Below are 121,896 nucleotides of genomic sequence, written 5' to 3'. Positions count from 1 at the left end.
GGCTGGGGATATGGCTCAGTGCATAAAACCTCCTGGGTTCAATTCTCACTACCAAAAAGAAAAAAAAAAACACTGAAGAAACAAGAGATAGAAGGAAACTACCTCAACATCATAAAGACTATCTATGGCAAACCCAAAGCCAATATCATACTAAATGGGGAGAAAAATTAGAGAATTTCCTAAAAAATTGGAACAAGACAAACATGTCCGGGCTGGGGGTGTGGCTCAAGCAGTAGCGCGCTCGCCTGGCATGCGTGCAGCCCAGGTTCGATCCTCAGCACCACATACAAAGAAAGATGTTGTGTCTGCCGGAACTAAAAATAAATAAATAAATATTTTTTTAAAAAGACAAATATGTCCACTCTCACCACTCCTATTCAATATAGTACTTAAAATTTTAGCCAGAACAATTAGGCAAGAGAAGGAAATAGAATAAAAACAGGAAAAGAAGACATCAAATTATCTATTTGCAGGTGATCTGATCCTATACATACATAAAAGACTCAAATTTTTAAAGAAAACTCCTCCAGAGAGGGAAGTGGAAGGCCGGTGGGGCCAGGCTAACCTAGAAAGGTGCGTTTTGGGGACTGAAACTAGGTGCATCTGGCTTTGGATTGTGGTAGGAGGGAGAGCGTCCGACCCATTTGAGGCAATGTCTTGCTAAATTCTTGAGGCTGGACTCCAACTTGCAGCCCTCCTGCCTTGGCCTCTGGAGTCACTGGGGTTGCAGAAAGATGGATACCACCAGGCTGAATTTGCGGAATCTGTTTGAGCAGCCTGTGCGCCTGGTGGAGATTCTCCGTGAAGGAAATGAACTTCAATTCATCCAGTTGGCAAAAGGACTTTGAGGATTTCCGGAAGAAATGGCAGAGAACAGACCATGAGCTGGGGAAATACAAGGATCTTTTGATGAAAGCAGAGACTGAACATAGTGCTCTGGATGTTAAGCTAAAGCATGCACGAAATCAAGTGGATGTAGAGATTAAACGGAGACAGTGAGCTGAGGCTGACTGTGGAAAACTGGAAGGACAGATTCAGCTGATTCGAGAGATGCTCATGTGTGACACATCCGGCAGCATTCAACTAAGCGAGGAGCAAAAATCAGCTTTGGCTTTTCTCAACAGAGGCCAACCATCCAGTGGCAATGCTGGGAACAAAAGGCTGTCAACCATTGATGAATCTGGTTCCATTTTATCAGATATCAGCTTTGGTAAGACTGATGAATCCCTGGATTGGGATTTCTTCTTTGGTGAAGAATTTCAAATTGAAGAAGAGAGAAAAGAGGCGCTCCAATAGCCGACAGTTTGTTGATGGACCGCCCCCCCCGCCCCCCCCCCTCCTATTAAGAAAACTCGTTCCATTGGCTCCACAGTAGACCAGGGAAATGAATCCATAGTTGCAAAGACCACAGTAACTGATCCCAATGATGGTGGGCCCATTGAAGCTGTGTCCACTATTGAAACTGTGCCACATTTGAAAAGGAGCCGAAGGAAAACAGGTATTTTACAACCTTGGAACAGTGACGCCACCCTGAGCAGTAGACCTCTGGAGCCAAGAACCGAGAATGAGATTTCAGGCACACCACAGAGTAACGGAGGGATGCGCCTGCGTGACTTTGTCTCTGAGACGGTTATTAAACCTGAATCCTGTGTTCCGTGTGGGAAACAGATAAAATGTGGCAAGCCGTCTCCGAAGTGTCAAGATTGTCGTGTGGTTTCTCATCCAGAATGTCGGGACCGCTGTCCCCTTCCCTGCATTCCTACTCTGACAGGAACACCTGTCAAGGTTGGAGAGCGAATGCTGGCTGATTTGGTGTCCCAAACTTCTCCAATGATTCCCTTTATTGTTGTCCACTGTGTAAATGAAATGGAGCAGAGAGGGCTGAGACCGGCTTGCATAGGATCTCAGGCTGTGATGGGACAGTAAAAGAGCTGAAAGAGAAATTCCTCAGAGTGAAAACCGTACCCCTTCTCAGCAAATTGGATGATGTCCATGCCATCTGTAGCCTTCTAAAAGACTTCCTTCGAAACCTCAAAGAACCCCTTCTAACCTTTAGGCTAAACAAAGCCTTTATGGAAGCAGCAGAAATCACAGATGAAGATAACGGCTTAGCTGCCACATACCAGGATATTGGTGAACTACAGCAGGCCAACAGGGACACATTAGCCTTCCTCATGATTCTCTTGCAGAGAGTGGCTCAGAGTCCAAACACTAAAGTGGATATTGCCAATCTGGCTAAAGTCCTTGTTCCTACAATTGTTGCCCATGCTGTGCCCAGTCCAGACCCAGTGACCATGTTACAGGACATCAAGCGTCAACCCAAGGTGGTAGAACGCCTGCTTTCACTGCCCCTGGAATAGTGGAGTCAGTTCATGATGGTGGAGCAAGAGAACATTGATCCCCTGCATGTTATTGAAAACTCAAATGCCTTTTCAACACCACAGACACCAGATATTAAAGTGAGCTTACTGGGGCCCATGACTACTCCTGAGCACCAGCTTCTCAAGACTCCTCCATCTAGCTCCCTATCCCAAAGAGTCCGCTCTACCCTCACCAAGAACAGATTTGGGAGCAAAAGCAAGTCTGCCACCAACCTAGGACGACAAGGCAACTTTTTTGCTTCTCCAATGCTCAAGTGAAGTCACATCTGCCTGTTACTTCCCAGCATTTACCAACTGCAAGAAATGGCACACCTGTACTCTCTGCTCTGCAGCCTCCTGTACTACTTTTAGCATTCTCCAGGCTTTTAATCAAGTTTAATTGTGCATGAGGGTTTTATTAAAAATATATATATATCCTCCAGAAGACTTCTAGAGCTGATAAACAAATTTAGCAAAGTAGCAGGATACAAAATCAACATACAAAAATCAATAGCTTTTCCATACACCAATAATGAACCTAATGTAAAAGAAATCAGGAAAACAATTCTATTCACAATAGCCTCAAAAAAAAAACCTGGGAACAGTATACTACAGTAATACAACCACTTCAATGTTCATAGCAGCTCAATTTACAATAGCTAAACTGCGGAACCAACCTAGATGTCCTTCAATAGATAAATGGATAAAGAAACTATGGTACATATACACAGTCAAATATTGATCAGCATTGGGAAAAAAATTATGGCATTTGCAGGTAAATGGATGGAGTTGGAGAATATCATGCTAAGTGAAGTAAGTCAATCCCAAAAAAACAAAGGCCAGATGTTCTCTCTGATAAGTGGATGCTGATCCATAATGGGGGAGGCATGGAAAAAAAATGAAGGAACTTTGATTGGTTTAAGGGGAGGGAGAGGAAGGTAGGGAACATGGGGGCAGGAAAGATGGTGGAATGGGATGGACCTCATTACCCTAGGTACATGTATGACTGCACATATGGGGCAACTCTACATCGTGTACAACCAGAGAAATGAAAAGTTGTGCTCCATTTGTGTACAAGGAATCAAAATGCATTCTGCTATCATGTATAACTAATGAGAACAAATAAATAAATAAATAATATTTGGGGATAAATTTAACCAAGAAAATTAAAGACCTCTACATATAAAAATCATGGAGCACTAAAGAAAGAATTTAAAGAAGACACTAGAAGATGGAAGGACAGCTCATATTCTTAGATCAGTAGAATTTATAGTGTTAAAATGGCTATATTTCCAAAAGTGACCTGCAGTTGCAATGCAATCACCATAAAAATACCAATGACATTCTTCGCAGAACAAGAAAAAACAGCCCTAAAATTCATATGGAAGAGCTCAGTGCTTGAGCACTTGCCTCGAATGCATGAGGCACTGGGTTTGATCCTCAGCACCACATAAACAAATGAATAAATAAAATGAAGATATTGTGTCCATCTACAACTGAAAAAAAATATTTTTAAAAAATTTATATGGAAGAATAAAAGACCCAAAATAGCCAAAGCAATTCTGATCAATAAGAATAAGCTTAGAGACATCACAATACCGAATCTCAAACCATACTACAAAGCTGTAGGAAAAAAAAAAAAAACAGCATGGTATTGGCATAAAAACAGACATGAAGACAAATGGAATAGACCACGTAGTCTTCTGATTCTTGACAAAGGTGCCAAATACACTCACTGGAGAAAAGACAGTCTTTTTAACAATTGGTGCTAAGAGATAGGGATCCATACATAAAGGAATGAAACTAGATCCCTATCTTCACGCTAAACAAAAATCAAATCTAAATGGACCAAAGACCTAGATGTAACACCAGAAACTTAGAAAAAAACATAGGGGAAACACTTCAACATATAGGCACAGAGAATGACTTCCTGATAGGACTCCTACAGCTCAGGAAATAATAGCAGAAATCAATAATGGGATGGCATCAAATTACAAATCTTCCACATAGAAAAGGAAACAATTAACAGGGTGAAGAAAGCCTATGACATGGGAGAAAAATCTTTGCAGCTACTCTTCCAACAGATGATTAATATCCAGACTATAAAAAGATCTCCAAAAACTCAATCCCAAACAAATAATTCATTCAATAAATAGGCAAATGAACTGAACAGATGTTTCTCAAAAGAAATACAAATGGCTGACAATTATAAATGAAAAACTGCTCAACATCTTTAGCCATGAAAATACAAATCAAAACTACATTGAAATTCCATCACCTATCAGAATGGCAATCATCAGAAATAAAAATAATAATTGCTTGGCAAGGATTTCGGGAAAAAGAAACTCTTATACACTGTTGGTGGAAATGTGAATTGCTATTAGCCCCTGTGAAAATCAGTAAGGAGTTTCCTCAAACTAAAATAATAATAATAATAATAATACCATGTGATTCAGCTATACCACTCCTAGGCATTTATCCAAAAGAATTAAAGTCAGCATACTTTAGAGATACATGAATAACCATGTTTATCATAGCACAATCAACAATCATAGCCAACTTATGGAACCAGGTTATGTGTCCAACAACAGAAGAATGGATAAAGAAAATGTGATATATATATATATATATATATATATATATACACACAAAATGGAGTTTTATTTCATTCATAAAGAAGAACAAAACTGTATCATTTGAAGAAATATTGATGGAACTAGAGATCATGGTAAGCAAAATAAGTCAGACGTGTTTACACAAGTATTGTATGTTTTCTCTCATATGTGGAAGTTATGGGGTGGCAGTGGGGGGTAGGGGAGGCATCTTGAAAGTAGAAGGGAGACCATTAGGGTAGAGGAAGGTGATTAGAAAAGGGGGAAGGGGATAATGAGGGGAGGTCTGGGGAGTGAATTTGATCAAGTTATGTAATAGGCATGTACAAATATGCCACAATGAAACCCAATAATCTGTATCATTAATATCCACCAATTAAAAAGTCTCAGCTATTTATTGTCTATAAAAAACTCACTTTCCATCCACACAGATTAAAAATAATCTGGTGACCAATCGTGCTCCTTGATATGTACCCAAATAAGTTTAAAACTTATGTCTACATAAAAAAACCTGTGAATAGTTTTTTTTTTTTTTTTGGTACTGTGGATTGAACCCAGGGATGCTTTACCACTGAGCCACAACCCTAGCCCTTTTTATTTTTTGAGACAGGGTCTCGCTAAATTCCTAAGTTGCTGAGGCTGGCTTTGAACTCATGATCCTCCTGCCTCAGCCTCCAAAACTGCTGTTATTATAGGCATGCATCACCACACCCGTTGTATATAGATATTTTATGCAGCTTTAATCATAATTGAAAATTTAGAAATAACCAAGATATTCGTCAGTAGGTGAATAACTAAACAGTGGTACAAACAGACAATGGAATATTAAGTGCTCCAAAGAAATGAATTATCAAGTTATGACAAGACGTGAAGGATTGTGAAATGCATATTACACAGCGAAAGAAGCCAATCTACAGGGCTTAGTCCACTTTCTGCTGCTATTTAAAAAGAAATCCTGAGGTTTATTTATGTCACAGCTGTGAAGGTTGAAATTCTGAGATTGGGAGGTCCCATCTATTCAGTCTCTGGTGAAGGCCTCTTGGCGATGACATCACAATGGCAGGCACATGTGTAGAACAGATTACGTGGGGAAGCACAACCTCAGTGGGACTCAGAAGCTAGGCTTGCTCTTTTTTTTTTTTTTAACAACTTACTCCTGTGGAGAGGGATCCTGAGAGACTTCAATAAACCCTTTGAGGGTGGCATTTCTTAAACTAGGTTCCTCCCCTTAATGGGCCTATCACCCCCCAACACCATCACTCTGAGAAGTCAAGCTTCCAGCACATGGATTTGGGGGGAACACATTCAAACTATATCCAAATAATAACAGCTAAATATCATGATTCCAACTATATGACATCCCATAAAAGGCAAAACTGTGGTTGTTAGGAGAAGGATGAGTAGGCAAAGAAGAGATGATGTTAGGGCAGGAATAATAATACTTCTTATGATAATAAGATGATAGAAGCATATTATAAAAACACATAGGAAGTACAACACCAAGAATGAACCTAATGTAAAGTATGCATTTGGAGGGATTATTGTGCACTATTTTAGCTTCATCAGTTGTAACAAATGCATCACTTGGTAGGAGATATTAATAATGATGGAGGCTATTTTTGTATGGGATATAATGTGAGAAATCTCCATATTTCCCTCTCAACTTTACTGTCATTCTAAAATTACTTTAAAAAAGAAATGATAATATGAAAACAAAATTCAGTAAATGGGTAAAAAAAAAAAAATCTTGAACTCCAACCATTCTTTCCCTATCCTGAATCCAACGTGAATCTAAAACCACATGATGACTCATGTAACTCTAGCCAGTTCCCTCGGGTACTGGTTAATTCACGTCAAGTGATTTTTATTTCATGATTTTCCTTAGAAAAGTACATTCTTACATAACTTGGAGCAGGGATGGCGGGGGAAGCATTCATGAAAAAATGACATCCTATCCCTCTAGTTAGAAATGTCCTTACGGGTATAGGACATGCTTGTATTTCATCAAGACGTGCTCCTAACGTTGCAAGATAAAAACTGCCATCTTACATATGTCCACCAGAGAAGACGTCTTTCAGACAGGAAACCAACACTGAGTAGGGACTCCCAAGGTGGCTTGCAGGGGAGGCCTGAATTTTGACTATGCAGAGTCAGGGTCAAAGAAGAGGTTTCTTAGTGGTAGATTTTGGATAACACCTACCAGATGAAGGGGACTTGAGAGTCAGTTTCCATGCTTCTGGCCTCCGTTTCTGGTGGTTTAGTTAGAAAGATGAGATCAAAGAACTGTCAGGAAGGTTGATCATGATTTTTAGAGAGAAATTTTGTCCAAAAAAAAATCGAAACTGACCCACCAAGATGAACTGAATTGAAGATAGAAATATGGGACTTAGTCAGTACTTGCACCTCTGGGTCCAGAAGCCCACTGTACCCATTTCTTAAAAGGGACGGTTGAACCAATGGTTTCTTATTGCCTTAACTATTTTGAGCTTCACTTCTGTCACTTACATCCAAAAGAATCTTGACTAGCAAATGGCATGGAAGATTTTTCTACACTTGAAGTAGATATGTAAAGAAGGGATTTTGAACCCCAAGAGTCCAGTAGGGTCCTGTTTGGTTTCAGGTTCCAGAAAACTTGATAAATAATGGTTCAATCTAACAAGGACTGTGTCTTAGAAGACACGCTGTCTATGCCAGGCCTGGTCCAAGGTAGTAGGTTTAAGGCCTACACCATCAAGAATTTAGCGTCTTTCCATGTTTCTGCCATTCTTGGTAAGGCTTCTACATCTCCAGCCTCATGTACACATTCTAGGAGAAGAGAAGGAGGAAGCAAAAATACAACACCCACAGGTTCCCACTTACTTTCCATTTGTCCTAAACTCAGTCACAGGGCCTCCCTAGCAAGAGTGGAGTCAAAAAAAATTAGCTTTCAGATCTCCAGACTTCATAATGGGGAGTGAGTGTTGGAATGGTTGAAATCCAAACAAAAAAAAATATGGTGGTGGCAATGAATACGTGAGGCAGCCAGAAAGGAAGGAAAAACCCAAGGGATAGAAACTGTCCGCCAGCTCTCCTCTTCGCTGGAAGATGCTCCTTCCCTAGCCAACTGAGAATTCCTGGAAGAGGGTGTGAATTAAAGGCAGCTCTTGTGGTTAAAGGAAGGGATGGTTGTAATATTATTTGTGTGATTTTCACTTTTTTAAGACAGGGGAAAAGACAAAACTCAGAAGCCATGAGTGATCGATATAGAGATTTGATAAATTTAAAATATGTACATATACATACATACACACATATATAAAGTAATAGTAGTATATATGTTCTATATATCATGAATTATAACACATACATGTTAAGCCAGTCTAAAGACTAGTGATAAATTGTGAAAAAATATGCTACACATGACAAATAGCTTTCTTTATTTGCAAAGAGATCCCAAAATCAGTAAAAAAAAAAAAAATATATCAACTCAGAAAAAAAAATTTGATGTAAAGGATATAAATGGGCAGTTTACAGAAAAAGAAACCAAAATATCCCCCCTCCAAAAAAAATCTAATTAGACAAATCATCTTACTCATACTCAAAGAACAATAATTTCCTCTTTTCTCTTTACATTCAGTTACTTGGGAATCTTATCCAACCTCACAGCTTTAAACTGTATTTGTATCATTTTTTAAATTTATATATGATAGCAGAATGTATTACAATTCTTATTACACACATAGAGCACAATTTTTCATCTCTGGTTGTATACACAATCTATTCACACCAATTCGTGTCTTCATACAGGTACTTTGGATAATAATTAACAACCCCATGCCCTCTCCCTTCCTCTCCAACCCCTCTGTGCTATCTAGAGTTCGTCGATTCCTCCCATGCTTCCACTCCCTATTCCACTATGAATCAACCTCCTTATCAGCATTTGGTTTTTTGGGATTGGCTAACTTCACTTAGCATTATCTTCTCTAACTCCACACATTTACCTGCAAATGCCATGTGAGTTTGGAATTTAGTGGAAAACCACATATTTTAAGTCATTAAAATGATACAAATACGTTTTTAGGTGTATTTGTATTATTTTAATAACTTAAAATATCTACTCTTCCACTAAATTCCAGACTTATATATCCAACGGCTTATCTGACATCTCCAGTTGCATGTCCCATAGATGCCTCAAACTCAACATTTCTTCAACAAACCCCTAGACCTGCTTCACTCACAGCTGATTATATGAAAATGCTTGGAGCCGCCCTTGGCTTCTTTTTGTTTTACCCCCATATCCAATCTCTCAGTAAATCAGTACCTTTAGAATCTGATCCCTCTCATCCTCCGCCTGACCACCACAGCTACCACCTTACCTTTTAATTCATCTCCATGCTCCAACCCTTGCAAACCTACACTCTATTCACAACCCAGAAGCAGAGTAATATAGCCACCATAAAAATCCTGCAAGAGGTCACTAATTCCTTCAGAGTAAAAACCAAATTACTTTATAAATGATGGCGGTTTAAAGAAAGATATCTGCAAATTTCTAGACTCTCCTCCCACAACAAAATGAGGTCTAACCTTCGTCAGCTTGCTCGAGGAAGCCCAGACTGCGGGCAAAGTGCACAGGAAGACGATCTGGCCTTGGACTCTGTGAAGGTTTCAGCCAACATCAACCTCCAGCACACGAGGGAGTCATAGAGACCACGCTGGCCCTGGCCTTCACACCACACCAGCCATGCTGAGTGCAGAGTCTTCACCTAGCTCTGCCCAAACTGCAGATCAGTGAACAAAATAAATGATTTCACTGACTTAGGATGTTAGTTGTGGAATAATTTATTACATGGCAATAGGCAAACAAAGTTCCTTAAGAAAACAAACACAGTGGGAACCCACCCTCTCCTCTCGGACCTCATTTCTTCTACCCACCTCCTTGTTCACACCACTTCTTACATATTGGCAGCAAGTATGTTTCCATCTTAAGGCCTTCGTGCCAGCTGTCACCTCTATCTGGAATGACTTTGTCCTACATATCTGCACAGCCATCTTCCTTACCTCCTTCAAAAATTTTTTCTTTTGGAAATGGAATGATCAAAACACTTCTCTGAACAGTACATATTATATCTGTGCTGGTTCAGAGAGGAAGAAGGAAAAGATAAAGGGCTTTATACCAGTGTATTTTCTGTGAAGTAGAATTGACCATTGTCCCTTATATTTGTGGGTTTTGTTTTATTATTCTGTGTAAATAGTGTATATAAAGGACAAATGAGTCCTAATTTACATCTAGTCTATCTAGATGCTAAAGAGGTTGCCAGTGTATGACAAAAGTAGAGTTAGTAAACTAACATACCGAGTACATGTTGTTAAATTCATAGGAAAGACTAATTAAAACCACTTAGAAAGTGAAATTTGTTAAAAGTCATCTCTAAGCATTACAGATGCATATACTGACCTATTGGTTGATAAGACTAGAAGGGGAAGGGTTCTAGGCCAGAATGTTAACTGTTTGGAAGACACTTTCAAATTCTAGCCTTTAAAAAAAGGGGTGTGGGGGGGGGAGTTTTGCTTCAAAGTATAGCCTTTGTTAAGTAAGTGTTGCAGTTTATTCAGTGCTACTGTATGTATAGTTGGAAACTTAAGTCCTTGTTGGGAACATCTAGTGTTTCTAGATGTTGAAAAGTGCACAACACATGGGAAAAGTAGAGAGCTAAAGTAATGCCCTTTAAGTATGTTTTGTTACTACTTAGGAATGGTTGCCATTTAGGGGAATGGAATTGTTGAACTTGATGTCTTGGAGGGTAGGTTGAAGGTTCACTGGGTCTGGGGTAGGGGAAGGAGAAAGTATGCATAGAGAAGCAATGGGTGCCCTTTAGATTAGTTCAGATTGTCTAGCCATTGTTATATGTGCATTTTAGTTAATCTTGCTGGGTATTAAAGGATAAGTCCTAATGCCCAAAGTTTGTTAACAATAGCAAAATAATCCCTATATAAATGTCCTTTTGTTAGCTTTTAGAAAGAACCGTCTTCTGAGAGTGACCCTTGTTAATCCAGCTCTTGGAGCTAGGGATAGACCTGAATTTAGTCACTGGAGTGGTGAAGAGGAAGGGGGAGGGGAAGTGCTCTTTGTTAAAGTCTCCATATTTGGAAGACAGGTTTAGATTATAACCATATATCTATATGTACGTTTTTGGTAAATTGTGTTTTTGTGCACAAAGTTCATACTTCATTTCACAATATTTAAGCTTTCTAGATGCTTGAGGTGACAGTCATAAAAAGTAGTGCTAGTGAATTAGCCAACTTGTAAATATCTTTTTGTTATAATTAATAGAAAAGATACATCTTGGACATGGAATTGTTTTATCTCTGGGCATTGTGTATCAGGACTTGTTCATTAGGCTGGCAGCAGAGGGGCACAGGGAGACACACAGAAAGATGGAAGCAAGTGCTCAAAAAATTTACATTTTGATGTGAGCCACTGGTGTGTGTGCATCTTCTGGCTGTACTATAGGAATATTTTAATTCACTGGGAACATGCATTCTTGCTAATATTTTAGTAGTAGAAATCTGTTAATGATTAACAAGCTTGGTGTATTCTGTTGCTGTTTCATTTTACATTGAGCATTAAGGGAATGAATTGTTTTAGTTGTAACTCTGCCAATATGTCTATCTAGAGGCCTGTTGCCATTTCTGTCTTCAGTGAAATTTTTGTCCCCAAGAAAGGATAACAGATTGAGTTGGTGTATTCTTGGTTATCAAAAAATACTCATGTAGCTTCAGGATTTTGAATTGGTGAATATTCATAATGTGTGGAAAAGCATAATACACACCACAATCTCAATCACACAAAATGGGATATTGTGTATATATGCACACAACCTAGAGGGACACGTCCAACTAAGCTTCTTGTGACTGGATGACTTTGTTCTTTGCTTGTGTTTTTTTTTCCCCCCTGTAATGTACAATTTACTTTTAAAAATAAAAATTATTTTAAAAACCTGTAAAAAAAAAAAAAAAAAAAAAAAAAAAAAAAAAAATTCCCCCGGCATTGGCATGCCCTGGCCACCTTTTCAATCCTGCAGCACTTCCCCTTCCCCTAGTTACTCTTACCCGGCTGCACTTTCCTTTTATTCTGTAGCTCTTTTACCTGCTAATTTACTAGGATAATTTACTATGTCCCATTTCTGGGATCCCCCTCCCTGGTGTTCCTATGTGTATTCCACAGGGCAAGGAAATTTTTTCCTTTATTCTTCACTGATAGATTCATCCCAAGCCACTGGGATATATATATATATATATATATATATATATATATATATATATATATAGAGAGAGAGAGAGAGAGAGAGAGAGAGAGAGAGAGAAACATGTTTATCTAAAGAATAAATACATATTACTTCTGCTAGCTACCCTTATAAGTTTGTCTCTAAGCCTCTTTCCAAGAGCTATTCTCCAAGCTATTTCCACAGGATCCTGAGATTAAAATGTGACCAAATATTCTGACATCACTCTTTAGTTTTCCCAGAGGAAACTGATTAAGAAGTGAAGACTTGGAACCAATCTGGGATGTTCTTTTCCTAAGAGAAGCAATTGTGATACAAATACTATGTTGTCATGAATGAAAATAGTATGCTTTTAGAGTGTGTCCACTCCGATGCGTAATGAAGAGTCAGCCCCCTGACACTTCCAAAGAATGCGATTCACTTATCCAACAAAGAATATGTTTCGTTTTCCTAAATCAAGCATCAGATGAAGATGATATCAGCTCGTTTGTCCTGGATTTGTGTTTCTGAGGAATTTCTGGATTACTATGATGCATAAAACATAAATACATATCTTAATGTGTATGTACAAAGTGAGTACCTATGCATATATGACTCTGGTAGAAGAACAGAGCATTATCAACATTCATATTCCCCTTTCTAGTTCTAGAATTCCTTCTACAAAAGGATTACAGACTGGAGTCCCCAGGAAGTTAATATGGAGACCATTTATAAAATATTGCCTGAAGGTCAATATTTGTGGACTAGGAGGAAAGAAAGGAGAATTAGGCAGAAAGAATCGAATTGTGCTGCCAGTGAAGGTCTCCACCAAACCCAGAGGCAGCTCTGGAACTAGATGCCCTGCAGAGTTACCCCAAGTTGTGGGGTTGGGCATAATTAACTCAGTATTGATCAGCAACTGGGTGCATCTGCCCCTGGAAGGATGTGAATTTCTCGTCAGCTGAGGCAATCCCCACTGAGGGCTAATCTCTGAAGGTCACCTTCCAACAGCATTCACAACACCCAAAGGAACAACTTCTTCATTCCAGAAGGAACATCACAGCCTCCACCACATGGCTATCCTGACTTCCATGTTAATCACATCTTTGGGGTTATTTTGTCTAGTTTTATCTCACATAATGGATAACAATATAATTTAATTTTGCCTGGTTTTGAAGCTTAGATAACCATTTAGAAGCAGAAGAATTGGAAAGGAAGAAGTAATATAATCTGTATTTGTAGATGATATAAAAATATACCTAGAGAAGTAAAAAAAAAATTAGGAAAACAGCAAAGTTACTATAGAACCTGCTCCATCAGCCCTGAGCTGATGAGAAAGGGCTAAGAAACTTTTGTTGCTGCGAGACTCTCAATAAATACTGTATATATCCTTCTTTGCCTTTCTCTTTCTCTTAAAAATATATCTTTTAAGATTCAGTCACATAACAAGGAATGGTGGTGCATACCTATCATCCCAGTTACTCAGGAGGCTGAAGCAAGAGGTTCACAAATTCAAGGCCAGCCTCTGGAACTTAGTGAGACTCTGTCTCAAAATAAAAAATAGAAAGGGCTGCAAATGAAACTTAGTGGTAAAGTACCCCTGAGATTAATTCCTAGTACCACTAAAATAAATAAATAAAGCTTCAGCTGTGCAGCTGATTCTTAATTCAGTTTCATTCATTCATGCTTGTTATTGTACACCTTGTTTTAATACACACAGTGTATTTGCTTACTTTCATTCTTAATGGACATCTGTCTTGTTGACAACCTAAGAATTTTTTTTTAATTGCCACTGTGAACACTGCACAGGAATGTATGTGTGCCTTTGCAATCAATCAAGTTTATTTAGGGTATGTGCTTGGGAGTGGAATTGCTGGTTCAGGATATTTAAATTTTCAATTTTACTAGAAAACACCAAAATGTTTTCTAATTTTCACAGCCATATTTGGGATTCCTATTGCCCTCTATTTGCATCACTGGGGACAGGTTTGGTAATGCTGAGTGACAGCCCCCTAATTTGCTGTCCATTACAGCCAGCTGTTGCATGATCACTGTAGGCTCAGGGCTGATGGAACATGTTCTACCTGTCACATTGCTGTTCTCCTAGGGTTTTTTACTTCTCCAGATAGACACTCATATAATCTAAAAATACAAACTGTATGACTTCTTTCTTTCCAAGGTACAGATAAATATATACTTTTTATTTATTTATCACTGGGAAGTGACCCTGGGCTGGCCAAGTGGCCATGTGAGTTGTATTAGCCAAAATTCATGCCAAATAATAATCAGCCCCAAACTTAGTGTTTTAAATAGCCATTTATTTACCACATTGTTCTGGGGGTTTATAATTTGGGATTGAGTTCAGCTGGATGGTTCTTTTGTCCTCAGCTGAACTTGCTACTTTTATCTTCCTGAAAGATGGGCTACAGAAAGAACTATTCTATTTGCATGCAGAACTTAGAATATAAATGGGCAAGAAAGATTTCTCTCATCTCCAGGCACCTACACCAGAAAAAATACAAAAGCCAGAAAAAATGGAGTATCTTATGTGAAGTCCCAGGGAGGGAACTAATGCTGAAGGAGGTGCCCCAGTCTTAGAATGTGCCATAATATAACCCAAGTAGCGGATCCACAGCAAGGATTAAAAGTATACCTTTGTAGCTGAGCACGGTGGCGCATGCCTGTAATCCCAGAAGCTCTGGAGGCTGAGGCAGGAGGATCATGAGTTCAAAGCCAGCCTCAGCAAGAGTGAGGCACTAATAGCTCAGTGAGACCCTATCTCTAAATAAAATACAAACTAGGCTGGGGATGTGGCTCAGTGATTGCATGCCACTGAGTTTTAAAAAAAAAAGTATACATTTGAGGTCATTAAAAAAATGAAAAGGAATGATCTACCACAAGAGATCCCAAAATGGCAAAAAAAAATAAGAAAATAAGAAAAATATCCTGAATAGTACCTAGTCAGCAAGACCTCCACTCAAGGGAGTACAAGAAAAATCCTCAGATTTATTTCTACACTTTGATACATAGCTAGAACCAAGTTCTGAGCCTAGTAGCCCTGCTAGGATCAATGAAATCTACTACATGTTCAAAAGTGCCAAGTGGTCAGTTCACATAATGAATAAAACCCTTAAACTTTGCAGAGTAAACCAAACAGGCAGCTAGAATTGGCCTGCATTGCAATTCAGGCCAATTTGGCGCCAACCGATGCCAAATCTGCTCAAAACACATTTTACTTCAAATTTTAGACTACCGACTGATTCACTGCATGAGACTCAATGTCACTTGACCTTTCTGGGTCTTAATACCTCCATCAGAAAAAATTAATATCCCCAAAGCAATGCAAGGTGGTAACGAGGTAACAGATCTGAAGGAGACTTTTCAAACACATGAAACTCTTTCCACTTGGCTGATGGGAAATAGATGCCTTGAATTAACCCTGGGATGGCTAATCTATTTCCCTGATGGGAGATAGATGCCTTGATGTCTGAAATAAATGCAGAATAAAAACAAATCCATAATCTAGGTCGGTTGGCTGTTGCTTTGGGAGCTCATGCTGAGGAAGCTGCTCACCTCTCAGGAGCTGGGAGGCAATATTCCCTTCAAGGACACACCCCCAGGGACCAACTTCCTTCCAGTGGACCCCACCTCCTAAATGTTCGGCCACCTCCCGACAGTGCCACAGGTTGGTGACCAAGCCTTTAAACACACAGGCCTTTGGGGGCATTCCAAACCCAAACTATAGGACTGAAAGAGAAGCAAATCAGAACTAAAAGGACAGGCATCGGGCCCCGTACTGGGCAGGGGGATTCTCAGGTGAAAAGGCTCATGGTCTAATGTGGAGACTAATGGGGACATGGTGTGAATGGTAGGGAAAGAGCAAAAGAGAGGAGTGTGCAAAACAGCCTGTAGGAGGCTTGGGGACACTTTCACAGAGACAATGAGACAATGAGAACAGAGCTGGGTTTTGACACAGATTGTGGACCAATATAGCAGGTACCTATTAAGTATATTTAAATAAATGAAATAAAGATATTTCCCACAGGTGTGTCAACAGCACAGATGGATGGAATATGGCATTTCCAGAAAACTATGAATGATTTATTTGGTACTGCTCAGTTAGAGGGACAGAGCAGTTGTCACCATTGGTAAGGCTAGAGATGAATACAAAGACCAGATTGGGTTTTTTGTTTGTTTGCTTGCTTGTGGTATCCAGGAGTGCTTTACCACGGAGCCACATCCCCAGCCCTTTTTTATATTTTATTTAGAGAAAGGGTCTCACTAAATTGGTGATGCTGGCTTTGAACTCACAATCCTCCTGCCTCAGCCTCTTGAGCTGCTGGGACAAAAACAGATCTCTGAGACCTTGAAAGCCACACAAACTTTTTGAGTATGTCCTGTTGGGTTTTGGAAGCTGAGGAGACTTGAAAACAGCATGCAAAAGGACATGGATGGACTGTCATGGACGCAGTGTGTGCCACCCAGACCCACCTTCAAGCAGGACCTGTTTGTTGCCCTAGCTGCAAGAGCTAGGAGAGCTCTTGACAGAGACCCTGCATCCAGGCCCCATTCAAGTCTGCCACAGTTGCAGAGCTGCCTCGTCCACCAGTATACCCTGCCCTGGGTTCCCACATCCAGCAGCTAATGGAGGCAGGGGATACTGGCCCAGCCATTTCAGCCCACCCTGGAGCAACTCCAAAAAGCCCTTTTGGTTCCAGAGCTCCCTGTGGGGTCAGTTCAGGCAGTTAGGATTGGCCTGCATTGCAATTCAACTTCTCTTCAGTCCATTCCTGCTTTTTTCCGGTGAAAAGAGCGAGGCTGCCTGCAAGGTCAAAAGGTCAAGCCTTTCTCCCTTCCCAACCTCCAACATCTTGGGCATCTACAGTTCTAGCCTTCAAAATTCTCAGGTGGTGGCTCCATGGTTCCCTTTGTGGAGTACCACGAAGGGAGTTTGGTCTCCAGATCCAAAGGATCTCAAAACCAGTTTCTGTTTCAGGAGCAGGTCACGTCTCTGAGAGAGTTTCCTCATTCCAGAAATAAGAACAAGGCAGACATCTGGGATTTAGTGGTGGGAGTGGGCAAATATATAAGATAACGTGGGAAAGTGCTTCATAAATTGTGTTTTCGAGTGGGGATGAAGAGTGTCTAAAAGGATAGATAATTGCTTCTGCCTCTTGGTTCCAGTATCTGGGTACCTCGGGATTTATGGAGTAGTTTTTGCTGGGAGTCAGAGGAGCTGCATGGAAGGGTTATACCACCACCTAGGAAAGGCTGGGAGAACTGCAGTGGGACTCACAAATGTTCCAATGATGGAATAACCAACACACTTGAATACCTCCTCCCGATGGTCCTCTAGTTATGGAAACTCTGCCTTGGTGTTCTGAACTCCTGGGCAAGGGAAGGGCAGATAAGAGAGTCAGAAGTGGAAAATAATCACAACTCGAATCAAATCCATCCTCTGGATAACCAGTGTGGCCCCCTTATGCCCAGGTAGTTGGAATTCTGCCTTAAATAATGGTCACACACACTCACACCATGAGCAGCTCTGTCAAGCAAGATGGAAGAGTTGCCATTTCATTCCCAAAATGCTGTCTCCAAAATCAGTACTTTATGGAAGAAAAAAATAGATAGTATATCCAGGCATTAAAAAAAAATGGTTACCTTCAGATGAAGATTATAGGTGATCTTTATTTATGATTTTTTAAATATTTTAGTCATAGATGGACACAATACTTTTATTTTATTTTTATGTGATGCTGAGGATTGAACCCAGTGCCTTCCACATGTGAGGCAAGCACTCTACCACTGAGCTGCAACAGCCCTGATCTGTATTTCTTTCATGTGTGTTTCTGTGTTGTACAGACTGGCTACAATGAACACATAGTCATTCTTTTGTGATCAGATGAAAATAATTGTCACAAAAATAGAATAAATATTTTAACATTTCTTTGAACATTCAGTATAAAACTGGTTCCCATCTCCTCTGCACTGTCATCTGTGTGAAGGAACAAAGAGTATTCTAGAAATCAGTCACCGAACTTGCCAGAGAGCAACTCCACTCTGCATCCCTAGAGACAACCACCAGCTGCTTGGGATCTTTTATGAAAGTGACTATCTTTGAATATAGGGCCTTTAGATTAGATAAGGGTGGGGCTCTAATATAATGGGATCGGTATGCTCCCAAGAAGAGATACCAGTTTGTTCTCTCTCTCTCTCCCTCTTCTTCCATCTCCCTCGCTTCCTCCCAACATGAGCATGTACCAAGGAAAGGCCATGTGCGACACAGCAAGAAGGTAACCACCAGCAAGCCAGGAAGGAACTACCTTAGCAGGAACAAAATAGGCTAACACGCTGATCTTGAATTTCTAGCATCCAAGACTGTGAGAAATAAATGTCTGTTGTTTAAGGCACCCAGGCTGTGATAATTTGTTAAGGAAGCCCAAGCCGATTAATTCATTTTACAGCAATGAATTAATTACCAATACCCAGCAGCCCCCTTCCACCTCGTCACCAAATCTGAAACTGAGTAAAACTTCAGAGGCCAGAAGAATCGAGTTGCCAGGCCAAAGAAGATCTTGCAAAACACACACACACACACACACACACACACTCTCTCTCTCTCTCTCTCTCTCTCTCTCTCTCTCTCTCTCTCTCTCTCTCTCATCCTCACTTCTTACATTGCAAAATTACATTGTCCATTATGAATCAAAACCTTTCATTTCATCTTTGCATGGACAATGTCAGTTGTGATTGTTGAGTCACTATGTTTCCAAGGACAGAGGTCACCATATTTTAGGCCAATTGATGCCAAAGGACTGGTCCCATGGAAAAGTCATTGCTGTCTCCACTCTATCAACTGCTATGTATATCACAGGTTGCAGTCAACAGGAATCACATGCAGTCTCACCCCCAAAGATTTCATAAAGAATGCCTTTATTTATTTATATTAGGTAGTGATGATGAACTTCACATTAGACATCCCCCTCTTTGATTTCTCTATTCTCTAGTAGTCAAAAGACAAAACAATTTTCAACTCCTTTCTGAATTAGGTTTTGCTCACTACTTCCATTGATATCTATTTTGCTATGTAGCCCCTCCAAACTTCAAAATAATTTTAGAGGTTAAGTTCAAGTTTCTCTTTCATGTGGTTCTAATTCATTTAAATGACTTTCAGAAAAGTTTCAATTATTCTTTTTAACTCTTAGAATTCAGCCCTTCTCAAGTCACAAATCATCTGACCCCAAGACCTCACTGGCAAGAAAAAAAAATTCAGGGAGCAAGAAATGTGATGTCTGTGGCCATAAAGTGGTCTTTGTCACTTAAAAGTGTCATGACACTGGCTCAGTAAGGGTAGAGAAGCAATAGCCATAGACTCTGCCTAACTGGAGAGACACCAAGCTTCACATTCTTCCTTGGTTTCAAACCATCTAGCATTGCTTCTGCAGCTGCCATACCAGAACTATTGGCAAGCCTCCTGCTTCTCACTGTAGTACCATTTCCGGATGTAATCCTGGCACTCAACTTCCATCTGATCCATGGAACGAGGACCTGAAACAAAATAAACATAGAGTTGGATTTCCTGCTTCAGCATGTCAGGAAAAGAACAATGGTGTCAGATCCAGAAATGGATCCTAGCCTTACTGCCAACTGGCTATGTGACCTTGGATCTCTGAGACTTGCTTTCCTCAACCATAAAAGTAATATTTATTTAAAAACACATCACAAGTATGTTGTTATCACATAACATGTGAAAGATATACTAAAGTTATAGATATTGTTTTGCATAGTACCTGGTATATGGCAGATATACCACAGACAATGTATAAATGAGTGAGTGAAAGTTTTCTAATACTAAGAACTCCTCACTTGCTTCTTTTTCTCATTTTTCAACCATGTCAGTTCCTTGCCTAATCCCAAATCTGTCTGACCTTCAAATGACCTACACAAATCCAGCTTATTTATTATTTATAGTGTTCTAACTCTTACCCAGAAGTTAAGATATTAAAAGAAAAACATGATGGTAGTGGAAAATGAAAAACATGATTGGGAATTAACAAATCACAAGAAGCAAGATCTGATATTCTCTGAATTTTAAATCAGGCACTGATTTTTCCAAGTATGTATCCCCTGCCTTCTAGGGAAAAGATATTTCTTTGGGTACACTTTATATCATATAGAAATTTACTTGTCCCAACTTAACACCCCCCAAAAATCCAATCAATAAATGGGCTAAGGAGCTGAACAGACACTTCTCAAAAGAAGACATACAACAGACCAACAAATACATGGTAATTAGATAAATGCAAATCAAAACTACTCTAAGATTTCATCTCACTCTAGTCAGAATGGCAGTTATCAAGAATACAAACAACAATAAATGTTGGTGAGGATGTGGGGGAAAAGGCACACTCATACACTGCTAGTGGGACTGCAAATCCGTGCAACCAATCTAGAAAGCAGTATAGAGATTCCTTTGAAAAACTGGAATGGAACCACCATTTGATCCAGCTATCCCACTCCTTGATCTATACCAAAAAGAATTAAAATCAGCGGCAAAATTAAGCTTCAGGATAGAAGATGAAATTAAAACCTTCCACGGTAAACAAAAGTTAAAAGAATTCGCAGCTAGAAAACCATCTCTTCAAAAAATCCTTGGCAAAACATTACAGGAAGAGGAAATGGAAAATAACATTGAAAACCAACAATGGGAGGTAGGACAGTAAAGGGGGGAAAGTAGTCAAAGAGGATAAAAAATCAGGTTTAGTAACATCAATAAACAAATATGGCTAGAAGAACAAACCATATCTCAATAATAACCCTAAATGTTAATGGCTTAAACTCACCAATCAAGAGACACAGGCTAGTAGAATGGATCACAAAACAAGACCCAACAATATGCTGCCTACAGGAGACGCATCTGATAGGAAAAGATATTCATAGACTGAAGGTGAAAGGTTGGGAAAAATCATACCACTCATATGGACTGCGGAAACAAGCAGGAGTGTCCATACTCATATCTAATAAAATAGATTTCAAGCCAAAGTTAATCAAAAGGGATAAAGAAGGACACGTCATACTGCTCAAGGGAACCATACACCAACAAGACATAACAATCATAAATATATATGCCCCAAATAATGGTGCAGCTGTGTTCATCAAGCAAACTCTTCTCAAGTTCAAGAGTCTAATAGACCACCATACAATAATCATAGGAGACTTCAACACACCTCTCTCACCACTGGACAGATCTTCCAAACAAAAGTTAAATAAGGAAACTATAGAACTCAATAACACAATTAACAACCTAGACTTAATTGACATATATAGACTATACCACCCAACATCAAGTAGTTACACTTTTTTCTCAGCAGCACATGGAACCTTCTCAAAAATAGACCATATATTATGTCACAGGGCAACTCTTAGACAATATAAAGGGGTAGAGATAATACCATGCATCTTATCTGATCACAATGGAATGAAACTGAAAATCAATGATAAAAGTAGGAAGGAAAAATCAAGCATCACTTGGAGAATGAACAATAGGTTGCTGAATGATCAATGGGTTTTAGAAGACATCAAGGAGGAAATTAAAAACTTCCTAGAGTTAAATGAAAACACAGACACAACATATCGGAATCTATGGGACACATTGAAAGCAGTTCTAAGAGGAAAATTCATTGCTTGGAGTTCATTCCTCAAAAAAAGAAAAAACCAACAAATAAATGATCTCATACTTCATCTCAAAATCCTAGAAAAAGAAGAGCAAAACAACAGCAAAAGAAGTAGAAGGCAAGAAATAATTAAAATCAGAGCTGAAATTAATGAAATTGAAACAAAAGAAACAATAGAAAAAATTGACAAAACTAAAAGTTGGTTCTTTGAAAAAATAAATAAAATTGACAGACCCTTAGCCATGCTAACGAAGAGAAGAAGAGAGAGAACCCAAATTACTAGCATACGGGATGAAAAAGGCAATATCACAACAGACACTTCAGAAATACAGAAGATAATCAGAAATTATTTTGAATCCTTATACACCAATAAAATAGAAGATAGTGAAGGCATAGATAAATTCCTTAAGTCTTATGATCTGCCCAGATTGAGTCAGGAGGATATAGACAACCTAAACAGACCAATAACAATAGAGGAAATAGAAGAAACCATCAAAAGATTACCAACTAAGAAAAGCCCAGGACCGGATGGGTATACAGCAGAGTTTTACAAAACCTTTAAAGAGGAACTAACACCAATACTTTTCAAGCTATTTCAGGAAATAGAAAGAGAGGGAGAACTTCCAAATTCATTCTACGAGGCCAACATCACCCTGATTCCGAAACCAGACAAAGACACTTCAAAGAAAGAAAACTACAGACCAATATCTCTAATGAACCTTGACGCAAAAATCCTCAATAAAATTCTGGCGAATCGGATTCAAATACATATCAAAAAAATTGTACACCATGATCAAGTAGGATTCATCCCTGGGATGCAAGGCTGGTTCAATATACGGAAATCAATAAATGTTATTCACCACATCAATAGACTTAAAAATAAGAACCATATGATCATCTCGATAGATGCAGAGAAAGCATTCGACAAAGTACAGCATCCCTTTATGTTCAAAACTCTAGAAAAATTAGGGATAACTGGATCATACCTCAACATTGTAAAAGCAATCTATGATAAGCCACAGGCCAGCATCATTCTGAATGGAGAAAAATTGAAGGCATTCCCTCTAAGATCTGGTACAAGACAGGGATGCCCTCTCTCACCACTTCTGTTCAACATAGTCCTCAAAACACTGGCCAGAGCAATTAGGCAGACGAAAGAAATTAAAGGCATAAAAATAGGAAAAGAAGAACTTAAATTATCACTATTTGCAGATGATATGATTCTATACCTAGCAGACCCAAAAGGGTCTACAAAGAAGCTATTAGAGCTAATAAATGAATTCAGCAAAGTGGCAGGATATAAGATCAACACGCATAAATCAAAGGCATTCCTGTATATCAGCGACAAATCCTCTGAAACGGAAATGAGGACAACTACTCCATTCACAATATCCCCCCAAAAAATAAAATACTTGGGAATCAACCTAACAAAAGAGGTGAAAGATTTATACAATGAAAATTACAGAACCCTAAAGAAAGATATAGAAGAAGACCTTAGAAGATGGAAAAATATACCCTGCTCATGGATAGGCAGAACTAACATCATCAAAATGGCGATATTACCAAAAGTTCTCTATAAGTTCAATGCAATGCCAATCAAAATCCCAACAGCATATCTTGTAGAAATAGATAAAAGAATCATGAAATTCATATGGAATAATAAAAGACCCAGAATAGCAAAAACAATGCTAAGCAGGAAGTGTGAATCAGGCGGTATAGCGATACCAGACTTCAAACTATACTACAGAGCAATAGTACAAAAACAGCATGGTACTGGTACCAAAACAGGCGGGTGGACCAATGGTACAGAATAGAGGACACAGTAACCAATCCACAAAACTACAACTATCTTATATTTGATAAAGGGGCTAAAAGCATGCAATGGAGGAAGGATAGCATCTTCAACAAATGGTGCTGGGAAAACTGGAAATCCATTTGCATCAAAATGAATCTGAATCCCTATCTCTCGCCATGCACAAAAGTTAACTCAAAATGGATCAAGGAGCTTGATATTAAATCAGAGACACGGCATCTGATAGAAGAAAAAGTTGGTTATGATCTACACGCTGTGGGATCGGGCTCCAAATTCCTCAATAGGACACCCATAGCACAAGAATTAACAACTAGAATCAACAAATGGGACTTACTCAAACTAAAAATTTTTTTCTCAGCAAAAGAAACAATAAGAGAGATAAACAGGGAGCCTACATCCTGGGAACAAATCTTTACTCCACACACTTCAGATAGAGCCCTAATAACCAGAATATACAAAGAACTCAAAAAATTAGACAATAAGATAACAAACAACCCAATCAATAAATGGGCCAAGGACCTGAACAGACACTTCTCAGAGGAGGACATACAATCAATCAATAAGTACATGAAAAAATGCTCACCATCGCTAGCAGTCAGAGAAATGCAAATCAAAACTACCCTAAGATACCATCTCACTCCAGTAAGATTGGGAGCCATTAGGAAGTCAAACAACAATAAGTGCTGGAGAGGATGCGGGGAAAAGGGCACTCTTGTTCATTGCTGGTGGGACTGCAAATTGGTGCAGCCAATTTGGAAAGCAGTATGGAGATTTCTTGGAAAGCTGGGAATGGAACCACCATTTGACCCAGCTATTCCCCTTCTCGGTCTATTCCCTAAAGACCTAATAAGAGCATGCTACAGGGACACTGCTACATCGATGTTCATAGCAGCTCAATTCACGATAGCAAGACTGTGGAATCAGCCTAGATGCCCTTCAATAGATGAATGGATAAAAAAAATGTGGCATTTATACACTATGGAGTATTACTCTGCATTTAAAAATGACAAAATCATAGAATTTGGAGGGAAATGGATGGCATTAGAGCAGATTATGCTAAGTGAAGCTAGTCAATCTTTAAAAAACAAATACCAAATGACTCCTTTGATATAAGGGGAGTAAACAAGGACAGGGTAGGGACGAAGAGCTTGAGAAGAAGATTTACATTAAACAGGGATTAGAGGTGGGAGGGAAAGGGAGGGAGAAGGGAAATCGCAGGGAAATGGAAGGCGATCCTCAGGGTTATACAAAATGACATATAAGAGGAAAGGAGGGGTAAGACGAGACAATACAAATGGAAGAAATGATTTACAGTAGAAGGGGTAGAGAGAGAAAAGGGGAGGGGAGGGGAGGGGAGGGGGGATAGTAGAGAATAGGACAGACAGCAGAATACATCAGACACTAGAAAGGCAATATGTCAATCAATGGAAGGGTAACTGATGTGATACAGCAATCTGTATACTGGGTAAAAGTGGGAGTTCATAACCCACTTGAATCAAACCGTGTAATATGATGTATTAAGAACTATGTAATGTTTTGAACGACCAATAAAAAAAAGAATTAAAATCAGCATAATATAGTGACACAGCACATCAATGTTTATAGCAGCTCAATTCACAATAGCTGAACTGTAGAACCAACCTAGATGCCCTTCAATAGATGAATGGATAAAGAAACTGTGGTGTATATACACAATGAAATATTACTCAGGATTAAAAGAGAAAGAATTATGGCATTTTCAGGTAAATGGATGGAGTTGGAGAATATCATGCTAAGTGAAGTAAGCCAATCTCCAAAAACCAAAGGTCAAATGTTCTCTCTGATAAGTAGATGCTGATCCATAATTGTGGGGTGGCGGGGCATGGGAAAAATGGAGGAACTATGACTGAGAAAATGGGAGGGAGGAGGGAGGGGGCATGGGAGCAGGAAAGATGGTGGAATGAAGATGGACATCATTACCCTAGGTACATGTATGACTGCACATATGGTGCAATGCTACATCATGTACAACCAGAAAAATGAAAAGTTGTGTTGCAGTTGTGTCCAATGAATCAAAATGCATTTTGCTATCATATACCTAATTAGAATAAATAAATATATAAATTTTAAAAAAGAAATGTTCTTATCCTAGATCAACTAAAGCACAGAATGCTGGCATCCTACAAAAACTTCTTGCTAGGTCTTTCAAATATCCCTGAAAAAAGAAGACACTGTCTTCAGGAAGCAGGAGTTAAAATGCACAGGCTGTATTCCTGGAACATACCCACTAACCTCCCATTAGTATGGTCAGTACTGATTAGCCTTCTAGGAAGAACAACGAGATCTGCTGGACTCATAGGGATGAGACACACTCTTAGAGTCTGAGGAATTGATCACAGAACCATCCTATGCCAACAAGCACACTTGAATTTGCCACTGCAGGACCCTGACTCTAGAGGGTAAAAAATATCAAGCTGTGAGGACCCAGGAGAAAGAAGAGCATATACCTCTCCAAAAACTTTTTGAAATAAACTGAAAAACACAGCAGTGGTGAACTATGGCCTGTGCTCTTTCCACCATCTTATAGACAGCTGACCAAACAAATCAAGAACTCATTGCAACAGATCAGTCCCTTTTCCAATGAGGCTCTGTACTCTTTTTATTTAAAAGACTCACTCATCTTTTTGGCATTGGAAACTACTGGATAGGGACTGCTTTTCCTAGATTAAACATCTGGAGCAACACTGCCCAACCTTCTACAGTGATGAAAATTTTGGAAATGATGGGAAACCTGTCCTGTTCAATACATTAGCCACCAGAACTCTCCCATGTGGATGTGGCTACGGAGTCTTTGAAATGTGGCTAATGCAACCAAGGAATTGAAATTTTATTTAATTTCAAATTATTCAAATTTAAGCAATCACTATGGCCAGTGGTCATCATATTGGTCAGCACAATTAGAAATGAGTCCTCAATCCTTCACACTAATTATTTCTAAGTTATTCTTTAAAGCTTCACTCTTAGTATTTCTTAGAGTTTTAAGTTTTGTTTTACTGATATGGTATGGCATTGGGGGGCCAATAAGCTTTGCCTTAAGCAATTATTGTTGGCCTCTAATTTTATAATTGACATTATTTCTTACCACAAACATTAACTTTTGCCTTCTTGAATCATGCAGCAGTGGTCACAATTTTATTCAAATATATTGGTGGAATCGAGGAATAAGGGAAAGAAAAAGTGGAGGAAGAGAATTGGGCAGGTATGAATGAAACTAGTTTTGCCTGGGCTTATTCTGTCCCAGTACATATTTCTTACAATATAGCCCTACTCAAAAGGGAAAACCAAGAAATAGATGTGTGTATTTTGAAGATAACACTGAAATTGAAAACACACAATCGAGATCATTCTGACTTCTGTGAGGAGAGATAACACTGGTTAATTCTCCACAAGTAGGTGCAGGTGCTATGGCAGAATTTGGCTTAAGATACAGGAGCACAAAGGTGGCTAAGAAAACTTAACACTACTTGGGAGTTCAGAAAGGATTCTCAGGAGAGGTATAACTTGAGCCTGGTAGTACGAGGTGAGTAGGTGTGATCCAAGTGGACATTGTGGAGGGGATACAATCAGGCAGGTGAGGGTGAGCAGCAATCGAGGCTTAGAACAAAACAGAGAGCACAGGGGTAATAGGGAGTCATGCAAAGTCTAAAGTGGCATCCAGTAAGGCCCAAAGGGCCAGAGCAGAGTCTAGTCTTGGAGGCCTGTGTGTCTTATCCAGGCACCTGAACTTCGTGCCAAAGACAATGGGGAACCATAGAAGAGGAATGGCATGCCCAGATTTTCCTTGGAAAATTTAATCAGGTATTGAGAATGGAGTTGAAAGGAGGAAAATGGGAAGAAACAAGACTGTTTAGAGAACCAGAGGTGTGAGCAAAAGGAATGAAGTCGGGTTGTGGCTTTCCATTCCTGGTCCAAGGATGGTGCATTGCAATGAACACAAAGGAGTTTACCTTTGTCTACAGCAAAATGATGATATTGTCCACAAAGCCAAGAGGGAAGAAGGTTTAAAGAGGAAGAAGGTAGTGGTCAACAGTGGCCAAGTCCCAAGCTGCTCAAGGCAATGAGGTCTGAAAGAGCCCCGGGGGTCCTTCTTGACAGTTCAGACTCGACAAGGGCGAGCTCATTTCTTCAACTGAGGGCAGGAAGGGAGAGTGTACAGAAGGGTGTACAGGAAGCTGCAGGAGGTTGCATTTGGCTCCCTTTTTTCTTTTGAAAAGAAAAGAAAAAGGCAACTGTTGAAGGAAGAGGTGTGGAAGAAGGAGCTTGGGGAGGTGATGAAGGCTTAGGATGGCCTTAGAGTACTGGAGGGGGGGGCGGGGAGGGGGGCAAAACTGCCCAGAGCCCAGTGAGGCAGTGGCTGAGATGTACTGGGGACCTTCAAAGCTGTGAATGGGACTGGATTCAGTGGTCATTAACCTCTCCTCCATCTCTTTGACCTTTATTTTGTGGTAAAGAGTTCCTTAGAACAGTGGTTCTCAGTCTCAATTGCTCAGTGGAATCACTGTTAAGTACCACACCCCACCAAAGACTCTGATTGGATCGGTTGGGGTGACTTTTTGAAGATTCACACGTGATTCTGTTACGGGCCAGGCTAGATGGACAATGACCGAACAGACTCCATTTTACCCTGAGACTCCATAAGCCCCACCTCTGTACCCATTAATAGTTACCTAGCATAACATACTTGGCAACACAAAATAGCAATTCTTATACAATGTAAAATTGTTCTCTTTGCTTTCCATTTTTCTTGGGCAAAGTACCTTATCAGAGATTGACTGTCTAGACGTTAGTAACCGTCCTCTAACTTGTACTCAAGTAGGGTCACTTTGACCCACTTCCCTTCTGCTTGCTTGCTGCTATGCCAATCTGGAAAGTCCTGTGGGAAATACCAATGTACCCATTGCATTGTCTCGGTAACTGCCCAATTCAGCTTCTGTACCTGCTTGCTTACAGCTACGTCAAACCCAAGTGTAGTTTTTGCCTTTAAAAACCCTAAAATGCTCAGGCTTGGGGCTGTTCCTTGCAGAAACACTGTGGGTCCTGTGGGAAGCAGTTGCCAGCTGGCCAGCTAAATAAAGACTAATTGGGACTTGGTGTGTTTTCTGAGCGACCTGCCCCACAACAATTCTACTGTATAGTCAAGGCTGGAAAGCATTGCTGTTATAAAAATCAACTGAGGATATTCTGTACTGAAAACATGATAATCAACAAGTTGCCCTATGCTTAATTTTTAGCCTAAGGAAGGGAATGTTACTGTACCTTCCAAGAGGGCCTATGGTTTTGTTATTTCCTTTGGATGTGTATTTGCTCTTTGCTTTGTTTTGGTATCTGGAATTGACCTAGAGGTGCTTAATTACTAAGCCACATTTCCAGTCCTATATTTTTATAATGAGACAAGGTTTGCTAAGTTGCTTAGGACCTCGCTAAGTTGCTAAGGCTGGTCTTGAACTTGCAATCCTCCACCTCAGTCTCCTGAGTCATTAGGATTACAGGCATGCGCCACTGCACCCAGCTGCTTTAGATTCTAAGCGGTAGTATATATCATGGGCATCTTAATAGCTAACTTGTATACTTACTATCTGGCAAACACAGATTATCAAGTTTTACTCTCAAAACAACTCTAGGACATAGATACTCCTATAATTCCTGCTTTACAGAACAGAAAACTGAGCCACAGTGAAATTAAATAGTTCCCATAGCCACCCAGCCAAAAGCCCTCAGATGGGGAATCATGTGGGCACATTCAAAACCTCTAAGGAAAGTATTTTTACTTTATCTAAGCAGGACCAACCACACCACTCACTAATAAACTCTTTCAGCTGTCTTAGATGACATTCAAAAACATCACAGTCAAGTTCCCCAGTATCTTGTTGATCACATATAAGAAAGAACTTATTATCTGCATAACTACAGACTGCAATTCAAAACTGATGCTGCATCTGTTTTAGATGGATCCAAAATGTTCCTTAAGCTTGGTCAGAACACATGGGACATCTGGTCACTCACAAAGCAGCCTGTCTATAAGCAGTAGTTATTCTTCACTTCTCACTTCTGCAATAGATATTTGCATCTCTGCCACGCAGGGCAGACACTTACTTGGTGGGAGTGCCTCCATTACATGCGCTGAAATGGCTTTCTTTCAACTCCAGCTCTACAGCTCAGTGAAATTTAGCCTTTTTCTGTTTACTTAAAGTAATCCCTTTAGCCTGCATACATGAATTTTTGCATTTGTAAGGAAGATGTTATAAAAAGTCAACACTTGCATGCTAACATAATACACAGGGATGTTTTAAGAAATAAAGATTGAAAAAAGTGAAGCCAATTCAGGGAGCAAGAAGGTAGCTTGTTTTTTACTGTAGGCAGTGCCTGAATTTATTTCTTTTCTAGTTTCTGGTTGTACTGGTGTTTCTTGTTCATTTTCTTCAGTGTCAAATTTGTTATTTTCACAATTTTCAAGAGCCTCTAGCTGAGTTATAGATGAGATCATGCCTTTTCTCTTTTCTTCTAGGAAAAAAAAAAGTCTGTTGCTTCAAGTGCTTCTAAATCATAAGCAAAGCCAGACATGCCAAAGTGGCACTTGGACCCCCTGTACAGAAACAATCCTTGTCAAATTGCACAGCCAGCCACAAGAACTGAGAGGTTCTTGTGTAGCAAATGATGTGGCCACACTCAACAAACTTTAGGTTTGGGCATTTCTTGAGCAATTTCATTATTGTATTCACTGTTTTCTTAGGTTTATAGACATGTTTGGACAAGCATCAAAATGATGTGTCTAGCATTTTTAATTTCACCTCTGAGACATGGAATTAGATGATGCGATGATATGGTGGAACAGAGTTTTTTTTTTTTTGCTTCCCAACACTCATGTGCTCTTTGAATTTTTTTATGTTGGTCCTCAATCAGTCTTATGACTGAAAGACTGAACATCAGAAAAGAAAAACTAAACTGTATCAGGGCTGTCAAGCCCAGGAGCATCCCAATGTCAGTGGTTTGGGTCAAATCAAGGACTGACTGGTATTGCCTATGACCTTTCTCTAGGCTAGAGACAGTCTCCTGGTGCAGATGCAGGGGACAACCATAGCTTGGCCTTAAGCCTATCTCTTTTTTTTTTTTTTTTTTTGTACCAGGAATTGAACTCAGGGGCGCTTAACCATTGAGCCACATCTCCAGCCCTTTTTATACTTTATTTTGAGACAGAGTCTCACTAAGTTGCTTAGGGCTTCTCTATGTTGCCAACACTAGTTTGAAGCCATGATCTTTCTGCCTCAACCTCCCAAACCACTGCGATGATAGGCATGCGTCACCTTGCCCAGCACTGACCTACCTCTTGACAGGCCTGACTGCATACAGCAGAGTGTCCCCACGGTTTGGGCCCCTGCATTCTTCAGTGAGCTCTGGGGGTGGATACTGGTTTGTTCCACCTGAAAGTAAAATTTAAAAAAAATAATAAAAATAAAACATAGAATTATATAAACATAAAAAAGAAAATAAATATAAAAAATTCTCTATCAAAACACAAAATTCCAAAGATAAAATCAAATGAAACATAAAATAAAGTAAAATATAAAGTGGAACAAAATAAAATAGGTATAAAAACAAAAGCAAATAGAACATTTAGAACAAAATAAAATCCATGAAGACATAAAGTCAAAAAGATGTAAGAGGGATGCAAATGAAGCATGAGACAAATATAAAAGTAAACAGAAATAAAACAATAAAAATAAAATACATAGCAAACAAAATAAAAGCATAGAATGCCTCCAATCTCATAAATAATATAAGATCACAACATAAAAGAATACAATCTAATATAATAAAACATAAAAAATAAGATAAAACGAAATTAAAACAAGATGAGAAAAATGATTCTTTCAGCCTGCTTCTCCCTCAAAGAATCACTAAACCATAAGCCAACTATTAACATTCTCTCCACCACTCCCTGCAAAGATAAGGAATCTAAGGTGCAGACAGCAGAGTGGTTCATTGACTTTTCTAGGATCACAGAACTCAACTAATAGCAGAGCTAGGACTAGAACTAATTCATTGATTTTTTTTTTTTTGCACCTCTCAAATTGGAGAGGCACAAATGCCATGTCTGTACTTCTAAAATGTCCATCAAACTCCCTTTATTCCTTCAGTGATGAAGGAGCTGATGTCCCTTACAGCCCCCAGTGAGACGTCACACTTGCTTATAAACTGAGAAACTCACGTCTCCCAGGAAGTGGGGCAAGAGGTCCTCACATTTTACAATGAAGCACCTGCACATGAGTTGTTTTGAATCATGCACTGGAAGACCAAGAACAAAAAACACCTGGAAATATGACCAGGACTGCCGGGCTGCACATAAACCTATCAGGAAGGTGCCATGGGCATCTACCTGCCCAAATGCCAGGTTTTATAAGTACCTCTCCCGCACCCACCTAATATATCCAGGATTCAGGGAATGCTCACTTTTTAGGAGGTTCAGGAAGGCCCGTGTGAATCCCCTGGCGTAGGCTACCTCTGGTTCTGAAACTCCCTCCAAGCGCAGCAGGTGCTGCTCAGAGGGGGCGCTGGCCACATGGGACAGCTCCACCAGCTCATGAGCCCCCACACCAGGGCCCAAGGCCAACACAAACAGGGTGATGCCCATGCACTTGGCTTCTTGGGACAAAGTCCTTAGCTTCTCCCTGTCCCAGTTGCTTGTCTCGCTGGCCACGATGGTGAAGAGGACGCGCACCCTCCGCGGCAGCGGGGCCACCAGGAGCACTTTCTCCAGCGTCCATTCTAGAGCGTGGCCCAAGGCAGGGAGTCCCTGCAGCAAGCGGCCCGCGGCCTCCTGGACCTGTCTCTGCATCTGTGTCCGGTGGCCATAGGAGGTCAGGTTGAAGCCCTCAAGCACAGGGGATCGACCCATGCCAGGCCTGAAGCCTGGAGTAGTGTGTGTCACTAGAGCCACACGCGCCCCCTGAAGGGACACGCTCGGCTGAGCAGCCACCTCCAGATCTTCAAGCACAGCGTCCACGAGATGCAAAGCCCCACGGTATATGTCAATTTCCACATCTTGGGAGCTGTCCACCACGAACACCAAGTCCATTTCCACTGCCTGGGGCCCAGGCCCTCCTGGCCCACATTCTGGGTCTGGCTGGCACTTGTCTGGAAAGGAAGTGCAGGGAAAGGCTGAGGTTAAACCATGCATCCTTTTCTTTTCCAATGCATACCTTGTTGTACCCTTAACAAGGACATCTGCTGCTGAGCTATTAGCCCCACATTGGACTGACATGGCAACCGTATGACCCATTATTCAGAAGAAAGAATGGAGGCTGGTTGCATATTTAGTGTGTTCAACCAGTAGGCCCTCTTGCTTCTTAATCTCTGGGCTCACAGATATCATTCCCCTTTTCCCCTATATAAAAAAGAATTATAGGTGAATTGTTTATTGACTTAATCAGCAGTAATGCTGTTTGAGAAACTACCTGCAAAACACTGATTACTAGAGCTGGGAGTAGCCTGAACAGCTCTATGAGATTGCCATTTTTACATGTTAAAAAAAAATCAAATATAGGCAATTTTAAATGACATGATCATAGTTCTCAAGCTGGTTCAGCATCATAATAGTACATAGAATTTTTTTTCTTTTTTAATATAGATTCTGAGATTCTATCCCCACCAAGATTCTGGTTTGGTAGGGCTGGGATGAAGCTCAGAATAGGTAACTGATATTACCTCAGGTACTCTGATGAACAATGTTGTTAGAGACCCACCGATGGGGTAAACTCTTTCATTTAGATCTAGTATGCAGCAGGCATTCTTAACCTGGGGGCTACGGTCTCCCAAGGGGTCTGTAAACCAGGATGGGGAAAAAATACATCTGTATTTGACTACCTCTATTGAAACGAAATTTAGCATTCCCTTTCATTATTCATAAAGGTAGCATAGTGCTATAATACTAGGAATTTGGACACCAATAGAAACCACTGATATTCCCACACCATATGTTGGAAAAGTTCAATATTATATAAACTCATCACTACCTTGAAAGAATAGTTATTAGAACTTCTGCTAGGTCTTGCCACCTAATATGCTAATAAAGAAACACATTAAAAATATACTTAAAATGTAATATTCTAATAGAATACTATTCATCCATTTTTAAAAAATGGAAATTCTGTTATTTGTGACAACATGGATGAATTTAGAGGACATTACTCTAAGTGAAATAAGCCAGACACAGAAACAAATACCACCAGATCTCACTTATATGCAGATTCTAAAAATGAACCAGACTGTCTGGTTCAATCTGGGTCTAACCCCGCATGTGACCTTGGGCAAATTACTTAGTTTCCCCAGAAGCCTGTTTTCTTATCTGTCAAATACAAATAATGATGATAACATTGCCTATTTTATGAGGCTGTTTGTGAGGTTCAAATGAAAAATTGAGTCGATATATATGTATGTGCTCAGAACAAGCCATAGTAAGAGCTCAATCAACCCCATCTAGGTTGATGTTTCTACAAGAGAGGGAACTGAAACCCAGAGAGGTGATTTGTCAATGAAATGATGGATGTGAGAGCAGTTCATTAACTGTGCCATACTCTACAAATGGCAGTTACTGCATTTAAGTTAACCAACTTATCAGAGCCAAATCTCTCATGGCAGTGCTAGGTCTTCCCGTGGATCAGGTAGAAGGAGCAATGAAATCACCTACTCTGCCCCTGGGCACAGTGGATAGGATTGGAGCTCTGTACTTGTAGGCATACATGAGTTTCAACAAAACATTCTCTCTATCACAAGCGAAGGTGTAAGATGCAGTGACAGAGGCTGGGAAGCAACAGAGAATTAATGACTAGCCATCAAAAGGAGTCAAGCACAACTCAGCCCTGATGCCTGTGACCACACAGGAATGCAGTGTTTGTGCCTCTTAAGACAATTCTGACTTCCTAAGAAAAACTGAAAATCCAAACATCAGAAGAAATTCCCAGATTTTAGGATGCTGAGAATGCTGAGTAAATACACATCTGCACAGCAGATCTGGCCTGTGGCCACCAGTTAATTCCCTCTGTTCTAAATACATCAGTTGGATCAGAAGGCTGCCCTGGCTTACCATAGCAGAGAGTACAGTGGGCCATGTGCTCCACATCCTGCTGGTGCTCAGTCTCCCACACAAACAAATGAAATCTGCTGGCTCCATCCATCTAATGCAAACACACATATACACGTTTATGATTAGCTGGATTAAATTTCAGACCATGTTCTTCATGGTGTTTTCCACCATTCAAATGACATTTTAAAAGAATATATAGTCATATAAATATATACACATAATTGGGCATTATATATTATAGCTACTTATAGTGTTTAATGTTATATACCATAATTCTAATATTTAATATTACATGTTAAAATATACAATGTTTATATATTACAGCTAGTTAGGTACTAAAATAATACCCTAGTTCTAACCTGGAGATTTGACTATCAGTGTAAGTATATATGAACTATGAGTCTTCAGACTGCCCGTATGCATAAAGCTCAGCCCAATGTCATGTCATGTCAGAACATGAGGGTTCAATCATTTAAAAATTCCATCAATCTTTGTTAACTGTTCACAGTATGTAGGATGCAGTGTGGTAGGAGCTATTGAAAAAGAGGTAGTCATATACCATTAGAATAGAAAGAGGTTGATACTGTGAGAGAGACCCCTCTAGAATATTCCTGGTCTTCAGAGATAGAGTATTCCTGGTGTTCAGAGTTAGAAGAAATCAAGGAAGGCTTTGTAGAGATGGCAAATTTGTTTTTCTCTTTTACTTTGCCTTTCCAGTTATGAGTAATTTAATAACCAATAACAAGACTTAAAAACAAAATATAATAATAACAATAATAAACTCAACAAGGTCCATGTGATAACAATTCTTTTTTCTTCCTTGGGCCACAATCAGACTACATTTCCCAGCCTCCTTTGCAAATTGGCTGCATTCTAGCTAATGGAATGTAGGTGGAAGTGATGTATGTTATTTGCGAGGCACGATAGTCCATTGCTCCCTGTACCCTCATCTGCCAGGCAGACAGAGGATCCATAAAAAGATTTCGAGGCCGTAGGCTATAATGAGACCACTGATTGAAAGATCTCAGATCCTTAGACAAAGCTACAAGCTGCAAAACAGCTCTCTGCCATGACACCCATACATTCATTCATTCATATCTGCTTGTAAAGATGGCAGAAAAAAATCTTTTATGGTGCTAAGACTAGGAGATTAAGGTAAGACTTTCACCTCATGACAAAGTAGAAATGCTTTCAGATTCTTTCTGTTAGGACCTGAGGTGTGGATTGCAAAGAGGTAACCGTCTACACTTAGCCGTGTCCATCTTTTAATCTACTCCCTATCAAAGCACATAGGATGGTGCCCCACTGAAGGTCTGCTCCTCCTCCTCCTTCATCCTTGGTCAAGAACAAGCAGGTTCTGGGCCCTCCTCTGGGTAGCAAGGTGTGGAGGAGGTGAAGATGTTGCCTCAGGCCTCAAGGAGATTAACAGTCAAGAGTTACTTTAGAAAAGAATATTCTGTAATATATACTCATTACAGAGCGCTTCCCTCTCTGTGTTCATGGCTGCAGCATATCCCAAACATTGTCTTTCAGAGTGAGCTTACTTGAAGGAAATGTCCTAGTAGGGAAAGAAACAAGAAGAGCTGAATGTGTATTTATCTAATGGAACACCAAAATCCATGGGATCATTGCTAGTTTCCCAAGAAAAAAGGCAAAAGTAAACTTAAATTCTGCTTTTTCCCTGACTTAGACATTGAAATCAACCAAACAGCTAGGACATAAAAGTCCTAACAAGCTGCAGAGAGATACGACAGTGACGTGACCACACATTCGAAGGGCTTAAACCCTAAGGGAAAGGCACACAAAGGACTTTCAAGAAGAAAAAAGTTCCAAGAATATGTTTTAAGAAAACAGAAAGAAGAAATTCATTTTAAGGCCAGGGCTAGAGGAGACCCTATTACTTTTAATGAGGATAATGGCATCTTGGACTTTTGAGAGCATGAGTAGGATACTGAGCTGAAAAAAGAAGCAGGAAAAAGCATTCCAGTGTGAAGGAATGGCATGTACAAAGACTCAGAAGGAGACAGTGGTTATCTCTCCAGTTCTGCTCAGTGCCTCCACTTCTCACATATTACAGAACATCCTCTTCCAATGTGCATCTGCAGAGCACATTTGAAACCTGAAAGTCATGGATACAAGGAGGAAGCTGGCAGAAAGAGGGAGTGCACAGGTGCCAACATTCAATAATCAGATCTATTCCACATGATCATCAGATCCAAGTATGGACTAAACCAAATAGACTTAATTAATTACCCAAGGACTAAACATTGTCCACAGGGTTATGACATTTGCTAGCTTTACTGGAAATCACAGGAAGCAATTTGGAAGGCTTCTGAAATCAGGATCTATGGCAATGTGCCAGGAGAAATGAGGAGGCTCAGATCACCCTAGGAGCTTCAATTTTTTCCCAGAAGTTGTGGAAAAATGCTGAATTCACACCAAAAAAAATAAATAAATAAATAACCCAATCAATAAACGAGCTAAGGAACTGAGCAGACACTTCACAGAAGAAGAAATACAACAGATCAACAAATATATGAAAAAATGTTCAACATCACTAGCAATTAGAGAAATGCAAATCCAAACTAAGATTTCATCTCACACCAGTCAGAATGACAATTGTCAAGAATACAAGCAACAGGGGCTGGGGTTGTAGCTCATTGGTAGAGTGCTTGTCTATCATGAGTGAGCAACTGGGTTCAATGGTCAGCACCACATAAAAATAAATAAAAATAAAGGCATTGTGTCCACCTACAACTAAAAAAATATTTTTTAAAAAAATACAAGCAACAGTAAGTGTTGGTGAGGACGTAGGTGAAAAGATCCATTGCTTTGGGACTGTAACCACTCTGGAAAGCTATAAGTATAGAGATTCCTTAGAAAACTTGGGATAGAACCACCATTTGACCCAGCTATTCCACTCCTTGGTCTATACCTAAATGTCTTAAAATCAGCATACTACAGTGATATAGCCACATCAATGTTTATAGAGCTCAACTCACAATAGCTAAACTGTGGAACAACCTAGATGCTCTTCAACAGATGAATGGATAAAGAAACTGTGGTATATATACACAGTGGAATATTACTCAGCCTTAAAGAAGAATGAAATTATGACATTTGCAGGTGAATGAATAGAGTTGGAGAATATCATGCAAAGTGAAATAAGCCATTCCCAAAAAAAATCAAAGGCCAAATGTTTTCTCTGATATGTGGATGTGATCCATAATGGCAGGGGAGAGCAAGGGAAGAATGAAGGAACTTTGGGCAGAGGGGAGTGAGGGGAGGTAAGGGGGCATGGGGTGGGAAAGATGGTGGAATGAGACCAACATTATTACCCTATGTACATGTATGATTGCACAAATGGTGTGACTCTGCATTGTGTACAACCAGAGAAATGAAAATTCAAACATGCCTTCCTAGTCTGTACAAATTCATACTTCTCTTTCTTTGAGGAAATTCATGGGAGAAGTTATTGGCAGCACTAATGGATTAGATATCAGGAATTTGAGTCTTAGTCCTTATGTGCCATGTTTGACCTTGGAGAAGCTTCTGGCTTCAGTTTTCTCGTGACAGAGTTTTAGGGTAGGAGTCAATGCCACTGAGTTCTCTTCCTGCCCCCACACAGGCTGGTCCTCAGTTACTGTTTCTGTATTGGCCTCTTCTTCAGGACAGAGCATCACCTTTTCTATTCTGAGCAACTCAGAGCACATAACCTTTCTGTTGCTCTGCTTGCTGGAAAACTGCTAAATTAAACTGAATTTGAATAGATAGAGAACTTTATTTTTTTCAGTACTGGGGATCGAACCCAGGGGTGCCTAACTGAGCCAATTCCCTAGCTCTTTTTATTTTTTATTTTGAAACAGAGTCTTGCTAAGTTGCTTAGGGCCTCACTAAGTTGCCGAGGCTGGCTTTGAACTCATGATCCTCCTCCTGCCTTGCCTCAGCCTCCCAAGCCTCTGGGATTACAGGCATGGATCACCACACCTGGAAGAACTTTCATTTTTTAACTTTTCTTAGGAACATTAATTTTATAATCATGATTAACATTTTGAACTGTTCTTGCAAAAGAATTGTGGGCATGACTACACAAAAGCCCAATGGAAATCCACAAGGAAACTGATTCAGTAATAGATGCATCTGTACCAAGTTGTCATTTATAACCATATAATTACTCAGACTTTGGACTTGCCAACACAGTCTGTCACTAATAATTTAGACAAGATACTTCCTGAGAAAGCTCAAGCAAAGAAATAGTGTGGAAAGGAATTCCAGTATGAGGAGAGGAGAAAACTGGCCCTGTGATTCCTACTTCAAACTCACATCAGCATCAGAGAAGGAAATCTCGAAAATAGAGTACCTAAAACACAATCCAAGAGATCTGCTTGAAGCTCAAAGCTTTACTATCATTTAACCAGCACCATGGTAATTCCCACAACCAAGTTCATTCCTAAATGTCTGACTGTGGCTTGTTGGGACCAGTTGTATCTTGAGTGATGAGGATAGGGCACAGGGGTTTGCATTAACAAACACTTTGTTTAATAGACATTTTCTCAAAGGATACAAGGACAATCCTCCAACCTCAACCCCCAAGATTAAAGAACTCCCTATGAGCCCTGACCTAGAGAGACCCAGGGCTTGTTAGCTCCATGCTTCAGCTGCTATACTAAGCTGCCAGAGACCATTCCTGGGACTGAGTTGGGCGAAGCTCTTGGCTTGGAAAGATGGAAATAAAGAGGAGGAAGAAAATGCTAGGGAGGAGTATTTGCCTTGGACAGAGGATAAACTAGCCAGACCCTAAGGAGTTAGAACTAACATGAAATTGAAGTAAGGGCTTGGAAAACAAGGAGAGAACCTGGAAAAAGTAAGGAGAAGGAAACAGACACAGAGAGAAAAGAACATAGCCACATAACTTGTGCCTGACCCAAGGAGAATGAGTACAACAGTTTTGGCTCCTGCCAGTTGGCATGGTGCCACCAAAGACTACCACGAAGAAGCCAACTCTTCCTGGACTCCCCAGCAAGTATTAGGATCAGCACTGGGTTGAGGGTGTTGGGTGGAAAAGTGGGGCTTAGGAATAAGCCATAGTAGAATGCAAATTCCAGAACTGCATAGCTTAGAACAAGTCACTTGCCCCCTGACCTTCACTTACCTCATCTGGGAAGTGCAAATTATCATTATTAACTTGCAGGACAATTATAAGTGTGTTAGACCAACAACAGTCCTCAAGTCTTAATATTCATGCAAATCCTCTAAGGATCTCGATATAAATGCAGATTGTGATTGATGAGATTGTAGGCAAAGCTTGAAACTTAACATTTCTCACATGGGTGATGCTACTGTTACTGGTCCACAGACCACAGTTTGAGTAGTGAGGGGCTCAGACGACAAGGCATGGAAATCAAGAAGCAAGTAGCACAGTAGCTGGAAATTCAAAGGTGCTCGTCAAACGGAAGCTATTTGATTTAATAAATCCTGAGCAAAGGGCACTCTTAAGGACCTCAACATGGTAATATAATGACCTACGTTGAGCATATACACAGGAAGTGTCAGGTGCCCCTATAGCAATAACTCTCATAATCCTTACAACAAATCTATGAGTTTATGCCTATTTTACAGGGGAATAAATTGAGGTTCTGGGGCCAAATAACATGCTCAGGTTTCAGAAGGGAAAAAGCTAGGGTTTGAAGTCTCATTGCCTATTTCCTTCCCCATGTCACTGATCCAGGCTTTAGGGTATTAAGAATCTAATGGAGAATGTAGCAGCCATAGGTAAGTGTCAACTTTTCTAAATTCTGAAATTTATACCAAAATTTTAAATATTAAACCCAAATTTTTCTTTGGCGTTCCTTTTAATGTTTTCATCTTTTAGCTTTCATTTTCAAACTTTAAAACTTTTTTTTAAGTCTCCTATGATAGCTAGCATCCCACTCCTTGGATTTGTTAAGAGAAATACACAGGAATAATAATAGGGCCAGTTCATAGCTCATAGTGTTATTGTAAAGATAACATGCATTAACATGGCAAAAGAACTTAGAACATGTAAAGTCTCTTTTTTCTCCTATTTTTGAATTTTGAATTCAAAAATCTCATTGCTAAAGGAAATTCCAGACTTTGAACAACTATTTAACTGCTCTGTGTCCCTGTTTTGTTCTCTGAAAAATAGGCTCATAATACCACTTATCTCATTGGGTTGTTGTGAGGATTAAATAAACCAAGTAAAAGCCTGGATATTTATCCGAAAGAACTAAAATCAGCCTACTCTAGGGACAAGTGCACACCAATGTTTATAACAGCACCATCCACAATAGTCAAGTTATGGAACCAGTGTAAGAGCCCATCAGCAGATGAATGGATAAAGAAAATACGGTGTATACACACACAATGAAGTTCTATTCATCCATAAAGAAGAATGAAATTATGTCATTTATTGGCAAATGGGTGCTAAGGGAAATAAATTGGACTCACAAAGTCAAAGGTTGATTGTTTTCTCTCATTTGCAGAACATAGAAAAAAGGAGAGCTTGTGACTATATCACAATGCCTTCCAATATTATATATAACCAATTTTAAAAAAAATAAAGAAATAGAAGACCAACTGAGTAGAGAAAGGAAATCAGGGGAAGGGCTATAACAAGAGAGCTATCACAGTGAACAAGAAACTCACTCTGATTTTAACTTTGTTTCTCAATCCAAGATATTTCATCCATCCTTCCTGGCAGTTTGCAAGCTGTCACAAGTTTATCTATTGATTCTTAGAAGCATATTCACAGCTGTGTCAACAAAATCTCTCACCTATCACTTTTGCTGCACACACTCCATCTTAAGAGAAAATTAAATGGTCTGGCACAGCTGAATTCATTAGCTCTGAAGTTGAACCATATGACATTTCCATTTTCTCAGGTTGAAAACGGTCAAATATTGGCAATGTCGCCTGGTTTAAAGCAGCCTGAAATCTCTTAAGAAGACAAACACCCTTCATTTTGATAAATCATCCCAGATATTCCAGAAGAATATACGGCAATAGGGTCCCTACTAAGACCGCCTCCTCCCTGCATACACAGCAATCTCTGGGGAATTCACGTTAGAAAAGGTAAATTTTAGAGACTAGATAAATGAGTAAGTTGTGGAACATACATATGTAGAAATACTGCGCAGGAATAACAAAGGACAAATTACCCATATACACAGCATGGATGAACAAGGAAAACAGACATTATGTTTACTGGAAGAAGTCAGGCACAAAAGAGAATGTGCTGCACATTTCAATTTATATGTAGGTCTAGAACAGGTTAAAAACAACTATCTGACTGTGATAGAAATCAGAAGAGTAGTTATCCTGGAGTGTGTGAGTGTCCTCTATCTGATACCACATCTTGGTAACAGGAGAATAAACATATAAAAATCCATCTCTGTGTGTGTGCGTAAAATCACTGCACCTTTTCTACTTTTTTAATAAAATACATATGTTATATCCTAGTTGTTATGCTTTACATGTGAGGTATCCCCCAAAAGCTCATACGTGAGACAATGAAGGAAGGCTTAAAGGTGAAATTATTGGGTTATAAGAGCCTTAACCTAATTAGTGTGTTAATCCACTGATATGGATTAATGGAGTGGTGACTATAGGCTGGTAATATATGGCTGGAGGAGGTGGGTCATCAGAGGGTGTGCCTTTGGGATATATATTTGGAAAGGTGACCATATTCTCTCTCTCTCTCTCTCTCTCTCTCTCTCTCTCTCTCTCCTTCCTGGTAATGTCCTGAGCTGCTTTCCTTCCATTATGATGTTCTGCCACACCTCAAGCCCCAAGGAATGGAGTCGGCCATCTGCAGACTGAGACCCCTGAAACTATGAGCCCCAAAATAAACTTTTCCTTCTCTATGTTGTTCTTGTCAGGTCTTTTGGTCCCAGCAGGAAAAAGCTGATTAAAACACCAATTTAAGAAAAAAAAGGAAGAAAGTTACAGTCTGTGACCCCAATGATACAATTTAGCATAGTGGTTAAGAACACCTCTGAAAGTAGATAATATCCGTCCTTCCGCTAGCTAGATATCTGACCATCGATGATATACTGAACCTCTCTAAGCCTCAGACTTATTATCCCCAACATGGAGATAAATAATAACACTTACCTCTAGAGCTTTTGGGGTCACTGAGTAAGATAATATCTATGAGACCCATAGCACAGAACAGGTGCTCAGGAACTGCCAGTTAGTGCTAAGAGTAGCCCTGGCAATAGGGTCTATACTGAGACCCCTCACTCCTTGCCTCCACAGCATTCTCTTGGAAATTCTTCCCCTGAACAACTCTCATTCCTCAAGTGATCCTTGTTGGAGGGGTAAGAACCAGGTGCCAACTCCATGAACCCTACCCATCACCAATCCCCCACCCACTTACCAGTAGAGCATCTGGAAGGTTGTGCTCCTCTGTGAAGGTGATGATCACAGGTGTGACGTCCACGGCACTGAGCTCCAGCATGGCTGTGCTGACGGCAACTGTGTCATAGGCCCTGCCCGCCTGGAAGAACACAGCCACCTTCCTCACCAGGAGGCCACGGCGCACACGTTTGAATACATGTCTTGCCACAAACCTCATGGCAGCCCCAAGGTTCCTGTGGCCAGATGACTGTATCAGAGGGATTTTCCTAACAGCCTGCAGAAGGGCAGGCTTCCCCTTGTAGTCTGAGAATCGAACCAGATAATCTGTTCTGTCATTGTAGGAAACAATGGCCACTCGGGCACCCATTGGGCAGTGACTCTCACTTATTTCCAACTTCATCAACAAAGATAATAAAATGTCTCTCATCCTCTCAAAATCCAGCTGGGAGGTATCATTTGACATGTCCAAGGCAAAGGCCACTTCAGTCAGGAACACTGGGCATTTATGAACACCTTGACACAAGGGAGACACAGATTTAAGATTTTGTATAACACCTCCAAACAGGTGAGGATTTAAGTGAATAAAGAGTATAATTTACCTGTTGAGCAAGCTGGAAGGCAATTAATTTTGGAAAGACAAGAAGATTATTAGTTTATACAGACAGTGGCATCTTTTCCATGTGTTTCAATATGAAAAACCTCCCCTCCCAGCAATGCAAGCAGTACCTTCTAGACTCCTGCTGAGTATATTTCCCAGCATGTACTCTCCCTTTTCTCTAAGGTAACAGAACCCCACTTTCTGACTGGGCATATGGCTGCCTGGAATAAAGACCACATTTTCCAGTGGGGTAGCCCTCTTATTAAATTCTGCATAACAGAGTAAGAAAATTAGTATGTACCAAGTATCCTGCTCCTTTCCCTTCCTTTCCCACTGATTGAAATATAAGTATGATGGCTAGAGCCTCACAAACTGCTTGGACCATGAGGTGGTTTGGAGGATAAGGTGTAAATACACACACACACACACACACACACACACACACAACACATAATAACAGAATAAGAAAATATAAGGGGTCAGACATGGGGGTGCATGCTGATAATCCCAGAGATTCAAGAGACTGAGGCAGGAGGATTGCAAGTTGGATGCCAACCTCAACTGGCAATTTAACAAGACTCTGTCTCAAAATAAAAAAAAAAAAAATGGGCTGGAGATGTATACTGGGGTGATCAGTATAGAGCACCCCTGGGTTCAATCCCTCTGAAAGGGCGGGGAAACAGCTCAATGAGCATCTCCAATGAGCATCACCACAGAGGAGCCAATCAGCTAGATGTTGCTGGGGCCGCTGTGAGCCAATCATCAGCCGGCAGCTGGAAGTTTGCTGGCAGCAGGAAGTTTGCTGGGGCCCCTTGGGCTGTGGCTCTCAACAAATCCCCAGTTTAAGAAAGAAAGAGGAGAGAGCAAGGTGGGAAGAGGAATACAAAAACTATATCCAGCAATACTGTGGGGATCCAAAGGCAACCCACACTGACAACTTCCGAGCTTTGATTTGAGAAATACATTCGTCTAGTGTTACTGAGGATAACAATAGTCTCATTCAAGTGAAATTAAATCTCATACGTTGAGCCATTCTGAAACTACATATATGTATATATATACATATGTATATGACATATAATTTATATGTAAAATATAAACTCCACATATTATATATACCAAGGTATATTTACAAGTAATATATTCTCATGGAAAATTTTTAAATTATCCTTAATCCATCATACATGTAAATATGCGTGTGTATGTATGTGTATAAATGACAATGTATAAATAATTATTTTATTTTATTTCCTAAAACTTGGAGCTTAGTATATGTTCCATTCTGAATCATCTTTCACTTAGTACATGATGATTTTTTCATCACTACACTTAGAGCCATATCATCTATTCTACTATAGAGCTGCCCCATAAATTCTTCGGCCAATAGCTCCTTCTTAGTTGAATCAGTATGCCTTTCAAACCACTTCACTTCTGAGATCATGCTGGAAAAGATTATTTACCCAAAGGGGGACTGAACCCAAAGTGTTAATTTGTAAGAACTTTTCATGATAGAAAAGCCATCTTCCAAGCCTCAGTCAAATCCTCAGGGGACATTAGCCCCCAATCCTTGACCTATTCCCACTTCAACATACTGGTTCCTTTTGAGTGTTTTCCAAATAACTTACGGCAGTTTTCTCGAATGAAATCAACAATTTCACAAGGCTGTTAGAAAGATGGAGAGAGACAGGGAAAGGAAATAAGAATTTAATTTGAAAACATATCTTTCTTCACTCCTGTGACTTAGAAATGTCATGTGGATGTTATCAGAGCATACCTGAAGCTCTTTAATCTACAACAGAAAACTCAAAAATTATTAGAGCCAATGAAACTACCCAACAATTCTAGTTCTGGATCCAGTAGATAATTTAAAACATTTAAAAGATTTTATATACAATATAACGAGATAGATAGATAAGCTATGCTATGTTTTTTTAAAAAAAAATCCACATCACAAACAACGGAATCAAACCTGATTTTGAAGTTGAAATTCAGAAATCTCAGCGGAGATTGAAGAGACATGCTTTCAGTGCTTGGATCTCTCTATTAGCAATTCCTGTGATACTTCTCTAGAATGACTGACAAGATAAGCACCCCACTATCTCTCCTAGTAATTCTGCTTCTTCCTTTGAACTCTTGTTCTTTGCCCTGTTCTACCCTCAACCCCAGATCCCATCACTTCCTGTCCTCAGTTGTCTCCACAGCCCCACTCCCTACCTATTAGTTTTTGTGTACTTGGGAGATGAAAAATCATAACTTTTGAGATTGTTTGAAGTGTACCAGGAGGCACAACAGCCTGTACCATACTGTGTGTTAACTTACAAACAATTGGTAAGCAATGTTTGAGCTTCATAGAAAGGCATACTTGCACAAAGGTAGTAGCCTCAGAGTTTTTCCTTTCACATCAACTGATGTTACTCAAAAAACATCTAGACTCCTTGCTGAATTTAAATATTATTCTTTTTTTTACTCAGTTATAACTTTGCAAAGTCTATAAACAAACTACTAGCAGAATTTGTAAAAAAAATAATCTAAAGAATCTTTAAGATTAATTGATTGCCATTTGGGGAAACTAGAAATCTTTATGTTCTGAAAAAATTAAAGTTTATAATGAAAAATCTTCACCTACCACCATGTTCACCAAACCTTTGGGTCCCTTGATGCCCTGAAAAGAACAGACACTTGGATTTAAAACAAAAATTCTGATATCTAACACATTCTTCTCCAGAACTGACAAAATATCAGCTATTATATTTTTAAAATATAAAAATATTTTACTATGAAAGCTCACCACCATACATAGATAGCCATTCACTCCTAGCCCTAGGATTCTGGTCTGACTCCTTAAAGAAGGCCGGAGTGCCTAAGAAGTATGTCCCAGACTTCAGAGTATGGGAAGTCCACACAGATGGCACATAAAGACTCTTAGCATTTTGCAACCAAGCTGTAGCTCAGGATCAAATTCAGGAAAAGTAAATGTCTTCTTTGATATAAAAAGAGCCACTAAGAACAGAACAGGAAGGAAGAGCATGAGGAAAAGACTAACAGTAAACAAAGACGAGTGGGGGGAGAGAAAGGGAGAGAGAAGGGAAAGCTTATGGAAATGGTAGGAGACCTTCAATGTTACACAAAATTATAAGAGGTTATGAGGGTCAAGGGGGAGGGGAAAAAAGGGAGAGAATTGAACAACAGCAGATGGGGTAGAGAGGGAAGATGGGAGGGGAGGGGAGGGGAGGGGGGATAGTAGGGGATAGAAAAGGTAGCAGAATACAACAGTCACTAATATGCCATTATGTAAAAATGTGAGTATGTAACAGATGTGATTCTGCAATCTGTATTTGGGGTAAAAATGGGAGTTCAAAACCCAATTGAGTCAAATGTATGAAAGATGATATATCATGAGCTCTGTAATGTTTTGGACAATCAATAAAAAAAATTCAGGAAAAGTTCATTCAACATCCCAGGTCTGTTCATACACTTTTCTAAATTAAATCCAAGTCCCTCCCCTATCCCTTCTCTCCATCCACCCATCACTACCCTGTCTTTTCCCTAGTACATGTTTGGTGCTAGGGAAATCCTGGAGAGTGAGACTATCAATGCAAACAAGATGAGCCAAATATTTATGCAGATTGTAGCTGCAGCCTGGCTCCAAGCACTCTGGGAGTCTAGAGATCTTTGTTTTTCATGCTGCACAAATTAGCCATTTGTAACCTTGGGCAGGTCACCACAATCTTCTCAGTCTCTGTTTCTTACTTGTACTATGATGTGAATAGTCCTCTATCTATATGACTTTTGCTTCTCTAGCTTTGTCTCACCTCTCCAGTAAACCCTAAACCTCAGTGAAACCACCAGGTTTAATGCCCAGCTGACTTTAGGTGCCATTCCATGCCCTAGGAGGAGGTAGGGGGCAGAATCATAGCTTTGAAGTCTTTCCTTTCAAACCAAATGACTTTTTACAGAATTTTAAAAGATATTTATAGACTTAGAACACTATTAATTCAGTTAGGATTATAAAAATTATTATTTTGTTAGTATTTCCTTCTGGTTCCTGCATACACATCATTGCTCATCTTGTTTGCATTGATAAACTCACTCTCCAGTGAGTTTTATTCATTATCTTATGTATTTAGGCAGATTCATAAATCTCTAGCCACTCCACTATATTCCCCATGCTCAAGAAAAAATATATATGTATGTGTGTATATATATGTATTTATTTTTTTTAATAAGTACACACACTGAGTAATGATTTGAAGCTAATGTTCTCTGAAGCAAATTTGGCTTATTCCCTAGATTCTTTTGTCTGTCTCAAATGTTCACTTCCTCTTTATAGACACCTTTTATCAAATCTTTATGCATTTTTATACAAAGGTTGAAAATAAAAGAAAGGAACAGACACATGTTACCATTTTGCCTGGCGGGCCTTGGTCACCTGGAGCTCCAATAAATCCAGGAAAGCCGGCATTACCCTAAAAATGACCAAAGCAAAGAATAAGCTTCCCCACTGATTACAACTAACAGAGACCCGCTATGAGATATCAAGTTGTCACTATACATAAGGCCAATGGGTCTGCTATTGTCCAGTTGGTTTATGAACAGTAAATCCATGAGGAGAGAAATGGAGACTAGAAAGAGAAGGGGTACCTTTTCATTAACCATCCAGCCCTCCTGCCCCATATACCTAACTCCAGACTTGCCCATGTGTGATACACACACACTTCCAGACAAGCCTTCAAAGAGTTGAGTCTCAAGGTCATATAGCAAAAAGGAATACATGAAGTCTATGTTGAAGTCCTGACATCAAGGAAAAGAAAAAATTCCCACACCACCATCAGGTTCTCAGTGTCTCAGAAAAGGCACATGATTTTTCATAGGCTCACTGCTTGTATTCCAGGTGTTTGAAATGACACAGCATTATTTGGATTTCACTGATGCTTTCACCCTTTTTTATTTGAAACTAGAGAGATAAGTTAGCTGATTAGGGTAACCATAGCCAGCAGTAAGCCAAGTTAAGCATAGATCAAATTTTTCTTTAAGTCATTGCCATTGGGTGAAGATTCCAATGACTGAATGCATGGAAAATACAAATTATCAGCCAGGTGTTGGGGCACATACTTATAATCCCACTACTTGGGAGGCTGAGGCAGAAATATTGCAAGTTCCATGCCAGCCCCAGAAACTTAGCAAGACCCTGTCTCAAAAAAAAAATAATAAAATGTGATGATGGGGGTATAGCTTGGTGGTAAGGAACCCCTGGGTTCAATCCCCAGTACCAAAAAAAGAAAACATATATTCTCTTTTCTTTCCTCTTTTTCTGCACTTTCTGTCCTTTCCCTGGCTAGCCTTGGCACTTTGATATCTATCAGCTAAACACTACCACTGTGTTAATATCCACAGGATTAAACTTTTCAAAAAAGAGTTGCCAGTGATTGTGGCTCTTCAAGACTGAATCTTCAGAACCTGAAGGAATCGATTTTTTAATGGGAGACTCCATGAAGCACAATGGACTGAAATTTCACCAAGATAGAATTCCTGAGAAATAATTAATAAATAAATAAATAAATAAATAGCTAAAAGAAAGTTAAGGCTTGGAAGAATCCCAAAGAAACAAGCAATGATTGATCTACAACTAAAACTCATCCAGACTTACCAAAGACAGAGATGGCCCCAGCATGTTTTCAAAAGGTTGATCTTGTATAACTAAAACTCTAACTTGTATTTTCTGTTGTTATGGTTTGGTAAACTGCATTGCATTCAGAAGATAAATGAGGGGGGATTAAGTGGAGAGTGTGGTAGATGAGAGAAAGGGTGGAAAGTGCTTTAAGAAGGAATGGGCTTCCTGCCACGAAGTCCATTAATGCAATGGAAGTGTGGGAGAGGGTTCTTAGGGCTTACCCTCTTCCCTCTGATTCCCTTTGCTCCCTTCTCTCCTTGGTGGCCAGGGTCACCATCTTCTCCCTTAATAAAATCAAAAGCAGAACAGTGAATGTAAAGAAAAATAAATACAAACGAATGACACATGCTGCCTACCAGTTTCCAGGCCAGAAAGACATCTTCTTACTTGTTCACCAGGATAGCCAGGGAATCCAGGTTCACCCTAGTGTTGGAAATGAGATAAGGTCATGTTTAATGTGATGTGATGAAGTATTTCCTTGACATTCCTCACTTAAAGAAGACATTGTAATTTTGAGGAAAGAGATTCAAAACCGGTGCCAGGAAAAACAACTATATAAATTGTTATTATCTTGAGCTGCTCTCAAGGGGCCCTACTCCATTTCTCTAATTCAACATGAAACAACTTGTAAACGATTTTTACAAATTTTTCTCCTTGGCATACTATATAATGATACTTCCTTCTTAAGCATTTTTCTCTCTCCTTTTAAATAACCCTACGTTTGACCCAATGGAAACCAAGGGGGGAGCACCAAATTGAATGTTAGGAAGCAAGCATTCATTGTCAGAACCAAAGGCATGCTGCAAAGCAATCTTTCTTTCAACAAGTATTTATTTAGCATCTACCATGTGCCAAGCACTTCTCTAGGCCCTGGGAACTCAGCGGTGAACAGAACAAAGACCCCATAGAATTTAAATGCCAGTGAGGAAGCAAGCAAACAAACAAACACATAGGAAAAGAGAAATGCTATTCCCGGAAAGGGATCAAGAAGTAAAATATTATAATTGTCCTTCAGTATTCATGGAAGAATACTGTTCTAGTATTCTTGGAAGAATTAGTTCTAGCATCCTGTAGAGACAAAACATCTGTGGGTGTTCAAGTCTCTTGGGTAAAATGGTTCAGGATAGTATTTGCACATAACCTATGCATATCCTCCCATAGGCTTTAAGTCATATATAGATTACTTATAATACCTAATGCAATGCAAATGCTATGTAAACAGTTGCTATACTGTATTGTTTAGGGAACAATAACATTAAAAAAAAGCTGATACATGCTCAGTACAGGCACAATTTTTTTCAAACATCTTCTATCTGCAGCTGATTAGATTTGTGCATGTGAATATGTGTTCTTGGGTGGGATAGAGGGCTATTTTATATAAGGTGACCAGGCAAAGCCTATTTGTAAAGGTGGCATTTGGGCAAAGACCAACATGAATTGAGGAAACAAGCCAAACAGATATCTGGGACAAGAGTGTTCCAGGCAGGAGAAACCCCAAGGCAAGAGAATGAAAGTGTGCTGCCATGTTTAAGGAACACTGAAGCCAATGGAGGGCAGGAAGAGGGCAGGAGGAGATGAGGCTGAAGAATTCACAGGAGGCCACGATAACATATTCTGAGTGACACAGGGAGTCACAGCAGGGCTTTTTTTTTTTTAAGAATGGCTCTGGCTGCTTCCTATAGAATGCTCTGAGGACAGAGCTGAAAGCAGAGAGACCAGGAATGAGACTACTGCAATAATCCAGGTAGAAAACCATGTTGGCGTGGCTCAGAGAGGAAATGTAGTCCTGAGAAATTGTCAAATGCTGGATGGATATATCTGGAAGACAGACTCACCATTATTCATTGATGGATTAAATATAGGGAGTGAGAGGAAGAAACATCATTTATCCTGAGCACTTGGAGAAACTCCATACCCTGGGATGAGGAAGGCTCAGGTGAGGGGCAGGTTATCAAGGGAATCAGTTTGACCAGTGGGGTATTTGATAATATTAAAAGATTACTGCAAATTCTTTGATGTTCATATTTTTAAACAACCTTTTAAAAATGCAACCTGAATTATTTGTATATGAACTATGAGATGTTTGGGGTTTTCTTTAAAATAATTGGCAGGAAGGGGATATAAGTAAGTGGGAATATAAATAAAACAAAATTGGCCAGGGGTTTCTCATTGTTTGAACTAGGTGATAAGTACATGAGGAGGGATCCTTACTAATCTTAGTAACTAAACTAAGTCAAACTGATCTCTTCATATACGTTTAAATGTTTCTATAATAAAAAGAATAAAAGATCAATTTAAAAAGAAGAAACTTGTTTGGGAACATGCCAATTTTAAGATGCCTATTAGATGACCAAAGCAAAGCATTTCCGAAGTTAGGATATTGCTCCAAACTTGAGACGTAAACTGGAGCTCATGGGAGAGATGGTGCTTGAGTCCAGGAAACTGGATTTTGCTGAGGACAGTCTCCCAAGGGGTGAGTGATGGGGAGATAATTATGAAAATAGAGCTCTGAGTCTTCCAATACTTAAAATCAAGAATATTCTGAAGATCCAGCAACAAGGGTTGAGAAACAGCATGTAGGAAAAAAAAAAACAAGTGGGATGTACTGGAAGCTAAGTGAGGAAAAGTGTCAAGAAGAAGCCCATGGTCACCTTTGTCAAAGCTGCTGAAAGATGGAATGTGACAGGGCAGAGTGCAGACCACTGGATTTAGTAACATGAGGTTCACTCTATCTAAAGCAGACCAAGTCAGGGAGTAAAGGCTCAACTATCATCAGTTAGAAAGTGGAACTTCTCACCCTTGCACTATGCATATTTTAGATCTGGTAGTCCTTTGCTGTAAGGGCTGTTCTGTGTGATGCAAATGTTAAATCAGCACCTCTGGTCTCTACACAATAGATGCCAGTAGTATCCCCTTCCCTCTCCCATTGTGACAACCAGAACATCTCCAGATGTTGCTAAACATCCCCTAGAAGATAATATCATCCCTGGTTCTCAACTAGATATAGATGACTCCTTCAATGAGTGTTGCTAAAAATAAGTGAGGCAATGGGAGTAGTGTATATCCAAGTAAGGAATTTGGGGTACTTGTTTTTCTTAAGATGAGAAATATTCGTATTTTTGTACACAAATGGAAATAACTGACACTGGACGATGCAAAAGATCAAAGTGGCAAATTCAGAGGACAGAGCTCTGAGTAAACAAAAGGAGTAGAGTTCAGTCTAGGAGATGAGGAACTAATGTTGGACAGAAACATGAATGTTCATCCAGAGCAGAAGACGGAGGCAGGATATTTGGGTCCAGAGGTAAGTGGATAGGCCCACTTGGCGGTGGACATATGCAGACGTTCTCATCATCTCATTGCTTCTGTTAATGAAGTCGGAAGTTGGATCGTCTGCTTTAAGTGTAGAAGAGAAAGCAAAATAGAAAGAGCCTTGGAGGTTTGAGGAGAGTGGAGAGGGTATGAAATAGTTACCTCAATGAGGAGGATAGTGATTAGACTAGGAAAAGATAGTGAACTGACAAGCAGCAATAAAGCCCATTTAAAGTGAGACCACTAGACCTTGCCAAGGAAAATTCACACAAACGTTGACTGAATCTATGTGTTGCATCATGTTAACAACACACATTGCTTAGCTGTGAGCTGAGCACATACTACCCAGAATGTTCTTCACATGCAAACACTTCCCTAGAGAAGAAAGACTTAGTTTGCTGGATGGGGCTCCAGGAGTCTAGCTTCTACACTTTGCTCTGCCTCTGACTAGCCATATGACCACAGGCAACTTACTTCACTTCTCTGAGCCTCCGTTTTCTCAACTGTAACTCAACGAGGCTGAACTAGATGGTCACGAAGGCTCTTTCTATCTCTGTCATTCCATGGATATTCACTAGGAACTTATTGTGTTGGACATTTTTTTTTCCTCAACAACATGGCCACAGTGTCATCTTGTAGCCACAGAGGAAGCATAAGAACTGCAGAGAAGCCAACCCAGAGTCCTGACATCATGAAGTATCTGAGCATCACTAAACATCCCAGTGATTTCTTACTTTGTGAGGCAATAAATGATGGTGATAGAGATAGTAATTTGGAGACTAAATCATTCACAATACGAGTTTGTTCAACAAACTTCATGTGACCTCCATGTTTCAAAACCCATCAGTGTGACCCATGAACTATGTGGAAAATACCAGCTTCTGATGGTAGTGGCACTCTTTAATTAATACTTATTTATTAAGCACCTTCCCTGTGCCAGGCTCCGTTTCAGCAATGCAAAGATGAATAAGGGGCAATCAGGTTGCCAGTTCATAGACTAGGTGGGTAGACATAAATACAGAGAAATTATAATACGACCTACCTGGAAAGGTGCTACTGCAGAAACACACACAATGTGCTTTAGGAACACAGAGCATAGGACAACAAATTCTGTCTGGAGAAGTTAAAAAGGTTTCCACCAGGAGAATTTGATATTTGAGTTGGTTTTAGAAAATGAGTGAAAATCATCCAAGGGAGGGAGATGGAGAAGGGCATATTAAATAGAGACAAGGTTGTTTACAAGGCATGAAGTGTTTATAAGGTGGCAGGTGAGGTAAGAAGTTTGATTTTTAAATAAGAATGGGACAAAATCTACTTTTACTTTTTAGGAAGGAACTCTGCCAGCTACAGCACATCATAAGCAGCATGTAAAAATCAATTTTGGCACACCACTTAGAAAATTATCTTAGTCTACTAAAATAAAATTACATATATATATATACACACACACACACACACACACACACACAAACATACATACTACATACCTACCTATTGAGAAAAAGGAAAAGGAAGGTTTGTTGCTTTGCTAGCAAAAGAGAAACACAGGAGAGGCTGTGATTCTGCCCATCAGCAGGAACAGGGGGCTGTGAAAGCAATATTTTTGAAGTCAGGATACCCTGTAAGTTAACCCTCACCTTTGTTCCTTTTCTTCCTGGACGTCCATATCCATCTGGACCAAGAAGACCCTAAGAAAATGACACAAGATCCATTGTCCTCCAGATCAACACATGGTTGATGACAACATCTGAACCTTGAATAATTCAACAATGCAATGGGGTGGGGAAGAGGGAGGGCCTAGGAGGGGATAAAGGTTTATAACTTAAAAAGACCATGACAGAAGGAAGTTTGGAGGTTTGGGTTTAGTTGTTATTTTGTTTTTGGTACTGGAGATTAAACCCAGGAGTAATTAACCTCTGAGACACCTCCCCAGCCCCTTTTTGTATTTTATTTAGAGACAGGGTCTCTCTGAGTTGCTTAGGGCATCGCTAAATTGCTGAGGCTGGCTTTGAACTTGCAATCCTCTTGCCCCAGGCTTCCGAGCTGCTGGGATACAGGCATGCACCACCACACCTGGCAGGAAGTTTGGCAGTTGTTTTAGGTATCATCTTGCTGATTTGTAAAAGCTTCAACAAGGTGCAACATCAGCAAGATGATGGCACAGTTGTAGAAGCCATGTCACTGAGCCATTGGACTAAACTCGCTTTCCTTGCAGGGCAAGAAAAACAAAGAAAGAAGCTCCAGAACTGATAAACTTCCAGGGATAAAGACATACTTTAGAGAATAATATTGGAAATAGAGGCAATGTAATGGTTACTTGCACAGGCTTATCACCCAGACAGGCCTAAATATTTTTTTATTTGTTCTAATCAATTATACATGGCAGCAGAATGCTCTTCGATTCATTGTACACAAAGGGAGCACAATTTTTCAGTTCTCTGGTACACGAAGTAGGAGCACACCATTCATGCAATCATACATGTATCTAGGGTAATAATGGGCTAAGGAACTGAACAGACACTTCTCAGAAGAAGGTATACAATCGATCAACAAATATACGAAAAATATTCAACATCTCTAGTAATTAGAGAAATGCAGATCAAAACTACTCTGACATTTCATCTCACTCCTATCAGAATGGCAGCTATCAAGAATACAAAAACAAAAAGTGTTGGTGAGGATGTGGGGGAAAAGGCACACTCATACATTGCTGATGGAACTGCAAATTGGTGCAAACAATCTGCAAAGTAGTATGGAGATTCCTTTTAAAAAAATGGAATGGAACCACCATTAGATAGATAGCTATCTATCCCAGCTATCCCATTCCTTGGACCCAAAGGACTTAAAAACAGCATACTACAGTGACACAGCCACAGCAATGTTTACAGCATCTCAATTCACAGTAGCCAAACTGTGGAACTAACCTAGACATCCTTCAATAGATGAATGGATAAAGAATCTGTGGTATATATACACAATGGAATATTACTCAGCAATAAAAGAGAATAAAATTATGGCATTTGCAGGTAAATGGATGGAGTTAGAGAATATCATGCTAAGTGAAGTAAGCCAATCCCAAAAAACCAAAGGCCGAATGTCCTCTCTGATAAGTGGATGCTAATCCATAATGGGGGTTGGGGGATAGGATGAGTGGAGGAACTTTGGATTGGACAAAGGTGAGGGAAAGGAAGGGAAGGAGGATGGGGGTAGAAAAGATGGTAGAATGAGACCTAAATTTTATTCCTGGTGCTAGGAATGGAACCCAGAGCCTTATGTGTGCCAGGCACATGCTCCACCACTGAGCCACATTCCCAGCCCCAGACCTGAATGTTTATTTCAGTGACCCTGGGGAAGTTGCCCAACCTCTCTAAATTTTAGTTTCCTCATCTGTAAAATATAGATAATAATATCATCTCCATGGTATGGTTATTGGGAAGACTAAGAATATGCATGGAAAATCCCTAGCACGATGCTAGTACCTTCTCTGTAGAAAGTACTTAATGAATGGTAAATATGTTGTTGTTGTTATTGTTGCTACTGCCACTGTTGCTGCTGCTGTGGGTGGCAGCAGTAGAGATGGTGGCACAAGCTTTGGGCTACTTTTAACCAGGAAATTTTAATGAAGTCAAACAAAATGTTAGTTTCACCAGCTTAATTTTCAGAGTATAGAAGCTGACCATTATTTACCTCATATTTCACTTGACAGTGATCCTATTCTGTTCTTCCCCTTTTCACATTTAAGTTTAAGTCTCCTGGGCCTGTTTTTTTGCTTCCTTTCCATGCTACTATTTCAGTGTAAAGAAAGGAAGGGGGGAGGGGGGGTGATTAAAAATAAAAAGGGGGCTGGGGATGTGGCTCAAGCGGTAGCGCGCTCGCCTGGCATGCGTGCGGCCCGGGTTCAATCCTCAGCACCACATACAAACAAAGATGTTGTGTCCGCCAAATACTAAAAAATAAATATTAAAATTCTCCCTCTCTCTCATTCTCTCTCACTCTTAAAAAAAAAAAGAAAAAAAAAGACATAAAGACCCTTCCTAGCCACTGGTGAAAGAAATCTCAGAAATATGAGCTGGAAGGTAGCATTACTCTTTATGATAAAAGCTGATTTCCATCAGGTGGTGAATTGAAAATAGCCACAAAATAACCACCCTATTTCACTGCCTAATCATTGCCACCACATTAATGTATCTTCAGGAGTATTCCATGCATCCTAACCTTGGGCTCAAACCAGTTTAATAATAAAAGATTCTTAAGGACTACCACCAGCACAATTTAAAAAAAAAAAACTCCACATAATAGTTTCACCCCATGTTTTTGCAAGAAAATTTGACATAAAATCTGCAATGACATGTACAAATATGTAACAACGAATCCTACCATTATGTATAATTATAATGCACCATTTAAAAAAACATGGGAAAAGTCTGCAACAATTATGCAGTGAAATATGATAATTTATTCTTATGTTCAGAGTAAGAACTGAGGTAAAAATACATAGACCTGCCTTGCCAGTGTTATTTGTAGAACTAAGTCTTTTATGATCTTTGGTCTGCAAACATTATTTCTATACTCTGGATGTTCGAAGACATTCTCTTAAATGTTCACAACTCTGATTGGCTGTCTTGTTTGCTGCCCTGGAAAAATGTTTCACTGGGCATCTCTGCATTCCCAAAAGACTCAGATACTTATAAAACATCTTTGTCCAACAGAAGAGGTTCATTGACACTTCCCTCTTCAACAACATGTAAGGAGGCAAAATAAATCCCAGGGCATCTTTGAATTCTTTATTTTTACAGGAGTTTGAGAATCTTTGACTATTACAATTCTCAGCAGCTATAGTGATCATGTCATATTTGTAACCCAAGTTCAATATATCAAGAACATTAGATTTTTATGTGAAACAAGAACAAATACCAAACAAGAAATTCAATCAAGAGTTCAAAACAGAGAAACTAAACTCACAGGCTGCCCTCTTGGTCCTTGTTGACCCCGTGAGCCTTTTTCTCCTGCATCACCAAGCTCTCCCTTTTATAACAAAGAGAAAAGATGAGATTAATTTTCTCCCACGAGTTTATGTAATTTTGTACTATTTTCCTCAGAAATTATTGTTACTCTTTTCAAGTCCTTTTAGCATCGCAATACAGTCTAAAGGCTTTGTTAAAGGTTTTCTCTGGCTTTGTTAAATACAGATACTTCCAAATATAGCAATGACCCTGCTACTGCATATTAACAAAACCAATTTATACATAGCATAAATTGCAGAATTTTTTTACTCCTTTGTCTTTTTCTAGACATAGGTGTGTGAACCTGTGTTTGCAGTAAATATGTATTTCTCTCTGTTAATGTCTGTTTGCTGATGAACGTGACACACACACCCTTCCTATTTGTCTATATGTCTTTCCCTTTTATCCAGCTATCCAGCTATAAGGTAAAGATCAATCAATAGCTTCACCAACCACATCAGAGACATATGCTGAAAATGATCATGTAAGATTAGTATTTAAAAAAAAAAACAGGGGCTTCCCCAAGTTGCAATCAAGAAGAGTGTTCTCTGACATTTACCTTCATTCCTCTTGGCCCAGCTTTTCCTTTGGAACCATTTGGCCCTGGAGGCCCAGGATTCCCCTGCAACAACACCATGGCCAATATCACCACTAAGGACAGATGTTCCATGATTTAATAATTTTTTTAATTTATAATGGTGCATTCATTAAAATCTATACTTCTAATTTCGAATTTTTAACTATTCCAGGTCCAGTGATGTGTGATACAATACTGTCTTGTGATGCTGAAGAGCAGCAGGGAGCCACGGCTTCCAGTCAGTCATGTAATCGTGAAGGTTAACAATTGATCCTCTACAGTGTGCTGTGTCGCCAAGCTATGGTGCTTGGCAGGTTAGGTCTATTAAATGCATTTTTCACTTAATGATATTTTTACCTTCCAATGGGTTCATGGGGACGTGTAAGTCAAGGAACATCTGTTTTATTGAAATGGTCTGGAACTGACAACGTGCTCTTAAACCATCATGTAGCTTAGCCTTCAATATTCAGTACAATTAGTCAATTTTATCTTCCAACATACAAAATATACAATATAAACATTTAAGCTCTGGGCTGGGGGTTTGGGAGACAGGAGTAAGGTATACACATCTACCACATAATTAAGAATTGGAAAGGCTGGGAATATAAGCTCAGTTGGTAGAGTGCTTGCCTTGCATGCACAAGGCCCTGGGTTCAATCCCCAGCACCACAAAAAAAAATTGGAGGAAGTATCTGTATACTAGAGATGCCTTATGGTTTGAATATGAAGTGTCTCCACCAAAACTCCTGTTAGTGCAGGAGTTGAGGTGAAATGATTTAGAGGTGAAATTTAGAGGTGAAATGACTGGATTATGAAAGATGTAACCTAAATCAGCCCATCCTAGTTTGAATGGACCAACTGGGTGGTAACAGAAGACAGGTGAGGCATAGCTAGAGAAGGTGGGTCACTATCTTGTTAAGTATTTTGGTCCCAACAACAAAAAGCTATCTGAACCAAAGGGGAAACATGATTCAATTAAAAGATCAGGATGAAAAAAACCTAGACTTAAACCTGATCCAAAAATAAAATACTTTCAAATGACATTTAAAATAAGACAAAAAGTTACAGGGCTAGATTTTTCCTGACAAGAGTGTTGTGATTTGGATATTCGGTGTCTCCCAAAGCTCATGTGTGAGAGAATGCAAGAAAATTTAGAGGTGAAATGATTGAGTTCTGAGAGCTTTAATCTAGTCAATGTGTTAGTCCACTGATAGGAATTAACTGGGGGATACCTGCAGGCAGGTAGGGTGTGAGTGGAGGAGGTGGGTCCCTGGGGATGTGCCTTTGGGGTTTCTATTTTGTCCCTGGTGAGGAACTCTCTCTCTGCTTCGTGGTGCCATGTCCTGAGCTGCTTTCCTCCACTACATTCTTCCACCAGAATGTTCTGCCTCGCTTCAGGCCCAGAGTGACGAAACTGTCAATGGAGACCTCTGAAACCCTGAGCACCAAATAAATGTTTCCTCTCCTAAAACTGTTCTTGTCTGGTATTTTGTTCTCAGCAGCAAAAAAAAAAAAAAAAAAAAAGCTGACTAAAACACCAAGGGAGAGAACAAGGACAGAACCATGGCTTGGACCATCCTGGAGCTGCTATTTTGAGTCTCCAATTAGAGGCTCTCATTCCTGACTCCAATCCTGCTGCTCAGGTTTCTAGGCAATCTCAAATGCTCTCTTCCTCGGGGAGCCGCTTTGATTATCCGTCTCAGTCTGCCTGACCTTTCCATGAACCATTAGGAAACAAGGTGGGAAGCAGAACAGGCACTAGAAAGACTCAGTTCAGACTCAGAAGGCAGTTCAGCCACCCAGGGTCTGGATAGCAAGTCATTTCATCTCCCTGGGACTCAGTTTTCTTATCTATAAAAGTGAATGCTTCCTTATGTATTTATAAGGAGTAGATCAGTTATTTATACCTCTCTTATGGTATTATTATTTTTGTCTTACCCTATAGATAAATACCAGCTTGTGTCAGATACCTTTAAAGTACCCATGCCTTATGGGTTACTACATTCCCACAATATATCCATAATAGAAGAGGGTACATAGCTGATGATCAATACCCACCCCATCAAATTGGCTTTTCTAGAAATTCCTGATAGCCACAGACCCCAGAACACATAGTATAGTTCCTGGTCATCCAGGAACCCTCAAGGGTATAAATCAATCATTGTTAATTGGCAGTTGTATTGTAATTATTCAGTTTTCAAACCTACCTGGGCACCGGGTAACCCTTTTTGACCAAAAGTTCCTGGGGGTCCTTGTCTTCCTCTTGGCCCCTGAACCAAAGGTGATATTAAAATTCAACCAATTTTACAGAAACATTTATATTCTGCAAAGCCAAAAAATCACCTCGGATACCTATGGAAGCACAAATCTGGGTGCCCTCACCCATCACCATCTCATTCATCAAACTTGAAGCGGGTGGTGTCTGTAAACTGCAGCACCCACAGCACATTCACTCCCAGCCCACTCAGTGTGCAATACAGGATGTGAGTCCTCAGCATCTACGTTTTTAGCAATCTCTCCTGAATCCATTGAGTGCTACAGTTTGAAACACTGCTTTCATATTTTAATTCACCCAACTAACTTTAAATCCTAAAAGGGGATTAGGGGAGCAGATAGGATATTGATTCCTTTGAAAAAAATAACCTTTTCTTGATATACACAAGGTCTAAAAATGACAGATTTTTTTTAATTTTATCAAGAACCAAAGGCACACATAAGTGGCTTAATCTCATTGCCTACATCACTGAGGAGTTGCTCATTTTTTTCTCCCGTCTATTTTACTTTACTGATTTTTGACACTTGAGTTTTTCTCCAGTTTTTGTGAGAACTACTTTCTCAACAGAAGCATTGATCATGGCTTCCTTTCTCTGAAGTGAGGTATTGACCATCATCTATTTAAATAGACCATCATAGCCACATGCTAGTGGGAAGGTGAGAATTAAGGAGAGGTTTTATCGATTTTCTTGCTCATAGCTCCCAGCATGACGTGCATCCCTTTCACCCAGAAACACAATCAAGTGGATATAGAGGAGAAAGCAAGGAAGCAACCGTGGCAGGGGGTCCAAATAGGAATTGATCCAGTGATCAAAAAGAAAATGAAAATATATATATATATATATATATATATATATATATATATATATATATTAGTTGTTTCCCTCTGTATTTCAGATACTATTTTTCGATCATAAAGTAAACACAATCTCTAATTGTACTTTGATTACCCATTTCATTCCTTAGTTCTTTTGTCAAGTTTAAAATTAGCAGAAACTTCTAAAATGATCATTTGACACTGAAAGGATTTGTACTTATGGAGAGTGAGTCAAGATAAATGAAACTGGTTTGTTTTAAACTCCTTCCATTGAGGATACTTGGAAATAATCTGGCTTTTAAAAGAAAGATATACAAAGTGTTCCAGAAGGATCTACAGATGATAGATTTAGTTTATGATTAGAGGATTCAAAGGAACTAGTTGGAAGTTCAAATTTCCACTTATCACTGGATAGTTTACAGTCTCCCAGTAGATTGAAGTCTTTGAGGGCAAGACTTTTTGCCTTGATGGTCTAAATGTCCCATTTTCTGTCTATTGGCAGAGTACTGTGTGCATGACAGACACTCAATTAACTCTGTTGATTTTTCCTGCCAAATTGAGTACAGTTTAAATGAATATTACTATTACTTGAGTTAATAGTGAAAATTAAATGAGTTAAAAATTAAATATTATTTGAGTAATCAGAATGCACAGTGTCAAAGGCAGTCATTAAGAACATCAATTTTATAACCAGATTGTCTGAGTTTGAATCCCAACTTTATAACTTATTAGCTGTGCAGCTTGGCCAGTTGACCTAACTTCCCCACCCCCTTTTCCACTTCTTCCCTATAAAACAGGGATAATAAGAAACCTGCCTAACCCCCAGTGAAGGATCAAGTGAGGTAAATTCAAGAGCTTATTGCAGCACCCAGAACATAGAGGTCCATAAATATTAGCTATCGTGGTTTAACCTTCTCATAAGAGGGGCTTTGGGAGGCCTTCAAAGGATGGTGTTCAAGGCCATTCTGATTTAATTTCCTATCAAACAATGAAATTAACATTTCATACCAAGTCCTTTAGCATTAAAACCAAGTTAAATATGGCTATACAGAGATATACAGTTGTCACAACAAAACTCAACATTTTGTACAATAACTATGTGATAATAATCACAATTTTTTTTTAAAGTTCTCCGATTTAACCTGTGAACCTGGATTTCCAAGCTCTCCTTGGTAGCCCTGTTCACCAGATTCTCCACGCACACCCTGTCAAAAAATAAAAATAAAAAAGGCATCATCAGTGCTCCTGTTGAAGGCAGCCTTCCTAAAAGATGTCACTTGAGAGCCTCAAGGGAAAGACTCAAAAAAATATTAGACGGGTGGTGATCAATCCTCCTCGAGGATAGAGATGGAGAGGACACATAAAGGGTTTCCATTCATGCTGAAAAAATGCAAGACCACACTCTCACTGCCTTTCCTGGTCTTTGCACGTCTCTTTTCAAAATTTCAGCTAGTAATAGAAGCAAAAATACTTTCTTTAAATTACCCAAATTCCTGTTTTGTATAAAAATTGGTTCCTAAAAGCCCAGCCCTCTCTTTAAGGCATCTGGACTAAATGTGCACTGGTGTCAAGGACACTTATTCCATGCAAAGAAGTAGAATGTTGATCAAGCATGACACTCTGGGACAAAGGCACACAAAACACATGGTAAAATAATAGAATATTGGCTTGAAAACTCTATGAGCCCTTGGAGCATTTAGCTAGCTCCCAAGGCCAAGGGTGAATTGCTAAAATGATTCATTTGATAACTCCCCTAAGTTATTCCCCAAATTATTATTTTTTCATTTCCACAGAAAAGATATTTTTCCAAGATTAGGAATAATTCCAATTTTGTGAATTATTCTGCCTTCTTTTTCATGCTACTCACAGAAAGACTGGCTCACTGACAGATGAACAAAGGAGCCCAAAACCTCAAACCCAGAATTCATCAATATGTGGATCAAATTACTTGCACTTCTTAAGTTTTTAAAAACTATCTGGCACTTCTATTCATCATTATTGTTATACTGTTCAGCTTTTCAAGAGCAGATTTCTAGATTTATAAGTATAAAGCAAGTTTTAAAAGGAAGATAGCTAGAAAGTTTGAACCAGGCTGCAATCTAATTTGCATGTCACATTAGTAACTTTCTTTTTTTTTTTATTGGTTGTTCAAAACCTTACAAAGCTCTTGACATAACATATTTCAAACATTAGTTTCAAGTGAGTTATGAACTCCCATTTTTACCCCAAATACAGATTGCAGAATCACATCGGTTACACATTCACATTTTTACATAATGCCCATACTAGTAACTGTTGTATTCTGCTACCTTTCCTATCCTCTACTATCCCCCTTCCCCCCCCTTCTTCTCTTTCTATCCCATCTACTGTAATTCATTTCTCTCCTTGTTTTTTCTTCCAATTCCCCTCACAACCTCTTTTATGTAGTTTTTTATAACAATGAGGGTCTCTTTCCATTTCCATGCAATTCCCCTTTTCTCTCTCTTTCCCTCCCATCTCGTGTCTCTGTTTAATGTCAATCTTTTCTTCCTGCTCTTCCTCCCTGCTCTATTCTTAGTTGCTCTCATTATATCAAAGAAGACATTTGGTATTTGTTTTTTAGGGATTGGCTGGCTCACATTAGTAACTTTCATAGTGTCATGTTGGTGAAAATAACATGGCTCAGTATGGTACAGTTCAGATTCATTATAATAATTCCACTCATATATTTATATTAAGGGAATAATTGCAGCAAATCAAAACCAAAATCAAAACAAAAAAACTTATAGTTTTTATTATATTACTGACCATGATAGCTAACAAAATAGAAATTACCTAAATGCCCAAAATAGGAATAGTTTAGCAATAAACTGTGCTACTTCAGTAGAATAAAATGTAATGTATTAGGAATGTTTTTCAAATATCTGGATGTTAATTCACAGTAAGGCAGGGGTTAGGAACACTAGAGAAGAATAGTGTTACCTTAGATTAGGTAGAAAAAAATGAAGGAAAGGGATGTGGGGATAGGAAAGATAGTAGAATGAAACAGACATTGGCACTCATTACTTTATGTATATATGGGACTGCATCACCAATATGATTCTACAATAGATACACTAAGAACAATAAGAAGTTATATCCCGTATACAAATTGCTGTATCACATCAGTTACCCTTCCATTGATTGACATATTGCCTTTCTAGTGTCTGATGTATTCTGCTGTCTGTCCTATTCTCTAATGTATTAAGAACTATGTAATGTTATGAACGACCAATAAAAAAAAAAAAAAAAAAGAAGTTATATCCCATCTATGTATGATATATCAAAGTGCATAAGTGCATTCTGCTATCATGTATAACTAATTAAAACAAATAAAAAATTAATTTAGAAAAGTGAAATTAGGAAAATTCAGAAACATGGAAAATCAGAATATAAAATAGTATAGACATTATGATAACCCTTTATTATTTATACAAGTAAAGGGAACACACAAACATAAAAATAATTGCTGAAGGGTAGTGGGTTTGTACATGTTTTTAAAAATTAATGATATTCTTAATTGTATCATAACAACAAATGTAAAGTTTTGTTTTATTGTCAAAAGAAATCTATGCATCAATTTATTTGCCATAAACATAATCTTTTCCATAAATAAAATTTCATTTAAAATTCTATTTTATTATGCATCTGGTGAAAACCAGATCTAATTTTATAGATAGTAATGAGCCATATTTTCCTATATATTATAGAGTACTATTATTTGGAATTCAGAACCTCTGTAAGCTAAGTCTTCTGTGAGACTGGCTGGTCTTTAGCAAATTACATCAGAGGAACATAAATGAGTCTATAAGACCAGTGCTCCAACATCGGGCCAACTAGTAAGCCACTGACATCCTAAACCCAGTTCACCCTGAAGCCTGAAAATAGTTATATTTCTATCTCTTATTTAAAAATAAAAAATTTGAATAGGAATAAAAGCAAACCACTACAAGAACACATAAAGATTATAATGTATGAAGCTAGGCATGTAGTACATGCTATAATTTGAGGCTGAGGCAGGAGGATTGCAAATTTGAGGCTAGACTCAGCAACTTAGTGAGACCCTGTCTCAAAATAAACAAAAAGGGGTGACGGGGGGGGGGGGTGCGGTAGGGATATGACTCAGTTGTTAAATGCCTCTGGGTTCAATTTATAGCACCAAAAAAAAAAGATTACAAGATACGAAAGTATAAAGCTGTAAATCATGTTCACCTAATTATCATGTGAACAATAAATTGATTTAATGAAGAATGGAGAAAAAGAAATGTATTGCAAGGATGGTGAGGGTGTGCAGAGAAGGAGTTGGATAGAGTAAGAAAATTAAATCTTCACACTTCATGGTGAGAAACCAAAATAAAAGTGATACGAGTCAATATCATTTCTTCTCCATCCCTAAATCACGAGAATACTGGAAAAATACAAGCAGAGCATCATCAGATTATGTCAGAGAGATGTCTACATAAAATAACTTCTTTTGTACAGAAGTTTCATCATGGTCTTTGGGATTAGATATTAGATTTGAATCCTATCTCCAACAATTATTAGCTGTGGTGCCTCTGATAAAGTTACTTTTCTTTGCTAATCCTGTATTCCCTCTCTTACCCATGAAAACTCCTGGAAAGGTTTACATGAGATAATATAAATAATATTCTAATGTACACCAGGTACTAGATAAATGCTTAGTAAAGTAGGTTTCTCGCAGGGATATTCTCTATTCCACCATCAAACCACACCATCTGGCCTTTGGAAATGGCAAGAGCTCAACCCTTCTCCATCATCTAGACACAGTCGATCGGCTGTTTGCACCCATGGAAAAAAACCATCATATCAGAATTGAAAGTCCTTCTCTAAGGTATTGGCTTCTTCTCAATCTAAATAAAGTAGAGCAAGTTGAGGAGGAGGCAGAGAACCATATAAACTTCCCTTCTTCATGAAAAAGATCTCTGTGGTCATCTCCCAGGAATTCCCATGCAACCTCCCAGCCCAATGGCATTCCCCTAGAGCTCAGAGAGAACTATTAAAGCTGCAATGTACATGGAACAAGGAGCATCTCTCTCCAGAAAGCACTGACCTTCAACCCTGGCAGACCTCGTCTTCCTCGTGACCCCTAAGAAAAGAAGGAAAGCAGAGACCTCAGAGAAAGAAATACACCATTTCTCACCCAGACACACCTTCCTCTTCCACAAAGGCAGGAGAAATATACTACACCTACCTGAGGGCCAACACTTCCAGTTTTCCCCTGAGGTCCATTGAAACTGGACAGACCCTAGAAAGTAAAAGATAAAGGGAAGATCAGTTAAAATGCCACACACTTCTGGTTTTCTTCTCTATATCTGTACCATCCAATACAGAAGCCCCTAGCTGTAGGCAGCTATTCAAATTAAGTGAACAAAAATGAAATTTAAAAAAAAAAATTAGCTTCTCATTCAACACTGGCCACATTCCAAGTGCTCAGTAATTTCATGTAGCCAGGCTACCATATTGGATCACACAGATAGAGAATATTTCCATGATCTCAGAAAGTTCCATTGACCATCACTCCTCAAGAAGCCAATGACATTATGTTCTCATGTTTCAAACATCAATGTTGTGGACAAATTCCCCACAGATTTAGTAGTCTTTCTCCACAGACTCTTCCTTTAATGACTCCTCATGGTTCACCATGCTGGGACAGCAGTCATACACATTCTTCAACATGCTTAGTATAGGAAAATACTGGCCCATCCCTTTCTTTTTTTTTTTTAAAGAGAGAGTGAGAGAGGGGAGAGAGAGAGAGAGAGAGAGAGAGAGAGAGAGAGAGAGAGAATTTTTTTAATATTTATTTTTTAGTTCTCGGCAGACACAACATCTTTGTTGGTATGTGGTGCTGAGGATTGAACCCGGGCCGCACGCATGCCAGGCGAGCGCGCTACCGCTTGAGCCACATCCCTAGCCCTGGCCCATCCCTTTCTACCCAGGTCTTATCGGGCATGTCTTGAGTGGCAGATAGAAGCAGAAGATAGAAGGATATGTCTCTGCGCATGGAGAGATCAGTGTATAGGCGATGAAAGAAAGCAAGGTTTCACAACCACGATGAGGAAACCTCTTTGGAGTAGAAGTCGGGAATGAGTAGTATCCAGAAGGAATGATCCCTCTTTCAGGAGAAATGGAAACCCCATGGGATCCCAAGAAGGGATATTTCAGATAATTATTCAGTGAGGCTACATGCTAAGTCAAGTGGAATACATAAGTGGAGAAAGAATATGAAGTTTCAAAAATAAAAAATGTCTTGTGAAAATTTGTTCATTCCAACTGTCATTTATAGCACATTAATTCTGAGATAATTTAAATATTCCCCAATATGAGGGAAATGCTAATCAAGTCATGACAGAAACACTTTTCACCTGAAGTTTATAAAGAATATATATATATATATATATATATATATATATATATATATATATATACACACACACACACACACAATATAAACACAAAGGGAAAAGGGGGGAAATTCAACATGGAGGCTGCCTCTGATAAGAATCAGAGGGTATATCTGAGTAGACCAGTTATATAGGTCAAATTTTACTTAAACTCAGTGATGGGTTGATAAAAGCTTGTGTTTATGATAGTATTCACTACATCGTTTCCAGTGTCTTGGATATTTCATGATATATTTTTTAAGATTTTAAAAAAGTATTGATTTTAGTTTAAGATGACGTGCTGATATGCACATTACAAGGGTTTCCAAAAGTTCAGATTGTAGCATCGTGAAGAGGAAAACATCTGAATGATTAACCACAGTGCTCACTTGTCTACTCAGCCATATTATGGGCTTTGGGTTGCAGGATTTATCTGTATAGCTCTTCTATTCAGAGTCGCATTTCTAAGACAGCTGACTTCTTGTCGTTGTACTTGTTAGAGTTCTAATGTTTATCTTGAAATACTGTGTTTGTCGAAAAAAATTAAATATGTCATGATAAAAAATGCACAAGGCATGCAAATGAAAAAGCACAAAATTAAAAAGCAAATCTTCCTTCTCCCAAGGCAGCCTGAGAAGAGAATGCTTCTCATAAAATCCAAAAAAAAAAAAAATCTGTGCTTACAAGTAGACATAAATATACTGTTTTGTAAACTCAAGCAGGAGCATACTATAAACACTGTCATACATTTTTATTTTTTACTCAGTTTTTTTTCTTGAAGATCTTTAAGATCAGCAGAAATAGGTGTATCTGACTTTTTTTAAAAAGTGTATAAAGTAAAAAAAAAGTATATAAAGTAGAAAGTTTGTACTATGATGTTGTTCTTCTAAAATTTGCAAAGTTATGTGAGAGAATAATTTGTCCCAAATATATAAAAAGAAAAAAATGATAAGTCCCCATTTTTAAAAATATTACACTAGGGGCTGGGTATGTGGCTCAAGCGGTAGCGTGCTCGCCTGGCATGCGTGCAGCCCAGGTTCGATCCTCAGCACCACATACAAACAAAGATGTTGTGTCCGCCAAAAACTAAAAAATAAATATTAAAAAATTCTCTCTCTCTCTTTAAAAAAAAATATTACACAAGAACATTTTGTAACAAGCCCATGGGACACTTTTCTGACTTTCTCTAGAAGAGAGATTGCTATCGTATGTTAGAAAAGTTCAATAAAATAATGGTCTCCTTGGCTACTGGAACTATGGATCATTTTTCCTCTACATTTTACTTTATATTCCCAAATTTCTGTAGTAAATGTTACTTTTATGGGTTTTTTTTTCCAAAGTAGGAGGTAGACGAGAGGAGGCTATAAATAAAGCCTTCTCACAATAGATCTAGATGTAATAAAGATTCTTTCTTAAAAGATTAATCATTCTCTCACTTCAGTAGTAAATAGCATTTTGTAGCCAACACAGTAAAAGAATTATCTGGGCAGATGCTGGAGCCATTGGGTAAAAGATTGTTGGGAAATAGGAAATTTATAGTCTCAGAGTTATCATTCCCATTCGAAGAAAGGAAAAGCACACTTGCCATGGAGAAATCTGGTGAACATAATCCAGTGTTCGAACTTAATGTCACCAATATGACCCAAATCAACACAGTATCCCTGCCCATCATTAATAAATGTACAGCAGCACTAAGTCTCTGCCAAAAATGCTTAGCCTGACTGTAGTTATGGAGAAACCATCAGATGAATCCTAACTGAGATAAATTTAGCCAAATAACTAGTCTGGAATGTCAATGTCACAAATAACTGGGCCACTGATGTGATTGAAAGATACCAAAGAGGCAAGACACCTGAAACAACTGCTTAATCCTCAGCTACACACTGGAACAACAAAAAAAAAAAAAAAAAAAAAACAGGCATAAAGAACATCATTGGGTGTTATGGATCAAGTATTTATGACTCTTCTCAAAAAAACTCATTCTGAAATCTTGACCCCCAAAGTGAAGACAGTAGGAAAGGTATGTCAGTCGGTCATAAGGGTGGAGCCCTCCTGAATGGGATTAGTGCCCTTACAAAAGAGGCCTGAAGGAGCACCCTGTCTTTCCTCCATGTGAGACCATAGCCAAAATACTTATTTAAGAACCAGGAAATGGGCCTTCACCAGATACCAAATCTTCAGTGCTTTGGTCTTAGAATTCCCAACCTCCAGAACTGTGAAAAATGCATGCTATTTAGGGTACCCAGACTACTGCATTCTGTTATAGTGACCCAAACTAAGACATGGGACAAGTATAGAAATTTGATTACAGACTGTGTATAGAAAACAATGTTGTACAAATATTGTTTCTCGAGAGTGATAATTATATTGTACTAATATAGAATGATGTCCTTTTTCTAAGAATACACTTGAGCATATAGATATACACATACATGCATTTGTATAAAGAGATATAAAGCAAATATAGTAACAATGGGGTTCATTCTTGCAACTAAAATTTATTTTTCATAGATTTGAAATTTTTCAAAATTAGAAGTTAGGGTAAAAAGAAATGCATAATTTCTAATGATATGGAAGTTTTCTACAAATTTGAACTCACATTGAATAGTGTTTTATAAATCTACCGTTTTTATTTAATGTTGCAACATGGTGTTTTCCATGTCAAGAAATAGTGTTCTACATTATTTTTCACTGCCTAGAAATATTCCATTGTGCAGAAGCACCAGGATGCATATAAGCATATTATTAGACATTTGAATATTTTCAATTTTTTACTATTTTAAAAATCACCGCAGTGATCACCCTTGCTTGCTAAATCTGTTTTGGTTCATGATTAGCTTCTAGGTAAAGTGCTAGGCCTAGAAAGGCTAGAAATTAAGCTGTGGCAGACACAGTGGGGCCTACACAATAGCCTCTCCCTTTTCCCTCCTTAATATGAAAATCTGTTGTGTTTGGAACAACAATATACCCAACTCCGAGGCTGTAGATACAGTTCAGTAGTAAAGCACTTACCTACCATGCATGAGGCCCTGAGTTCAATCCTCAGGACAAAAAAAAAAAAAAATCTCCAATGGGTGAGAATAGATCTAAGTGAGAATAGATCTAAGCCAATCATGGTGATCACATTTCCTTTATTCAGAGATTTGCTTTCTCTGAATCCCTTGAAATTGGGCAGTTATGGCTAATGAGCTTATTAAAAAATATTGCTGAAAACACCCAGATGAAAGGAAAGTCCCTTTCCTCCTGACATTTTATATAAAAGTAAAGACAAAATGCTCAAAGCTGCCAGGCCTACAGACATATGCTGACATACTGAGGAGGGAGAGTGGAAAGAAAGGGACTGTATCCCTGACAAATCACTGAGTCTCAATGGTATCATTGAGATGGTGTGTCAAATCTGAAATCACCTAAACTTGGGTTTCAAACATATTTACTACTTAATACTACTAGACAAATTTTCTAAGAGACATATATATAATAAATAAATAAATATATGTCTTATATATGCATATATAATATGTATTATACATATATATGTATATTTTTTTAAACAGCAATGCTAACTGATTTATTTGCCTATTGCCTTTCCAAAAGGTTAAGCTGGTTTTCATTCTCCCCAGAAGTGTTTATTTCACACTCCTGACTGACATGACTGATTCCCTGATACTAAATATATAATAAAGTTTCTCCTTGTTGGAATGACTGCTTTACCCATCCAAATTGTAACATTGAATCTGTTCTTAGGTTCATCTCAGAAATAATTCCAAGGGAAGACTGCCCCCTAGAGGTCCATCTTCTGATAGTACTTAGGCTAGAATGTCAGTATCCACAGCTGCAGGCTTATGTAACTGGTGGGAGTTACTTCTGTTATCCAAGTCTATTCAAAGGAGTTAGTTAGCACCCTTCTTTGAGCACAGCATGGGAGCAGAAGCCATGAGATACAAACTCAATATGGCATTGCCTCAGAGGATTACAATTTCCCTGTACACACACAATTCAGGGCTGACATTCAAAGTTAATCCTTGTCTAAAATCAGGAAGGGAGGCATCTGAAAGCTGTGAGCATGTGTATCGATAGTACTGTGGCAGGCAGAGCACTGGACAGTTTGTCTATAGGCCTGGGTTTCTCCCCAGCAGTAAATCTTGAGCCAACCATAGAACAAGCTCATCTTATGCTCAGATCACAATCTTTCTTCCCATGACCACCTCTAACTCATGGAAATCAATCTCCATTCTTCCCATCTTACAGATGGGCACCAGATGGGTTGCTTCCCTACTGTCTCCTTAGCCCAATCCTGTCGATAATTGAGTGTCCCTTCACAGAGCTCTCTGGTCACAACACCAAAGGGAACATTCTCAATAGGGTCTGTTCAAAACAACTGTAAATAATGACAGGATGAAATATTCTTATAGCCAACTCCCGGTGGTTTTCTCACATAGCTCCGTAATAATGACCTTGTTACAAACTGAATTTAATTTAGGATCTGGACATATATAACATGGATGCAATCTAGCCACAATCTAGGAAGGAGAGTCAATGTCCTACAGTTTTGTTAAAGGATGCAGAACTGGGGTTGGAACAAAATAGAGGTTCCTAGGCTCTTTTCTAGTTGCAAATATTGTGCTATGCAGACCTCATTCCTGGAAATTAGGAATGGTGAAATGTGAGGACTGAAGCACTTGGATTTATTTTAGTCATTCTTCAGAATCATGCATTTTAATGTCTGGGACATAAAAATCTAAAATTGGCTTCCAAGAAATTAGCATCTGTCAAGTTAACAAGTCTTTTTTCTTCTGTGATGTCTTCTATCACAGTGCTTCTAGTCTTTAGAGCTAGACAAAGATCTCCTCTTTTAAAAAATGGCTAGTACCCAATACACATCAATCAGCTCTGACTACAAAGAAAAGCAAGCCAGTGACATGATAATTGCAAGCATCTTTTAAATTTTATAATTGGAAAATTTTTAAAGTGGAAGAATCCTAGGCATCCTTGAGTCAGATGCTTTCATTTGCTAATGAGGAAACCAAGAACAAAAAAGGTAAAATAACTTGTAAAGTATTACTAATGTTGTGGGAGATAGTTTTTTTTTTCTCCCCTGTACAAATTCTAAGACAAGAACGCAAGGACAAGATGTAAGCAGAGATAACCAGTCAGGACTCCTGTGTCCATGGACGATGGAATCCCACAGGTTTGTTCCCTGGCTTGCTCAGTAGAATGCCCAGATTTCTACACCAGAAGAATCTGTTCCCATGCATACCAGTCCCCCAAAATAAACAGAGGTCATCTTACCTGATGCCCACGCCTTCCTTTTTCCCCCTTAGGTCCTTGAATGTGACTATCAGTTCCAGGATCCCCCTGAGAAAATAAAATGTCGCTTATTCAAATGGACAACAACCAAATTTTTAAAAAAAAAAAATATTATAGGAAAATTTCCTTTAAAAGACAACAAAACACACACACACACATACACACACCAACCAAAGTGGATTCTTTTTATTGTCCAGACCCATCCAGTGATCCCAGATACCTGGTACAATTAAAATTCCAACCTATTTATGAACCCAAATGTTCTGTGAGACGGGTTTTACTCTCAAATCTCTCGTTTGTTGCAGTGCAGTAAAGACAGACTGAACAGATGCCTCATTAATGAATAATAATGTGGCTCTTCACCTTGTGCCACAAGCAAACATTTCTCAAGTCCCTGGAATTAAAGCAGAAGAAATCCCCCAATCTTTACTCACAGGATCTCCTCTTAACCCAGGCTCTCCACGCTCTCCAGGTTGTCCTGGTAGTCCTGTCAAGCCCTTAAATCACAAAGAAAAAAAAAATGTATCACTTTTCAAAATCTCTTGTTGCCTAAAAAGAAAGGAACTCTAAGAGGAAAAAAGAAAAATCAAGCTCAAAGAGCAACTTGGTACTTGAACTTGAAAGCATTCACTGTGGAAAAGGCAAGGTCAAGAAGTAGGAAAAGTGTTTTGTTGGAACCCTTCCATATGATCAGCCTTAGGTGTGCTTCACCTCACTTCTTAGGAATTAACCCACTTGCATATGAGGGACTTGAGGCTCTGGGAAGCTGGACTCATAACTCCCTAATATCAAATTTCTTGATTTTTTTTACTAATTCCTGATTCTCTCTGCAGAAACACACATAAAAAAGGGGGAAGGGGGAGTTTTCTCCATCATGGATGCAGGCAGGATTAATAGAGTAAGACCTCATGGGGAAAAAAATAAATAAAAGGAGAAAGAGAATGATGTTTTCAGAGTGGGCATACAAAAGGAACATTGGGGGGGAGGAGTAATACAATCTGACTTAATTGGGATTAGAGAAGAGAGTGGTTGAACAGCCTTGGATGTAAGGCTAAATCATCAGTGACAGGGAGCCATGAAAAACTTGTGAGCTAGACAGTGACACAATTATGGCTCTAAAGCACAAAAAGTGAAGTCCCTGGATTTAGATTCCCCTTTTCACTATCAGCAGAGTCAGGTCCTAAGTAAACATTCCAAACAGTCATCTAACATTCATTGTCCTTTAACCCTCCATCTAGTCACTAAACCACTAAATGATTCTTTCCCACAGCTTAAAAATAAATTGTTGATGTCAGTTTACCCAGTAGAAATGAGAACAGAATGCCCTCATACATTACCCAATTTCCCCTGTTTCCTTTTTCTCCAGATGATCCTGGGACTCCATGATCACCCTAGGAAAAGAAAAAGAAATATATAAAGAATCTTGGGGGCTGGGGATGTGGCTCAAGGGGTAGCGCGCTCGCCTGGCATGCGTGCGGCCCGGGTTTGATCCTCAGCACCACATACCAACAAAGATGTTGTGTCCGCCAAGAACTATAAAATAAATATTAAAAATTCTCTCTCTCTCTCTCTCTCTCTCTCTCTCTCCTCTCTCACTCTCTCTTAAAAAAAAAAAAAAAAGAATCTTGGGCTGGGGATGTGGCTCAAGAGGTAGCATGATGGCCTGGCATGCGCGGGGCGCTGGGTTCAATCCTCAGCACCACATAAAAATAAAATAAAGATGTTGAGTCCACCGAAAACTAAAAATATTTTTAAAAAAAGAATCTGTATTCTATTAGTCATTCCAGAAAATTCTTTCGGGTAGTCTCACATTTTTAACCAAGAACAGGAAATTACTTTATCACAACAGAGTGACAGACTAGATCCTTTGAACAACCTTCCCCAAAAAAACAACCGCAAATTCCAGATAAATTAAAAGATATTTTAGATACATTAATAAGACAATAAAGAAAAAAGAGAAATCCTTTGTTCAGAATAAAGACAAAGCAGGATCCAGAGAGAGAAAAGCTCTTGGTTAAGAACTTATTGTGATGTGCGTGTGTGTGTGTGTGTGTGTGTGTGTGTGTTTTCAAGAGAGAAAGAGACAGAGAGGAGAAAGACCTCAGGCTGACAATTTATGTTACTGGCCCCGGAACTAGTGCCACTAGGAATGTGGCTGAAGCAAACAACATCAACTCAGGTTTTAATGACTTCTTAAAGATAAAGTTCCATCAAAACTGGGTGTTAATCAAAAGTCACAACACACAGGAGGGACACACCATGACGGAGAAGCCAGCAGAAACAACACATAATAGAATCAGACCCACATTGACTACAGATATTGGAATTATCATATACAGAATATAAAATAAGTGTATTCAAACTTCCAATTAGACTGTTAGGTCGGTGGCGGCGACTTGGTGACGACTTAGTGGCAACTTAGAACAAAGCAGCCCGCGCCGAAAAAGAACATCAATCAGATGCCAGTGGAAACGCCTGTCAATCACCCAGATCTCCTGACTAACGCCTGTCAATCAGCAGGACCCCCTGGTCAATCCTGGAGTTCAGCCAACTCCCCTGACCAACTTCAAGGGGGCAAGGGACCCTAGAAACACCTTTTCCTGTCCCAAGCCCTTCCCTTCCTGCTGTAAGCCCCATAGAAGTCCAGTCCGGTCGAGCTTCCACGCTGTTTCTCCTCAGACCCTTCTCCTGTCCCCTCTGTGGGTCTGATAGAGTTCCTCCCGGGAGTGATATCTCAATAAAGCCTGTTCAGCGGCCCTTTTAAATCTGCCTCCTTTGGCCATTGCCTGCCCCGACTGATCTGACATAGACTTCTATAAAAAAGATAATAGAGAAAATAGGTGCTCTACTTTGGATGTTGAATGTCCCCTGAAAGACCCACATGTTTAGGTTTGGTGCCAGAGTGGCAGTGTTGTGAAAAGCTATGGACCTTTAAGAGGTGGAGCCTAGTGGGAGGCTGTTAGGTCACTGAATGAAATTGTGGGATCCTGGATCTTTCCTCTTCTTCTTTTCCTTTGGCTTCCCGGCCATGCGTCCACCACATGCTCCCCACCATTACTTTCCAGCACCCCCAGCAGGGGCCTAAAATTAAGGGGTCCTCCCAATCATAGACTGAACCTCTAGAGCCATAAGCCAAAATTAACCTTTAATCTTTATAAATTAATTATCTCAGATATTTTTATAATGATGAAAAGTTGGCTAACACAATAAGAAAGATAAAGATTTCCATATGATGATCTTCTAAGGATTTTCCAAGACATAAATACTCAGATTCAACAGCCAAACAAGTCCCAAGCAGAATAAATAAAAGGAAATCCACACCTAGACACATCATACTGAAACTGTCAAAAAGGAAAAACAAAGTGAAATTTTTAAAGCAGCCTGATACGTATTTTTATACACTGCTTACAAAGGAATAATTACTTTGAAATATAACTTCTTAACAGCAATAATGGAAGATACAAGACAATAAAAGCCAGGAGTCTAGAAAGTTATATTTTCAAAGGGCTGAAAGAAGGTAACTATGAACAGTGAATTATTTATCCAATGAGCTATCTTTCAAGAAAAAGAGTAAAATAAAAATATTTCCAGGAAAAATAAAAACCAAGGGAGTTTACAATGAATCACCCTTCATTAAAGGAAATTCTAGGAGTTCTACCTTAGGCAAAAGAATCATGGTGTTTTCATGTTCTTTTGAAGGCATCAACATACTGACAGAAAGGCTTTGATGATACTAGTAAATATGAGGATAAAGCTAGATAAGTACTGGCTATATAGAATAATAATAATAACAATGTCTAATCGACAGGATCTAACAAAAATAAGATGTGATGATCTTCTAAGGATTTTCTGACATACTCAGAAATAAAATACCAAATAATTTAAGAAATAAAATACCAAATAATTAATATGTGATATCAGAGGAGGGTAAAGTTAGGTTTTTGGATCCTTGTATATTGGAGATAAGAATAAATAACATGTGAACTTAACCACTGTTGAGTATACACATCAAAATCTCTAGACAATCAGGAAAAGCTATGCTCACTATACGAGTATAAATGCCAGACTAGTCAAGGGGAAAACAAACTGAAATACTTCCATACCTGTTCTCCATCCAAGCCATGAACACCTTCCTCACCAGCGTCACCCTGTGGAGCAAAGGAAGATCAGAGTTAGACACAAGAGAAACAGGGGTACGTGGATATTTCTTTGATGTTAACTTCCTTACTAACTTATTTTCCAGTTGATAGAAGAATCTAGACCTTCTGAAACAACAGTTACATAGGCATGCAATATTTAAAGGTGATTTTGGGCTGAGGTTGTGGCTCAGTGGTAGAGCACTTGCCTCACATACGTGAGGCACTGGGTTCAATCCTCAGTACTGCATATAAATAAATAAATTAAATAAAGGTCCATCAACAACAACAAAAAATAGCAAGGCTTGAACACAATAATATGTCATTGCCTCAAAACTGAAATACTTGTCTTACAAACAGTCAATAGTCACTTATTAGCATGGTGGTTCAGATATTAATAAGATCTGGCCCCATTCTCTTGTCTAAAATTTAAAAGCCTCACCCCAACAAGCAAAGGAAAAGGGCTTGGAATCAGTATTGTGTTTCCCAAAGAGACTGCTATCCAGTTTTAGAAGAGTAGAGACGGTTACCTACCTTCTCTCCTGAAAATCCTCTTGCTCCCTAAAATTAAGAAGAAATAAGAATAATTGAGCTGAAGAAATAAGAATAAATTTCCTTTGGAGATACGTGTGTGTGTGTGTGTGTGTGTGTGTGCATGTGTGTCTCCAAAGGAAATTAAATCAGCATGCCAAAGAAATACCTGCATGCCCATGTTTATTGCAGCATTATTCAAATAGCTAAGATATGGAATCAACCTAGGTGCCCATCAATTGATAAAGAAAATGTGGTGAATATATACAATGCAATATTATTCAGCCATAAAGAAGAAAGAAATCCTGTCATTTGCAGCAAAGTGAATGGAACGGGAGGGCATTAAGTAAAATAAGCCAGACACAGAAAGGCAAGTACCATATGTTTTCTCTTATATGTGGATGTTTAGAAAAAAAAAATGACCTGAATGTAGAATAGTGATTACTAGAGGTTGGGTGCCGCAGTTCGGCTGCAGCAAAATAACCAGGGGGTGATGAGCAACTTGTGTACATTAATACAGCAGGAGTGGGAGCCATTTATTGTAGGACAGGAGGGGTATTTATACATTCCACACAGCTTATCTAATTAACATAAACTAGATACAGCAGTCAACCAATAAGGAATCTCCACACTTAATGGCTCGCTGGCGCCACCTCATAAACCACTCCCCCTGGCAAAATGTCAGGCGCCAGACTCTAACAGTTGGGAAGGCTGCAGGGCTGGGGAAATGGAAAATGGAAAATGGGGGAGGCTGGATTCGATTAGTGCACAGAGTATGTACATATGGAAAAATCACACTGAACCCCACTAACAGATACATTTAATACATGTTAATCAAAAATCAAATAGGGCTGAGGACATAACTCAGTGGCAGAGAGCTGGTCAATCCCCTGTACTGCAAAATAAAATAAAAAGAATTTGGCTTGATGTGGCTGGGGATATAGCTCAGTTGGTAGAAGAATTTGGCTTGAATGAGATTTTTGAAACTTTGTTTCATTTAGGAAGCCATGTTGCCTGATTTGAAGAAAATATATGTATTAGATCAAAATGAAGATTAGATCAAAATGACAAGGCTTTCCTTGTCCAGCAAATGTGATGGGTTTCACAGCTCTCTGATTACTACAACCCTCCTTTTCCTGTGACCTGGAGAAAACCACCTTGCCACTCCTCACAGAGTAGGCAAAATAGCAGCAACCTGCCACTTATTTTTGTAAAGATTTTTTTTTTTCAAATGAAAGTGAGAATACACTGATTAGCAAGAGTGGGAAGACTTCAAGGAACAACAGGGCAAAGTAACTGGAAAGGTAACTTGTTAGAATATACAGGACATGGTCATTGTGATCAAGAAAACCCTAAGACTTTTATGTTGAATACATTCTACTGTCGTGTATAAGCAAAAAAAGAACAAATAAAATTTTTCAAAAGACTTTACGTTGTAGAAATTTTTTTTTCTTACCTTATCAAAAGAGATTCTCCAATAATGAAAGATTGAGGCACCTGGAATGCAATCACTCAAAATGGTGCCCCACCTGTATCCCCTTAGCCTTTAAAATCTCAGTATTCTTGAACCTGCCTTCCAATTACAAGCATTCTTGGCTCTTTTGCTGAGGTTTTTTTTCCTGGGACTTAAAACCTGCTTTGCCTACATGCAGGACAGGCCAAAGAGCTGGGGGAATTAAGGCCTCCTAGCATCAGCCCTCGATAATGCCTGATAGGATGTGGTTTACAAAAACCCAGCGACTTCACCCTACAAATGGGAAAACATCGAGGTGCATGTTCAACACTGGCTGCCAGAGTCCCTAGGAAGGAGTGATCTGCATCTGCCCACAGCAGTGATCTGCTAATACATCGTTTGGGGTCACATTCACCCTCCATATCTTATTCACTTCCTTACTCCTCTGCTACTGTTTGCTAGGATCATCTCCCAGTAAGCTGTGTGCAGTTGATTCCTTTTCTGAGGCTTTACTTCTCGGAAGCCTTCAGTCTAAAGAGAAGCTAAGCCTTCATAATTATACTGAAGAATGAAGATTTTTCTTGAACTCAAAGGTTGAAACAAAGAAAGGGAAAGAATCCTGCAGCTTGAGGTCACACTCACCTTAGGTCCCCTCACACCCATGCATCCTTCCTCACCTCGAGGTCCAGGAAGACCCCGGGGGCCTCTTTCTCCCTGTGAAGACAGATACATGTGGAGACCATCAAGAAACTGCCTCTGTGACCACCCAGCCAGTTCAAACCAGTTCAAACCACAGTGTCCTTAACAATCTGTCTGCCTTGCAGGCAATCTGATCAGGTCTCTGAAGCACTTATGACAATGCTCCAGATAACACGGATTCTAATTCAACTTAGCACTTATGACAGTGGGGGTTTTGTGGGGTTTGTTGTTGTTGTTGTTGTTGTTATTGTTGTTGTTTGTCTTTTATGTATTAGAATCTCCTGCCATGTTGTGAGCTTCACAGTGTCTCATTTATTGATCGCTCAGTTCCCTGCCCCAAACCTCTTGCCTGACATTCAGCAGACATCAATCAGAATTTGGAGAATGACTCACTGAATTATATTAGCGAATAGAAGCTTTTCATCTAAGCATTGAATAAGGAGGGAAATCATGCCTTTTGCCAAATTGATTAAATATGAATTAGAAAGTCTCACACAACCCATGAGCTTCAATCAAAAGAAAATCTACATTTGTAACATCTAATTTAGACTTAATAAGGTCAGAAAATACAGAAGCTGCTTGGGACTATAAATAGGCACATGATAAAGTGAGAAGCACTCTGGATCCTTTTATTAAGAACCTGAATTCAGGTCTGAGTTCTGCTTCCAACTTGTTTGGTGATCTTGGACTGTTACAAGATTGCATGAATCACAATTGTCCCCATTTATGAATGTGGCTCCAGATAACACTGATTCTAATGATCTCACAGGATTGCTACATTGACTGCAGGAGATACCATATAGGAAATACTTCACAAACCATGTGACTGGACAAATGAGGTGCTCTATATTTAAAGGTAGCAGGCAGGCAGGGTGGTGCACACCTGTAATCCCAGTGGATTGGGAGGCTGAGGTGGAGGATCACAAATTCAAAGCCAGCCTCAGCAATTTAGCAAGGACCTAAGCTACTCTGTGAGGGCTGGGAATGTGGCTCAGTGGTTAAGCACCCCTAGGTTCAATCCCCGGTACAAAATAATAATAATAATAATAATAATAATAAAGGTAGCAAGAGATTATTTAAAAACACAGGTATTGGCATCAACAGGTTTGGACACATCTACAACATTCTTTATGTGATCTTAGCAGGTAACTCTCTGCACATTCCTACCTCTCCAACTATAAAATGAAGCTGTTAATATATACATGAGGGTTGTGACAAAAATAAAATATAATAACATATACAAAATGCCTAAAGCAAGGCTTGGTACTAAATATTGTCTGTTCTCTTCCCTTCTCCCTAGTTTACTTGCATTTCTAAGTTAAGTGGATGGTGTTTAAGTTTCATCTGGAGAATTTAATCTTAATGTTGCTACTATACTAAGCCACTCACTCAACATTGATAAATTTTTTAAATTTATAGAATTCGTGAGTCTGGCACATTGTATTTTCCAAAGCTGGACATCAGTATCTCCCATCCCAGACTCTGTGACCTGCCACTCCTCCATCTAAGAGGAGTCTGATTCCCTCCCCTTGAATATGGTCTGGACTCAGTGATTGGCTTCCAACCAGCAGAATGAGAGAGACATTGTGAGGCTACTTTCTGAGACTCTGTCAGCAGCCTCGTGGTTTCAGCCTTGGTCTCTGGGAATGGTCACTCACAGGGGGACCTTCCCTGTAGGGATGCTCCCTCTCACACCCAGCAGCCCTGAGGTTCATGCTCAGCCTGTCCTTCCACCATCCTAGCTAAGGGTCCAGACAAGTGATAGAAGATGCCACCTTGGCATTGGGTCCTCTGGTCCCAGCTTCTACAGCCCAAGAATTTCTTATCAACCCAGCTGAGACCCCAGATACAGAGAAAAGAGCCATCCTACTTCTGTTCCCTTTTTGGCTTCCCCACCCACAGATTCCATGAACATAATAAAATTATTACTTTATGCCACAAAGTTGGAAGGAGTTTCAGGAGAAAGGAAATCCGTTAGTAAGAGATAACCAGAACAATGAGCTATTTGCACTTATAAGTCTTCAACTTGATCCTACAAATGGGATTTCAGAGCCCCATTCTGAAACCATTCCATCTGCACAGAGAGGTCTCTGCCTGCCACTGCTCAGGCCAGTGTGACCTGTTCGGGAGAAAAAGACAGTAAGAGCCATTCAGAGGAAAATGCCTGGCAACGTCACCTTCTGTTTAGAGAATGGCATTAAAAAGAAAATGAAACTGGCTGGAACTGCTCTGTCAGATACAGCAGCCACAGCAAGAGTGTCCACTGAGCTTTCAAAATGTGTCTAGTCTAAAGTGGGATGTGCTGCAAGTGTACCGTACCAGATCTTGAAGACCAACTTAAATTTTAAGATATCTCATTAATTTTATATTAATTACATGTTGAAATGATATTTTAGATATGATGGGCTTAACAAAACGAATTATTAAAATCAACTCTTGTTTCCTTTTACTTTAAAGAGGCTACTGTAAAATTTAAAATTATATATGTCCCTTGCATATATCTTGGTTTTACAATGTTATAACAGCAGAGAAAGGGAACAAAAATCATATCCTCTGGATGACAAGATTTTGTCTGTCCTGTTTTGTCTGAAATCGGAGTCACTGGTCCAGTGGGCTGGACAGACTTTAAGTAATTTCTTCCAACTTGAGTCAAGCTCATTGAATTACCAGCCCAGCAGAAAAAAATAAAGGAACACTTAAAGGATATTTTAAGTCATCATAAAAGTGAGAATGAATATTTTCACCACTTCAAAATGAAATAGCAAAAAAATGACACCTTCCATTCCTGTCTGTATTTCTTTTTTTTTTAACATTTAAGATTTTTTTTTAAAGAGAGAGAGAGAGAGAGAATTTTAATATTTATTTTTTAGTTATCAGCAGACACAACATCTTTGTCTGTATGTGGTGCTGAGGATCGAACCCAGGCCGCACGCATGCCAGGCGAGTGCGCTACCGCTTGAGCCAATTCCCCAGCCCCCTGTCTGTATTTCTAACGTCTAAGGCTCTGCTTACTGAGGAAACAGAGAAAAGCTGAGCAATTATCCCATAAACATAGTTTAAGAAGAGGATCAGGGGCTGGGGCTGGGGCTCAGTGGTAGTTCAGAATGCCCAAACATTCAGAATAATAAAAACAATGTGCTAATCCATGTGGAGCAAAGAAACTGTGAGTGTACATGTCTCAGGGGCTCATAAAAGTGTGCTGAGAATTCCTTCTATCCCCAGAACCCACTTACCAGGGTCCAAAGTTTAAATTATTTTCTTAACAACACTCAAGTGTTATTTTCTTTTCTTTTTTTTTTTTTTACTCTTACTCTTCCCCAAGTGTATGGCAGGGTTTTAAGAAGCCACACAGCAAGTGACATCACAGCAGACCGAACACAGAAACCAACATGCAAATCCAGCCTTCTTCTAATCAGCTAAATACATCAAACGATGTCACTCTTCTCACTAATTTTTTTGTCAAACATGGTTATTTTTCACAAAGGAAAGTGACCATTATACTAACATGCTTTTGCCATTTTGAAATAAGATAATAAGTAAATAATTCAAGAGTTTTCTCAGTTTTAATTTCTATCAATAGATAGAAACCATAAGAACAAAAATTCTTCAAGATCCTCAATAATTTTTAAGTATAAGGATCAAGGCACAGGGATGTGCAGAGATGTTGGTCAGACAGAATAGACTTTCAGTCACAAGTAAGTTCTGAGGAGCTAATATACAGCATGGTGACTTTACACGTACCAAATTCCAAGAATTATATATGGCATTTAAGTATTATAAACTTGGAATTTGGTAAGAGGGTATATCCTAAATATTCTCACCGTAGGAAACAAAGGTAACCATGTGAGGTGATGGATGTGTTAACTAACTTGATTCTGGTAATCCCTTCACAATACATAGTACATCAAATCATCCCATTACACACTGAGTTGTACAACTTCACTTGTCAATTATATTTCAATAAATCTGCATAGGAAATAAGTGCAAAGATATTTTGAAACCAAAAGTGTGAGAACCCATGGTATACATACAAAATTAAAATAGGCACCTGTGGCAAACTAGTTCTCCATTATTGAAAATTAAGTGAAAACCATGGGTTTTTTAATGCTTACTCCTCCTCAAATGTATGGCAGGGTTTTTAAGAAGCCACCCAGCAAGTGACATCACAGCCTCCTATGATATTTATATGATGGAATAAAAATCATCCCTACTACATTCCAGTCTCCTAGCTCAGAATTTTCCCTATAACATACTTTTTTTCCCTCCACCAGTGATCACATGATAGATAACTTGACTTGTCCAAAATGTTCCCAGTGGTGTATCCATGCCAACCATCAGTGATCAGCTGTAATTCCACCACCTTCTTGGCTACCCAGGAAGGCATCAGAATTGACCTTGCCATAGAATGGGCTTGGGGACTGGGTTTGCAGCTCAATGGTAGAGCACTTGCCTTGCATATGTGAGGCTCTGGGTTGGATCCTCAGCAGCACATAAGAATAAATAAATAAAAATACAGGTATTGTGTCCATCTACAACTTAAAAAAATTTTTTTTCAATCCTTAAAAAAAAAGAATGGGCTTGGATTTTCTTCAATTTTTTTTTGTTTAACCACTTACATATGTAGCTCAATAATAATAACAAATTATCTGCAATTTAGATCATTGATAGCAACTGCTCTTATATGCATTTCAGACCACATTCTCAGATCAAATTCCCTGAACGAAAAACAAAATGGCCACCATTCATCATTAAACACCTTCCAGAGACTACATCTTTAAAAACTTGTAAGCATGATATTGGTTGTAATAAATGGTAATTTTAGATATTTTAAACCCACTTAAATGACAGATGAGAAAAACTTTCATGACTTAAGTGCCAGCTAAGTGTTGCTAATATTTGACCCATTTTGCCATATTCTTTGAAAGGAAAGAAATAAGATGCATGGTACATAAAAGGAGGCTGGATTTGATTAGTGCACATCATATGCATGTATTGAACTATCACACTGATCCCCATTAATATGTACAATTAAAACATGTTAATCAAAAATAAAATGAAATAAAAATAGTCTAACCTATAAAAAAAAGAAAGAAAGAAAATTTAGTACTTACATATTCACCTTCTTTACCAGGATGACCAGGAAACCCAGCAAAACCCTTCTCTCCCTGAAAAAAAAAAGATTTAAAAATTAAAATTAGTAAGTTGGATTCTTAAGTTCTTCATTTCTCAAATTTAGGTAAAATACAGTGATAAAGTGCCCCTGAGTTAAATCCCCAGTACCAAAAAAAAAAAAAAGAAAGAAAGAAAAGAAAAAAAATTTAGGTGAAATAAAAATCGTTAATAAAAATAAATATCCTTATTTTACTGAGTTGACATTTTATTGAAAATTTACTAGATACTAGAAACCATATACCAAGATATATAAAAATAAGTATTTTAGGCTTGTGTTCCAGGGAAAATGTGATACCTGTTTGTTTTAATAGTTAGAAAATAAAACTATTATTATTTTTCCAAAATGCTTTTTTAAGCCATTCTATTCTGAAAATTCAAAGGCCAATATCTAGTTAAAAGATTAAGGAAAGCCATTATTGACCTTGTTTTAGAAAAGAGCAGAAACTAAAAAGGTTACCAATCATCTGACTCATGAGAAAAGGTTGTTTATTTCTGAATGACTCAACTGTTTAGTCTTTTTTTTTTTTTACTTCTTTTTACATACCTAAACACAAACTATATCCTCTCAAGGAAGTCTGGCTTACCTTTTATAGCTTAAAATGTTTATTTAGTCTAAAACTGAAAACCTTATTTTTTTTTGAAACAGCTTTTTATTAAACAACAAAGCAGAACTGCAACACACATTTTAAATATTTGTAAATTAGATCACAAAAGTGATGCAAAATGTTTGCAGTCTATTATATATTCATACAGCTAAAGTCATTCATCAAATCTTACACTAATCTCTAAAAATCAGTCCATGATTAAAAGCCATCCAAATCTAATAACCATAAGCTATATTAGTGGATCTCTTTTCCTATCATAACATTTTATTATTATTTCTGATACTAAGTCCCTTATCAAGTGGAATCCTCAAACTAAATATTTTTAAATTGTTCAAGAATAACTAAAACTCTGCCAACCAAGTAGTTCAATTTACAGATAATTCTAGGAAAACAAGTGAGATAAAATACTGAGATGAAGATTACCAATAATTATACATGAATAAATACACTTATTCATGGTTCTGATACTAATTCAAGCTCTTAAGGAATTTTGCAAAAGTTGATCTACTGGATACTACAAATAAACCTTGAGATAAGATTCTGTAATGAGTCTCCCTAATATGTGGCTTACATAACATAATTCAAACTAAATCCACTTTCATATATATTCTCCCAAAAGGTAGACTCTGCCAGAGATAACACGAATCTGGAGAAAAAAATATTTGGAATTGGTCACTACTAGTTACCAAGTTCTCTTCCACCCAATTTCTATTTTTCCTTAAGATTGTCTATATTTCACACACACATACACATGCCCAGAACTTGTACCTTTTCAGATACTAAGTGGGCTATTTTGTGCAAAAGGAAGTTTTTAACAAATCTTTCCAATATAGACGATTCAGTTTCACAGAAAAATCTTCTTTTATAATCTCAATCAACCATCCTGTCTTATTGGTAAATATCACAAATGGCAAGCCCTGGCTAAGAAAGCATCTTATTTTGCTTACATTTCAACAATTAAGGGTTTAGGTTACTCTCAAAATTGATTTACTATTAAAATTACTTTTTTCCAGTGTGAAATCTTCCCCTCCCCTTAGGGGAAGGGAAACAGGGAGGAAGAGACAAATGGAGAAGAGACTCCCGATGGTAGAGAGGGTACACAAATCTGTATACCCAGATTATGATTTGGGTCACTTTTTCACAATGTGGTAGTTACTTTCTTGTACATCTTACTAAACCTATAAGAAAAGACAGTGCTAAACTTATACATCAAAGCAATTATCATCTTCACAAGTATTCAATGAGGCCACAAAGATACTGTAACTTTTGGAATCTATCCAAGTTTCAAAGAAAAAAAAAAATTAGCAGTCTGAAAAAAAAGGGGGGAGGGGAGAAGGAAATCAATCCCCAACTTTCTCTTGCTTTTTGTGTCAGTTATTTGAAAAACACTAGAAGCAGCCAGGAGGTTTTCTATATATTGTCCAAGGACTTGGTTTTCCTTAACTGCATCTACTCTTGCAGGGAGATCTTGAAGGTATGTGTGTGTGTTGAAGTTCTAACACTTGATTAATAAGTTGTGTTTTTTCCTCCATTTCCACCTGATTTTTAGCATCAGAATCAGGTCAGTATTCATCATCTCCTGTAACAAATTTTTAGGCCTTGAGTACAAAATTCTGGATGAATGATCTTCTGTTTGAGGCAACAGGAGTAGGTGGGACTGGGGGAAGCCCTTTTATGATCCACAAAGACATGAAAGTCAGTACAACTAGCGGAGGCAGGACAGGCAGAAAGGAGACAAACAGCGAAGGAAAGAGGGACTGTAATTTTAAAATAACTAAAAATACACGAACGCCCTCACCTTCTCTCCCCAGGCATGTTCTCCTCCAGGCCTGAATTCTTAGGAGGTCCAATAAATCTTAGAGTACTGTAAGTCCAGTTATTTAGTCCCTACATACTTCATTGTTTTACAGAATGTACTTTTAGATGGATTAAAAGAAGCCTAGAGAGATAATGTTTAAAAACTATGACTCGGGTAGAGTTCAAGAGCTGTTTATTCACAAGATTAACATCAACCTAAAGATTCTGAGAAAAAAAAGGGGGGGAGGGACCTGCTCTGTGCTCCGCAATCAAAGGGATCAAGCTCATTAGGGCTGACGCCACCCCTGCAGGCACCCCATGTTCACTATTTGCAAGAGCAGCCCAGGACCCCAAAAGCACCCACACTCCCCCTGCCTTTGAGAGCATGCCCGGCTCTGCTTTCCTAAATAAACCTCTGCACTTCTTTCCATGTGTCCTGAAATTTCTTCCTGCAGCCTAAGTCAAAAACCTGCCAGGGCTGAACGCAGGTCCCCTTTCCCTTCTGGAGGAACCTCTTGAGACTCCTATCCAGTGACACAATCACTGAACTCTAACAAACAGAAAGAGCAGAGCAATCAAATTTCAAAACATTTTCTGAGTTGCCAAGAACACACGTCAAGAAGTTCCCAAACTTGATTTTCCGATTCTCAATTCTGATATGAAAGAACAGGAGTGGGGGAGCTAACGCTAAGACATAACTATAATTTATTTTTTTAAAAGGTAGTTATACACTCTTTATTATACTAAGTTAACAAGATTAACCTGAAAAGCCAGTAAGAGCTCATTCCAAGAAGTTCATGGAAAAATCTTCCAAAGAGAACCAACAAGTCTGACTCAACCTTACATGTGGATCTGTGACTGTGTCCTCATCATAAAGCTATAGTCCCTGTGAGAAGGAACCTTGCCTGCCCTGGATACCTGAGGACCATTTTTGATGACTTACTCCCCCCCCCCATTACAAGTGTTGCATACTTATTTCCCTATCAATTTGCTTAGAATTAACAGAGATGTAAATTAACTGCTACATGAAACCAGCAATTGCATCTTTTCTCGATGTATAATGCTATAAAAAAATAATGTTAGATAAGAGGGTCCCAGGAAAAGCATTTACTACAATAAAAACAGCAGCTAATGGATAAGTAAAAATCCGGTAGGTAAGTGAAAATTTCTCTGCCATGGTAGAATTCGTGACATTATTTGTCAGATATTAAGTAGGCAGCAAAATATGGCAGAAAGAACAGGAAACTTGGAGTCGGGTAGACCAGTGAGGTTTAAATCCCATGACTGTGCAAGTTTGGGAAAGCGACGACCCTCTCTGAGCCTCAATTTCACATATGTAAAATATCAGCAAACTTGAAAGTTTATTAAGAGGAAAAAATTAGGAAGAGTTTATAAAACCTAGTGTATGGTAGGTTATGTACCTAATGCAGAACCTAGTGTATGGTGGATAGTGGACTGTCATCTCTCTCCCCTTCCCCATCCACACCCAAAAAAATTCTTACCTTCCTCCCAGCAAACCCATGATCACCTCTGTACCCATCTTCTCCAAAACACTTGGCATACATATTGCAGCAGGTTCTTTCCACAATTGTGTCCTGAAAAACAGAATCCATATCACATATGATTTTTTTTCCATCCATACTGACCTGTATCACATTATACAATAAAACAGACAAAATTCCCTCAAGGTTTTACAAATTATCATAATTATTAGGACCTAGTGAAAGATGGTGTTTAAAAAATAGAACTTACAAGTTGCTTCAGTAAGACGCTTGGGAGGGATTGTAGAGTGATGCTCAGAGGCTGTGTATATGAAAATCCTCTGCCAAATTCTAGCTCCTGAAGCTCTTCTAATTTATGCACACCTTCCAGGGCAATGATTAGGAGCCCAGAGAATCCTTTGAAAGATCAACAGATGGGAGATTTATTTGCATGTCCTTTGAATGGCCTTTGTCTCAGCCCCACATATTCATCTGTCATTCCACCATTCCCATATCCTGAATCCACCACGTTAATACACAAACTAGTTCACAGCATTCTTCTTGAAGAATTGTTCCAATACCTTTCACTCCCACCAGTTGAAAGTTAGCAGTTAAATGGAACAAAAAAACACACTCACAGCTCTCTCATACCTCTACTTTTTTCATATCATAGATAGTTTTCTGCCCTTACTGTATTGTTACATCCTTCTAAACCCATCCCTGAAATCAACTTATGGTTCACTCTTAGAAATAGTGGTTATCATTGTGACTCCTTATGCACTTTCTGGTTCCCTTTCTTAAGGATGCACAATAGGACCACACTTCTTTGGGAAAGTTATAAACTCTCAGTGAAACTTAATTCCCTACCAGTAAAATATTTTAAGTAAGAAGTGGTCATGTGGCTTGCTCTTGCCAGTGAAATGTGAGAAGTGACATGTGGCACTCCTGGGGAAGAAGTTTTAAGAGTAGCACATAATTAGCTCCGTCTCCTTTCCCCTGCCCCAGCAATTACAAAAGCATCTGTTGGGAAACATCCTCCTGCACCCTGAGTCTTTGAGTAATAAATAGGAAGCATGAAATGAACATGTTCTTTCCACTTTAAGCTGAGATTTGGAGATAGCTTATTAATACTGCATAGCCTATTCTTCCAATGCACTTACTAAGAGCTTATTTGGATTTGTCCACACAACAGATAACAAAGGGGCAAGAATAATTTAGAAATTCAGCTAGAACTCACCATGTTTGCTGAATGTCAGAACAAATATTACTGTTGATATTATGGACAAATACAAATCAACTTTTTATTATTGTAAATAAGTTGTGGAAAACCTCATAGTTAAAAGTTGTGTACACAACTTTAATTATTCATTAGAAATAAATTCTTGGCAATGGAATTGCTGACCTACCATGCAGGCAAAGTTTAAAGTTTCTTGTCACCTCCTCCCAAATCTCTTCCAGAAAAGTTGCAAAAATTTAAACCTCCAGGGGCAATCTACCAGGTAAATTAAGCTGGAAGCAAGTTATCACAGAAAATATCCATCATATCACTAACCATCCCCAGCAGAATATGTTGAATATACTCTACCAAGGAAAAAAAAATGATGAAGGGAACTTGAACAAGTCAAGTGTCTGAGTGTTCATCCTGGGTTTGCTTTAGAGCCTTGTGACTCAAAAATGGGAACTGGCAGAGCCACTGCATACCATTGAACAAATCGTGCTGCACAAGGACTTCCAGCAGAGGGAGCAAATGTGCACCAAAATCCAGCCACTAGGCCCCTCATCACTCCAGCAGCCCAGGCGCAGGGTTGCATGCACCTAGCGCACGGGACATCTTCTAATTTCAAAATATGCCCTATAGATAAGCGCAGCAAGCCTTGGAGACGGAAAGGAAGGAAGAAGTAGAAAGGGGGTAAGAAGTAGGGAGCGTTTAGAGGGAATGGCAGTGCAAAGAATAAGGCCCAGTTTGAGGCTGAAACCAGAGTTTAGGGGAAAAAAAAAAAAAAAGAACCCACGCTCAGAAGCAGATGCCAGGTTGGTAAACTGGCCAGCTGTCTTAACCAGAGAGATCCCGATGTCAGAGATGCTAAGAGCAAGAGGTGTCTCTCAGTCCTAAATACCCCTGGCTCCTACAAATGGGGAGATTGGGGATCAGCTTCTGGGGACTGAGCTCCATCGACTTGGGCTAACACACCCTCTGGAGAGTTGCAGAGCCTCTGTGCCTGGTGGGAGGAGCCCGAGCAAGGGAGGACAACTCCGCAGCTTACCTTGGCTGCGGAGGAGCTCCGAAGCTCTCTTCAGTCTCTCTAAATCATCGTCCAGTCCATCTGTAAACACTAAAAGGACCTATGGGCGTGGGGAGGGAGGAAAGGAAGAGAAAGGGAGAGAGAGGGAAGCCAAGGGATCAAAACGAGGAGGAAGGAAGGAAGGGGATGAGGAGGAAGGAAGGGGGGAAATGGATGCTATAAATTGCACATTTCTTAAAAATGAGACTGAATTTTTCTAACTGTGCTTCACTTTTCACCTATTCATTTGTTATTTTATTCCACATTCATATTTGTCAACCTCCCCTTTCCCCTGGAGAAGAAAAGGGGGGGGGGGGGATTTGTGCCAGCTTAAACTCTTCACTAAAAATGCTTTCTTAAACCCGGCCAGGTGATGCACACCAACTCTGGAGGCTGAGGCAAGAGGATACAAGTTCAAGGCCAGGCTCAGCAACAGCACACCCAGTCTTAAATTAAAAAAAAAAAAAAAAAATGGCTGGACATGTAGCTCTGTGGCTCATAGTAAAGCACCCCTGGGTTCAATCCCCAGTATTTAAAAAAAAAAAATCAACTTCAAAAAGAAGGATGGGGGGGTTGTTTTTTGTTGTTTTTAAGTGTGGGGTATTGTTATTTTTGTTGATTTTCTATGCATTTTCCACAATTAAAATGTGTCAACTTTATTCATAGAAAATTTTAGTTTAAAAAATAAATTATGTTTGTCAAGAAATCCATTGAATGGGGGCTGGGGTTGTGGCTCAGTGGCACAGTGCTCGCCTAGCAAGTATGAGGCCCCAGGTTCGATCCTCAGCACCACATAAAAATAAATAAAATAAAGATATATTTAAAAAGAAAGAAAGAAATCCATTGGATGCATGATCTAAGGAAAACTCAAATGTAAATTACAAAGCTTGGGAATGTCACTTAATCAATGTCACATGAAATCTTGTGTCTATGAGGACTTATGGAGTATATAGTTAGGCACAGCCAGAAGGGAGGAAGGGGCGTGAGGAGTGGGCTGCACTAGAGAGCCATTAGTTGTCACTAAAGACAGTCTAAGGTGCTGGCTGGAAAAACAGTGGACCAACTCCCTAATAGTTGATAATAGTAATAGTAACAGTAATGAGCTACCATAAGAAACAAAGGGGTCTTAAAACGTACTTCAAATTGTCTTTGGAATGAGTTTATGCCACAGAAAAATCAGGATCACTAAACTTTGGACAATATGAGGGCAGACTTTATTCTCTCATCCCTACAGGCATTTTTTAGTACAGAGCCTCTAGGGCTCAATAAATATTTACTGATTGAATGAAAATATATCTCTAGTTGATTCTTAATAGGCAAGCGTATGGTTTTCTTCTTATGTAGACTTTCCAATAAAGAACATTTCCACTGACATGGGTTACAAAAGATAGAAGGTCCCCATTCTGTCCTGACTAATGGCTCCATAGCATGGGTTCTCAGCATGTATTAATTACCTTTACTTTAGCAGAAGAAAGGTTGATAGCATTATCTCCCAAGGATTGTAAAAAGTCTACATCCATATGGCTGTTCTTCTCAACCTGATGAGCCAAGAACTTCTGGATGGTCTCATCACTGTATTTCTCAAAGCCTGAGTCAAAGATAAGCTGACCGTTTGAGCCAGGAAGCAAGTAGCGGAAGCTTGGGTTGATCTGACCAGGAGTACCACAGCTGAGGTTAGAAAGCAAAGCCAGCTGCTGCATCAACTCTGGAAGTAACTCTTGAAGTTTCTGCTGAACTTGCTTTGCAGGAGTTGAAATATCAATTCCTACAGACAAATCCATGCTGCATCCTTTGAGGGTGAAGAAGAAATAAAATTACAGTTACAGACAGTATCCTTCAAGCTGGTCTTAAAAGAAGCACCTGAAAAGAAGTACAAGCTAAAGAATGGTGGTTGTTTAAGCCTGGGATTGTTTGTTACACAGTAAAAGCTAACTGACACAATGCATACTGCTTCATACCTCTGTCTCTGCAGATCCTGTACCCTCTTGCCTGAAGTGTTTTCTCATTCTCTGTCCTGATTTGGTTGACTTATACAAGTCCTTCAAGTAGAAGTTCAAGTGCCTGCCCCACCCACCCCCAAGCAATCTCTGATTCTTGTCCCCATCTCCTCAGATTAAGTTATAAAGTGTCCCCAAATGTCCATTGTGATTTTACTTGACCTTCTCCCCGACTAAACAAGGTTCCTTAAGGGTAGGTACTATGTCATCTTATTTTCCCGTGGCCTAACACAGACGCTCATTAAATGTTTGATGAGTGGGTGCAGAAGGGGCTATAAATGAACCTTGAGTCTCTTTCAGTGTTATTTGTAACTATTTTTTTCTCCACTGGAAGTTTTCCTCCTCATCTACCAAGCACACTTACACCTTTTTTTAGGGGTGTGAGAGATCTTAGAAAAGGTCAAGACTAAATATTATCCTGAGTTTTCTGCTTCCTCTGCCTGAAAATTGTTAAACCCTCCTGGGGAGGCTTTATCAAGAATTTGAAGGCACCCTGATATTTCAGGTTATACCTACACTCTCAGGTGTATAATGAGACCATTCACAAAATTCCACTGAGGATGCAAACATTAGTGGTCACAGCTGGGCTAGAATCTACATGAATGAGTTGAAATATAAATTATCAACAATTAAAGGGCCACTTGTGAACAAAAGCATAATTTAAGACTAAGCAAAGCAAGATAGGTGATGTGGACATTTTCTCCTTAAACATTCTTATACTGGAATGCATAATTCAATAAAAACAAAACTGCAGATCTGGGGGAGACCCTTCACCAATGAAAAAGGACATGAACGAAATAGTTTAAAGTTTCCTAAGGACATGAGATCCAGGGCTGAGCCATGAATTTTTAATTCCCTAAATATCATACTCCATACTAGCTGGACAGATATGTTTCTGGAATTGCCAAGACAGAAAATGTGTCCCTCTCCTCCTTTCATAAAAAACAGCTTGGTTTTAATTTGTCTTTTAAATCTCTAGTTCAAATTCATAAGAAAGAACTTTTACTGATTTAATCCCATTTCTATATTAGACCTATTTTCAGGGGAAAAAGGGATTTTCTTTTATCATAATGGTATATTATTCTGACATTTTCTAATTTACATTTTTTCCCTAGAACATTTTCAGCTGGCTTTATTCTGTAATTGACAAAGGCAAGAAGCAATATCTTTCCCTTGTTAATGGAGAAGGTTGAACCTTGGCAGATAATCTCTAAGGTCTAGGTCTTTTTCAGCTTTGTGATTCCAGAATTCTGTAATTAATTATGTTCCAGCTATCATTAAAGTGTCTAGCCAATTTCATCCAGAAAGTTAAAGACAAAGTTGAAGATAAACATAAATCTTAATTTACTGCATTTGGCAAAATAAATTGAAAAGAAAAGCAGGAATCCTGTATTTCTTCTCTCCAGGATAATGTCTACTTGTTTATAAACAAAAATAGGACCTTGATGCCTGAAGAATTTGCACTACTTAATGCAGGATAGCCCATAATCCATGCTTATTTTGAAAATAATTATACACATGCATTCCTTTCAAATGATTTCCAAATTCACCTCAACTACGGTGAAGAAATGATCTTCTTTAGGCAGTGTAAGCAAAGATATTTATTTAATGTTCTATAAAATTGGACTTTAAAGGTTTTATAAGAATTGGCTGTGGTGGCACACGCCTATAATCCCAGAGGCTGGGGAGGCTGAGGCAGGAGGATCTCGATTTCAAAGCCAGCCTCAGCAATGGCAAGACACTAAGCAACTCAGTGACACCCTGTATATAAATAAAATTCAAAACAGGTCTGGGGATGTGGCTCAGTGGTTCAGTGTCCCTGAGTTCAATCCCTGGTATCAAAAAAAAATTATTTTTTGATAGGATGCAGAGATCTCATCCTAGTATTCCAAAATTAAGCCTCCACCTCCAAAATAAATGCTGGTGCACTTTGGGCCCCAGCTTCTCATTAAAAGGTTCCCTATGCATACATAATGATTAGTTCTTGGGTTTTTGACATCAAACTACTGGAGAATCCAAACCCTGCCTCCAATACTTTCCAACTGTGTTTATTATCTTCTCTCTCTCTCTCTCTCTCTCTCTCTCTCTCTCTCTCTCTCTCTCTCTCTGCCTTGTTTTTCTCCTCTGTAAATTGGGCATCATAAGAATAGCATAAGTTTCACATGGAGTTGATGGGATTAGTGGATGCTTGTGTACCGTCCAACACGTTAGAAACCATGCTGTGCACACAGTGGAAGAGCCACGTTAAGAATCTCAATTGTGTCCCACCTGGAGAAGGCCCTGCCTTGAGATCTCTAGTTTTATGAAATAATATATTATTGATTAAGTTGTGTCCTCTATAGGTAAAAACATCCTAATTGATAAGAAGATTTTTTTGATACTTGTGAAGTATCCAGTAAGACAGAGGGTGAGAAAGTGCTTTGTAAATGTCAAAAGCCCATGTTCTGCCTCCAGGTGGAAGGTGGCAGAACCTTGTCAAGAGACACGTAAGTAAAAGCACGGAGGTGAGCCATCTTCCCTCCCCTTTTTTCAACCTAAAAGTATTCAATAAAAACCTCTAAATCCAATTAATAGTGTATACATATATATTTAGAGACAAAATTACAAAATGATCTTCTATATATTTTCTAGGAATGCTGAGCTTCCTAAGTTCCACATACTTTGTTCTACATGATTCTGTTCTCTACCTTATTACACGATGCTATGCTACACTATGTGCATCCTAGACACTCTCTGCTGTACCACGTCATCCTTGTGATGCTTCTCTACCCTATCATATATGTCTCCCCCTCCTTAAATTGTGGTCTGAGGACCCACCTGGGGGCCTGTTAGAAATGCAGGCTCCCACCCCTGACCTACTGAATCAAAATCTGCACTTTCACAAGATATCTAGGTGACTCAAAAATATGTTTAAGTGTGAAAGATCCTGTTACCCTCTGCTCTAGTGTACCAAATCAAAAGGCAGCAGAACGCAATTTTTAGCACATAAATTCTAGAACCTGATTGCCTCAACTCAAACTTCAGCTCTGCTATTAACTTGGGTCAAATAACCCAATTGATCTATGTCTTGAGTTCCTTTCTCATTTTTTAAAATACTATGTCATAGAGCTATATAAAGATTAAATGTTTTAATATATAAAAGCCCTTGAAACAGTCTCTCTCTCTCTCTCTCTCTCTCTCTCTCTCTCTCTCTCTCTCTCTCTCTCTCTCACACACACACACACACACACACACACACACACACACACTATTTAAAGGCTAGCTATTCTGATGATAAAACCCATATGCTGTAAAACCTCACTGCATATGGGTATGAGCTGGAGCTTTCCTTGCAAACATTTTCTAGGTCTGTCTTCCCTGGGAAAGAAGAGCAGAAGAATAGAGCTAGGCTGTCAGGAGGAGAAATACCTGTCTCTAGCCATTGTTATTTTAGAAAAAAGCTTGAGTAGCACATGCCTGTCATCCCAGCAGCTCAGGAAGCTGAGGCAGGAGGATTTCGAGTTCAAAGTCAGCCTCAGCAAAAGCAAGGCGCTAAGCAACTCAGTGAGACCCTGTCTCTAAATAAAATACAAAATAGGGATGGGGATGTGGCTCAGTGGTTGAGTGCCCCTGAGTTCAATCCCTGGTAGCAAAGTAAAAAGAAAAAGAAAGAAAGCTTGGGGGGGGGGGAAACTGGATTGAAAGAGGGATGTGGTGGTACATTCCTGTAATCCCAGCTACTCGGGAGGCTGGGGCAGGAGGATCACAAGTTCTAGATCAGTCTCAACAACTTAACAAAGACCCTGTTTCAAAATAAAAAATAAAATGCTACAAATGTAGCTCAGTAATAGAGCACCGTGGATCCAATCCTGAATACCACAGAAAAGGAGAGGGGGGATTAAAGATGACCTTGCCGTACTGAAGCCGATTGGCAACAAAGCAGAGGAACCCTTGTAGAGCACCTCATAGCAAAGGCAGTGTTTTCTAATAGCCCTATTATATATAACTCTAATGCATCAATTTTTCAAAAACCATGTTCAAACACACTCCAAAAGAAGACCATGTTCTCTGTTTCATAGGAGAGACTGCCTAAATGATATTGTCTTCTGCTTTATTTTCCTGTTGCCTAACCCTTCAGAGGGTTGTGTTCACACACTCTAGTCTGGTTTATCTTTGCTATAAGGAATAAGAGGAAGAGCTGTGAGGAATTGTGGGGATGGAGTTCTGAGAAGGTTCAGGCCTCTCAAGACCAGAGTGGTTCAGTTGGGGATGCAGTTCAGTGGTAGAGTGTCTAGACGCCTGGGGTGCAAGAAGCTCTGGGTTTGATCCCTAGCACCACAAATAAAGATCTACAACAGTGCTTCCTGCTTTGTGTAGGCACTTGTAACTAAATAAGTAGAAAAACATTTTTGAAAAAAAAACAAAAAGAGACCATAGTAGTGACTATGGAAATAATTAAAATAATCCCCAGGAGAAGGTGAACCACAGTGTCAAGTGCCTAGATCCTAAAAAGTCAACTTCCCATCCACCCCCGACCCCCTGTCTACCCGGAAGGATCAAGTTTTACATTAACAGAGCCAACTGGGTTCCTGACACCTATGATGACTTGTGAGTCAAATAATTTCTCTATCACTCACCTTGTGGATTGCAGACTTTATAAAGAATTTTCTTCTCCAGGTTCTGCAGGGACTCAAATTTCTCTTCATAGTATATGTTATCCTCATCATTCGTAATCTCGAAAAGCTGGGAACTTTTGGCTTCTCCCACCCCAATGGCAAAAATAATTATGTTTCTGTCCCTGAGAGCCTTGGCTGGTAGGGCTACATTATCCTGAGAGACCCCATCCGTGATCACAATCAAATATTGAAGGATATTGGGTCTCCCTCCTCTGGAACTGTCAAAAAAAGGCAGAGTAAAGTTCAAGGCTTTCCCCGTGCGGGTGCCATCATTCATTTGCTGGACAGCCAAGATGGCTCTGCGAATGTCCACCTTTGAGGAATATTGGTTGAGCCTGAATTCTTCCTGAGGGGTTGAGCTGAACTGCAAAAGGCCAATCTGAATTTCATCAGCACTGATATTGGATTGGTTCACCATCCTCTCCATGAATTCCTTCATCTTTTCAAAGTCTTTTGGGGAGATAGATTCTGAACCATCTACCAGGAAGATAATGTCAGCTTTTCTATTCTTACAGGCTGGGAGGGAAAAGAGCAGAACAGAATATTCGATCAGAGTCTGAAACTAATTAATTCCAAGTTCCCAGGGATAGTGTGGGTTAACATACACAACATGAAAAGATTTCAAAGGGATTGGAAGAGGAAGTCAATAAAATTAAATTTCTGTTAACTCAACACAGACCATTCTCAAAATAAGAAACAGCTATTTATTTGGTAATGCTATAAAATTTGACCAGCTTGGTTTATTCCAGGTCAATGTCACTTTAGCATGCTCATGACTGACTTGTCAACAGTGAATCACACTTAGAGAATGAAGCCTATTCAAGTAGATTAGACACATATAACTTGAGAAAGAGAAAGTGAAGTAAAAAAAAAAAAAAAAAAAGTCTTACTCTCTGAGGAGCAGATGTCCTGTACCACTTCTTGTTGGATGGCCTTCAAGGAATCAAATTCATACACAAAAAACACCTTGTCTTTTGCTATTTCCTGAAGCTCAGTCACGTCAGCATCTCTTACTCCAATAGCATAAATGACGACTCCTTCGACCCTCAATCTCTCTGCAGCCTCAGCCACGGGGTCTGAAGATTTGCCATCAGTGATGACTATAAGATACTGAGCCACATTGATTCGGGCTGTGTCTGCAAAGACCCGAGTCATGTTACTCAGGGCCTCCCCAGTGGCAGTACCACCTCCTCCCTGCTGGATGTCATCAATGGCGGCCTTCAGCTCTGCCACACTGGTGTACTGGCTGAGGACAAATTTGCTTTTCATTTTGTCTGAGTACTGAATGACTCCAAATCGCACTCTGTCAGGCCCGATCTGAAACATCTTTATCACCTCATTCATGAACACCTTCATTTCAAGAAAATCCTCTGGGCCGATGCTGCCAGACCCATCCATAAGGAAGTAAATATCTGCCTTCTCAATATTCACACAACCTGGGCAATGAGAAGAGGGAAACAACCTGTTAGAAGAGAGTCTGAGGTGGGGTATAGTCAAAGCCATGGATCTGATCTCCACCGTATTCCCCTAGCACTCATTGTCCCCTGGGTATTCCTTGGCCAAGAGCATGATCAGCCTACATATGAGCAAACCAGAGTGCCTGGGAGAGAAACAGCCTCCAACCAATGTCTGGAAGGGTTTGGATAAATACCCCAGTTCCCTTGCCCTCTGGTGGGATAACTCCAAAGTGAGTTCTACTGTTTCTCTTGAGGACCTACCAGAATTGGGCACCAATTGCCTACAGCAATAGCCTAGAGTTTACTTTTCACTCTCTGTTAGCTGTCTCCCCTTTCCAGTCTATATTTTTTTCTTTTTCCTTCCTTTCCATTCTTGATATCCCACCCCTTACCAATATCCCTTAAGGTCACGTCCAGATAAATTCCTCACATCCCAATCCTTGTCACAGAGTCTATTTGATTATACTCACTGAATGCACGAAGTAAATATAACTTGACATTTCACAAATGGGAAAGTTAAGAATAAAAGTTAAAAATTAGCTGTGAATCGTCTCCATTTCCATCATCCTGCATCAAACCCAAGTCATATTTTTTTTTTAAATGCATGGGCAAGAGTGCAACTTTCTGAAATTTAATTTAATTAATTTAAATTAATCTGATTCAAACTAATTTAAAACTTTCAGTTTTAAATGAGCCTAACTTAAACTACTCACTTTGTATTAAGACCTAGATTGCAAAGGCTCCCAGATTTTGACAGCAGGCTTGGCTCCTTCGCAGCTGAATTTCCTAATCTGTCAAACAGGATCTCAACTCCTACTCAAGAAACTCATTGTGAGGCATAAGTAAAATCATGTAAACACAACAGAGCTGAGTGTTAAAAAAATTTTATAATTAAAATTATCCAGTGTTTTTTTTATTTGCTCTTTTTAGTTATACATGACAGTAGAATGTATTTTGGGGGGGATATATATATATATATATATAAACATTCTATTTATTTTTGTCATCTAGCAAGTTCCTCAAAAAGAGTGAAACACTTTTCTCCTCACCTTTTTAAGTGAAGTCAGACAGTCTCATGTTGTTCATCTCTGCATTCCCCTGACCCAGAGGAGAACTTAGGGCCTTTCCATGTTCCCTAGCTAAAGGGGAAATGGTCTGAGGTCAGAGTTGATCTCCCCTATTCAGGCCTTTATTTGGGAAGACCTAGGTTCATGCAATATGTGTGACATAACTTACATTAAAAGAGAGAGAGAGAGAGAGAGAGAGAGAGAGAGAGAGAGAGAGAGGACATAGAAATAGACATACAGAAATAGACATACAGCATACAGATGAGAGAGATGAATTTCATCTTAATGAAACTCAAATTTAATTAGTCATCCTATATTTCATCTGGCAACCCTACCTTAGAGGATCACACATTGGAAATACGGGTGGCTTAGAGGGGTAGAGAGAAAAGTAGTCTGCCCCTGGAGACTAGAGGTTGGGGAAGAAACTGGAATATTGCTTGGAGACAGCTATATGGTTGCCTGGAGTCTGAGAAAAGAACCTCTGTGCAGGAAGAGGCATCTCTTTAGAAGGCAGCATGCAGCAGTGGCCCAAAACAGCTCCACTCTAACGCATTGTGCAGAGGAGTCAAGGGCCCTGAGCACTGCCTGGCACATACATTCTTTTCAGTCTTGGCAAATGAAGGGTTTGGGGGGTTGGGGGAGATTATCTTACCATCTAGATACCACTGGGCATCCACATCTATTACCCACATCATGTGCTTAGCAGGGTGTCACATAAAAAATAGCAAATGACCAATAAATGGTAGATATTATGATCATTATGATCATCCAGGATGGAATTCTGGTAGAAATCATCAATGCTTCTATCTATCTCTGAACTTTCCCCACCAATATCTCCTCTAGACTTAGGGATAATTTTCCCATTTTCAGATTTCTTCTTAGCTGAAGAAAAGAAGTCAGCTCTCAACACTTGATACTGTTTATGACTCAGACTCCTAAAACAGGGAGTGGACAAGGAAATAAAACTCATCTTTAACAATTTTGTTTCTCATTCCCAGAGAAAAGGACTAAAAATGCAGGTCAAAGAGAAAGATGGAAACTTATTTACATATTTCCTATTTCTAGACCTCAGGACAAGTAATCAAGAAATTACAAGATCATTCAGCATTTTTTTAAACTCAGTAATTTTTCCCCTGAAGATATAATCACAGCCTTGAATTTTTAAGTCAGATATCTACATGTCAATGATTCTCATTTAAGTCTATGATTCTAATTTGAATTTAAGAAATACCAGCAGAGGTGAGCAAAAATAGAAAAGCAGGCAGATAGCAATAAGGATGTTTATGACAGCGAGGAAGCGGCAAATGGAGATTCAAACTTTAGGCATTTTTACTTCCAAACATATACACGTTTTTTGTTTTGTTTTATTGTTTTAGCTGCATATACAGTAGGAACTCTCCTAACTAACCTCCACCTAAGTAACTCATCAGATAAATTGCTGCTCTCCTTTCCTTCTGTAAAACATGAATTTGCTCCCACAAAACACTGAGTGCCCAAAGTCTGCTTTGCTCTGTGGAAAATAAGCTAACTACGATAGAGGTGGGTTTGCTCCCAGCCAGTTTATGGCAGTTTTATTATAATTACACAATTAATAAGATATTGTGCAAATCAATAAGACACAATTGTGAATAAAGAGGTTTATTGTATCTATGAAAACTAGGTTAAATGCTTAAAAATAATAAAGGTAAGTTGTTTCCAAAAAATTGTTAATATGCTAGGTAGCACTACAAAAGACAGAATATTTGACACCATGAAAACTGGGAAGGATTTCTGTACTTGGATTATCTCAGAAATGGCTAAATTCTCTACTCATTCAAAGGAAACTGAAACCAGAAATTACTTGCAATATGCTATTTTATGGCTTACGGAAAAAAAAAAAAAAACACAGAAATCCAATATTCAAAGAAGCCTGGGCAATGGGTGTGGTGGCACACTCCTGTAATCCCAGCAGCAGGGGAGGCTGAGACAGGAGGATCATGAGCTCAAAGCCAGCCTCAGCAACCGCGAGGCACTGAGCAACTCAGTGAGCTTCCATCTCTAAATAAAATACAAAATAGGGCTGGGGATGTGGCTCAGTGGTTGAGCTCCCCTGAGTTCAATCTCCAGAACCAAAAAAAAAAAGAATGTTCACTATTTACTTCATATTCTTAAAAAGAGAAAAAATAAAGACAGAAATTTCTAAGTTTTGGGTTTCTCTCTTTTAACAAATGGACTCTGGAATTTTTTTCTCTTCTGTCAGGTAGAGAGGTAGGTGCATAGAGCAAGCAAAGTAAAAACTTTGAAAAGAAAAAAATTAATCAAATTTGGAAAAAGCCTTCCTACCTTCTTGTAGGGTATAGCCCATCCCAGGAAAGAACGCCTTCTTGCCCACAATCTCAGGGCAGAGCTGGTTCTTAAGCTTGCTTCCCACAACAAAGAGCTGCAAAAAAGATTCAAGGGGGATGGCATGCTTCCAAGGAGGATATGTGGCCATCTTCTCCAGGTCCTTGCTCTCTGAGGCATGCTGGGTACCAACTGCGTAGATGGTCACCCCTGCCCTGCGTAGGTGAGAAGCGGGTCTGGACACATTGTCCTGAGAGAAACCTTCTGTGATGACCACAGCTATCTGCCGCACACCTTGGTGGGATCGGCCACCCTTCTCCTGAATGAAAACTTCATTCCTCAGGAAATCCAAAGCAGCACCGGTCTTTGTCCTTCCTCTTCTTCCCTGGTAAGTTAATTTGTCCAAATGCTCCAAGATTTTGGCTGAACTCTGAAATGTATCCAGTGAAAATTCAAGTCGTGGTTCCTCGCTGTAGAAAACCAAGGCAATTCTCACGGCATCAGGACGAATGCTTAGAGAGTTGACAGTCGTCTTGAGGAAATTGACAACTTGTTGAAAGTTGGATTGCCTAGCCCTGCTAAATTCCTCAATGAGGAATACTAAGTCAGCTGGGATAGCAGTTGGACATGCTGTAAACAACCAAAACAGAAAGAAGTGTACTTGCATGAGAGCAGAGAAATAAAGACAATATTCACATACAAAGTTATATGTATCTACTACAATAATATTTTGGTTATTATGAATTATAATAATATCCGAACTTCATGCATTTTTGCACTTTGAGTTTTTATTTTCCCCAAATTTTTATTGGTGCATTATAATTATATGTAGTAGTGGGATTCACTGTTACATTCATACATACACATGATATAACAATATGATTTGCTCAATAACATTCCCCAGTATTTCCCCTTTCCTTCCCTTCCTCCCTTCCCACTCCCTTTCCTCTATTCTACTGGTCTCCCTTTGCTTTTCATGAGACACCCCCTCTTCTTTTCCTTTTTCCTCTCTAGCTTCCACTTATAAAAGAATATATGCAACTTTTGACCTTCTGAGTTCGGCTTATTTCACTTAACATAATGCTCTCAAGTTCCATTCATTTTCCTGTGAATGACATAATTTTGTTCTTCTTTATGGCTGAGTAAAACTCCATTGAGTATATATACCATATTTTCTTTATCCATTCATTCATTGACAGACACCTAGGCTGGTTCCCCAGTGGGTATGTATGTATCCCCAGAGTGTGATGACTTTAATTCTTCAGGATAAATAATGAGGAATGATATTGCAGGGTCATTTGGTCTAGTCTTTTGGAAAACCTTCATACTGATTTCCATAGTGGTTGTACTAATTTGCCATCCTGCCAACATTCTCTCCAGCATTTATTACAGCTTGTATTCTTGAAGGCTTCCATTCTAACTGGAGTGAAATGAAATATCAGCAAGCTTTGATTTGCATTTCCCAACTTCATGCACTTTAGAATATAGTGGAAGCCTTTGTTTGACAAAGAACATCACAGGGTTCATGACTATCTCAAAATTCTCACAAGAAAGTGTAGTCACATCTTTTGCAAACTATGTAAAATAAGAATATCCACAATAAAGTACTGAAGATCATTTTTCAACTTATCTAAGTGTCTTAGAAGAATTAGTCTAGACTAGTTTTTTTTTCTTTGTTTTACTAGTTTCAAGAAGCCTTGGGACAAATTCTCTTTTATAAGTCTGAAACCTCCTCCATTTAATAATTTTTTTCCTCTCTCAATGAAAGTTGGAAATAGCAAAGTATAACTCATCTGTACACCTTTCTCTGATAACTCTCATGTTATTTCAACAGAGACGATATGAAAGATTATAGGGTCCTGTGAAAAATCTTTGTCCAGATATTGGGTTAGCTGACTGTTTTATTTTGGTATAAAAGGACCTCCCCTTCTGCCTGCCTCAAATGGAAGAAGGAAGCATAAACTACCTGCCACACAGAATCCAGATAATGCCCTTCCTATTTAGGGCAATGTCCATTGAAGGGAAACCCACCATGTTTACATGTCAATGGGGGTCCATCTGCTTTGATACATGATAAAAGAAATCTACCAAAATGATATATGCCAAAAGCTAAAATCGGTGTATGGACAACCGAATATTGTGAAATAAGATCTAGAGAAGGTAAAACAGGGCCAAGGAGTAAACTTTTGACTTTCTTTGGTCTCTTGGTGTCCTCTAATTTCCCTTATGGTATATATATATATATATATATATATATATATATATATATATATATATATATATATAAATCAACAATCAACCCTGAATTTTAAGAAAGGGTGTTGTCCCTGGTTTTGACAAATCTTGAGTACTCTCTCTAGAAACTCCAGAAGTCTCAGCTTCTCCCTTCCTTCCCCCAATTGTACCAGGTACTATTATTCTCCTTTCAAGTTGTCTCCAGGATTCATCTCTTTCATGATTATCAGAGCCATGGTTGGGCTGGTCCCAGACACTCTCCACATGTGACCAGATGACATTTCAGCTTTAAATACTTTCTGGGTCTTAGATGCCACCTAGAACCCAGCATGCCCGCCAAAGGCTCTCTTCAGGACTGCTCTTGATCATGCCACTTTTCCTGCTTAAAAGCCTCCGATTCCTTCTAGTGCCTTGGGACCCTGTAATCAGGGCACATCCTACCTAATCTAATCTCATCCCTTAAAGCTCCTAAAACCTCCCTCTGGTCCCAGTTGGTACAGTTTTTCCACTTTCTTCCACATTTATTCAGACTATTTCCACTTTCACATCCTTATCAGGAGTGAGGAACCCTTACCTGACTCTTCCCCTTACCAAAAGTGCCCCCTTCCCTTTTCCGCATATATCAAAATAACACCCTACTTAAAGGACCAGTGCAATTCCTTCCTTTTCACATTCTCCAGGAGGCCTTCCTGTGCTCTAATTCTATTTAATGAAGTACCTATCCGCTTCTTGGCTCCTTGTTACTGTGCTGATTTATGCTCTTCTTGTCTCATATGTGTTCATAAAACTGCAAAGCTCCCAAGCTCCAGATGTTGGGAGGTCAGGGGAGAGGTATAAACAACTTCAGAAAAAGGACAGCTAGGTCCCTTTTGATGTGCAGATCAAAGAATCTTCACTAAGAGATAACTTCAGAACTGAAAGGCAAATTTTTTCTTTCTTTCTTTCTTTTTTTTTTTTTTTTTTTTTTTTTTGGTACTAGATTAACTACAGGGCACTCAGCCACGGAGCCACATGCCCAACCCTATTTTTGTATTTTATTTAGAGACAGGATCTCACTGAGCTGCTTAACACTTCACCATTGCTGAGGCTGGCTTTGAACTCACAATCCTTTTGTCTCAGCCTCCCAAACTGCTGAGATTACAGACATGTGCCACTGTACCCAGCCTGAAAGGTAAATTTTGACTGTGGATATTCCAGGAGGAGAGTAGGATGTTCAAAGGCAGAGACAGAGGTGGGAAAGCAAGACACATACATAGCAAATAATGAATAGTTCAGTTTGGCTGGTGAGTAGAATATGTAAAAAGACTTAGAAGGAGATAAGGCCCAGTGGTTTCCAACCAATAGTGCACGTTTCCTCAGGGACATTTTGAGACTATATGAGGGTGTTTTGGATTGCGCAATAATCGGAGATGCTACTGGCAGGAATCAGGGGTGCAACACCTCAGATGATGCCCAGGAAAATCCTGTACTAGGAATGTCCTACCCAAAACACTCATAGCATCTTCCTTCAAATGCCAACCTAAGGAAAGATTTTTTAATCCCTTGGGAAAAGCCTGAATGCTTTTTAATCCTGGAAAAATGTATATGGTAACTTGTATTATTATTGTTCAGAAATATTCAATTCCACAGGGCTTGGTAGTGCACGCCTGTAATCCCAGCGGCTCCGGAGGCTGAGGCAGGAGGATCCTGAGTTCAGAGCGAGCCTCAGCAACTTAGTGAGCCCCTGAGCAACTCAGCAAGACCCTGTCTATATATAAAATATAAAAAGGGATGGACATGTGGCTCAGTGGTTAAGCACCCCCCAGGTTCAATCCCTGGTACAAAAATAAATAAATAAATAAATATTCATTTCCATGAGAAAAATATACTTTCCTATTCCACTGATGTTAACATAGTCATCTGACTTTCTTTGGCCAACGGAATGTTCATAAATGCAGAAGGAGTCTGAAAAGTACTTATGTGATTGTGTTTCTCTCTTGCACCTCTGCCATTATCATGGAAAGAATATGCTCAAACTAGCCTGATGAGCCCAGGAAGATGATGAGAGATACACGGAGAAGAGCCAAGCTTAAATGAGTCAACCCTCAGCCAAATTCCAGGTCTACAAATGAGCCCAGGTGAGATCAGCAAAGTTGTCAGTTGGGCCCAGTTAAGATCAACTGTCCCAAATCCGTGAGAATAAATCATTCTTTTTTTAACCACTGACTTTTCAAATGGTTTGTTATGCAGTGTCGTTATAGCGATCAGAGTTAATTAATACAAGATGTGTATTGGAGGCATCCCAGGCCTCCTTTTCCTATCCACAGATGTCAATACCCCACTACTAAGGAATCCAGAATGCCCCCTTTCTCTGATCCTTCCACAGATTTTCCTCTTAGAGTGTGAGACCTCCCCGTGGCTCACATAGCCAGGAACCAAGCCTTACCTACTATGGCTTCCTCCGTAGCCTGAGTCCTGAACTCTGGCTGTCCAGTCCCTTGGATCACCATACTCACATCCTGTGATAGCTGTCTGATTCCATCTTCTCCCTGCACATCATATACAAGCGCTGGGGACCCTATGCCCTCCAGTTCTCCCCTGTCAGCCTGCTGCACACCCACAGACACGACTTTCACGCCCTTCTCCCTCAGTGTCTGCGCAGCATCCCAGGCCTCGTCCTCAGATCTGCCGGAGGTGATGACCACTGCGAATTGAGGGACGCCCTGCAGAATCCGACTTCCTGCTGCCTCCTGCAGGAAGGTCTGATGAAGGTACCACAGAGCTTTGCCCGTCCTCCTGGAGCCACCTCGGAGCACAAAGCGCTCACGGATGTGAGTCATCATCTCATTCTGGGTCTTGTAGGTATTGAACAAAAACTCAGTGTGACCTTGGTCACCATACTGAGCCAGTCCAATCTGGTACCTGTCCCTGCCAACCTCCAGCATGCTAACCGTTCTGGCGATGAAATTCCGCATCCACTGGAAACTGGCCCTTGATGTTTCCTGGGAGGTGTCCACAAGAAAGACCACATCTGCATAGGCCTTGGTGTATTCTGAAAGTAAAGAAAGGAGGAAGAGGGGAAGACATAGAGGAGAGAATGAATCAAATCAAGCTCTTGTGAAAATTTCACACAAGGATGGTTTTGTGTGGCGCATGTGAGAAGGAGCGGTGCTGCATCTACACGATGCTTATATATATTGTGCATTTCCCCCTTCTCTGTATGGATCTTGTCACAAGGCTCTCTATTTTCTGCTTTATTAGAACCTTTCCCATTGTTCTTTTTCAACCAATGGAGCAAGCATTAGAAACTGACCATTACTAAATAGTTCATCTGTATTAAAGCTTTTTATATACTATTGATTATAGTCCTCGTAGATCATTCTTCTGGGCAAGTACTATTATCTTCATTGTGCAGGTGAAGAAACTGATGAGGTGAAACTGCTGTTGATGCTCACATAACTGAAATACGGTAAATGAAAGATTAAAAAGCAGCCACTCTGGACTCAAAAACCCACGCTGTTTCCTCTGAACATGGTAGAATGTTCTTTTCTCCTTTTCTACTTATGAGAACTCCATCTATCTTTCAAATCCAACCCAGACATCTCTTCCTTTAGGAAGTCTCCCCAGATTCCTCACAGATAATAGACATTCCTTCTCCTGCCCTCCCGTGATGCCCAGAATATGTTGGCTCATATTCAAGTTAAGCGGTTTGGTTGTCATGTGAGGTTTTGACACAGTTTCTCACCTTTTATCTTACCCTCCACTGCTGAGCACAGAGTCTGAAGAAGGCTTCCTGAGAATTCCTGCAGGATGTTGAAGTTTTCCGTGTTGAAGAGAAACTTCTCATATGGCTCACTGGCTATTTTTTGTAATTCCTGGACATCCTGAACATTGACTCCTACCACATATACAATAACTCCATCTTCTTTCAACTGATCAGCTGCATCCTGGACCTCATCATTGGACTCCCCATCTGTCACCAGGATCACTATCTGAGGAACCCTGTCCTTGGCCCGGCTGCCACCCGACTCAGTCAAGTAGTTGGTCCGGATAAATTCCAAGGCACTCCCTGTGTTTGTGCCTCCTGTGCGGTAGGGAAGATTCTGGATATGTTCCAGGACCACGCTCTTCAGAGGGTACTGGTTCAGCTGAAAGGCTGGGAAGATATTGTCATTATATTGGGCGAGTGCCACCTGGACCCGGTCACTACTGATGTCAAGCCCCAAGACAATGGAGTAAAGGAAGTTCTTGACTTTCTGGAAATTCTGGGGTCCAATGCTAGTAGAGCTGTCCACTAGGAACACAATGTCTGCGAGGGCTACTTCTCTGCAAGCTGCAAAAGAGAGAGAAAAAGGCATGGGGGTCACTGGGTCTTTACTCAAAATACTTAGAATCAATGGTGCTAAGTGGTGCACAGAAAGGAATCGCAATAGCAGGCAGCTGATACTGAGTGGTCCTCAGTGTGCTCAGAGCGACATCACTTTCCTCCACTCCACAATCTTCCAGTACTTCAGACCTGCTCTACTGATAACCTCCGACATTGAAATCCACTTGGATGATCCCTTGAGTCTTATTAAAAAAGGAAAACACTTGTGTAAATTTAGCATCAGGCTGAAAAATGAAATTTCTGGTCAGAATAAGCCATCAGCCTCCTATTCTGTCACAAAAGGAAGGTGCTGGCATCAGCAGGGAAGAAAACTGGAATATGTTTCATGTTCCTTGATACATATCATCACTGTGCTACCACCTAGCAATTTTGTGACCTGTTTATCACTAAGACTTAATTTTCTACTCTGAAATTTTTGTAGTAGACCTCAGACTCTTATGGGATTGTTTGGAGGATAAAATAAGATAGTCTACAATAGTAGACAATATCTGTGCTCCTCCCAGTTCCTTGTGGATTACTTTTACTATTTCTGTACACTGCTCTTTGGAAGGTTCCCTCCAGCCTTTGGAACTTCTTCACTCACAAATTAAATTTAGAAAAAAAAATGCCAGATCTTTGCTTGACCCAGATTCAGGGTCAATACACCTCTGAGGCATCATCTACATTTTTGAGTTCCCCTCCAGTATCAGGTTGAAACTGCTCTTTATGAAACTTTTGCCTGAGATCACACCCTTCCTTACATTCTTCTATTTCTCTGTTCCCCCAAACCCAGTATCCTTGCTTGTGACACACCACATGTATCCAAATCCTTGTCTCAGGCTCTACTTCTGAGAACACTACCTCACACACCTGCTGTAAAAGACCTGGGATTGATTAAAAGACCTAGCTCTGTCCTGCATGTTTTGTGCTACCCTTTGGCCTGTTTTCTCATTTGAAAAATGCAAATAATGATACTCATTGCCTACATATCCAACAAAGTTGGGATGATGGATCAGTCAGATGAGCAAAATAAACAAGTTTTGAAAACTACAGAGCACCAAGCAAATGGTAGTTATTATTAATATGTTTACAAAACCTCTTTGTAAACCTTAAAGTACTATAGAAAAGTAAGACATATAATATTTATTTGGTCATGCAAATGCAGAGCTACAACCTCATACTGCTGCATCAAAGGGTCCAAAGTGTCACCTACTCTATACAAAATACCAAAATAATGAATAAATAAGGAAGGCTCCTTCCTCTTGTGGCTGTTGATGGAACACACAAGCAATTTTCTCTTTCTCTGCTCAAAGTATAATAAAGCAAAGTATGCTTTATTATGGAGCTACAACCTAATAAAGCATAATTTGCTTTATTATACACCTTGGTAATTATAAAGAATTTTCGCCAGCTTATGTCCCATCTCCAATAGAAGTACAAAGTAGATGAAAGGTACATCATCAACACAGATAATGACAGGTAGTACTAGGAAATGCTTATGGGCACTTCTGGTTGCCTATACACCGTGCTAAACACTTTTCTTGCACAATTTTGTTTAATGCTTTCAATAACTCTCTAAGACAGAAAGTTTCATCCCAGGAAGAAAATTTAGATTCAGAGAGATTAAGTTACTTGTCCAAGATAACACACTTAGAAAATAGAGAACTAGCCAGGCATGATGATGCACACCTCAGGAGACTGAGGCAGGAGGACTGTAAGTTCAGTAAGTTCAAGTTCAGTCTCAGCAACTCAACAAGATGCTGTCTCAAAATTAAAATACAAATAAATAAAAAGGACTGAGGATATAACTCAGTGGTAAAACATCCTGGGTTCAATCTCTACTTTAAAAAAAAAAAAAAGGTAGAATGCGGAGAACTAGAATTTGAACCCAGATCTTTCCTTTCCCTAATTTTTTTTCTCTTAGCCAGTATGTTATACCAAACCCTGGCAGTGAAATAAGCACACTTTCTGGGAAAACTCTCCTATTCTGCACTCACATCCAGACAATATGGGTAAGTTAAGCTAAGAATAACAGTTTCATTCTAGAATCAAATAATACTACATCCTTATGTCAATATACTAATGACAATGAAATTTTAATTTCAAAATTAAACATGCACACATATGGAAAATAAGAAGAGTAGGAGAGATGAATAAGAGCTAAGAGTTTTGAGTTTTGTGACATTCAAATTAAAAAAAAAAAAAAAGGAGGGAGAAGTTTGTGTACCTGGAGATACAGGGTCAACAGGTTGAGCTGCCTTTGCCAAAGTATCACACAGCTCAAGCCGCAGCTTCTGGGCAAGACTGATCAGGCCAGAGACTCTGGGAACAAAGGAGGTAAACTTCTCCTTGGGACTACTTGCAATCTCCCTGAGCTCTGCCCGAGCTGCATTTCCAATGCCAACTGCATAAAGTAGGATGCCTGCCTTCCTAAATGCCTCAGCAGGTTCACGAATATGGTCCTCAGCCTGGCCACTGCTGACGACCATGGCGACCTGGGGCACCCCTTGGCTTGCACGGCTCCCGGCTCCCTCCTGGAAGTGGTGATCCAGAATGAACTGCAAAGCCAGGCCCAACTTGTTTCCCCCAGACTTAAATTGAAGCCTCTGAATGTGTCTCCACACATCGACTTTGCGGTGATAGGTGGAAAGCAGGAACTCTGAGTGGGGTGCATCGCTGTACTGGGCCAGACCCACCCGGATGGTCTCTCTGCTGACATTAAAGCTGTTAACCAGGATGTTCAGGAAGTTCCGCACACTGCGGGCATGTTGGGGGTTGATGCTGGCGTCCACCAGAAATACCACATCTCCCACAGAGGCCTTCCTGCAGACTGAGAAAGAGATGCTTTAAGATAAAATGTTATAAATTGACATCTACTGGCTGGAAATCCATCTCTCCCAATGCAGTGCCTCACCCCCCACAGGTCCAATGGATGCCGGTATGCATACAGCCCGAGATACACAATCATCTCTTCTGATTCCTTGTAGCTGCCCATCCAGTCCCCTGCCACCCTCTGTTCCTTTCTGACAGACATTTGACCCTTCAATCAGATTCCTTTTCCTGGCTCTCCACACATCCCTTGAACTTAATAAAAAAAATTAAACATAAAAATAAAAATAACAGCTTTCTAAGAGTAGTGGGCACTGCTGGTGCCCACCTAGATCCTCTTTATTGGCTGGCACACCTATTCTCCCAGCTGCTGCCAGGGCTACAGCTAACTGCCCACATCCATATTGAGAAGAAAGGAAGGAGGGAGGGTGGGAAGGGAGAGCACTTACAAGGTTGGAAATCTTGAACAATGAAAACACAGGAATCAAAATTTTAGAGCTGAAAATAATCCTGTGAGATTATCCATGCAATGTTTGCAGCCACAAGGCACATGTGACCACTGAGCACTTAAAATACTGCTAGTATGAGCAAGAAACTAAATTTTACATTTTACTTCATTTTAATTTGTTTTAATTTAAGCAGTCAATGCAGCTAATAGTCACTGCATTGGACAGCACAAGCATAGAATAAGGAATCTAATTTTCCCAAGTCACAAAGAAGGAAAATAAGACCTGAAAAGGAAAAACTTAACTGTAAATCCAAAGAGCTAGATAGAAGCCAGGTCTCCTAACATCTAGTCCATATCCTGAAAGTTAAATTAAAAATCCATGTTTCAGGAGTTGGGGTTGTGGCTCAGTGGTAGAGCACTTGCCTAAAACATGCTCTAGGCATAAAAATAAATAAATAAAATAAAGGTATTATGTCCATCTAAAATATATCAAAAAATATCCACGTTTCAAACTAGTAATGTTGGCACACGCCTGCAATCCCAGTCAATGTGGGAGAATTGGGAGACTGAGGCAAGAGGATCAAAAGTTTAAGGTCAGACTCAGCAACTTAGGGACACCCTGTCTCAAAACAAAAAGGTCTGAGAATGTAGCTCAGTGGTGGAGCATTTGCCTAGCAATTGCAAGGCCCTGGGTTCAATCCTCAGAACCAAAGCAGGGGTGGGGTAATTCATGTTTTAGAAAAGTAAAGACCAAGTGAGAGCTTAGACAGAGAAGGAATGGAGGAAGTTGGTCTAATCCAATCCAGAGACAATAATCCACCTGTCACTTCTGGAGAATTAAGCTTTGACCCTTCAATCAGATTCCTTTGCAATCTTGTTGGGAAAAAATAACTCAATGACTGTTCCAGGGCTGGCTTACTGGTTTGTCCCTGAGACAACTCTTTCAGGATCAGTCAAATGCAGGCTATGAAGTGTTTCCCTGGCCTCTCCAAGCAGAAGAAATCTCCCAGCTGTAGGAATATTTCTCAGACAAGTATTGGTTCCATCATGTGCAACTACCAGGAGGATTACATTTCCATATCTCGTAACTTTCTTAAGCCCTCCATTAGTTCTTTGTAGTTTTAGGATTTTGAAACATTATAAGACGACTATCACCACTTGTGTTCACAGGGATGGGAGCCAGGGCCAAAGGGAAAATTTAGAGAGCTTCATGTTTTTTTTTTTCCCCCAACAAATAACAGTCTATGTAATTATATTTGAATATTTAAATCTCATAATGTCTCACAGGGGCTTCAGGCTATTCAAACAATCTTCTCTTGATATGACTTTCATCTTGAAAGTCTCAACACTGTTAAAATGACTACAAAAAATTGTAGCAGTGTCACCAGTTTTCAGTGAAGCTATCCATCTCATGATGACAATTATCCCCTTGGAACAGCTCTGCCATAGAAACAAAGCAGAATGCAGAACAGGCCCTTTTTACAAAAGCACTTCAGAGCCTGATAATACATTCTGAAGTATAGCACTTTTAATATCCCTTTTTTGTCACTTGAGATTAAGTATTGAAAAAAAAAATCAAGTACCCATCGTTTACCAAAAGCTCCCAGATTCTGACTAAATTCTCCTTCAATGAATTGATTCCCCTTTTCTAAGTATGAAGGTCCTAAAATATTTTCTAAGATTATCAGGAACACCAGGTTCCTGGCAAGGTAATCATTTGATCTTAAAGAATCCCATGCATTACCAATGTTCTGTGTTCTGATGAAGTCAAAACTAGCTGCAAGAAAGATGGTGACCAAAAACATCTTACAAGTCTCCATTGTAGATGCAACCCTAGAAAGAAAAAGAAACGCTGTAATTTAAAATCATGCCTTCTTACACTAAAAAGAAGTGTCTCACATTGCATGTAAATTATATCTCAATAACATTATTTTTTTAAAAGAACAATTAAACCAAGGCCAAATGTTTTCTTTGATATGTGGATGTTGACTCCTAATGGCGATTGGTGGGTGGGAAAATGGGAGGAATGGATGAACTTTAGATAGGGCAAAGGGAGGGAGGGGAAAGAAGGGAAAAGCAGGTAGAAATGATGATGGAATGAGTTAGACATCATTACCCTAAGTACGAATGGTGTGAAAATATTTTGTGTACAATCAGTGTCTTGAAAAAATGTGTTCTATATGTGCAATATGAAATGAATTGCATTCTGCCGTCATGTATAACAAATTAGAATAAATAAAAGAAAAAAAAGAACAATTAAACCCCAGAACAACAGAAGCTTTTTGAGAATAAAGGAAGCTGGATACAATGGCACGTGCCTATAATCCCCATGGTTTGAAAGGCTGAGGTAGGAGGATCACGAGTTCAAAACCAGCCTCAGTAACTTAGTGAGGCACATAGCAAGACAGCAAAACCCTATCTCTAAACAAAATATAAAAAAGGGCTGGGGACATGGCTCAGTGGTCGAGTGTCCCTGAGTTCAATCTCTGGTACCCCCCCCCAAAAAAAAATAAAATAAAATATAAAAAGAATGGACTAGAAATTAGCTCACTGGTAAAATGCCCTGGGATTCAATCCTTTGTACCAAAAATAAATAAATAAGGAGGAAATGTTGCCACTTTGTTTCAGTTGTGCAAGGAATCTGGTCTTGTTGATCTGACTCAGGAAGAATTCTGTAAACACCCACAGTGTACACCTCAGACTTGTCTATTGAAAGTTGTCCAGATGTGGCTATAAAAGGAGAAAGCATACAGGGCATGGGATACAACTTCTGTTTCACACGCTGAATTCACTTGGTGGAACATAAACATGTCTCAATGATTTTGCTTGCATTTTTATACAAGAGTTTGATGACCCGATAAACATTTGTAGCATGCAAAAAATATTCAAATATCTCAGGAGCACATCTGCCTGATTAAATCAGCACAGCCCAAAAACATTTTATAGACTCCCAACAGAAGCAGAACATGACCACCCTTTCCCCTAAGTGAATTCATATCCAAAGCACACATTAAAATCATCTGTTCTGGATTCTATTTCTACTTTTTCACTCTACAAAAGTAACTTTGTTTAAAAATAAAAAAAAAAAAAACATAGTAGTCACATTGAACGAGGGGTCCAAGTGGGCAGAGGATACTTCATCTTTTCATTCTTAGCCATCCAGTTGCACAGACAGAACTCTTGGAGAGAAACTACCTGTAATTGAGCCTCAGATCCACTACTCAATAATGGTTCTTGGGCAAATTGCTTCACTTCTCTGTGCCTCAGTTTCCCCAAATACACCTACCTCGTGGTGTCATCAGGATTCAGTGAGTTCATTAATACTTAACCCAGGCCTGTTTGTTTAACAAACAAAAGAGGAAGAACTCTTTTGTTTGTTAAATAATATAATAATCTTCATGGGCTGGAGATGTGGCTCAGCGGTAGCGCGCTCGCCTGGCATGCGTGCGGCCCGGGTTCGATCCTCAGCACCACATACAAACAAAGATGTTGTGTCCGCCGAGAACTAAAAAATAAATATTAAAAATCCTCTCTCTCTCTCTCTCTCTCTCTCTCTCTCTCTCTCTCCTTTCTCACTCTCTCTTTAAAAAAATAAATAAATAAATAATAATCTTCAAGAACTTCATGATATAAAATTTAAAAAGAATTTTCCCTAACTTGAAACTCAAGAGACTGTAGAAATAGAGGAACTGATATTTGCCTAAGTATTAATGAAATAATTTTTGCATAATTTGTATGATTTGATTTAATTCATTCACTTAATTTTTTGCTCTCAGTTGTTTGCTGTTTTGTAAGTTACTCTGCTAATATCTTCATATTTCTCACCTCAAACCTGGAAGAAGCCAGCAGATCAGGCATTACTGTGCTCATTTTGTTGATGGAATTAGAAGAAATTGGGTGCAAGAAAGGTTAAGGAGCATACCAGAACTACACAGCTATGGGCTGTCAAGACCTGCCCACACACCCCAGGTGACTTGATTACAGGTCCAGTGCCTGAATGGACATCAAACATCTGCTTCAGACCCTTCAGTGAAAATCTTCAAGTCAAGACTTGTCATTCAACTTTGGAGTCTACTTTATGTCAAATAAAGACCTGGGAGAAATTTAGCCTGGATTAAAAATGTAAACTGAAGACCCAAGTTCCTTTATCAGTTAGATCTAAAAGGAGCGACATTTTTATCCAAACTCTGTGTTAGGTACTGCAGGGAATAGAATTCTAAATGGCTCATTTATGCTTACAGCACTGAATGATATAATTGGGAAGAAAAATTTTACTATATCAGAAACAATTTTAAAAATTGGTAAATGTTAAAGAACATTTCTTTAAACATATCAAAGAATTTAAGCAAGAATCTCTATAGTATCCACATCCATTTCAGTCTTGGGATCTCCAGATGGAATATTATGTGGAAATAACCATCACTGTGCCCAGAAATACCAGATATCCAACAACTGAGTTCCACTTTCCACAAAGTGGTATGGCTGCCCTGCTTCCCTAAAGACCCGGATTACTGTTCATGCTCAATTTACTCCTTAAGAATGATTCAAAGATAAGAGGCAACCACATCTTTTTCATTGTTTATAGCCCTCACAAAAAAAAAAAAAAAATAGAGTGAAAAGACTTGACTTCAAAGACAGCCCTTAGGCTTTGGCTCTGGCTTCAGCCTGGCCATTTGCTCTGTAAATTTGAACAAGCCATTTCATCTTTCAGGGTTTATGTGATGGCTCTTGAAGTCTTACAGTTGATTTGAGCAACCAACTCTATTGACTACTATGTTATAAACATTCCCCCAAAGGGCTGGCCCAGTGATTTTCCAATGAACAAATATGATACAGTTAGACTTCTCTGTTCCTCAGTGTTTTGTCTGTGTATGTGTTTGTTTGAGGTATTTAGGGATCAAACCCAAGGCCTCCCACTTTCAAGGCAAGTACTCTGCCTCTGAGCTACATCCCCAGCCCTTTTGGTGTTTTTAGTTTGTGTGTTGTTTTGTTTTGTTTTGTTTTTAATTCGGAGACAGGGTCTCACTAAATTTGCCCAAGCTAGCCTCGAATTTGCAATCCTAGCTCAACCTCTTGTATAACTGGGATTACAGGCAAGTAGACACTGTGCTCAGCTTCCGCTCCTCATTTTCGACATAATCCTCCCCTTAACACCTTCTCTGGAAGGCAGATAAGTAATTTAAGGGAAGATATTTTAAAACTTTCAATATCCAATCCTTGGCCAGGCGCAGTGGCACACACCTGTAATTCCAGCAGTTCCAGAGGATCAGGAGTTCAAAGCTAGCCTCAGCAACAGTGAGGTTCTAAGCAATTCAGTGAAACCATGTCTCTTAATAAAATACAAAATAAGGCTGGGGATATGGCTCATGGTTGAGCGCCCCTGAGTTCAATCCCAAGTACCCCCCCCCAAAAAAAAAACTAGTCCTCTCCTGACATGGTGGCACACACATGTGATCCCAGGAACTCAGAAGGCTGAGGAAAGGAGGATCACAAATTCAAGGCCAGCCTGGACAATTTAGTGAGGCCCTAAGCAACTTTAGTGAAACCTTGTCTCAAAATAAACAAATCAAAAGGACTCGGGGTATAGTTCAGCAGTAAGCACCCTGGGTTCAAGCCCAGCACCAAATATAAATAAATATTCAATCCCCAATAAATTTTCACCTCATGGTAAATAAATTATTATATGCCTCTTGAATAACAAACTGTTCTAGTGAATTAAGGACTCTTTGAGGGTACTGATCTTGGGAGTTTGAAAGTGCCGAGAAAAGTGATCCAAAATAAATTCATGCACCATCATTATTTTTTTATTGTAATAAATTTTTGAAAAACTCAGGATAATAAAGTTAAATAAACCAAATACACTCGTATAATCCCAGCAACTCAGGAGGCTGAGACAGGAGAATCACAAGTTCAAGGCCAGCCTGGTCAGCTTAGTAAGAGCCTATCTCAAAATAAAAAAATAAAAAATAAAAAGAACTGAGGATATAGCTCAGTGGTTAAGCACTGAGTTCAATCCCTGGTACTACAAAAAAAAAAAAGAAAGAAAAGAAAAGAAAGAAAGAGAAAAAAGAAAAAAGAGGGAGAGAGATACTCTGGTACATTATGTGACAAAGGGCTTCAATGCCAGCCATGTATTCTTAAATGTACAGAAAAAATTTATAATAATTCATAGAGAAAGTGAGAGAGAGAAACACAGCATTGAAATATTCTTGCAACTTTTTTACTCAGTGTTTATTGTTTACCACACAATATGTCAGGCACCAATTAAAAGAAACCATGTTTTTTACCTCAGCAAATTCAGAGTCCAATGGAGAAAGGGATAAATTGCAATATTGTGGGAGGAGCAGAATGATAGAGAAATCTTTGCAAGGTGCAGAGAAACAAGGTGTGTGAGCGTCTCTCTTCACCTGAATGATGAATTCGCAGAGCAGATGATGCTGGAGGTAAGATTTGAAGGATGAGCAGAAATTTGCAGGTGAGAACTAGGGATGTGGTAGAGTGCTTGCCTAGCATGCCTGAAGCACTGGGATCAATCCCCTGCACCACTACAAAAAGAAAAGAAATTTGCTGGAGAGCAGTCAGAGAAAGGAAGTTCCAGACAAAGAGCATGTGCAGGGACATTAGAGAGACACTAGATGGCCCTGAGAGAGCCTGCTTAATCACAGCCTCAGGACCTAAGGTTGTGAAGAGGTGGGACATTTGTGACGCCATCATCGGCGCTCCCACATCTGTACTATCTAAACTCTTAGGACATTGTCGGTCTCTGAGAGACTTTTGGTTTTCTAAAATTCCTAAGCCCAGAAGGTGGGCTAGAAGAGGGAACCCAGGCAGAATTTTTCAGTCTTCAACCATAAACCTTAACTTCATTCATTTAAATCAGCAATGTTTTTTATGCCAAGCACCTTCAAGGTTTTTGTTCTCCCTCTGTGAACTCAGCTATAAAATGAAAATCCTCCACCTCTAATGTTCTGTGTCAGTGGCTTTTAAGCTTGAGTGTTGCACCAGGCATGTTGGCACAAACATTCTTCTATACACTTGCCTTCAATGGCATTTCTAGTTCACACAGAGAAAGGCAAGTGTCTATTATCAAGGAAATGGAGAAAGGAAAGAAAAAAATAATTTTTAAATGTTTTCTTTGGATATACACAGCTGAGGTAATCGGAAGCTTCAAAATATTTGGATGAAATAAACAATGTAAAAATGTGAAAAAATAATTCTAATAGATTTCTTTCAATTTTCTTTCCATTCATACTTCATTATCTGTAAGTTTGTTTGGTTTTTGTGTTTTGAGGGCTTTTTCCTCTGGACTTTCAGATTTCTTATAAGAAAGACTTGCAGTGTACCACATCTGGACAGGAAGCTCCAGAAGGCAAACATTCGGGGGACATGAACAGACTTTTCTGTACACATCATGTCAAAATCCAAACAGCATGCTTGAAAGTAAGAACAAGACTAAAGTTTAGCTTTAACCTGTTTTATAAACATTACCATTTGCTTTCTGTGCCCATTCATAAATCTTATGATGGTTTGGATATATATACAATTTTGTTGTAAAATATTTGAGGGAAGCTATGTCAAACATTTCAATGACAATTAATGTCTCATTAGGCTAAAAAAAAAAAAAAGAAGAAGAAGAAGACGACAATGACACACAGATCTTGGAGCTTTCCTCCAGCAAGGGACAAGGATTGCAACGCCAGAGTTTAGCATAGCTGTTTGCAAAGCAGTAAACTGGTGCTAATGGCCACAATATTCTAATCAGCCATGGTAATTAAAATATTGGCACACAATTAATTTGGGAGAAGTTTAAAATTTTGGAACAAAAAAGAATCACGGTTTGTAATTATCCTAGGCTCTCTTTATATCCTGACTTCTCTGGTTCCTCATATGGCCTGGCTCATCCATCAATTATGCCATTTGCTGAAAGTAACATCAGCAAGCTGGCCAACTAGAGGTGCCCAATGCTCAGCCCCACCCCCGCAGAAAGGACCCAAACAATGAATAAACAACTATATTTTTACAAGGGTGACTAAAAGACAGTGCTGGAGTAGAGCAGTAGTGGCAGAAATCCCACAGAGCACAGAAACTCAAGATGGCCACACAGAGTAGGGAACGAAGCACCTTGCCCCTGCCATCCCATCTCCCCAAGTCAAGATCAGTTTGGAACCAGGACAGACCTCTCTGAAGGGAAAAGGTAAACAGGAGACCCCAGTGGCCCCAATCACTGCACAGACACAGTCTTTACTTCTGGAGAATCCTGCACTCCGTACAGGCCTTGAACCCAGCCTGGGGGGCCACCTGGAGTTCCCTTGTGCACTACTCCAGGGAAAGAGTCTAATTTGCCCCCCACCGTACATGACCCAAGCTCCTACTATGCTGTGCGCCATCTTGTAACTGGAGCCAGTGCTAGAATGTGTCCTGTTCCAGGGTCTAAGAACCACTGTATCCCTCATCTCTAAAGCTCCGCCAACCCTGCATAAGGCTCACACACCTACACGGCAGTACATTATTTCTTTTTTTACGATGGAAATATAAATGATTGAATAAGCTACTGAATGATTTAATCCAAGGGAAAAAAGAATACTCAAACTCAATTTCTGTATGGTCTATAAACTCCATCATCACATTTCATGAGCCTGGCTACCTTTCTAGGGCATGTTCATTCAGGAATGAACACTAAGAAGATCAGCCTTCTCCAATAACCTTGGGCAGGCCAGGTCACTCTTGTCACCCCTCTACTTTCTGTCACCATAAATCTTAGAAAGAGCAGGTCATAGGATGAGGAAGGATAAAGCCAGGTTGTGTAATGTGTGGTAATGTCCACCATCCTTTATTTCCTGTATATTCTTCAAGAAGATTTCTCCAAATGTAAATCAAAACTACATTAAGATTTCATCTCACTCCAGTCAGAATGGCAATTATCAGGAATATGAATAATAATAAATGCTATGCTATCCAGACTCAGAAAATCAAATTAGTACAATCACTTTGGAAAGCAAATTAGTATAACCACTTTAAAAAGCAGTGTAGAGAGCCCTCAAAAAACTAGGGATGGAACCACCATGTGACCCAGCTATCCCATTCCTTAATATCTTCACAAAAGATCTAAAATCAGCATGCTACAGCAAGATAGTCACCTCCATGTTTATAGTAGCACAATTCACAAGAGCCAAACAATGAAATCAACTCAGATGCCCATATCAACAGAT

The 121,896-nt window shown here is 39.3% G+C and overlaps 1 protein-coding gene and 2 pseudogenes across 1 annotated transcript; 1 reads left to right on the top strand and 2 right to left on the bottom strand.

The window, feature by feature from the left end:
- Window positions 1-734: 734 nt before the first annotated feature.
- Window positions 735-2,639, top strand: LOC113179433 (rac GTPase-activating protein 1 pseudogene; annotated as a pseudogene).
- A 17,051-nt stretch (window positions 2,640-19,690) lies between these two features.
- LOC113179394 (collagen alpha-4(VI) chain-like) lies at window positions 19,691-114,507 on the bottom strand. Its single transcript, XM_026383976.2, has 36 exons — window positions 114,432-114,507; window positions 111,638-112,240; window positions 108,790-109,377; window positions 107,491-108,096; window positions 102,831-103,460; window positions 98,875-99,420; window positions 97,946-98,500; window positions 92,787-93,121; window positions 91,315-91,393; window positions 89,322-89,467; window positions 89,072-89,164; window positions 85,107-85,160; window positions 79,939-80,010; window positions 77,847-77,873; window positions 77,280-77,324; window positions 74,514-74,567; window positions 73,611-73,673; window positions 73,159-73,224; window positions 66,681-66,734; window positions 66,540-66,575; window positions 62,593-62,655; window positions 60,567-60,629; window positions 58,342-58,404; window positions 57,742-57,804; window positions 54,417-54,467; window positions 49,855-49,890; window positions 49,689-49,751; window positions 48,200-48,262; window positions 46,423-46,458; window positions 45,422-45,458; window positions 43,798-43,809; window positions 43,218-43,711; window positions 34,820-34,910; window positions 32,188-32,871; window positions 31,061-31,157; window positions 19,691-19,761 (listed from the first exon to the last, which is right to left on the bottom strand). Exons 1-36 carry the CDS (start codon window positions 114,505-114,507, stop codon window positions 19,731-19,733), a joined length of 6,675 nt encoding a protein of 2,224 aa, XP_026239761.2. The 3' UTR covers window positions 19,691-19,730.
- On the bottom strand, window positions 86,911-87,348 carry LOC113179345 (short coiled-coil protein B pseudogene; annotated as a pseudogene).
- Window positions 114,508-121,896: the final 7,389 nt, after the last annotated feature.

Source organism: Urocitellus parryii, chromosome 2, assembly GCF_045843805.1.
Source record: "Urocitellus parryii isolate mUroPar1 chromosome 2, mUroPar1.hap1, whole genome shotgun sequence".
NCBI classification, from domain to species: Eukaryota; Metazoa; Chordata; class Mammalia; order Rodentia; family Sciuridae; genus Urocitellus; species Urocitellus parryii.
Note: the sequence above shows the minus strand (reverse complement) of the source record. Positions and strands in the feature narration are given on the sequence as shown.

Bases quoted from the DNA above. Each gene is read 5' to 3' on its own strand.
- LOC113179394 (XM_026383976.2), bottom strand. From the start codon at position 114,507: ATGGAGACTTGTAAGATGTTTTTGGTCACCATCTTTCTTGCAGCTAGT. The intron at 85,161-89,071 runs GTAAGAATTTTT...TTTTTTTTTCAG, and splicing joins ATGGGTTTGCTGGGAGGAAG to GGAGAGAAGGGTTTTGCTGG. The intron at 45,459-46,422 runs GTAGGTGAAGAT...TCTTTCTAACAG, and splicing joins AAGGTTTGGTGAACATGGTG to CCTTGTGAAATTGTTGATTT.